The sequence below is a fragment of the Alnus glutinosa genome, chromosome 2, assembly GCF_958979055.1.
Source record: "Alnus glutinosa chromosome 2, dhAlnGlut1.1, whole genome shotgun sequence".
Classification (NCBI taxonomy): Eukaryota; Viridiplantae; Streptophyta; class Magnoliopsida; order Fagales; family Betulaceae; genus Alnus; species Alnus glutinosa.
In genome coordinates, this window is record NC_084887.1 from 35235770 (window position 1) to 35379948 (window position 144179).

The 144179-nt window shown below is 36.1% G+C and overlaps 13 protein-coding genes, 2 non-coding genes and 1 pseudogene across 15 annotated transcripts; 4 read left to right on the plus strand and 12 right to left on the minus strand.

Annotated features, from left to right (window-relative positions):
- Positions 1-17408: 17408 nt before the first annotated feature.
- LOC133859759 (AAA-ATPase At3g28510-like) lies at positions 17409-19218 on the minus strand. Its single transcript, XM_062295288.1, has one exon. It carries the CDS (start codon positions 19165-19167, stop codon positions 17713-17715), a length of 1455 nt encoding a protein of 484 aa, XP_062151272.1. The 5' UTR covers positions 19168-19218; the 3' UTR covers positions 17409-17712.
- A 2505-nt stretch (positions 19219-21723) lies between these two features.
- LOC133860880 (AAA-ATPase At3g28510-like) lies at positions 21724-23218 on the minus strand. Its single transcript, XM_062296514.1, has one exon. The coding sequence runs from the start codon at positions 23201-23203 to the stop codon at positions 21749-21751; it is 1455 nt and encodes a 484-aa protein (XP_062152498.1). The 5' UTR covers positions 23204-23218; the 3' UTR covers positions 21724-21748.
- A 5529-nt stretch (positions 23219-28747) lies between these two features.
- On the minus strand, positions 28748-30572 carry LOC133859760 (AAA-ATPase At3g28510-like). Its single transcript, XM_062295289.1, has one exon. The coding sequence runs from the start codon at positions 30494-30496 to the stop codon at positions 29045-29047; it is 1452 nt and encodes a 483-aa protein (XP_062151273.1). The 5' UTR covers positions 30497-30572; the 3' UTR covers positions 28748-29044.
- Positions 30573-36423: 5851 nt separating this feature from the next.
- LOC133859761 (AAA-ATPase At3g28510-like) lies at positions 36424-38313 on the minus strand. The gene has a single exon (XM_062295290.1). It carries the CDS (start codon positions 38213-38215, stop codon positions 36734-36736), a length of 1482 nt encoding a protein of 493 aa, XP_062151274.1. The 5' UTR covers positions 38216-38313; the 3' UTR covers positions 36424-36733.
- Positions 38314-40311: 1998 nt separating this feature from the next.
- On the minus strand, positions 40312-43169 carry LOC133861727 (small ribosomal subunit protein uS14m-like; annotated as a pseudogene).
- LOC133862124 (small nucleolar RNA R64/Z200 family) lies at positions 42018-42110 on the minus strand. The gene has a single exon (XR_009899147.1). It is a non-coding gene; the product is annotated as a small nucleolar RNA R64/Z200 family (small nucleolar RNA).
- Positions 42567-42646, minus strand: LOC133862120 (small nucleolar RNA Z199). The gene has a single exon (XR_009899143.1). It is a non-coding gene; the product is annotated as a small nucleolar RNA Z199 (small nucleolar RNA).
- A 3060-nt stretch (positions 43170-46229) lies between the features above and the next one.
- Positions 46230-47566, minus strand: LOC133859763 (thaumatin-like protein). Its single transcript, XM_062295292.1, has 2 exons — positions 47493-47566; positions 46230-47065 (listed from the first exon to the last, which is right to left on the minus strand). The coding sequence occupies exons 1-2, from the start codon at positions 47557-47559 to the stop codon at positions 46353-46355; spliced, it is 780 nt and encodes a 259-aa protein (XP_062151276.1). The 5' UTR covers positions 47560-47566; the 3' UTR covers positions 46230-46352.
- A 2269-nt stretch (positions 47567-49835) lies between these two features.
- LOC133859762 (serine/threonine-protein kinase D6PK) lies at positions 49836-52751 on the plus strand. Its single transcript, XM_062295291.1, has 2 exons — positions 49836-51134; positions 51799-52751. Exons 1-2 carry the CDS (start codon positions 50437-50439, stop codon positions 52667-52669), a joined length of 1569 nt encoding a protein of 522 aa, XP_062151275.1. The 5' UTR covers positions 49836-50436; the 3' UTR covers positions 52670-52751.
- A 7260-nt stretch (positions 52752-60011) lies between these two features.
- On the plus strand, positions 60012-66739 carry LOC133859764 (probable prolyl 4-hydroxylase 7). The gene is made up of 8 exons (XM_062295293.1): positions 60012-60310; positions 60420-60506; positions 60645-60702; positions 60838-60942; positions 64171-64228; positions 64323-64498; positions 64699-64759; positions 66283-66739. Exons 1-8 carry the CDS (start codon positions 60243-60245, stop codon positions 66588-66590), a joined length of 921 nt encoding a protein of 306 aa, XP_062151277.1. The 5' UTR covers positions 60012-60242; the 3' UTR covers positions 66591-66739.
- A 2548-nt stretch (positions 66740-69287) lies between these two features.
- On the plus strand, positions 69288-73798 carry LOC133859765 (probable prolyl 4-hydroxylase 7). The gene is made up of 8 exons (XM_062295294.1): positions 69288-69619; positions 69719-69805; positions 69920-69977; positions 70117-70221; positions 71965-72022; positions 72117-72292; positions 72511-72571; positions 73340-73798. Exons 1-8 carry the CDS (start codon positions 69513-69515, stop codon positions 73645-73647), a joined length of 960 nt encoding a protein of 319 aa, XP_062151278.1. The 5' UTR covers positions 69288-69512; the 3' UTR covers positions 73648-73798.
- Positions 73799-79561: 5763 nt separating this feature from the next.
- On the plus strand, positions 79562-82186 carry LOC133860579 (transcription factor MYB35). The gene is made up of 3 exons (XM_062296157.1): positions 79562-79694; positions 79839-79968; positions 81367-82186. Exons 1-3 carry the CDS (start codon positions 79562-79564, stop codon positions 82184-82186), a joined length of 1083 nt encoding a protein of 360 aa, XP_062152141.1.
- Positions 82187-86547: 4361 nt separating this feature from the next.
- On the minus strand, positions 86548-91332 carry LOC133859766 (uncharacterized). Its single transcript, XM_062295295.1, has 9 exons — positions 90858-91332; positions 90621-90692; positions 90184-90519; positions 88901-89036; positions 88574-88736; positions 88179-88307; positions 87808-88002; positions 87008-87130; positions 86548-86903 (listed from the first exon to the last, which is right to left on the minus strand). Exons 1-9 carry the CDS (start codon positions 91024-91026, stop codon positions 86811-86813), a joined length of 1416 nt encoding a protein of 471 aa, XP_062151279.1. The 5' UTR covers positions 91027-91332; the 3' UTR covers positions 86548-86810.
- A 7214-nt stretch (positions 91333-98546) lies between these two features.
- On the minus strand, positions 98547-103262 carry LOC133861077 (uncharacterized). Its single transcript, XM_062296782.1, has 9 exons — positions 103018-103262; positions 102827-102924; positions 102498-102596; positions 101592-101696; positions 101309-101413; positions 100886-101024; positions 99406-99521; positions 99252-99308; positions 98547-98930 (listed from the first exon to the last, which is right to left on the minus strand). The coding sequence occupies exons 1-9, from the start codon at positions 103154-103156 to the stop codon at positions 98820-98822; spliced, it is 969 nt and encodes a 322-aa protein (XP_062152766.1). The 5' UTR covers positions 103157-103262; the 3' UTR covers positions 98547-98819.
- A 7423-nt stretch (positions 103263-110685) lies between these two features.
- Positions 110686-113073, minus strand: LOC133859767 (inactive LRR receptor-like serine/threonine-protein kinase BIR2). The gene has a single exon (XM_062295296.1). The coding sequence runs from the start codon at positions 112874-112876 to the stop codon at positions 111041-111043; it is 1836 nt and encodes a 611-aa protein (XP_062151280.1). The 5' UTR covers positions 112877-113073; the 3' UTR covers positions 110686-111040.
- Positions 113074-140877: 27804 nt separating this feature from the next.
- LOC133861913 (uncharacterized) lies at positions 140878-142228 on the minus strand. The gene is made up of 2 exons (XM_062297737.1): positions 141091-142228; positions 140878-141016 (listed from the first exon to the last, which is right to left on the minus strand). The coding sequence occupies exon 1, from the start codon at positions 141626-141628 to the stop codon at positions 141095-141097; it is 534 nt and encodes a 177-aa protein (XP_062153721.1). The 5' UTR covers positions 141629-142228; the 3' UTR covers positions 140878-141016; positions 141091-141094.
- Positions 142229-144179: the final 1951 nt, after the last annotated feature.

The window sequence follows — 144179 nt, forward strand, 5'->3', positions numbered from 1 at the left end:
CGAATTAAAGTCGTGCGTCACCACTTTCTTCAATCTGCCAAAAGACGAGAGAAAGAAGGGAGAGAGAATGAGGAGAAAGACGAGAGAGAGAGAGAGAGGGGGGGAGAGAGAATAATGGAAAGTGATTGATGCATAACCAATATTGCAAAACTATACCGCAATCAAGACATATTGGGTGGGAACTAAACATGTAAGTCTTATGTGTAGATCTTACTTACTGTATCTTGGAGTTTGTGAAATAATTATGCATGAGTTGTAATTTTATCATTTCTTAATAATAATAATAAAAGAAAAGTTTTCAATGAGCAAAATGGTCCATAAATTTATAATAACTAAATATAACAATTTAGAAAAGTGTACTTTTATCATGTAATTTTTAAAGGCGTGGCCACTGATATTATTAATGGGGTTCAGAACAAATTAAGCGCGCTGTCTAATTAATTAAACATAGGAATTAGGAAAGAAATCAAAACATAAATAAGTTAAAATAAAATTCGGAAGGGTCATATATATTCCATTGTCTCTTATACATTAATGACCTCTTTTTTCTTTTTTCTTTTTGAACTAATAGAATGTGCTATTATAAATTCTAAAAGCTCACGAGCTTACATTATGAGAAATGTGGGACATACCCCCATACTCTTAAACCAGAAGGATCTGACTTAAAAAACAGTTACCTATGCAGAATCTCAAATTCTACTAAAATTACAAATAAGCCCCCCTAACAAAGAAAATTCCAATAAAATTTGAGCCACACATAAGCAAAACTGTACATAGTAACTGGAGAATACACAAACACATCTAACAGAAAATCAGCCCAAGTCATCGGAAGGGGGCACTGTCATCACCGGTGATCGGCACGTGTACAACACGTGCCTCCCCCGGAGCTGCCAAACAACATATCAGCCACCCAGTGCTCGGGCACCGCCTTTGCACGGCGAAAAATGGCAGAGCGAGACCTCCACGCGCTGCTCAAAGAGAAGACTTCCCTGGCGCGTGACGATCACGCACTGGTCACCAATGACCCCTACGGCCGAAGCAAACGACGGCAGAACCAGAAAACACCGGTGGACCCATCTGAGTGGCGTGTGTCTCTCAAAAGCCGATGGATAAGCGTAGATCTAGCATCAAAATAGCGAAACAGATTAAGCCCAAAAACGCTCCACCGGCGACACGACCAGTAACAAAACTCCCCACCGGACGCCTCGAGATGAACCTCCTGTCAGAGAAAACGAGAAGAAGAAGAAGAAAAACCAATCAAAACCAACACAAACTCCAAAGCTCAGAAAAGACTCGGAGAACTAAAGCTCCACAGCCCTAATGGCTGGGAGAAAAAACTATCCCTCCAATGGTACACACCATGGAGCTAGGAACAAAAAACTCCATAGCCTAAAAGACTAGGAGGCACCACCACCGGGGAAGGGAGGCGTAGAAGCCTCCCTTCCCGGCGAACATCAAACTGGTAAATAACTTTCTCTCCCTAGGAAATAAGAGCTTATACATTAATGAACTCTCTTTAATGGGAAATGCTAAAAAGACAACTTTAGCACAACAAATACACAACCTCAAATTACAATGAGATGGGACCCATGTGTGAGTCCCACTTCAATGTGTTTGGAGATTGTGCACTAGTTGTACTCAGGGTTGTGCATGAATCACAACCCCTCATTTATAGCCAAAATAATCAGAGTTATCGAATTTTTCACAAATGGTGTAAGGGTGCGTTTGGGATTGCGATTTCGTAGACAATAAGATTGCGATTTCGTAGACAATAAGTGCGATTTTAAACCAAATCGCAGAACATAGATCGTTTGGGAACTGCGTTTTTAAAAATTGCGATTTGAAAACACAGAAAATTTGCTTTTTTAAAAAAGCATCGCAGATAAGATGGTGCTTTTTTGAAAACGCAGAATTTTAAAAGGTAAATTCGCGATTTTAAAGGCTAAACTGTGATTTTGCCAAACGCTTAACTGCGTTTTTAAAAATCACTTTTTTCAAATCGCACATTTTAAAATCGTTATTTTAAATCGCACTTTTTGAAATCGCAAACCCAAACGAACCCTAAGTCCGTAAGATCTTTCCACGCTCAGTAACATGAGTACATGTTATGTAGTATATTGTTGTACATGATGACATAACTAAAATAAAGTGACAGTGAAAATTAATTTTTAAATTTACAAGGAATTATAAAAAAAAAAAAATAAGAATTGATTTTCACTTTTAATTATAATATGAGTCATGTTAAATAACATATCTTATATATTATTTATCAATCTAAACAGTATAAGTAGGTACGTACCGCAGAAACCAGGAAGGCAGGGCCTCTTTGGCGCCCCTCCATCTGACACAGACTGCGTCATCATCATATGGTAATCCTTTGAAATACATATATACCTATATATATATATGCAGCAACACAATTCCCAGCCAAATAGAGTGGGAAAAAAAGAAGGAAAATAAAATAGAGAAAACACAGAAACATATGCAGGACGATTGCGTACGTAAAGAGGTTGCGGGGTATCTTGTCACAGGAGGACGGCACTTGACGGGGGTTTGCCATACGTTCCACAGCAAGTGCCATCTCTCCTGCGACAAGAAACCCCCAACCTGTTTTATCTTTCTTGCCCCTCTCCATGTCTGCCATATACCTTCTTCGATCCCTTTGTAAAATAAAATTAAGAGAACACAAACATATATACACATGCATGAGAGTTTGAAACGATTACGTAAAGAGGTTGAGGGGTATCTTGTCACAGGAGGACGGCTCTAGCTTGCTGGGAGTTTCCAAACATCGATCCCACAGCTAGCGCCATATCTCCTGCGACAAGATACCCCCAAGCCCTTTTATCTTCCTGGCTTTCTTGCCCCTCTCCATGTCTTCCATACCTTCTTCCCTATGTAATTTATAGACCCCCCAAAGGTGGTTAACTTCTTTCAACATGCAATAACTTAACGAAGTTTCCTATCCACTACCATGAAGTTACTCATACTTTCGCGGAACTTGATTCTCTTGGCTGTCTAAAGAATTTGAATGGAAGCTAGCAGTCAATTCACCACCATTATTTATCTTTAATTTCAACGAGGTTGAACGTCTCCTTTCCTACACGAAACGTAATAATTAATCAAACACTTATATATTATGTTATTTTCTTGGGATAATTTTTATCATTTGTGTTAGTTTATATTTTTATTTTGCGTGATATTTTGCCTTTAGGGATGTATATACGTATCCATAACTGTTCAACCAGGCCGACTTCTCCATTTATACTGCGTTAATTTGAGATCCGGCAAAGGCAAAAGTTGGAGAAAATTAAGCTGTTTTTGGTGACAACATATATATATATATATATATATATATTGTACGTCAATCCCCAACCCCCGGCCGCTTGGGGCACTATATTTGAGACACATGTAAGTAATATATATGGGTGAGAGATCGATAAGTGTAGTGGCGGACCAGCCTTATAAATATGGTAGGGCAAATTGAAAGAAAAGAAATTTGGGGGGAAAGACTAAAAAAAATAAATAAAATTATGGGTAAAATTTTATTTTATTTTAAATTTTTTTTTTTTTTTTTGGGAAAAATTTTGGGGGTTGGGGGCAGGGCCCCCCTGGCCCCATATAGATCCGCCACCGGATAAGTGTATCTTTGGGCTTCTTTGATAAGTTACAGAACAGAACAGCATAATGTTGTTACTGTTTATGTACCTTTTTTTTTCTTTTTTTTTTATCACTTTTTTATATTTTCTACCATCAATCAACATCAAAACATTCATATTTTTTTTATTTTTTATATCACATCAATAATTTTTTATTATTATTTAAATAAAAAAATTCACTACAATACAAAACTTTTTCACTTTTTTATACAAATTCTTTTTATTTTATATCACATCATCACTTTTTACTAATTCCAAAACTGACAACCCACTACTCTGTTATGTTTTGTACATTTCTTTGCTAAACAAGCCCTTTATTCCCTAAATACAACTAATAACTATAATGTCTGCTTACTTATAAAAAAAAAAAAAAACTATAATGTCTGCTTCATTTCAGACAAAAGCAAATTTGCGTGTGAAATGAAACCTTGTCCTGATAGAGGCCTATAATGGTCCAGCTCATGTGAAAGCGGTGATGAGAACCAGAACTGGAATTCCAAGCACATGATCAAAAAAGCATGGTCAAAGGATGTTGAATAGTCCAAAAAGACCCAAGTGCAGTCCATGGCTGGCTTAATTAACCCCTTAATTATCTTTTTTTTTTTTTTTCCTTCTAGTCAGTAAAGGAATAAGCCCTTAAATTAATTGTCACTTCCATGAGGAGGATACCGTCTTACGTACCGATGACTTCTTCAAGTCATGCTGAACCCAAAAAAAAAAAAAAAAAAATACATATTAAAATACTATTAATGTGATGATATAAGTTTCAACTTTTTTGTGAGTGAAAAGTGAAATATTAAATATTGTTCCGTTGTTAAAATTTTTGCTTTTTATTTTTTATTTTCTCTTCTCAACACAAGAAAATTAACAAACAACATAGACTTAAAGCTCACATTAAAACATTTTTTTTAAAAAAAAAATAGAGCCTCTATCTATTTTCTCCACTGATATTTGTTATGATTCCGAAAATTTAAATCTACAGATCGAGTTGAACCCTGAAAGATTTGGTCGTGCTTAATGCTTATTATATTGACCTGAAAGATCTTCCTACTTGGGCTCTAGCCTTGAACTATGGTCTATAATTATACGGAAACCTACGTGAAATTTCAAGGATTAAGTCAGGAAAGAACTTTGAAGCGGGCTAATTACAATGACACCTCATTGATTAGGCAGAACATGGACCACAGATTGTTTCAAATCATAATATATATATATATTAAGGGAATTATTTTTTTAAAAAATAAATAAATAAAAGGCAATTAATAATTTGTTCCTAATTTCCAGTTAATTAGATAGGAAATGACCTCAGAAAGTTATCACAGTTCAGACATGCGTTGTTTCCTCGATGCTCTACATCAGACTACATGTAGTCCCCCGTTGGAGACAAATGAATTAAGGTCACTTCAATCTTTTCACATTGGCAAGCAACCAAAAGAAATTCATACAGACTTTTCAATGCTGCACTTGTGAACAAAGACCATGGACCTGATCAATTGCATGAGAATTGAACCATGCACTTTTTATGTTTTTGTCATTTTCACATATGAAATATATGATCCAAAAAAACAAAATAGCATTTTATATGCATTATGAACACACTAAAATGGCATCCAAAAATGCTTTATGAACGCACAGTGGCATCCAACAATAAATGGAGGCCATGTGTTTTTTTTTAGGCAAAATGGACATATTTGTGAAAATGCTGTACATAAAATAGCTTTCGCTCTTTCTCTTTGGTTTTCATAGAATTTGGAGGTACTTAGACTCTGAATATTGTCGCGCGGCATCACCCTAAGGTTGTACTACACCTTTGGGAAAAAAAAACTAGAGATTCAAGAGTTAAAAAAAGGAGGCTAATTGTATGGTGTTGGCTGAGCGGATTACCTCCAAGCTAGGCTAATTAAGAGCTAGGCAACCAGTGCCCTCTCTTATGCAGAGAGGTTTCAGTTAATTAATTCAATTCCTTTTGCCATCAAAGTGTACTGATCTTCTCTTTTTATACTTCCTAAACATGTCATCATCCCAGTGGAGTTCATATTAGGTCTTTCTTATGAAAGGGAGGTGAGCTTAATTAATAGTTTAGAAGCTAAAGTGGCTTGCAATTCTGTTTATCTTTCCAAGAAAGAAGGCGGGTTAAGTGTTAAAAATATGGAGATGTGGAATAAAGCAGCTATGTTGAACCATGTGTAGCTATGTTCCAATAATGACAAATCCATATATCTGATCAAGTTGGGTCTAATATTCTGAAAACTAGGTGTTTCAGAGATATGAAGATTCATGAGGATTGCTCTTGGTCTTACAAGAAGATTTTGGACCTTACCGGCGTTATTCGGGACAAGATGTCTTGGTTGAAAGTTCCTAATTGTGCTTTGTCAGCTAAGCAGGCTTAGGAGAGCTTGTGAGACCATGACCCTGATGTATTTTGACACAAGATAGAAGATTGTATACCCAAAATAGATTAGTTGCTGTTGGCTTATATTACTTCGGGAGATGAAACGTGTTTTTTCTGGGTTGGGTGACGAGAAAATCGACAATCTCTTTGTTTGCTGCACTAGCTTTCTTAGAAAATATTTGTTTTATCTTTGGTTTAGATGTAATATACCTTAGGTTTGTAGGAGCTGGCTTGGAGGGGATTATTCAATAGATGGCTTCCCAATTTAGAGGCAAATCTTTTCTTTCCATTGTGGTGAAAATTATGGTAGCTGTTACGTAAAGTCTCTTTGGCGTAATAGAAATGTTATATATATTGTACGTTCCAAAAGAAAAACATAGATTCTGGCTACATTCTTTTAGAGATATACATATATATATATTTTGGATTAGATCCAAAGTCAACTTGATCTTTTAAAGGTGTCGTTGATTCTTTTTGTAATCACTTTCTAGCTAGCTGGGTCTTGAAGTTTTTCTAATGTAATCTTTTAGCTTTGCTTGCCCTTCTGCTTATTTGTAGGCACTTGTTAGTGTGAGGCCCCTCAAGCTTTTAGGCAATCTTGTTTTTGAGGGTTGTGTGTGGATATATATATATTTTCTCTTGTTGTGCTTTTTTAGTAAATTCTTACTTATCCAATTTTTTTCCAGCTGACTTCTTTTAAACACATATTAACAGTGAAATTTTTCTTGTCAAAAAAGGAAATTGAGAGAGTGAGAGGGTTTTAACTATATATATTGCGGTCAAGAGTTTTGGTTTGATAAGATTACAGAAAAATATCCATGGCTCTCAATATACTTCGATAATCATAACGTGGATTATTTACCAAATTATATCAAAACGTAGAAAACTCAATGGAAAAGAAATTAAAAGATCGAAAAAATGATCAATTCTTCATGCCTTCAATCTTAAAGAAGTTGGGTTAGAGTTATTGAAACTTTTGATAATAAACTGGATTGAACTAGACATGCATTTGCACTGATCGATCATAGGAACAACGTACAGATCTATAATTTCCTGTTGCAATTCATGTATAAGAGGGTACGTACGTATAGCTAGCCAAAATAGTAGCCAATCGTGCGAAAGCTTTTTTGCCTTTTCCTGTTGAAAGACAACACATTGATGCCTTTAGAGACAGTTAACACATATTGCTTGAGCAAGAATTGATGAGGAATTAGCATAGAGATTAGAGATCCAGTGAGAGATCGACAAGGCCAGCTAGCTCCCCTTTGTAGAGAACAAAAAATGAACTTGATAAAAGCCTTTTGACATATATAGTGTGATGGGACTCGATCTGTACGGCTTCATGGAAAACGTGGTTCTTTGCAATTGCAGGAGGGCCAGGTTCCTTTAATCAATAATAGCTTGCCTGCTTTAAGCCTAGCCTGCACAATAACAAGCTTGGGCAAGAAGGAAATTAATAATGCTTTTGATCCTCTATTGCACAGAAGAGGCAGAAATCAGCTTTATATTTATACATGGACTAATTCTCAACATATATATACACGTATGCCTTCTTTAATTTAGAGCTAATAATTTAAATCCATCACTCGCATTAAAATATCAGCACAAACTTAATGCATAAAAATAAAATCTCTCCTAGCCTTCTAGATCGAATGGGATGTCAGATACGTGGTACGTATAGTATAATTCCCTCTTTGTTTTGGTCAAAGTAACATTCTTAAAAATTAAGAAAAAAAAAAGGTAGGACGTAGAAAAAAAGGCAGGAACCAAATTCTTAGCCAAAATTAGAAGAACAAAAAGAAGGAAAGAGAAAAAAACCAAAACACAAAAACACACGGAAGACATATGCAAAGGCAGTACTATTACGTGCCAAAAGAGGCTATAGGGTATACTGCCGCAGGAAGATGGCACTTGCTGTGAGTAATTGGCAAATATTATATGAACCACAGCAAGCGCCATCTCCCCTGCAACAGTAGTCCCTCCAACCCCTTTTATCTTTCTTGGTTTTTTGCCCCTCTCCTGTCTGCCATAGTACTGCCATGCCTTCCCTTCCCTTCCCTTGAATTTATAGACCAAGCTGGCTCTCTCTCTCTCTCTCTCTCTCTAAAACGTTAGCTTCTTTGAACATACAACGAAGTTACCCATCCAATACAATGAAGTTGCTCATGCGATCCGCGGAAACCTTGCTTTTGATCTTGGCTGTACGTCCAAAGAATTGAGTAGGAGGAGGGGTGACCAAATTAATTTTCAACAAGTTTGAACGTTCCTTTCACACATGAAACTTGACTAAGATACCTATTAATTATTTATGTTTTTATTTTTTGATAATCTATCATTTTTGTTATTTTATTATTACAGGATATTTTGCTTTGGGGGTGCACCACTACTGTTCAACCAGGTGAAATCTACTTACCCTAGACTTAACATTCAGATATACTAGGGGCGCGCAATTCGTGTTCATGTGTTAGATTTGAATTGTATCGAGATATGAGTATAAAACTATATTTCAGTCAAACATAACCCAATACATTTAATTAAACGGGTTAATCTCCTCAACCCCAACTCTCTAATTTCGTATTAAATTTGTAGGTCGTATAAAAAATTGTTAGCTCTAGATTCGGCCAAGGCAACAATTCAAACTCTTTGGGCAACAACGTAGTGTTGGTCTAACCTACCGCTTATGTGTGAATTAAATTAATAACTCAAATAACATGTAGAAGAAAAAACACAAGAAATTAATCAAGCACCATGAGAGCTTAACACACAAACAGCCCAAACTTAAGTCGAAAACGACCCTCCGATGTAGAACAAAAAAATTAGAGGACAAATTCAATCAATCATGCTTAATTTGGGACATATTGACCCCTTTTCATCCAAATTAAGAGCAAGACTAAGACCCTCTTATCTTATTCTGGAGGGAGATTCTCTTGTTATCAGTTTAGCAATCGATCAATCAATCAGCCTTCAGATCCTTTCTTAAAGCATTCTCTACTTAGTAAGTAATTAATCCAGACCCTCTAATATTTTCCACTATTATATTCCTAACAATAGTGGCAAAGATCTCTTCCTCTGTGTAAACTTCCCTTTCCCATGTATTGCTTTAAAAAAATAAAAAAATAAAAATGAACAAACTCCATAATATTGTAAGCTAGGATACATCAATGAACCAAGGTTTGCCAATCGACGCCAACCAATATTTATGACCTAAATTAAGTATAGCATCCGGAAACTTATGAGAAATTTCAAGGATTGATGCAGGAAAGAACTGTGGAGACTGACGCAAGTTCATTAGAGCAAAACCAAGCTGGTAAATGGCCGGGTGGATCAGAATATCAAAAATCACGTGGAACATCCATCTCAGAAAGCTCCAAATGTTCAGGACAAAAGGCAATTATGTTGTTGTTGTTTTCTTCAAACCTTCTACACTCAACTGTAGAAAATATATTATTATGATATGTTTTGGTGTTCGATTTTTTGAAATTAGAATAAAACTTTTATTCGGCCACCTCCGAAACTGGCTTTGGGGGTAGCTAAGCCACCCCTTAGCCAAAATGGGAGTGGCCGGCCACCCGGCCCAAAGGGCCCTTAATTTTATTTTTTATTTTAAAAAAAGCCTTAAAATTTTTTTAAAAAAATTGTGTAGCCACATGTCGCAATTTCAATGGTGCCATGTGTCATTGACGTGAAAATTTGTTAGTTTTGGAAGGAAATATTGATAGAGGTACTATTTCCGTCTTTTCGCATAGCACAGGTACTACGTATGAAAAAAATAAAAAACTGATGGAACAAAAAATAAAGTTTTTAAACCACAAAATGTGTGTAAAGTATTTAACCCTAAAAGAAAAGGAGACGTCTCCATCATGTACACTCACTTTTTCCTTACCAATAGTCTGCCATATATTTTCTATTGCTGTAAAAACATACCTGTTTTCACTTTTAATGGTTGTAGACAAGTTGTCATTAAACATACATTTTTTAACCTTTTCTGTATCTAATGCTACTGTTACGTACTAATATGGAATCCATTTGATGTTAAACCATCATGCTAATTTATTTTTTGGTACTTTATTTTTTTTTTTTGTGATGAGAAATAAATGTGGATGCCACTCGAAAGTGGTAGTTTGGTATTGATTGATTGTTTATTCAAATAAATGCAACTTCAACATGGTTACTTAAATTCACATACATAAGAGGTATTTTGGTATTGATATGATTGATTGTTGTTGTTGAAATGTTCAATTGTGGTTGCCAAGTTATAGCAGTGGTTGTTTGGTATTGAATGCTTCCACTCTAACGACAAACAACCTATTTTCCAAACCTAAGGAGGTAATTAATGTATGATTTGCACGAGCTGTATACAGAATGAAACTCAATTTATCTAATATAACTTACAAACAACAAATCAAACAAACAAACAAGAAGGAAAACAATGAGCTTTATAATCACAATTTGAAATTTGTTGTACATAATTTGCATGACCTTAATATATGTCCTAATCTAACAATATTGGATATCATTTATTGTAAGAAAGGAAATTATACATCATCATCATGCAAATTGCCAAAAATAAAAAAAAAACAACCATGACAGTTTTAACCTTTAAGGCTCTCCTATATCGATCTCTCATTTGACTGTTTTTGCGATTGTCATTCTCCATAAGTGATACAAATCGCAGATTTTCATTCGCCAGACTTGCTTCAAGGTTAGCAATCTAAGCATTTATTTATTTATTTTTATTGTTTTCTTTGACTCTTTTCATCATCCCCCTTTATAATTATCGCAACTATAAAATTTTCTACCAAAGGTATCATCCGTATTTGCATATCTCAGTCGTGTTGGAAGGCCACAATTAATACATAGCACATTCTAGAGCTTCTCCCAATCTTACTAAATGAAGTCGACGTCTGTGAGTGTAAATGGTTCAACCGATGGTAGTCAAGTGGGTATGGATGGAACTTGTGTTGTGTGTCTCAATGCGACAAAATAGTGAGGTATCGATAGGACTTCTGTTGTGGGTCGTGATGTGAGGAAACAGTGACTTAGTGAGTTGGAGTCTTCGTCTGTGCATGCATATGGGTATTAGAGGTCGGTGAGTGGTGCCTTTGTCGATACTAATCAACCAAAACCGGCGTGAAAGAAAATATAAAGCTAAAAAAAAAAAAAAAAAGGGAATAATAAAAAATAGAGATAAGGATTTTACGTAGTTCGGTTTATGACTTATATCCATAGAATAAAGCCCAAAAGACTACATTATGCTTTTATTGAATGATTGAATACAAATAGTACTCTCTTATCTATAGAAAGGAGAGTAGGAATGAGCCTTATATCTTAGCAATGTGGGACTACCAACATATTATCTTTAACAGTGGTGAGCTCAACAGTGGGTAAAATTTCGTTGACCAAAATGAGATTTAGGATTTCAAATGGATTGTTTATTATCAAGGGACTTTTTGCTATTTTTTTTTTAATTTTAAAATAAAACAATGTGTTTTAAGCCTTTTACCCTAGTCTTGAAGACATTTATGTCTTTTCACATAGCTCACTGTCACATGACTTGCACGTGTTGACAGGTTCCATTCAAAGTTGACGGCTCAAACAAACCTAAGGACCCACTCACAACAAAATGGTAGCTTATATGAGGGAGTTGTAGTGAATTAAGGGTAGTGATGGGGGACCGCCGCCTTCTCCCAAACAATTTTATTCAAAAAATGATTTTTTTTTATTGTTATATATTTTTTTTTGAATAAAATTGTTTTGTTTATTGAAAATGAGGGGAAGGGGGCCGGTCAGGGGTCCCCCAATCACTACCTGTGAATTAAAGTTTGAAGGTATTAATAAAAAAACAAAACAAAACAAAAAAGTTTGAAGGTATTTGGAGTATCTCCATTAGTGGTGACTATTTTAAGGACACAAAATATACAATTTTTTATTATTATTTTAATTACTAATATTTCAATACAAATTTTAAAATCATTTATTTCACTATATACTTTTATTTAAATTTTATTTTTTAATTTTATTTTTTCCACTTCTCTTTCTCACTCACTAGCACACCACGCTCAGAGACACTACTTCCTAAATTTTTATCTTTGAAAACCACTTTAAAGAGTGGTTTTGAAATGATGTGTCATTTAATAACCAAATTTTTTTAAAAAAAGTAAAAAATAAAACAATTGAGATGTATAGAGCTTCTCGAACTCGAAAGTCCTCCACTTGGGTTGTCTCAAATGCCCAAAATCCAAGCTTCTTGAAAACCCAAACTGATCAACCGTACCCCAGAGACCCAATATGCCCAAGCCTCTCATAAGCTACGATGAAGATCCCAAACGACAAGAGCAACCAAAGTAGCTTCGAAAACCCACTACGGAACCGTCTGGAGGTCTCGGATTTCGGCTTTCTGAGAAGGACCCGGAAGCAAATAGCTCCACCCAAAGAAGACAAATTGCCACCTGCCAGTGATTTTCTTTGCTTCAACTCCGGCCAAGAAATCACCCCTAATTGGCGAATTAAAGTCGTGGGTCACCACTTCCTTCAATCTGCCAAAAGACTAGAGAAAGAAGGGAGAGAGGAGGAGAAGAGTAAGACGAGAGAGAGAGAGAGAACAATAATAAAAGAAAAGTTTTCAATGACCAAAATGGTCTATAAATTTATAATAACTAAAAATATAACATGGACTCTAGCTTTAATAGTAGCAAAGTGTAATTTACCATGTAATTTTTTAAGGCGTGGCCACTGATAATATTAATGGGGTTCAGAACAAATTAAGCTGTCTAATTAAACATAGGAATTAGGAAAGAAATCAAAACATAAATAAGTTAAAAGAAAATTCGGAAGGGTCATATATATTCCATTGTCTCTTAAACATTGGACTCTCCTTTATAGCCAAAAAAATCAAAGTCATAGAATTTTTCACAAACGGTGTAACATATATGAAGACATGTTCTACAGTATATTGTTATACAAGGCCATACAACTAAGGTCACATGACCGTGAAAATCGAACATTAAACTTATAAGGACTTATAAAGAAAAAAATAAAGAATTAATTTTCACTTTTAATTATAACATGAGTCATGCTAAATAACATGTCTTATATATTATTTATCAATCTAAACAGTATAAGTACTGGATACGTACCCCAGAACCCAGGAAGGCACGGCCTCCTTGGCGCCCCTCCATCCGACACAGACTGCGTCATCATGTATGAATCCATGGAGCAACTGATCGAGCAAGACACGCCTTCATCATGGAGTCGTGGATGGTAATCCATTGAAGTACATACCTATATATATATGCAGCAACACAATTCCCAGCCAAATTAATAGAGTGGGAAAAAAAGAAAGAAAATAAAAGAGAGAAAAAACACAAACATATGCGCGCAGGTCGATTGCGTACGTAAAGAGGTTGCGGGGTATCTTGTCACAGGAGAACGGCACTTGCCGGGAGTTTGCCATACGTCCCATAGCAAGCGCCATCTCTCCTGCGACAAGAAACCCCCAACCTGTTTAATTTGTCTTTCTTGCCCCTCTCCATGTCTGCCATATACCTTCTTCGATCCCTTTGTAAAATAAAATTAAGAGAACACAAACATATATACACATGCATGAGAGTCTGAGACGATTACGTAAAGAGGTTGAGGGCTATCTTGTCACAGGAGGACGGCTCTAGCTTGCTGGGAGTTTCCATACATCGATCCCACAGCTAGCGCCATATCTCCTGCGACAAGAAACCCCCAACCCCTTTTATCTTCCTGGCTTTCTTGCCCCTCTCCATGTCTTCCATACCTTCTTCCCTATGTAATTTATAGACCCCAAAAGGTCGTTAACTTCTTTCAATATGCAATAACGAAGTTTCCCATCCACTACCATGAAGTTACTCATTCTTTGGCGGAACTTGATTCTCTTGGCTGTCTAAAGAATTGAATGTAAGCAGTCAATTGACCACCATTTATCTTTTCAACAAGGTTGAACGTCTCCTTTCCTACACGAAACTTAATACTCAAACACTTATATATTATGTTATTTTCTTGGGATAATTTATCATTTGCGTTAGTTTATATTTTTATTTTTCGTGATATTTTACCTTTAAGGATGTACGTATCCACAACTTTTCAACCAGGCCGGCGACACCTCCATTTATACTGAGATCCGGCAAAGGCAAAAGTTGGAGAAAGGCTGTTTTTTGTGACAATTACATAGGCTATATATTTGAAAAATGGTATAGCTTTTTCTAGTGTTTTTATGGAGTTATGCCAATATGGTACCTTATTTTTAATAATAAAAAAAAAATAAAAAAAAATAAAAAAACTACAGCTTGATTTGCATTTGTTCACAAATTTGTACATTTTATTTGTTAACAGAAAATAATATTTGTATGTTAGAAAGAGAGAGAGAGAGAGAGAGAGAGAGAGAGATTCTTTTACTGCTAGCATAGGTTGGTCAAATGTTAATTAGTTTAGTCTTCCTTATAAAACCAGTTTGTTAGCTTCTTAGAATGTGAAATACATCTTATTATAAGATACCTCTTTCTTTCTTTTTAATTATTATTTTTTTTAAAAAAAATAATAATTTTATTCCATGTAATTACAATTTTTTTCTTGGTCATAAAAAGAAAAAAGAACAAGGCCCCGTCTTTAACCAATAATTTAGCTGAATGAAAATTGCGAGGCTACTTCCGAACAGGTCTATAATATTTGACCAGGAAGCCATAATAATCCACGCACGTTTTGGACTAGAATTTTGACTAGTTCGGACAATATATATTCTGGAATTAATTGATGGTGTGAAAGGAAATTAAGGATGTTACTAAATCGAGTTACGACAAAAAAAAAAAAAAAAAAAACAAATAAATTAAGGGGAAAGGAAGGCAACTGTTGTGGGGATCGAGTTAATTAATTGATAGTTTATTTAATTTCTTTTTTAAAAAAAATTAAAAAAAAAAATTAAAAAAATCTTTAGTCTATGATCAGGACCGCCATTAATACACTTAATTACTTGACACACACACACATATATATATATATATATATATATATATATATATCAACCCCTTTTACTCAGACAGCAGGATTCAAGATACATCAATTTAAAGCCAAGTTTGCCAATTTAAAACCCTGTCACTCTAATTTTAGAAATGAAAAGTTAAGGTAAATAATTTGTCAAGTTGAACCCAATTTAAATTATTACGGACTTGCCATGCATCTATATGCGGAAACCTACTTGAAATTTCAAGGATATATCAAGGCAGGAAAGAACTCTGAATTGAAGGTAGCGTACGTTAGTTAAAAATTAGTAACGTACCCCCTGGTCCCCTAGCCCTAGATAGTAATTACAGGGATCTTTAATTTTTGGTACAAATTAGGTGGAAATATATATATATATATATATATAGTTCTGGGAAGGTTCCAAATATCCAAAACAAAAGACCAATAATGCTGTTAATTGTCTTCAGACCTTCAAGAAACTATGAAGTGGAAATTGACCTTGTTGGTCTTTGTAGAACTGAACTTTGAAACTATCAAATTCACGACCAAGCTAATTAAGCCGCCTTGTGTAGTTGTGTTTGTTTCCTTGGACGCCTTCCTCGCGGCTCGCTTTCACGTACACTAGACCTTGTTCTACTCTTCTGGACCAAAACTGTTAAGGCCCAACTCTAAGAATGATTTATCCCGGCGGCCATGAGAATAGAAGCATGAAGATCTTTTATTAATTGAGATAATTGTACTATTCATCTTTAGGGTTGGCTTAAATTACAAAATTACTTTATGTGGTACAAAAAGTTTATGGAGGATATTTCTTGTGGTAAACTATAATTACGAATGATCACTCACTAAACCTATTTTTCGTCTACCAAGTTAACAGATTCTGTTAATTTACTACGACATACCCAATAAGAAATTGACACGTGCCATTACAATAAAAAAAAAATGGAAATATATTAAAAATATAAATAAATAATTTTTAAGATTTATTAACAGAATCTGTTAATTTGGTGGACGGAAAGCGTATTCAGGGAGTGATTCGTAATTATAATTTATTACAAAAACCTTCCATGAACTTTTTGTATCACATAGAGTAATTTATAATTTAGGCTAACCCAATGACTAATGGTGCAATTATCCCTTATTAATTCTCATATGGTAGAACTACACCCCCCTTTGTAATCCTTTTAAGCAATCAATTATATATGTAAAGAAAGAAAAAAAAAAAAAGAGGTAGAAATAAACCCATCAGAGTAATTAATCTTCAGATTCAGATTGATAATTTATAGGCCCATCGGGCATATTGAGAGATAAGTGCCACATAGCCAATGCTTCAAGCTTCACTGGTTTTTGGTCTACTCTGGTGACCCATTTCTCTCCAACAAGTTATTGGGCTCAGTAAAAGTAGGCTGGCATTGGAGGCCCATCAGGGCTGGGTACACCACCAATAAAATAATTTTGAGTTTGAGAATTACAATACGTCCGATATGAAAACGTATTTTTTTTAAAACACAATTAAGTGTTAATGCAACATTTATTAAATTTACAGTTTGAATTTTAAAATCGTGTTTTTTTAAAAAGCACCTCATTGCTTATAATTTGTATGTTTTTCAAATCTCAATTTTTTAAAAACACACTTCAAAGTCTAAAATTTCACTTTTGATTCGCAAAATTACAATGCTAAACACACTCTAAGGATCCAATTGAATTTGTGATTTCAAAACATACAATTTTAAAACGTGTAATTTGAAAACATATTCAAGCATTTGATAATATCGTAATTTGGTATTTAAAATCGTGAACACCCTTACCTACGTTTTCAAATCACACTTTTTCAAAACGAACTCCTCAGTCATCTATTTTCTGTAATTTAATTTTAAATTTCACTTATTTTTAGACGATTTCTTTTTTTCTCTTTAATTATACCCTTCCAACTCTTCTCTCTTTCTCTTATGGCTACAGAGATCCGATAGCCATTTCCATGGCCCACATCAACCTTCACAGGGCGCGCGCAGAGAGAAAGAGAAAGTGATTTTCCGTTTCTTCAGTTGGAACTGACCTAAAACTTGGATTTTAAAATCATAATTTTAAAATTGAAAACTAGAATTTTAAATCAAAATGAGATAAAATACAAAGAGGTGATTGTTATAATTTCAATTATTTCAATTTAGGGTTTAGGTATACCTATAAAACTTCAATTATTACCATACAATTATTGGTTTTTTTTAAGCGAGCGAGATGAGATTAACCAAGTATATAAAGATAAAGATAAAGATTAAAAATAATAATAATAAAGAGTTGGAACCTACAAAATCATAAGCCCAGAAAGTACAACAAAAAAATTAAAAGCAAAACAATATTTTAAAGATGTTATCGCATTATTTAAAATATGTTTACCATTAATTATTTAAATGCCCTTATGAAAACAAAATAAAATCGGAAGGCTACAAATTTACAATCATTTTCTCCAGTGAAACGGAGAGGGGTCATATTCCATGACTTCCGTCCTTTTATTTTTTGGTTCTCCACTACTTTTGTAAAGCTTCGAATCTTTACCAAATCCCTGTGAGCTCTTTGGGTATAACATATATGGGCTCCTCCATTTCGTCTTTTTTTATCGGCTGATGACTGCTTTTTCTGTCACATGCACGTTGGCCTAGAATTGTTTGGCCCCGAGCCCCATCATTCTTCAGCGGCGACGACTTTATCTTCCTCTTTTGCTTCTTCTTTGGCTGGTTGTTCAATCTTTTTTGCTTCTTCCTCGGCTTTCAACCTTGCTTCTTCTTTCGCCTTTTCAAGAGCTTGGATCAGACTCTCCAACGAGAATGTTGGATCCCCTGAAGCTGTCTTGGGCATCAAATGCTCTGCAACATCAGCTGGAGACATATCTGTTTCTTCCAACAACTCACGGATTCTGCCAAACAAAGGGTGAGATTCAATTTGAAGGTAGTTCTTAGCCAGCACCTTGAACGCTTCAAACCTGCAGTACGACAATTCTATGTGCTTATCCATCCGTCCGCTTCGAATCAGTGCTGGATCGAGTTTCTCCACATAATTAGTGGTGAAGACAATCAGTCTTTCCCCCCCACAAGCTGACCAAAGCCCGTCAATAAAATTCAGCAGCCCAGAAAGAGTAACCTGGCTCGCTTCGGTATTCTTCTCTTCTTTTTCCAATTTTTGTTTCGGATCCTTCTGTTGATCTTCTGCTTCATCTTTCTCGCTTTTCTTCCTCTTCCTTTGACCAGTGAGATCAAGCGAACAGTCAATGTCCTCAATCACAATAATAGACTTGCTTCGTACTTCCATCAACAGCTTCCTCAGATCAGTGTTATTCTTCACCGATGTCAATTCAAGATCATAGAGGTCATAGCCCAAAAGATTGGCCATGGCAGCAATCATGGTGGACTTGCCTGTTCCTGGGGGGCCATAAAGGAGATAACCTCGCTTCCAAGCCCTCCCGACTCTTTCGTAAAACTCTTCCGCCTTGCTGAATGCGATGAGGTCGGCTATAATTTCTTTCTTCTTCTCAGGATCCATTGCGAGTGTCTGGAAAGAAGCCGGGTGTTTCAACACGACATGGCTCCAATTTGACGCGCTGTTGGTGTAGAGCTTTCTTTGGCGGTTTCTAACCTCCATGGCCCTACCCTCTTTGAGGACATGAGTCAGGTATGACTGGAGAATGAAATCCCTATGTCGTTTATGGAAAGTGAGCCTGTAGTATCTCTTCTCCTCCGGATTATAATACGACGGTGATTTGGAAATATCTTTGCCAGAAGCCCACCAGAGTTTGACTCCCTCAAACTCATCATCCACCTCTTCATGGTCGTCCATGCTAAGGGCAAGAGTCTGGCCGTTTTTAGCTATGTCGGCCTTGAGCCTCTTAGCCTGCGTAGAGGACCTGGAGCTGAGGTAGTTTTGGATGGCAGAGTATGCTTCGCTCCGAAATAAGAAACGCTCTCCGGAGAGCTCGTTGAACCTAATTTGGATGTAAGGATAAACGAACCTGAGCACTCTTTGAGAGTATTTCTCGACGCTTCTCCGGAGCTGATAAGGAAAATACTGCTGAAACATTGCCCACACAAACATCAAACTGGCTATTATGGATCCCAGATGAGCAAACATGTCTTTTACTTCCATGTTTGATCTTTTTTTCTCCCTCTTTTTTCTCCTTTAAATGCACAATTGCTTTGAATCCTTTACATCTCTGTCTTTATAATGAAGGGTAGCTGGCGTTTCTTTCAAACTCATTGCTCTGTTCCTTGTGATCTAATATTGACTTTGACTGGTAGTTTTGTTTTGAACTTTTTGATAACCCAAGGTCGGTAAAGGCTGCAGGCTGCAGGCTGCAGCCCACGTTCCCCTACTGTAATTATTCAAGGAAAACTTTGTCGTCCTTACTCATCTCAAAATTGATGTAATTTTTATAATTTTATTATTTAATAATAATTTTATAAGTTATATTAATTTTAAAAGGTTAAAAAAAAAATGAATTCTTTATCATAAATAATAATAATTTTAAAAATCACATAAATTTTAAATTTTTTTTTTTAAAAAAAAAAAATCAAAATAAGGAGAGAGTTGTTTACCAAACGGCCCCTACATATAGAAGTAAACGGAAGCATGCCGACTATAAAGTTGTCAATATTCCAAACTTTCCAAGCTGTATTTATTATTTACATTATTTAAGAGGAATTAAATTAAAAGCCGCTCGTGCTTTGCTTTATTCCGCGGGGAGAGAGAAAGAGGGAGAGTAATTGAAAAGAAAAAAGTTTGTCCCTTTAATTGGAAGTTGGAACTGACCTAAAACTTGCATTTTAAAACCATAAAAATTGAAAACAAGAATTTTAAATCAAAACGATTTAAACATAACAAAATACAAGAGGCCAATGCTTTATGTAACTTCAATTAATTTTAATTTACGGTTTAGGTATACACCTGCTCGACAGCACCTCGTTCAAACGGCCATTGCAGACGACCACATTGAACTAAGTTTTCCTTCTACTTCTAAGGCTTGTTTTGACTATTTTGACTTCACACAAATGTTTTGGGCAATGCTAAGACTTCTAAGTGTATTTGATGTGGACAAGATTTTTATCTTGTTCCCAATAGGCTTTTATTACTGAGAGGGTTTGACTTGACATCGAAATTATTGTCAAACGGGATTATTCAAGAACAATCTTACCGTCAAGCAAAGAGTTACTCCGAAAGATTAGTAGAAAGCCGGGATGAAGTGGTTTTATGGTCGGTACCGAGCCTTAGGTTCCGATGTGTAAACTACTTTAAGTGGGATATGCTATATCGGCAATACCGAGTGGACATGAGGAAAGTTACTATCCGACACTGAAAGTACAAAAGAAAATGGCTACTAGCCGAGTCAATGCAGGATGGGAAGCTGAGGCAGGACAACGACCTGAGGTCGAGACGACTAAAGTATTCCGAGACCGAGGCGACGAAAGTATCCCGAGGTCGAGAAGAATATAGTGTTCCGAGGCCGAGACGACAAGAGCATACCGAGAGTATTCCGAGACTGAGATAACGAGAGTATTCTGAGTCTGAGACGGCAAGAACATCTCGAGGCCCAGACGGCTAGAATATTACGAGATCGAGATGGCCCTATTATCCCGACTAATATAATTAGAAGATTGCCGAATAATAAAGATTGTCGTATTAACGTAAGTAGGAGATCTTCTGAGTTGTTAACTGCCATCAAGGGAAAGACTAGGGAAGGAAAAGATTATTGACAAATTTTTTGATTCCTCCTTTAGAGGAATCCCATATTTATATTTACGATGTCGTTAAGTAATATTATAGTTATTATATTTTTCCTAATATGGCAATCTTTAGACACCAAATATTTTCCATTAATTTGGAAATATTCTTTGGCGCCAAGTATTTCCATAATATGTTTATTTGTGTTTATTTCCAGCCTTAGCAGATTTTATTTCCTTTTGTAACCATTAGGTCAAGGTTTTATTATAAGTATGAGATGTTTATAATAGAGGAGTCAGTTTATTGATTAATATTTAAGAATTCCGTTTTCCCCTAGGCCTTCAACGTGTTTGTTGAATTTTGTGTTTTGAGAACACTGATTCTTAATCACGTCTATCGCTTTCGCTACTTCAGTATTATTTTCTAACAACGTGCATACAAATACCCAAATTATTTATTGAGTATTACATCGGGTTTTAGTTTTGGGACTTGATGCATTTGTTCAAATTGTTCAGTCAACTGAGCCATTATGCCTAGATTTTCATATTTTCATTGAGAACTTGTCTTGACTTAGAAACTTTTCGTGAAGTACAAAATGATTGCATCAATTTAACAATATATGCTGATTTTGAGTTGTGAGAGAAAAAAAGAAAAAAGAAATGAAATGAATTATAAACAACTTCTCATACTAATTTGTTTTTAAAAAATAAAATAAAATAAAAGATTAATGGAATCCAAATTGTTTAATAAAAAGGGGTTAGTTATTATTACCAAACAATCATTAGTTTTTTAAGCAAGATGACATTTCATAAACTAATAAAGATTAAAAACAAAACATAAAAAATCAAAGCAAAATTTTATAGATCTAATAATGTTTATATCATATATATTGTTGTCACTAGTCACTTTATTTAAAACATGTACATTATCGTTAAAAGCACTTATGCAAAAGCTGATGACTGCTTTTTCTGTAACACGTTCGCCTATATAAATAAGTGTTGCCTACCCATCATTCTTCAGCGGTAACGAGTTTATCTTGCTCTTTTGCTTCTTCTTTGGCTGGTTGTTCAATCTTTTTGGCTTCTTCCTCGGCTTTCAACCTTGCTTCTTCTTTCGCCGTTTCAAGAGCTTGGATCAGACTTTCCAAGCAGATTGTTGGATCCCCTGAAGTTGTCTTGGGCATCAAATGCTCCGCAACATCAGCTGGAGACATATTTGTTTCTTCCAACAACTCACGGATTCTGCCAAACAAAGGGTGAGATTCAATTTGAAGATAGTTCTTAGCCAGCACCTTGAACGCTTCAAATCTGCAGTACGACAATTCTATGTGTTTATCCATCCGCCCTCTTCGAATCAGTGCTGGATCGAGTTCCTCGACATAATTAGTGGTGAAGACAATCAATCTTTCCCCGCCACAAGCTGACCAAAGCCCATCAATAAAATTCAGCAGCCCAGAAAGAGTAACCTGGCTTGCTTCGGTATCCTTCTCTTCTTTTTCCGGTTTTTGTCTCGGATCCTTCTTTTCGTCTGCTTCACCTTTCTCCTTTTTCTTCTTCTTCCTTTGACCAGTGAGATCAAGTGAACAGTCAATGTCTTCAATCAAAATAATAGACTTGCTTGATACTTCCATCAATAGCTTCCTAAGCTCAGTGTTATTCTTCACCGCAGTCAATTCAAGATCATAAAGGTCATAGCCCAAAAGATTTGCCATGGCAGCAATCATGGTGGACTTGCCTGTTCCTGGAGGGCCATAAAGAAGATAACCTCTCTTCCAAGCCCTCCCAACTCTTTCATAAAACTCTTCCGCCTTGCTGAACGTGATGAGGTCCTCCATAATTTCTTTCTTCTTCTCAGGATCCATTGCGAGGGTCTGGAACGAAGCCGGGTGCTTCAACACCACATGGCTCCATTGCGATTGCTCGCTGTTGGTGTAGAGCTTTCTTTGCCGGGTTCTCACCTCGATGGCCTTACCCTCTTTGAGGACATGATCCAGGTATGGCCCGAGAATGAGGTCCCTATGTCGCCTATGGAAAGTGAGCCTGTAGTACCTCTTCTCCTCCGGGTTCCAAAATGACGGCGTATTGGAAACATCTTTCCCAGAAGCCCACCACAGTTTGATTCCTTCAAACTCATCAGCCACCTCTTCATGGTCATCCATGCGAAGAGCAAGAGATTGGCTGTTTTTAGCTATGTCTGCCTTGAGCCTCTTTGCCTGCGTAGAGGACTTGGAGCTGAGGTAGTTTTGGATGGCAGAGTATGCTTCGCTCCGATAGCTATGATAGTCTCCAGTGAGCTCGTCGAATCTAATTTGGTTGTAACGGTAAACGAACCTCAGCAATATTTGACAGTATTTCTCCATGTTGTTTTGGAGCTGATAAGGAACGTACTGCTGAAACACAGCCCACACAAACATCAAGCTGGCCATTATGGATCCTAGATTAACGAACATGTCTTTTGGGGTCATGTTTGATCTTTTTGTCTCCCTCTTTTTTCTCCGGCCTCCAATGCAGAACTGCTTGAATCTAGCACATAAAATAATATATATCAGTACATGGAGGCAAAAATTTAGACCAACAGAGAGATTACAGTGACACACTGGCATATTATTAACTTATGATGACCATTCGGGTCGATAATACCTTGTTTTATAATAATTTTTTAAATTTTGGACCAACATAACACATTACACTGGGACTGGGTCACTGTACTGGGCTCGTCCATTCGGGTCAGCCCACTTCCTTAATTGGACCAAAATGGGTCCACTGCACTGGGTTGGCCCGTTTGGGTCAGCCTATATTTTTTACCATTTGTTTTTTTCTCTCTGGATCGGGCCTGGGATTAAAAACCCTACCAGGTGGCCCCAAAACCCCTCACGAATTCTCATCTTCAAGCCGCCGCCCCTGCAAAATTATGCAGCAGCTGCCGCCGCCGTCAGTGATCTTACCGCACGCGGCGAACAAGCAGATTCTGGCCGCCGCTCATCGGCATGCGACGTCCAAGTCGCCGCCAGAACAGGCGGCCTGCATAAGGCCGCGGGTCCTTCAGTATGGCGCCACATAATAGCAACCCATGCGGCCAGCAAAGAAGTTATGGAACTTTTTTCTCAGATGTGCTGAGAGCGGTGGTCCGACTATCGGTTACATACGCAGCGGCGGGGCACCCACACCTTGTACCTTGATGCACTGACTCATACTCCACCGAGAGCACCCACATTGATCACGACTACTCATGCGTTGGCCATTGGCTCGTATAACCCCCAGTGTTTTCGCCAACACTCAATACGGCACAGCCACACACCCACCACAAGATACGAGATACAATATAAACAGCAACAATGCATGTATGTAAATATAATTTTACCATTAAAACATTAAATTTAGACATACCTTAGGACTTATTTGCTTAAGCGAAAGAAGACAAACAACATAGAAAACCTCAGAAAGAAACATAAACTTTTGAAAGAATTCTGAAAAAAGAGACGTATCTTTTAACTTATGCCAAACAATATTACACCTATTCTTTATTTATAAGTTAGGTCAAGAATCCTCGATTCACTTTTTCCTTAATTATTCTTCCCTCAAAGAAAGATTCCGATTCTGCGAATAATTTTTATTAATTTTTTTATTTAGAATGAACTGCCAATACCTTAAATTTGTAATTAATTTATCATACTAAAAATCATGCTCATATGAGCACTTTATTGGAAAATATCATGCGCATATGAGGCGAGCATGAGCAGATCGAGTATCACTGACTACCATTATTAATATTCAACTCAACACAAGTCGTCAAATCTATTTACTTATTCATTCTATTTACATGGTCCAATAGGATATAGCCTACTAATAAATTGACAAAAAAAAAAAACACTTATAACTTTTGATCTTTTATCAATTTTGAAAAAATTGTATTCAAACTTTAAAAAGTATCAATTTAAGATTTTCATCTTTCAATTTTTTTTAATTTCAACCCCTCATTAAAATTTTCTGTTAAATCATGTCAAAATTCTTCAAATACCCATTCTTTTGTTTTAGGAAAAGAAAAAGAAAAAAAATTGTTAAAATGTAGGTGTTAGTCAGAATTTAACTAATTTGCAAAAATATTCATACCTGGATCTTTAAAAAAATTTATAATTTTTTTTAATAAAATAAACATAGGGATATTTTGAGAATTTTAATAGAATTTAACAAAAAATTCTAACGGAGGACTGAAATAAAAAAAAATTAAAAATTAAAAATTAAAAGATAAATATCCTAAATTACATGCTAGACTTGCCATGAAAAATCAGGGAGGCATTATAATCGCGTGATTAATTGTCAAATGATCGGTCAATTAGAAAATAATTAATTGCCAGCTAGATGTTAACTTGTGGAAGAATCAATATGACACTGATGTTTTTTCTTTGTTTTTGTATCTATTTCTGGAGGGGGAGGAGTGCCATTTGTGGGAGCTGCTACACTTACACCCACATTCTTACACCTACTTTTTACACCTTGACGTGGCAACATTTGCATCACAGTTTTTTTTTTTTTAATTTAAGAAAAGGCACTGGACGAAGAAAAAAGTGGAAAAAAAATATAAAAATGGAGAGGATGACCAGAAACCAGGTGCACACCAGCCGTAAACCATGCACACCGGCCGTGGGAGACACCGAAAACCACTGCCAGAACCCGAGTGTCCCGCCCTCTCTCCAGAAACCCGCCCACACGCCGGAAAACTGAGAGTCCCGCATGTTGGAAACCACCCACTCTCTCCAGCAGATCCGACCTTCCCGAGCCCGCCTCTCTCTCCGGAAACCCACCCACACGCCCGAGCCCAATTCCGGCGCTCTCTTCTCCGGCCGTCCTGAGAACCGGCGATCCCCTCTCGTTTTCTCCATTTTTCGCTTTTTTTTTTTTTTTTTGGTTAAAGCTCGTGCATCCCTTGTAAAAAAATAAAATAAAATGTGTGATGCAAATGCTGCCATGTCAGGGTGTAAGTGTAGCATTATCTTTTGTGAAAGGGAACAAAAGCGCAGGTACCTTTGGTGTCATGCAGAACAAGAAGGTTCAGTTTTCTGTTAAACAATTAAAAGTTAATGATCCATTTCTTTCGACGTAAAATGTTTTTTGTTGTAAAATTTTTTTAATGAAATTATTTTTTTAAAGAAATAATTTTCTTGAAAATATTTTCCGACGTTTGGCTCGTACAAAAAAATCACCAACGGCGAAAAACCACAGTGACAATATTCCGTCACTAGCCAATAGGATTCTAGCCACTTTCACCGGATTCCGGCGACAATGGCTAGATGCTGGCCAATTTCACCAGAATCCGACACAAATGGCCAGATTCTGGCCATTTTCAGGCTGAATCCGATCTGTCGAAATTTGGCGACATCTGGCGCAAATTACTAGATTTCGGCACCGATAAGATTCCTGCCCGTTTTGCGGGAATCTAAGTTGCTAGATTCTGACGGCGGTCGCCGAAATCCTACCAGTGCCGCCGGATTCCGGCAATCAGGTATCAAAATTCAGGGACCTTCGACAGTAGATTCAGGCTACCAACAAACTCCAATACTCGGCAATAGCAGATTCCCACAAACATACGTATAATAATAAAGAGTTTAAATCCAGAAAACGATTTACAGTTTTTAAAACCATAAATCATTTTCAAAAAATTAAAGAGACTTTTACGATCAAACAAAAAATGATTTCTGTTGACTATCATTTTTTGTTGCACTAAACACTGAAAAATACAATATATATATATAACTTGATTTCTCTCACATGTTTTTATTAAAATAAATAAATAAAAATAAGGTGTCATGTCAACATAAAAAGACTTTATAAAGACATTAGATGAAGCTCTAGAGTGGTGCACAACAGTTATTGTTATGCACCAATCACTCTAATTTGTAATGAATTTACTATCAATATATATATATATATATTAATGAGAAGAAGGGTGACGCATAAGATGCATTTTGATTAAGATTGGTGTAATGTTATTATCCAAATTCCCATAAATCAATATGATTTAATTACAATTTTAACTATTTTAACTTGGCGAATCCCTTTTAAAAAGGTCAAAGGCTTAACTTTTCTTAAAAACTTGAATTGAAGTAGTTGAAGTGTCCACGGGAGAATGTATATATTTGGCAAAATAATTTCGTATGGTATTAAAAGCCTAAAAGTGCCACAAATTGAAATAAAAAAAAAAATGGCCAAAATAAATTGAAATGAAATGTTTTATTATTATTATTATTCAATTGGAACTAGGGCTGGAAGCGAGCAAAACTACTCGTGAGCATACTCAAACCCGGCTAGACATTGCTCGACTCGGGATCGGTTCATTTATTAAGCAAACAAAGTTTAAACATTTTTTTAAACTCGTTTAATAAACGAGTTGAACATGCCAAAACTTGGCTTGACTCGGAGTATGATCGTAAACAAAGCTTATAGAAATTTAACTAAGCTCGATAGGCTCGTTCGTATATATATACATATAAGTAAAGTTAGATTTAAGTAGTAAATTTAATAGCATTAGTATGGCAAATAATTAATTTTAAGGATTAAGTTGTAGTGATATAAAATAAGATGAGTCAAAATTACAATTTAAAAATGATTGAGACTAATAATAAAATAAGACCAAGGCTTGGTCTTATTCACAGCCACGTGTGTGGCTGTGGATTGTTTTGGAGAGATATTTTATCCCCTTAACCTCACGCCTCTCTCCCTTTCATTTTCTCTCTCTTTTATTTTTCCCTTTTCTTTCTTTCTTCTTCTTATCTCCCTCTCCGTTCTCCTGTCGCGCACACACCAAATTGAGTGAGAGAGAATGGATCCAAGAGTGAGAGAGCTGATCCGTGAGAGAGAGACACATAATTTAGAAGAAGAAGAAGAGAAGAAGATGGGTTTTCGGCCATGGGTTTTCAGTAAAGATCAAGAAAAAAGAGGTCGGAGCTGGCTAAAGCCATTTTGTCTCCAATGACCAATCTATATAAGTGATTCACACCCTATTTCGTTTTTTTCTTTTTTTCTTTTACAAGGGCAATACTTTCTTATTGATATTTTTGTTTTTAATTTAATAGTTTTTTTGGGAAAACACTTCATTTTTTTTTTTGTCATTTTATCGACGATTTTGTTTTTGCTTTTTTTTTTTCCTCTCTATTGCAATATTGTTCTCTGTTTGGGGTTTCAAAAAAAAAGGAAAATGGTAACGAGCTCTCGACCTAAGTTCGAACACACTAAAAAATAGCCTGGCAAGTTCAAAAAAGTTCGAACTCAACTCGGCTTGGTTTATTTAGCCCTAATTGGAAATGTTAAATCAAATGAGACAAAATACAAGAGGTGCTTTATATAATTTCAATTATTTTAATTTAGGGTTTAGGTATGCCTGTAAAACTTAAACTATTACCATACAATTATTATTTTTCGAGAAATGATATAGAGCTTGTTTGGCAAACAACTCTCACTCCCTTTCTATTTTTTTTTCACTTTTCCCAAAAAAAAGTCAAATAAAAAACATTTTTTTCTTCACTTTTTATATCACATCAATAATTTTTTATTATTATCTAAATAAAAAAAATCTACTACAAAACAAAACTTTTTCACTTTTCTTTATAACAATTCCAAACTTTTTTATACTTTATATCATATTAATCACTTTTTACTATTATTCAAACAAATATTTTACAATTACAACCATTTGCCAAACAAGCTCATACATATTCTCCAATGCACTCTTTGATGTGACAATAAAAATGATCATCATTAAATATTACAAGTACTTTTTTTTTTTTTTTTTACCTAATTATGATTTTTACTGATATATAAAAGGGTGAACACTTAGGAATGAACACTAAAATGTATATGTAACAATCCCCTTGTTACTTTTAAGGCAAGGTGAGAGTAACTTAACTAAGTAAAGATTTAAAAAGAAAAACATAAAATAGAAGAGTAGGAACCTACAAAATCACAAGAGTAACCAGTACAGCTGTACAACATAAAAATAAAAAAGTAAAATAAAATTTTACAAATCTGATTATATTATTTAAAAATTTTATAACGAAAGATAAACATTATTAAAAGCAACAAAATAAAACCTAAACAGTAGACATAGAATTATTTTCTCCGGTGAAATGGAGATCGAGAGCATCGGTCCTTTTTGGTCCACTACTGGTAAAGCCTATGAACATGGGCTCCTCCATTTTCTTTGGGTCAAAATGGGCTCCTCCATTTTTTTTCTTTTCTAGCCTTTTCATTATAGCAGCCGACGTCTGGTTTTCTATCGCACATTTTGGCTAGAATTGTTGGCTAGCTTCCCATTATTCTTCAGTGGTAACGACTTTATCTTGGTCTTTTGATTCTTCTTTGGCTGGTTGTTCAATCTTTTTGGCTTCGTCCTCGGCTTTCAACCTTGCTTCTTCTTTCGCCGTTTCAAGAGCTTCGATCAGACTCTCCAAGGACAATGTTGGATCCCCTGAAGTTGTCTTGGGCATCAAATGCTCCGCAACATCAGCTGGAGACATATTTGTTTCTTCCAACAACTCACTGATTCTGCCAAACAAAGGGTGAGATTCAGTTTTAAGATAGCTCTTGGCTAGTCCCTTGAACGCTTCAAACCTGCAATACGACAATTCTATGTGCTTATCCATCCGCCCTCTTCGAATCAGTGCTGGATCGAGTTTCTCCACATAATTAGTGGTGAAGACAATCAGTCTTTCCCCGCCACAAGCTGACCAAAGCCCATCAATAAAATTCAGCAGCCCAGAAAGAGTAACCTTGCTTTCTTCGCTATCCTTCTCTTCCTTTTCCGGTTTTTGGGTCGGATCCTTCTTTTTTTCTGCATCATCTTTCTCCTTTTTCTTCTTCTTCCTTTGACCAGTGAGATCAAGTGAACAGTCAATGTCCTCAATCAAAATAATAGACTTGCTTGATACTTCCATCAATAACTTCCTCAGCTCAGTGTTATTCTTCACCGAAGTCAATTCAAGATCGTAAAGGTCATAGCCCAAAAGATTGGCCATGGCGGCAATCATGGTAGACTTGCCTGTTCCTGGAGGGCCATAAAGGAGATAACCTCTCTTCCAAGCCCTCCCAACACTTTCATAAAACTCTTCCGCCTTGCTGAACGTGATGAGGTCCTCCATAATTTCTTTCTTCTTCTCAGGATCCATTGCGAGTGTCTGGAACGAAGCCGGGTGCTTCAACACCACATGGCTCCATTTGGAGTCGCTGTTGGTGTAGAGCTTTCTTTGCCGGGTTCTCACCTCGATGGCCTTACCCTCTTTGAGGACATGATCCAGGTATGGCCCGAGAATGAGGTCCCTGTGTCGCTTATGGAAAGTGAGCCTGTAGTACCTCCTCTCCTCCGGGTTCCAAAATGATGGTGTATTAGAAACATCTTTCCCAGAAGCCCACCACAGTTTGACTCCTTGAAACTCATCAGCCACCTCTTCATGGTCATCCATGCGAAGAGCAAGAGACTTGCTGTTTTTAGCTATGTCTGCCTTGAGCCTCTTTGCCTGCGTAGAGGAGCTGGAGCTGAGGTAGGTTTGGATGGCAGTGTAAGCTTCGCTCCGAAAGATATCATACTCTCCCGTGAGCTCGTCGAACCTAATTTGGATGTAAGGGTAAATGAACCTCACCAATATTTGACAGTATTTCTCGATGTTGTTTTGGAGCTGATAAGGAACGTACTGCTGAAACATAGCCCACACAAACATCAAGCTGGCCATTATGGATCCTAGATTAGCAAACATGTGTTTTGCTTCCATGTTTGATGTTATTTGTGTGCCTCTTTTCTTTTCTTTTCTCTGATACAGAATTGCCTGAATCCTTTACATCTCTTATAATGCAGGGTAGCTTGCAGCTGCTTAAGCATCAGTTTGCATTTTCTTGGAAACTCATTGGTTTTGTCCCACGTGATCTAATATTGACTTTGACTGGTGGTTTTTGTTTTGATGGCCCAAAAGGTCGGTAAAGGCTAAGGCCGTAGCTGCAGCGCAATTTCTCGCTGAGTGGGTAGAGCATTAATTACTGAATATTGTATATTATTAACACAAGTTGTAAAATCTATTTATTTATTTTTGTTTTTATCTTGGTAAAATTTCCATTATAATCCTTATCTTTCGTCAATTTTATAATTAAATATTCAAATTTTAAAAAGCATTAATTTATGATATCTATTTTAAAATTATTTTTAATTTCAATGCTATGTTAAAAATTTCTGTTAACTTTTTTTTGGTCAAAATTCTCAAAATGCCCCTAGTTTTTTTTTTTTTTTTTTAAAAAAAAAAAAAAATTACAAAGATTTAGGTGTTGGTCAGAACATGTGCACTCGAAATCTTTGTAACTTCAAAAAGTGGCGATGCTCACTAATTGGTCAGTAAGAAATGCTAGAATTCTTTTTAGTATCTTTATTGATCATTGTATGCTAACATGACACCTTCTTTTTTAATTATATATATATATATATATATATATATATATAAAACTTGATTTCTCTCTCATGTTTTTATTAAAAAAAATAAAAAAATAAAGTGTCATATCAGTATAAAAATACTTCATAAAAACATTAGATGAAGTTCTAGCATCTCTCATAGCCAGTATGATGTACGTAGTGTGCTTTGTAGACGTGGCAGTGGATCTGAAGTTTTTTATTTTTTTTGTTTTACGACATAAAGTCTATCTTCTTCGTTATTACTAACTAATTAACAAATATTATACAGGTATAAGATAAGTATTTCTTCTTGATTTTTAATTGAAAATCCACTGATTGGCCGGTTATATATGTTAGTTAACTAACATCGTAAGCAATCAGTGGATCAAGTTTGGAATAATTAATATCATGGATTTATTTGAGACATTGAACTAGCAAGTTGTTTCATCATAATTTATTAATGAAAATCATAAAGTCCCACTTAAAAAAAATCAATATATTGCTTAGAAGAAAAAAAATACTAACATTAATATGTTAATAGACACCAACACATTAATTGTTAGCATATAGTTATATAATTAAATATGTTATGACTAATTAATAGTATTAGCTATCTCTACTAAAAGAAAAAAATTAGTATTAGGCATTTAGTTAACACTTAACTGTAGTTAGTATTTACTATTTAGTATATCAAATACTTACTTGTATACTAACTATTCGATATAGCTATATATATATATATAGTTATCTAATATACTAACTACTAAATATTTTAGTTAACCATATGTCATTATATTTCCTATTAACTAACTAGCTAATATATATTTGTATATATATATACAAAGATATATGTACAAGTTAACGAGTTAAGCTAAACTTTATATGAGCTAGGCTCACAAGCCATAAACGAATCGGGTGAGGAACCGGGCTAAGCTTTAAATTAGCTATTCTCGCGAGTCTCTATCGATTCCGTCGAGCGAATTAAGTATGTATTACTTATTTAATCGAGTGGATTTATTCAGTAATAGAAAGGTTTATACAAAAATAGCTTTCTGAATCAAAAAGTATCTCTAACCTCTCTATTTTCAAACTCTACGTTCTCTCTCCTCCTATATAACCCTTTCCTTATACTGTCATGAGAGCTTCCCTCCCCTCATTTTCTCTCCCTATTCTTTTTCCTTTAGTTTTCAACTCATTTGAGGTCTCTATCCCGCTAGATTTTATTCCAGCTTCCTCTTTGGAGGTTTATCCACTCTTAGGTTTCAACCCATGGAGATATACTTATAGCTTTCCCTATGCAATCATCGACCATTTCCTCTCCTCACAGTGTTGTTAGTCGGTTTTGTCAAGGTTTGTAGATCTACTTTTTTGAAGTTAGATCTACTCTCCTACGCCAGTATTTGCTCAACATGCGCGCTCTTGTCGTGCTCCCGATTGTCTTCTGCCTCCGCCATCGTCATTGGTGTCTCTATCAGCTGCCTGCTCACTGGCGCATGTGGCTCTCACCCCGCTGCTACTTGTGTTCCTCATCCACCTCGGCAGCCTCCGTTAATTTGCAATTTTTATTACTGTTACTTTGTGTCTATTTTGTTGTTTTTATTTTCTGGTTTGGGCTTTAGATTCCTAGATAAATCTAGTTGTGAAGTCTTTTATTTTGAGGTTTCATTCTTATGTAACTGTACTACTTCGGCTTTTGACAGTGTTTGTTCAGCAACAACTATCTTCCGGTAGTTGTTGTTTTTACTGGTTGGGGTTCTTTGAGCTATAGCCCTTTTGCCATTTTATATCGCTTCATGTGGTCCTTCCTGGAGAGATCCGGCTCATTTGTGATTCTTCTGGAATCATAGGTGACAACCATTGCCTACTGTTACTTTTTTGTACTTGTGTTTTGCTGTTATTTCTGTTGTGGTTTAATTGGTGTGGGGAGCTCACCCCCTTTTTCTTTTTTAGGATTAGCCATTTCTTTTTCGATTCAGACCAAAAGTGGTAAAGATCATCCTTTATAACCTTTCCCTTTAATCAATTAAAAAGACAAAAAAAAAAAAAAAAAAGAAAAAAAGAAAAAAGAAAAAAAAAGGGTGGGGTGGGGGTTTATACAATACCAAGTTCGAGTTTGTTTGAGCTTCACTAAATAAATGAGTTGTCAAACAACCCGATTTATTTAAAACCCTAGTTGGGTTAATCAAATTATATCTTTTCGTACCTTCCCCCAAATCCTTTTACAATAACTAGATTAGAAAACAAAGATGTTCAAGATGAGCTTCCATCGAGCAACTACGGCCTGGCCTGTTTTGATCTGATTTCCTCCCATGTTTCCGCACGTGTGTATTTTCCCTTCTTCGAGATCATCCAAACTAGCTAGTCTGTCTCATGCACCTATCTCCGTCTCCGATAGTCTTCTTTGAATATCCACCAAATTAAGCCTCTAATCTGACTGATTTCGAAAACCAGTTTCCATCTTCCAATAAACTTGATAATCTTACCTTTATCTTACTTTGTTCATAATATGTCACTATATATAGAGTAATGATTGAATACCACTTAAAAATACAACTTTTTACCACCTTGTCTATGTGACAAGGTGGTCCCCTACCTTAATTTATTTTTAAAAAATAAAAAAACTCAAAAAGTAGTGGAGGACCACTTTACTACATAGGCAAGGTGGTGAAAAGTTGTATCTTTGGGTGGTATTCAATCATTACTCCTATATATATATATATAGAACATATTTCTTTTAAAGTACTCCATCAGGATGCCCGCATATCAAATTTGTTTAATATGTGGAATGATTATTTCATTTAAAAAATAAATAATTTTACTAAAAACAAAAGAATAGAATGTTAAATGAAATAGCCTTCGAATATGCATTATCATTGCCTGTGGGAGAATAGTTACTTGTCCTATAAAAAGACGGGAAAACTCGGCAGCCTATTTATTGGCTCAATTACATCTATTGCAAACTAGTCGATGTCTTTGTATCATTGTATACCTCATATTTGTATTTATGAGGTAGTGTTATCAGAGTTTCATCTCTGATTTTGTAGAGCTTTGCTCAGATTGATTTTCTTGTTTTTCAATGAGATAAGTAATATTTCATAAACAAAAAAAAAAAAAAAAAAAAGAAGAAGAAGAAGACTATTCTTCTAGAAACAAAAAAATAAATAACTTTTATTAGGAGTGAAAAAAAAAAAAAAAAAAGGTGGAATATAATAGCCTTAATGTTAGAATATTTGATAAGTATTTAACACTTGAAACAACCGCTCTCATTGCCCATTCAAAAATAATTATTCCTTAAATTGAGGAATAATTTTTTTTAAAAAAAAAAGAGGGAATAGGCACCCTTCCGCATATCAAACGTACGTTGTATATTCCTCCCATCCCCCGCTTCAAATTTTATAAACTTCCTTTTAGAATCTCTCATCTTTAAAATCCTTCTCCAACTCCACGTGGTATTCTAAGGAATAATCCCTACCTTCCAAAAACTCCTCCATTTAAAAGAAACCCAAAGAGAACCAACTTTTGCAAAAAAGACTATTTATGTCTCATAATGGCTGCACAATTACACTGATCTTCGCCCTTTTTATTCCCCAAACCTCCCTTTTTTTGGGAACACACAAAAACTCTAAAGCCACTTTTTTTTTTTTTTTTTGAACGGAAGCATTTCATTCATAGCATAAACGCCAGAAGGCAAATACAACGTCCAAAGGCAAGAACACTGTCCCAAATCTACAATGGAAGCCCAAAGGCTGGAGATAGTGAGTAGAGATGAAGAATCCCTAAACACTAAGCCAAGAACAAACCTAACTTAAAGCAGCAAACTAAAGCAACAGGCTAAAATTACAAGAGCAAACAATTGACCCTTTCTAAACAATGAAGAACAACCCATCTCAAGTGAAAAGGTTTGGTCTAGCAAACATGCCACCTAAATGCCCAAGTAAAAATTAGCCCACTACAATAGCAAACTGTGAAAGAAAGCTGGAATATACAGAAAAACACAGAAACAAAATCGCCAAGCCAGAAGGAGGAACCACCCGGACCAGCGTGTGAAAGACCACCCACCGCACTCGAGCCTCCCTTGCCGCCACCAACCAGCCGACCATCCCGAAAAACACCACCCAGACGGCCGAAAAAGAGGCACGTTGCCCACACGCACAAGCGCGTGCAAGCCACGCTCCGAGCGTGGAGGACCGACACCGCCGGAAGATGAGTCGACGGGAACAGAGGCTGACAGTGAACAACACAGGGGGGGTCGTGTCGCAAGAACTCCCACGTAGCCATGTAGATCTAAACTTAAAAGAAGGCCGGAGAACTCGAACGAAGTCACTCCCACGGACGACTTGCAACGAAATGAATCTGTCAAAACAAAGAAAAGATAACAACCAAAGAACAAATAAACAATGCTCCATAGCCCTAACAGCTAGGAGAACCACAACCACCACCGGAAACAAGCCGGGAGGAACAAAAAATCCCACTAGGACAAGCCAGGGGACACAAAAAGCCACTCTAGCTCCCAAAGAAGCTAGAGGGAGACGCACCACCGGGAGGAGGGAGGCGTGAGGCCTCCCTCCCCCGGAGAAATCTACTCTCAGAAGCGCTCTCTCTCTAAACTAAGAAAAACGAGACTTTCTCTCTCTAGAAGCGGGCAACTCTAAAGCCACTTTTGCTTTTGCTGCGCCTTCCTCATTTCCATTAATTCCATAAGAACCATTGAATTTTTTGCTCAATGATTTTAATAATCTTCTTAGGCAATTCAAAAATTCTAGTCAATTAAATCCATCATTTTTTTTTTTTCTAATTGAATAAAGAAAATGGTTACAAAGAGGATCAATCTCACTTCTAATTCGAAATGAAGGAATAACGTGCGATCTTATAAACGAAAAAATGGTGAACTCCTTAACAACAAATCCAAAATAAAATACAACAGTGTGCCAAAATATAGATAAAAATTAATCAAATAAGAGTGACCCGATCCTTTTAGTAGAGTGTTGGTTGTATGCTTTTATCTCACTTCAATTCTACTTTTGTCTACGTAGATCACTAATGTTGTTAAAAAAATCAAGGTCTTATTACACTCTCTCTATTATCTCTCACATTCTTGGTATAAGTAAACAAGGGTGGAATAAGAGTGTATAACCAAGCATTTCTCATTTACTTATTCTACTTTCATATGTTACATGGTCCAATAGCATAGAGCCTACTAATAATATATATATATATATTTTTTTTTCTAATTGAATAAGAAAATGATTACAAAAGAGATGATGATCGTGTAAACAAGAAAGGGGCGGACTCTTAATAATAGATTTAAAATAAACTAAAACAGTACTAAAATAATTATAGAAGATTGAAAAACAAGTCAAACTACTAATAAATTGACCATGAATATATTTTGATTGTTTTTCTAACACTTCCCTATATTTATTAGAAGATGTCGGTGGTCGAACAAGTGGTCTACTGAAATCTGTCACTAATTAATAGGCCCCATCATCTGGTCTTTTTCTTCTCTTTTCTTTTTATCAGCTAGTGACTGCTTTTTCTGTCGCACGTGCGTCTTGAAGTGTTCGGCTTCCTATTATTCTTCAGCGGTAACAACATTATCGTCCTCTTTTGCTTCTTCTTTGACTGGTTGTTCTGACTTTTTTGCTTCTTCCTCTGCTTTCAACCTTGCTTCTTCCTCTGCTTTCAACCTTGCTTCTTCTTTCGCCTTTTCAAGAGCTTGGATCAGACCCTCCAAGCACAAGGTTGGATCCCCTGAAGTTGACTTGGGCATCAAATGCTCCGCAACATCAGCTGGAGACATATCGGTTTCTTCCAACAACTCACTGATTTTGCCAAACAAAGAGTGAGATTCAATTTGAAGATAGTTCTTAGCCAGCACCTTGAACGCTTCAAACCTGCAGTACGACAATTCTATGTGCTTATCCATCCGCCCTCTTCGAATCAATGCTGGATCGAGTTTCTCCACATAATTAGTGGTGAAGACAATGAGTCTTTCCCCGCCACTAGCTGACCAAAGCCCATCAATAAAATTCAGCAGCCCAGAAAGAGTAACCTGGCTTGATTCCGTATCCTTCTCCTCTTTTTCCGGTTTTTGTTTCGGATCTTTCTTTTCTTCTTCTTCGTCTTTCTCCTTTTTCTTCTTCTTCTTCCTTTGACCAGTGAGATCGAGTGAACAGTCAATGTCCTCAATCACAATAATAGACTTGTTTGGTACTTCCATCAATAACTTCCTCAGATCAGTGTTATTCTTCACCGAAGTCAATTCAAGATCATAAAGGTCGTAGCCTAAAAAATTGGCCATGGCAGCAATCATACTGGACTTGCCTGTTCCTGGAGGGCCATAAAGGAGATAACCCCTCTTCCAAGCCCTCCCGACTCTTTCATAAAATTCTTCCCCCTTGCTGAATGTGGTGAGATCCTCCATAATTTCTTTCTTCTTCTCAGGATCCATTGCGAGTGTCTGGAACGAAGCCGGGTGCTTCAACACCACGTGGCTCCAATTCGAGGCGCTGTTGGTGTAGAGCTTTCTTTGCCTGTTTCTCACCTCGATGGCCTTAGCCTCTTTGAGAATATGATCCAGGTATGACCCGAGAATGAGATCCCTGTGTTTTTTATGGAAAGTGAGCCTGTAGTACCTCTTCTCCTCCGGGTTCCAAAATGATGGTGATTTGGAAATGTTTTTCCCAGAAGCCCACCAGAGTTTGACTCCTTGAAACTCATCAGCCACCTCTTCATGGTCGTCCATGCTAAGAGCAAGAGACTGGCCGTTTTTAGCTATGTCTGCCTTGAGCCTCTTTGCCTGCGTAGAGGAGCTGGAGCTGAGATAGGTTTGGATGCTTTTGTAAGCTTCGCTCCGAGAGAAGAAACGCTCCCCACTGAGCTCGTTGAACCTAATTTGGATGTAAGGGTAAACGAACCTGAGCACTCTTTGAGAGTATTTCTCGATGTTGTTTCGAAGCTGATAAGGAACGTACTGCTGAAAAATAGCCCATACAAACATCAAACTGGCCATTATGGATCCTAGATTAGCAAGCATGTCTTTTGACACCACCATGTTTGATATTTTTTGCGTGCCTCTTTTTTCTCCTCTAATGCAGAATTGTCCGAATCCTTTACATCCGATCTTATAATGCAGGGTGGCTTGCTGCTCACGTCGATCAGTTTGCATTTCTTGGAAACTCATTGATTTGTCTTCATGTCACCGAATATTGAGTTTGACCGGTAGTTTTGTACTTTTGATCGGCAAAGGCTCTGTAGCAGCGAACTTTCCCACTGCGCGCGTGAAGTGTGAATACGGCCCCTTTTGAAAATTCTTCACCTCCTCCCCTTTTAAAAAAAGAAGGAAAAAAAAAGAGTAAATTTCAAACGAGCCTACAAAGCATCAAACATTTCCATTACGTGGTCATTAAGTTACGAGTTTTCCACGATCGATATGTGATGTCATGGTACTTCACGCGCAAGAAAAAACATATCTGATGTCATATAATAGTCTCCGGTAGTAGTTGGTGGTGTGTACAGTTCTTTGTTCCTTTCTTTTATTTTATTTTCCCTGATTTTTAGGGAATTCAGCATGTAATGTCAAAAGTCACGTTACATGGTGGGCCTCGGGTTGGCTTTCGGCCTTCGTTAGCCGACTAAACGTTCTTCTCCCATTAGAATAACCCTACCCGCTCGGAACAAAAGCAGCCGCCACTCTTGTCCGACATCGAGAAATAAAAAATACTTTTTATTTTTATTTTTATTTTATCTACTCAATTTGTTTCTCTACCAACTCTATATTTTATTATCTATTTCCTTTAAATATATATATTTTTTTTCACTTATGTCTCTCACACACTCTATCCAAAGCCCCTCTTCTCCAAATCCACGTAGGTTCACCGAATTAAGCACTCCAAAGGGTCACGTCTCATATATATTACTATTTCTCTTTTCTCTCTGTAAAACTTCGAAAACTTTAATAAATTTGGTGACGACCACCGTTGAAGATGAAAGACCAAAGGGATAGAGAGAAGGAGAGAGAAAATGAGCGACAAAGGGACAGAGAGAAAAGAGAAGATGAGAGAGAAATAATAAAAAAAAAAAAATCAACATTGTGCAACAGCAACTAGCCTGCGATTCATTCATCTTAGCAAAAATTGTATTTTAAGTCTGCTGCCTGCTGGAGACCAAAAAAAAAAAAAAAATGTGGCATCAGAGAATTAGGGAAAGATTTTTTTTTTTTAATATTAGAGTATTTTTTAATATATTGGGACTTTTAGTTTTGGCCCTTTTGGGTGTTTTCTCTTCGTTACTATCTATACTCTATTTCTAAGATAGGTAAATTTTGTCATGATATTCTTCGAATATGAATGTAAGATTATTAAGCCGAATCATGTAAATCTTAAAGTTCTACATAATTGGTTTATTTTATTATGATTATTTTCTACTTCTTTGTCATTGAGAAAAAAAAAAAAATTGGTGTTAAATCACCACTTGTCATAAAAGTTGAAGCAGATAGGAAGATATAATAAATGATAGAGTCAAAGTTTGAACTCAAGATCTTTGGCTTTGATACCATGTTAAATCACAACTTGTCCCAAAAGCTTAGGCCGATAGGAATAAGTAAATTTAATCACTTAATTAATACTTTAACAATTGGTATTAGAGCTTAATTGAGTCTTTTTTCTTTTTTTCTTTTTTCTTTTTTGTAATGTCGAGATGGCCAGTTCTTTGTCATCTGATAAAACAAATTGGTATTAGAGCTTAATTGGGCGGCTTCAACTGATTCTTCCGATAGCATTTTGCAATTGTAAATCTTATTTGCCAGACCTTCCCCTTTATAGTGGAAATTATCCCATTTGTAATTAGATTTTTCCTTGCTCGTTGTTTCTCTTGCTCTCATGTACGTAACAGACAAAGAATAAAAAAAAAAACCCATTGCCATGCAACTATGATATCAAAACTATTATCCCAATTGCAACTTCTATGGCTCTTCTTTGGGCTGTTATCACTCTCTTTTATCTCTTTGTTCAACAGACGTTGGAGGACGATTCAGTGTCGTCTTTTTCTCCTTTCTTAATGTTGTTTTCTTCTGTCTATGCCTTCTGTTTCACCTCTTCTTCCTTAACAGCTTCCAAGCTTGAATCAGGCTTTCCAAGCAAGCCTCAGCATCTCCTCCCTCAGTCTTGGGCATCAAATAGCAATAAACACTTAAATCCACACATATCGTATCTGTATTTTGGTTTAGAGAAATCATTAAAACATCATTAAGAAGAAATGTTCAAAGCAAGCCTCAGCATCTCCTCCTTCAGTCTTGGGCATCAAATAGCAATAAACACTTAAATCCACACATATCATATCTGTATTTTGGTTTAGAGAAATCATTAAAGCATCATTAAGAAATGAATTCTACCACATTTCTTTTAATTTGGTTCCAAAAACCATATTTTATTCTATGTACTGAAAATTCCAGACCAACCCATCATATCCATTTGAGTTTCATAAACCCAGTCCCCCACCATTCATACCAAAAAATCCAAAATCAGACAAACACATAAGCAAATCAATTCAAAGACACAGATTCATTCATTCAATCTAACAAAACAAACCCAATTCTCCTTAGTTCTCTACCAAGACGCTTTCTTAATGCCGTTGAGAGCACCTCGCGACGCCAGTTTGCGGAAAACGATAACGACATCTGAAGAGCTAGTACACACCACGAGGGCGGCCCGTGAAAATGCACCGGTTTCTGATGCGCGTGAAGGAGCTATTTCTGGGCAACTTGGCCAGCTTGTACTGCATTTGTTCCCGAACCTCGGTGGGGAGATCGGGATCTCTCAGGAACACCTTGAAAAGCTTGTGCTTCAGCTCGCACTGGGCTGCCAATTGTCGGTGTTGGTCATCATGGATGTTGCGGTTCTCTCGTTGGATCTCCATAAGCTTGCTTGATTACAACAAAGAAAAGAGAGGGTTACATAGGCCTACTTGGACTTGGACTGAGCCAACTCAACCAAGAATGATCAATTGATTGCTAATTAAAAGTTCATATTTTTCCGTTCTATTATTACACCTCTAAAGGATTCTTATTCTATAAGTCACTAGTTTGTATGCTAGCAATGGTAAATTTTGAACCATTTAACTAAAAATTATTATTAGAATTTTAAAAACTGCATTGAAGTTAATCTAGAAAATCTAGAAGATCCTATGGATGACTAAGTTAACAAAGAAAATAAAAAAGAAACTAAAAAATCTAATCTGCATCGATATACTTAGCAAGCAGAAAAAAGAAAAAAAAAAGAGTTTGATTTGGTGTCACTTGTCCCTTCTAAAGCAATAACTTGCAGTTTGATGTAGTGTGCAGAAAGTAAATATCTTGCAATTACAAATGCAATGACTTGCAGCTCATTTCAGGTTTTAGCTTTTGTGCAATACTAGATAATTTTATTATTATTATTTTTTTTTCATAATATGGGGTAAATCAATTCAAAGATTAACCTTCTTAGCTAATGGAAGTTGAAAAATTAAGTATTGTCCCTTCTCTCAGAAAGAAATAATCTAAAGTTTCCATCAAAAGGATCAATGTAACCTAACAGCCCCTCTCAAACTCGAAGGCACCATCATTTTTTTCTGTTGATTTCCTATTTCCAATCATACCATTTAACAATTGAAAACTCAAACCATAAATCTCAGAGAAGAAGTATTCTCAAACCTTAGGAAAGACACATCATTGATGTTCCATGACATGATAAATAGTTTAATGTCTATTCATGGAAAGTGAATTCCAAGACGTGATCCAAGTAAGTGCCACGAGAAGTTCAGTCTTAGCAAGGAAAATAAGCCAAAGAAAAACTGAGAAACAACTAAGAACATATACGAATTTCTTGCTCAGAATGTATGAATTTTCTTTCTCATTAATGTCAGAATCTCTGAAGTCTGACATGTGAATTATTCATAATTCATCACAGCAGAACAAGAAGAAATAAGAAACACACAACAAAAAGGAAAACCCCGCAAATAAAACAAAAAATTAAAAGCTCTAATACTTTCTCTACAGAAATTTCTGCTCATGCCCTGAGTTGGAACAGCATATATTTCCCCCCATTTCGGGCATGTAATAGTCACAGAGCAAATATAAAAATAATAAAAACAAAAACTATTTATCTCAAAATTTTGAGAAAATATGATAAAAGAATAGACAAAATCAGAGTGAGATCAGAGAGTGCTTAAGATTTACCGGACACGGTTAAATTAAAAAATTTAAAATTAAAAAAGAAAGAAGTACCAAAAAGGATTACTCACCATATCTCAGACACATTAGTATACCGATCGATTTTCAAAGAATAAATACAAAACAACTAAATAACCAAGGAATTGAAACAGATAAAAGTAATAAATAAATAGAAAAACCCAAAAGCATACATACAGTATATCATCCGAGACTTAAATCCCAAGAGAATCATGGAATGTATCCGTTCATATTGTTGCAGTTTCTCTCATCACTTGATTGTAATCCGCTTCTTCAAAAACAATAGAAATCGAACCTAAACTCAAAACACAAACACAAACACATACACAAACACACACACACACACAGAGAGAGAGAGAGATCACATTTACAGATCCGCTGAAATAAAATGCAGAACCTAGAATGGAAAACGTTTCTGGATAAGAAAAGCCCAACGTAAATTCTTTTTCTTTTTTTTTTTTGGATGAATTAACGTAAATTCTTTTCCTCAGGAGTATAACAGAATATCCCAAAATCAGATGAAAATTGAAACACTAAATTCCAATAAGTACCCACAAATGCCATCGACAACTTCCATCATATACCAACAAAAACCAGATATAGCATGACGATTTGACTCTCAATTGAGACCAATACAGAACGCCAGAGACAAAGAACGCCGGTGAAGGATGGCCCGGTGGGGGTGGCCGACCACCGAGAGAGAACCAACGCCTCCGGTTCAACGACGAGAGGAACGGGAACGACCGGCGAGCAAGCGAAAGGGAGAGAGAGAGAGAGAGAGAGATATTTGGGGGAGAGGAATATTTGGGGAAACATTTTCCCGCGCTTGGTTTTAGGGTTTTTACTTTTTTTTAAAAAACAAATTATATAACTTGCTATGTGTCCAAAGATCATCATATCTCGGCTTCCTGATGATGATGTGGACATATATTTTTTTAATGTTTTAATGAAAACAATGAGAACAAAGCTTTTTTCTTTTTCTTTTTTATTTATTTTATTGATTCAAAGTTCCTTCCTATATATATAAATGAGACCAAACGGTCAAATTTTAGGATTACAAAAATTTCTTAATAAACCAAATTAGAGGCACGGGAATAAAGTCGAGCGTAATCAAACTCAAACTCAAACCATTATAAACCACATCTACTACAAATTCTAACTAGACAACAAAATGATGTCTCTATGTGATATAAATATCTACTTGATCTAGGATATGACACAAATTCTGATCTAAAAATTGGCATTTACAAACCTGCAGGTTGCATCTTAAAACACCGAGCAGGCTGCTTGAGATAATTACAGAAAAAAAAAAAACAAAACAAAAAAGAAAAAAACTCCTTGTTGATATCCCGAAAAATCACCACGTAAGCTATATCTCATAGCAGTTATATCTTTAAAACTCTGTGAAACTGTTGAGTAATGATTTACTACCACTTAAATATACAACTTTTCACCACCTTACCAATGTGGCAAGGTGGTCCCTCACCTTAATTTATTTATTTTTTAAAAAAAAAAAAAAACTCAAAAAATAGTAGCAATGTGGTAAAATTATATCTTTGGGTGACATTGAATCATTACTCGAAACTGTTCCACGAAGGACACGTTATCATGATGGAAAAATGATAGATTTACAATAACACCATAACAAGTGCACAATACTCCCTCACATGGGGGTGGAGCCCAGTGTGTGGGGCCCACCCTCATGTGAGGAAGTGTTGTGCACTTGTTGTGGTAGTATTGTGTAGGAATCAAATCTCATCGTGATAAAACGACCGGTTATGCATCCTATAGGTGATTAACCGCATCACTTGCCCAAGAAACTGCCACGCGTCCAAGATTGGATTCCCACTCCATGGAACTGCAAGGAACGGTCATCGCCAAAATTGACGCACAGATCAGGTCGAAAATCATGGAACCCCGTCGCAAAATCCTACCCCAACGGTTGCTCAAAGTGGGTGGTTCAGATTTGTCGGCACCGGTACCTGTGACACTGCTTCCCAACAGCAAGGTGGATTTGGAGCAGATCCACCATGTGGTGTTCGTCGTTGACGCCTGACGGGTGCAAGCCGGGATCGATTTTTCGCCACTTTGCTTGTCTTCGTCGCCACTTAACAAAGCTTCTAAACACACGTTTTGTGACTCACAGTAAAAAAAAGACACGCAAGTCCCCCTCCTGATGAAATCCCAATGAAATCTAAAACTCTGAGCCTGTTTGGCAACTTGCTTTGGATAGAGGTTTTTTGTTTCAAAAACAGTAAAATATGTTTAGGTATTGTAGATGAGCGTTTGGTGATTGTTTTAAAAACAAAAATTGAGAAAACAAAAACAGGAACCTGTTTCCGAAAATAGTTTTCACGAAACAACAAAAATGTGTCTTTGATTTTAAGTGCACAGTAACAAGGGTGATGTTGATATGGGGTTTGATTCATGGGAATGACAATGAACAATAATCAACAGCATTTCTTGAATCCCTTCAAAAAAAAAAAAAAAAAACAGCATTTCTTGAAGTTATTGTCACTCTCGCATCATCTATTCTTCACACCACATTTATGGTACCCAAACATGGCAGTAGAAGCTCCTTCAATTGCATGATGCACTTCGTTGGATCCCTGGGTGCTGTATTTTTTTTATTTTTTATTTTTGGGACTAATTGCCTCTTACTTATCAAATCCTTGGAGTTAACTTTATCTTGTATTTGTATGAATCTTTGTGATGTAGAACTAATGCCAAATAAAGACAATCTTTACAGGGGTTAGCCTTAAATGATTGATTCATTGTTTTGTTTTGTGTTGATTTCTTAGAAGTGTGCGGATATTGTTCTGTGTCATTTCTTGCAAGTTTGTGGGATTTCTTGCAAGTCTGTTTTCGTTTTGTTCCATGTCGATTTATTGGAAGTCTTTAGGTAATTGTTTAGTGAGCTAGCTCCATGTCGCGGGCTAGCACCGGTGATGTCCTGCTCTCCATCTCTTAGGTGTTTGATTAAATTTGTGAAAGGGTAGGCTAGGATTCTAATCTCTCGTTTATGAATATCTTTGAAGATAATGTAAACATGTGAAAGATTCTTAATGTTCAATCTATTTAAATGAGATATAAGGGGAAAAAAAAAAAAAAAAAAACTTATTTGTTATTTTATTCTTAAGTGAAAATCGTTTTAAAAACAGATGTCCCAACGTCTTACCTACTATTTTTTGTTTTCGAAAATAGTTTGTCAAACACATTTTTAATGAAAAAACAAATGAAAACAGTTTTCTATTTCTATTCTCAAAAACAGTTTTAAGAACAAAAAAAAAAAAAAAACCAATTTGCCAAACGAGCCTTCTTTCTGTTTGTTATCTCTCTTGTTGGCTGCACGTACATTTCCAGCTGTCTCTCTCTCATACTAAAATTCAAAGCAAATTTGTTACCAAAATAAAATTTGTTTATCTGGATGTCTCTCCTCCCGAATCTCTCGCACTAGGCTCCGGATCTCTTTCCTATCTTGCCTTCTACGCTATTGGTTCAGATTTTGTCTTTAATTAGCATTTTTGGTTATTTGTTTTTTTAAAACAAATAAAATAATAAATGACGTACAAAGATTCACGTAAATACGGGTTAGACAACAGAAATCGAAAGACATGGGTGTACATTTGGGAATAACCAAACTGAGGAGGATTGAGATCACTAATCCAAACAACCAATTGGGATGCCAAAAAAAAAAAAGAAAAAAAAAAGAGGGTCCATTTAGCAAGATTATGATTTATGATGAAGCCATTTTGGGCTGCCATGAATTATTTTGAGTATTGTTATTAAACCCATCATAGTTTTGTGTTTTATCGTATATTTCTCACCTGCATAACTGCATTAATGCACATTATCAAAAGGCTACTTTATTTATAAATAGGGTTATAAACGCCCCTCATGGACCACACAATTATTATAGCCACCATGACATAAATTTCGGACAATCATGGAGATATAACACTATAGTCTATATGGATGAGTGTGCCATATCACCCGACGGACAGAAGGTTATCACATACTCTCTGGAGGCACAGTTTACCAATGGTGGGGGTGTGTCAAAAGCAAAACTGTAGTATGAAGGACAAGCATCCTTAAATATCTTTGAGTAGACGCTAGGCTTGCACTTTCCTGGGCTTCCATACTCATTTCTGCAGCAAAATTTGTCAAGATCAAAAGCCAAGCAAGCACTTTTGCACGCCACCACTTGCCCATTTTTGTTCAAAACCTGAGTCTCTTGTGGGCACAAGCTGTTCACATTTTTCGAGCACCCTCTAATGGTACAACTCGGTGATAATTGCTTTGATGAGACGAAAACAGGGATGTTGTACCCATCAACCAAGCTCACATCATAATAACTTGGCTTCCCTTTATCTTCCTGTACTGAAATTTCCACAAGTGTGGCTGGGGGAGTGCCTATAAGTCCCTTGCACGCTAGTTGTCCCCCGCAGTCACCTGTCTCACAGGCGGGATTCACACTGGCATTGAAATTGCAGCCTGTTCTGGCCCAAATCCGGCCACTCCATGTTAGTGGGGTGTAAATGCGCTGTGTCTGGCCGGGTGGTAGGTAGAAGCCACCGTCAGCTATCACCTGATAGCCGGTATTTGATGCTGTTGCAGGCCATATAGGAAAGGAGCATTTGTTGTGTACGTAATATGTAATTTTAGTTGCTGCTGCACTCCCTACAATATGATTTTCAATCAGATAGGCAATGGCAACGTAAGTCATTGAAAATTACAAAGCAAATAGAAACAAAAGCACTCCCTTTTAGGGTCAATCATAATCAGGTACATTTTATTAAATTAGTCAAACCCATCAACTGCATGTAATCGGATAATTTTGTATTAATTAAGTTCGCGAGTCATATAAAAAATTGACAGCTTCAATGTCGCATGTCAGGTCAAGATATAGGTATATGACTATATAAATAAATCCTAACTCGACCTATATGATTAAACAGGTCAAACCCTTCAACCATATCCTGCAAATTTCATGTTAGAATATTCTTGTTGGATTTGCGGCAGTGCTTCTAACTATTCAACGACACAAATATTGGCATATTACTTCAATGTGGTGAATTCAATGGACAAACTCATGTTATGAAATTACCTGCAGATAGCAGAAAATGCGATGCTAGGAAGAGAAAGAAAGCAGCAACCAGCTGTGGCAACTTCATTTTGAATGCAATGATCAGGTAAAAGACATGGTTTGGCTATCACATTTATAGTTGAAGATTAAGCGATGCGTCATCTTTGATTGTGCTTCAAGATTAATTTGATGTGGAATCTTTGGAGACAAGAAAGAGACACGATTACTTTGGCCTCTAATTAAGCATTATATGGCTAATTGCTTTAAAGAAAATCAAGAGCACGTGGTACCGGCCATTTAAAATTGGGCACCGGCCTGGATACAATTGATAGTAATCATATCTAGTATGATACAATGACTAATTTGCTTTATTAGAGGAAAATCACCGACAGAAAGCTATATGTAAATCACACCATCAATGGAATTAAAACAAAAAAACAAAACAAAGAAGTTTGATATTACGCTTCTAATTAAGCCTTTTAGTGCTATTTTTTTTAACCTTTTTTTTATTTAATTTCAAGTTTTTCATAAGAAATAAAGAGAGTAAAATTAAATATAGATCGTTAAAAAAAAAAAAAATTACAGAATATATGTTGTAGTTCTACCAGAATATGCAAAAGCTTATTTAATTCCTTCAAATCATTGTTTGTCCTTTTTATATTTTGAATATGGTATGTTTGTCGATGTGTTTTGAGAGAAGTTTTTTGTTTTTTTATGAAAAAGTGTAATAATGTGGCGTAAAGATAAAAACTGTTTTTATATTTTGATGAGTATTCTGCGTTGAGTTGTTTGCTAGAGTAATCCTATACACTATACTTTTATCCAACTTTGTTAATGTAAAATTATTAATCAGCCCTTTAATTTTTTTTTTATTTATTTATTTTTAATAATTGATAGAATGACTATTGTTTTTTTTTTTTTTTGAACGAAAGATTTGAATATTTTATTGATCAAAGATTACGAGCATAAAGTTCTTATATTATAAAACACAAAGCTCTGCAAAATCATAACTACATGTTATGAGGTTAAAAAGTCATAGATACAAACAAAAATCTTATAATAAAGTGTTATTTATGACTTTCATCTTCTGCTAACTCCTTTACAAAAATAGTTAAAGAGTAAATCTGCTTCGAGCATACTAGATAGATAAGAGTAGCCAAATATTCTAGAAAGAATTATTTAAACCGGCCGTGAGAGATAACCTTTCACACCGAACTATTCATGTTGTAAGAAATAACTCCTCACACTTGACTAACCTTCATCTTATAGATCGTCCATGACTATGAGGGCAGATCTAAAGAAAAAAAAAAAAAAACTCTTATTCAAAGCAAAAATTACAACCAGCAAACAACAGCAGAGGGCAGGGAGGAGATGAGTGGCACAGCACAGAGGTAAATTGACGGATGCATAGCGGAGATGTCGAAATTACTGATCTGGTCGGAGAACACTTACAAACAAAAAAAAACAGAATGGGAATAAGAGGGTAGCAGCGGAAAGTAAAAAGGGAAAGAGAGAAGATGAGGGGTGAAGCCTAAGACTGGCTTGAGAAAGAGTCTCTTGAGACCACCCTATAGAAAGACTATTGGTAAGTGCTATGAAGCAAAGTAAAATAAAGTGTAATGTTGAGCATTTCTCTATTTATTAATGTATTTATTTTGACAGCAACAAAACAAAGAAATAAACAAACATGGCTCAAGTCTAGCATAGTATCTACAAAATTGGTGCCACTTCTTTTCTTCTTTCTTCCTTTGTCTTGTTAATCTGCTTTTTCTAATATTTTTTTTCTAGACTTCAAAAGGGTTAGGTAGAAATCGTATAAATTATGTTGAACAACCACCACCAATGTTCAACCCATTTTGGTGTGTCAGACATTTGCATTATATTATATAGCACGTGGAATTTTCAAAACTTCTTTTGGCGATAATAGACTGCAGGTCATAAATAAGTTGCCTACTCTGGTCTAGTCAGTGAGTGCACAAATTCAAAATTTTCTCTATTTAGCAAATTGACAAAAAAAATCGAGTTTGGCTTACTTAATATTTCTGTGCGAAAATTAAAAGAGAAGGTAAAAAAAAATAATAAAAAAATAACTAGAGTTCTCCCTTATCTTGTAATCTTTATGATTAATTTTTGAGCAAGAGATTTACTTCATATTCTTTATTTCAAGACTCGACCATAAAGTCGTAACCCTCAAAAAAAAAAAAAAAAAAAAAAGGAAAAAAAAGAAAAGAAAAGAAATTGACCATAGGTGGGCCTCTTTACCCTCCCGTGCTCTAACATTATGGTTCTTGGGAATATCCAATGGAATCCACACTCCATGACTTCCGCCTGGCAAAACCATCAACCTCCCAGAAACTATTTCCTTTGATCCAAAAGCTGAGGTTTCATCTTATTAAGCTGTCAAAAAAGAAGAACGGCCAATAGCGTAGTTGGTTCCTAAATAAGTCACACCAGAATATACCTCATTGCAGTTACAGATCCAAAAACTGAGAGTAACGGCGTTTCGCTGGGTGGAGACTGGAGAGGGGGGAGTTTTAACTTTAAATTAGACTTGTTTGTTTAGAAAATCTGAAAGGCTTTTGTCGTCCTCGTAAACAGGGGATTCCCTCTCTCTCGCTCTCTCTCTCTCTCTCTTGCTCTGATCCTCTGTGTTTTGTCTGAAAGCTGTAACATTTTCTGGGACAGTGCAAGAGAGAGAGAGCAATGGACTCAAAACCCAATTCACACTCATTGGGTCTCTCACTCTCACTCTCAGACTCTCCTCTCATTTCAAATTTGAATACCCTTTTTCACCACTCCTTTTGGGTCCCTACGCCCAGCTCTCTTCGCGCCCGCGTCTCTCTCGCCCTCCCTTTGACCGCCTCGGTCTAATCCCCACCCACCTTGACCTCGCCATCCCATATTTATAAGTTTATAACCCAAAATCCCCTTCTTTCGCAACTTTCATCAAACACTTCCAAAGCCTATGGACTCAGGCATGGAAAAACCAGCACAGAGCAGTGAAAACAATGATACCGAATCCGTCACTAGCAATCTCCGAGACCTTAGTTTCAATACCAGTGTTAGCGTCAGTCTTTGTAGCTGCACGGTTTCTGCGTCTGATAACAGTGTGAGTAGCAGCAATATGAGCAATGCCAGCACCGCTGGGGCTCACAAGAATGACGAACCCGTGGTGGACTATGAGGAAAGCGACACAAGAAGTTTGAGTTACGCGAGCAAATCTAACAGCTTCGATGCAAATGAGTCCAGCTTTCGGAGCTTTTGCCCGTCGAAGCCGCACAAAGGCAACGATATACGATGGGATGCCATACAATGCGTGAAAGCTAAAGATGGGGACTTGGGGCTAGGCCATTTCAGGCTTTTGAAGAAGCTCGGGTGTGGGGATATAGGGAGCGTGTATTTGGCGGAGTTAAGAGGAATCGGTTGTTTGTTTGCGATGAAGGTGATGGATAAGGGCATGTTGGCTGGGAGGAAGAAGCTGGTGAGAGCTCAGACTGAGAGGGACATATTGGGTTTGTTGGACCACCCCTTCCTTCCGACCCTTTATTCCCATTTCGAGACCGAAAAGTTCTCTTGCTTGTTAATGGAGTTTTGCTGCGGTGGGGATCTTCATACGCTCCGGCAGCGCCAGCCTGGCAAGCATTTTACGGAACAGGCAGCCAAGTAAGTAGTAGTACTAAACTTATTTCAGGTATAATTTAGTTCATTTATGCTGGAAAATGATGTAACAGTACCCATTAGGATAGATGTTAGTGAAAAATACTAGTTTGTGGAACTTGGCAAAAAGTGCTTGTTTATGTATACTATGCATTAGTTTTTTATACTTTAGGAACAAAAATTAGAGAGAAGTTGCATTATGACGGTGAATGTTGAATAATTGAAGCTGTGGGGTAGCAGAAATTTATGTGTGTTCTGATGATAGTGACAGGCATTATTTTCTGTCCGCTTTAAATATAACTCCTTCTGACCTTATTTATGAATTTTATATTCAATGCTAAATGAATGTGCATTAGCATAAGTAACACAAAATCAACTTCAATTTGAATGAAAAGGGTACCTTTAAGCTGGAATACCCCTTGATGATCATGTTTGTACTTGTAGTTAGCATCTCCCTATGGTACCCTGCAGAAGATTAAGAAGGTTGGTGATTGGTTTGGTATAAATTTGGTTCTCAATTGTCAACTCAGCTCAGATTGATGAACTATGCTTGGTTAATTTCATTTTACGCCCTCATGGAGTTTAGGCTGTTTATATAGAAATTTCTGATTCTTACTTTGTGGCTTATGAAGAAAAAAAAAAAGTCTGATTATTTCTTTTGCACTTGCAGATTTTATGCTTCTGAAGTGTTACTTGCGCTTGAGTACCTACACATGATGGGAGTGGTGTACAGAGACTTAAAGCCTGAAAATGTATTGGTGAGGGAGGATGGCCATATCATGCTCTCTGATTTTGATTTGTCGTTAAGATGCTATGTGAGTCCCACCCTTGTTCACTCCAGTATAGAGCCATCCTGCCGGATATCTTCTTATTGTATTCAGCCGTCGTGCATTGATCCAGCCTGCAAACTTCCTGTTTGTGTGGAGCCTTCCTGCTTGCAACCTTCTTGTTTTAAGCCTCATTTTTTCAATTCCAAAAGAACAAAGGTGAGGAGTGAAAAAATGGCAAATGCAGATTCACTTCCTGTACTAATTGCAGAACCAACCAGTGCCCGCTCTATGTCATTTGTTGGAACCCATGAATACTTAGCTCCTGAGATAATAAGAGGGGATGGTCACGGGAGTGCTGTTGATTGGTGGACATTTGGTATTTTCTTGTATGAGTTGCTACATGGGAGGACACCATTTAAAGGCAGTGGAAACCGAGAGACATTATTCAATGTTGTTGGTCAGCCCCTAAAATTTCTAGACGGATCCACCAGTATCAGCTTTGCTGCTAAAGATTTGATCCGGGGCCTCCTTGTAAAGGACCCACAAAAGAGATTAGGATTCAAAAGAGGTGCTACTGAGATCAAACAGCATCCCTTCTTTGAAACTGTTAATTGGGCTCTCATCCGCAGTACTCACCCTCCAGAAATTCCAAAACCAGTTGATCTTTCATTTTTGAACCACACATTTAAGTCGTCGGTGCCTCCGAACGACAAAGGTGCAACTGACTCAGATAGGTCGTCAGGTCCTTACTTAGATTTTGAATTTTTTTAACGACTTTTATTTTGAGAAGATGATTGAAACTGTTAGCATGTATTCATGTTGTCAATGGAAGTTTATTCCTTTTACATGGTTATATTTATTTTCCTCATAAAAATGCATTCATTCTGTTGTGGGATATTTGCCTTTCTTTTATTTCTTTTGCTTTTCTAATTTTTGTTGTATTCGCATATGGATGATGAAACAAAGGGACCGGGAAAATGCAGGTGACGTTTGTTGCGTATGATGTTTCATCCACCACCTTTTGCAAGTCTTTTAACAGGAGAGTTTCTTTAAGGGTAGTCCTTTAAAGGGAGTGTGTCGAGCCCTTTTTTGATTCTCTCTTTTTGCATAATTACTGTTTGTCTGGAATGCGACCCTGCGTAACTCTCTAAAACTTTGTCCACAAATGAACTTTTGGAAAAGGAAAATTTGATTTAGACAACACACAGAAAAAAGTTTACACTCTGGGTGTGGGGCTCCGGATGCATCTGGAAATGAGAAATCGTGGTATCCTTGTCGCATTGGCCTTCAACAGTGTGAGATTCTGCTTCCTCGAGTTGTTCCAAGAAGTGCTTTATTCCTCTGCAATTACAGGCTTTTTACCAAAATGATAACTTTAATCATATGTTCTTTCCTGGGTAGGGTATCCAAAATCAGTACGATGCTGATTACTGAAGAATGACTGAGAGGCCTGATGACAAAGGTTTGGTACCGCAGAAGCCCACGTATGAAACGAACATGGATTAATTTTACTTTTGCAATATACAGGCTTTTTTTTTTCTTTTTTCTTTTTTCTTTTTTCTTATTTAATTCAAAGCGGGGAAGGGGAACTAGGGAAGGGGAAAGGGGAGGCAATATACAGGCATTTACAGTAGAATGAAGTTGATGGATTTGCCAATATTCTTTAGCTGCTTAGTTATTTCTCTTCATCCATAATTTTCACTATCAATTAGTTGTAATTCTTGACATAACTAAGGCCAAACAGACCAAACTGATGTTGACGAGCATTCACATTCGGCTAGCTAAATGTCATTCTGGCTAGTTGGAATGTTAAAATAAGATAAAAATAAGCTACATTTGGCTAAGTAATTTGGAAAAATATTTGGTGAGCTGTTATGGTGCTGCCAAATGTAAAAACAAGTCATTTTTTTAATTTCAAACATTTTATCTCATCACAATAAAGAATAAATAATTTTTTAAAAATAATAATATTTAAATGAAATAGTAAAAGTGGATAGTAGGTGCTTTCGGAAAGTGAGTAGTTAAATAAAATAAAAATAATTTTTTAATTGAAATGAAAAGCAAATTTGCTGAACAGAAAGGTAAATACTAACAATGCTTTTCCAATTAATTTATGCAGCTTTAGAATCTAAACCAATGAATATTCATAATTTCTCTGATTCTTAAACTGGAAAAAAGAACAAGAAAAAGGAAATCTGTAAAAGGTATAAATTACTGCAATTTCCGTACGTTGAATATATATAGTGGCCTCAAATTGAACTTGAAATATTTTGAGATTTCTCACGACGTTTGAAACTGTGGTATGCATTAAACCCTTGAAGGCTCGAAGTTACCTTAAACAAGCTGTAAATTTATTTAATGTGTACCAATTAAGGGTGAAAATGCATATGCGATTATATTAGCAATATTTGCACCCATAAAATGCGATTATTACTTTTAAATATCTGCATTCGCATTTGTACGATTATTGCGGTTATTAAATATGATTATTATCCGCTATCCACATATGACTTAATGAGCATTTTGGATTACTATCTCAATATATATGTAATATTAAATAATGCAGTTGTTACTATATGCAAGTTTAAATAATTTAAGATTTAACTTGTTACACAATTTGCGATTATTAGTCATAGATAGTCATTGTCTCATAAAGTAATTGAGATTTGGGTTACCAAAGAAAATAAATAAATAAATAAATAAATGCAATGATGTATGACTTTAAGATGATAGTAAAAAAAAACCCAACATAACTTAAATGTTCTAAACTTATCAAATCTAAAGCAACATCGTTTTAGGGGATTTAATTAAATATATATATTAATATATAAAGGGAATGCGGATGCGGTTGTTAATAGCATCCGCGTTCTCTAAACCGCTATTCACATCCGCATATGCGGGTATTGATTTTTGCTAACCACATCCGTATGTACGAATAACAGATACAGACGGATATTTTCATCCCTAGTACCAGGGTCCAAGAGGACCATACCCTAAGACCATACTCTCTAATAAACTTTAGCCAAAGTTTAATTAGAAAACTTTTTTTATTATTATTTAAATTTAACCACTCACTTTTCAAAATTCACGTCCCACTCTTTAAATCTTTTTTATACTTTATTTAAATATTCTTCTTTATTATCTGAATATTGTATCACTCAACAAAGCCTCTCGCTAATTTGGAGAGCCAAATACAACATTATTTATTTATTTATTATTAATATTAATTTTTATGTATGTGTGTGATGAAATTGTTATATGGCTAGTCAAATTAGCTAAAAAGTCTATTGGGCTAGCCCATTGTAAATGGGCTGACAACCACCTGTTAATCCCATGAGGCATAAGTTGTTGCTGCTATTTAACACACAAGAAAGGACATGAGCTACATATGGGTATTGTTTGGCAAATATTTCTTTTACGGGAGAAAAGAAAAAGAAATGAGTTGAGGTGATATAAAGCTAAAAAGAGTTTTAAATTTTTTATAAGTGAAAAAAAATTGTTTATTGACGTGAAGAAATGAGTTTGATTATGCAAATGCACATGGCCTCATATATATATAATACACCCGTTGAACCAGAAAAAAAAATAAAAAAATAAAAAAATTTGACATTCGGATGTACATAGAAATATATTCTCTCTATGTTTCAAACCATAATACATGCCTAATCCCTTCACTGTTATGGTTTTAATTCCTATGATTTTAGTTGCCTCCTTGGATGGAAGGTTAACCTTAGGAGCAGAGACGGAATTAAGACTTTTTGGGCTTATTTTGTTAAAGGAAATAAAATCCTCCCTCCTTCTCTCTCTTCACTTTTTTCAAAAACAAATAATTTCAAAACATTAACTTTATATTACATCAATAATTTTTTACTACTATTTAAATAAATAAAAAAATCACTATAATACAAAACTTTTTCATTTTTCCATACAATTTTTTTTTTTACTTTATATCACATCTATCACTTCCAAGTCCCACCCCCTTGCCAAACAAGGCCTTTGTACGTGGGGTCCGAACTTACATAAATAAATAAATACATAGATGCATATAATTCCTCTATGTGCGTGTGCGGACGTTTATGTAAACAAAAACAAAAAGTGGTAAATTTAATTTAATATTAAGTCATAAGTCATAAACATATAAAAACATTACAGGCCATAAGTAATAAAGTGATTTAACGTAGAGTGTTAAGAGTAGAAATATTCCATGTGGGAGTCAAAAACTATGTATTTCACTGTGTCGAAAAAATAATGTGATAAAGAATAAGAAGAATAAAAAACAAACAATAAAATTGTTACGAAAATATTAGGTAAAAACAAGAAGAATGAGAAACAAAAAGATAGCCAACTTTTCATTACGAAAAACCTGTAACCAAAACCTAACTTATTAATATTTGCATCTGTTAGACTAATAATATAGCTAGGTTTTGCAGTTGGCCAGTTGGTAAAAGGTCATCTTTTCACTCTCGAGATAGCTAGCTTATTTGAAGGTAGGAGAAGGTTTCAAACCCCTTTCGATCCTATTGTTCAATAAAAATTGGTTTAACCATGAAACTACGTACTAATTAAGCCTTCCTGTTTGTATTATGATCTATAAATATTTATAGTAGAAAGGGTCAAAGTATCAAAAACAATATTTTTCGTAAGTGTTTTAAAAAGGTTTGGAATCACCGAAAACCCTAAGGTGGTCGTAGCTCCCAGTACTGATCTGTAAGATCCAAGCGTAGGTGCACATTCTCTCGTGGGTATATAAGTGCCACAGTACTTCCTCTTCTAATCGTAATTGCCTGGGAGGGATAGGTTTGAATGTGTTGTTGGAAATATAAACACAGCCCAATAAAATAAATTCAATACTTCCCATGCACCGACCCTGGATCTAAATTGAGTTGTTCCACGTGCTTTCATATGTAAAATTAATATATGCTCTTTTTTTCTTTTTTTTTTTTCTTTATATATATATATATATATATATATATTAGAAGTAAAATATATGCTTTTATATCTTAATAAATAACCACATAGTCCGGGACTCGATCCGACTTATTAGTTTTAGGATATGTTTGGATTTGAATTTGTAATTTTAAAAAGTAATTTTTAAAAACGCAGTTAAGCATTTAGCAAAATTGCAGTTTAACATTTAAAATCGTAGGTTAGCTTTTAAAATTATGTGTTTTTAAAAAAGCATCACATTACTTGCGATTTGAAAAAACAATTTTCTGTGTTTTCAAATCGTAATTTTTTAAAAATGCAATTTTCAAGCGATTTATTTTTTACGATTTGATTTAAAATCGTACTTTTTATTTACGAAATCGCAATTTTAAACGTATCCTTAGTCAAACTCTTAAGGTGACTTTATATTTTAATTAGCAAATTGTATTATGACTTGAAGTCATTAAAGAAATCTCTTGTATCAAGTAGTAGCATGTGAGATAACAAAGTTTTGAATTCCTTTAGGGTAAAGCAACCATGAATATGTCCCTAAAGACAATCATAATAGACTAACCATTACCTCCAATGATTTGTCCATATCACACTGCAAATTTCAATATGCTAAAGTGAAAAATATATACCCTCTAATGAAATTCAAACCGCTAACTTCCATTAGCAAAAACACAATAAAAACAATAAAAAATGTTAGAGTTCTTTCTAGCATCTTTTTGTGTCTTTTTGGATGACATAGATTTAATAAAAAAAAAAATCTCAAAAAGTGACCTACAAAATGCAATTTTTTAAGCAAAAAAATTAATTGTACGTCATCCAAAAAGACACAAAAAAAAAACTCTAGAAATTGCACTAACATTTATCAAAAACAAATAACACAAAATTGTATGACTCATACTAGCCACAAAATGCTGAATGTAGATTTTTTGATATTTTCCATGTCATTAATTATTTATGAATTTTGAATATATGCTTGAACCGTTTTTATTCAATACAAAGAAACATTCACTCTTTTATCTTTTTGTCAAGGGGTGGTGTACGTGCTGGTGCTATACATAAGCATAAGCTGACTGTTTGTGAAAGAGAAAACTAGGCCGGCTATGATTGTGCTAAATTGTACCGTTTGATTTGAACCATGAGGAAAAAAATAACAAAATGACAAAAGCTAGCCCGAAAAGAAAAGGCCGAACCAGATCTTCTGAGTTTTTCCAGTCTATAGACCGGACTATACAACCATCACAACTATACAGTGAAAAGCAACATTTGAATCGACACTTAAAAAAAAATCGCAATCATTCAAATTATGTAACAATAATATAATTGTTTACTAGAAAATATTGGACCAGATCCTCTTAAATTTTTTGTTTGAAATTGATAAGTTTCAGGTATATGATTGTGAGAGACAACTTATAGAACTCATTTGATAAGAGTGAAAATGCGGATACGATTATTAACAATATTTGTATCTGCGCCTGCATCTGCAAAATGCAGTTATCACTTTTAAGTATCCGCATCTGCATATATAAGATTACTATCCGCATCCGCGCGGTTATTATCTGCTATCCGCATATGAGGTAATAGTCGTTTTGGATTACTATCTCAATCTATATACAAAATAAAATAATGTGGTTATTACTATATGCAAGCTTAAATAAATTAATATTTCACTTGTTACACATTTACGATTATCAGTCATAGAGAATTATTGTCTTATAAAGTAATCGTGATTTGAATTACCAAATAATAAATAAATAAATGCAATGAGGTATACTATGAGATGATAATAAAAAGAACTCAACATAACCTAAATGTCATAAACTTACCAAATTTAAAATGATGTCATTTTAGTGAATTTATATATTTATATATATGTTAACAGCTATCCGAATATGTGAATAATGATTTTTGTTATCCGCACCTGCATTTGTTTATTTGGATTGCAAATAGCGGATAGTGGTTAGGTTAGGATACCAGATGCAAGTGGTTATTACCTGTCCTTATTTTCACTCTTACCACTTAACTAAATAAAAATTGAGTTGTCTTATCCAGTTAAATGAGTCTTATAAATAATATCTTACAATTATTTACCTGAATGCTTTTAAATTTTGACAAATTATTTGAGAGGAAACAAAACCAATAACAATTTTTTTTTTTGAACTAATAGCTTGTGCTATCATTGATTCTAAAAGCCAAAAGGCTTACATCTTAAGAAATGAGGGATATACCCCCCATACTCTTAAGCTAGAAGGATCTAACTTAAAAAAATAGTTGCCTAAGCAGAATCTCAAATTTTACTAGAATTACAATTAAGTCCCCTTACAATGAAAATTCTAATAAAATTTGAGCCATACACAAGCAAACTGTACATAGAAACTAAGGAATACACAAACACGTCTAACAAAAAAAGAACCCAAGTCGACAGTAAGGACACTGTCATCGCCGGAGTCCGGCGCGTGTATAGCACGCGCCGCCCCTGAAGTTACCAAACAACAGATCGGCCACCCTGTGTCCGAGCGCCACCTTTGCTCGGCAAACAGAGGTGGAGCGAAACCGTCACGCGTTGCTCAAAGATAAGACCTCCCAGGGGCGTGACATCCACTCGCTGGTCACTGGTAACCTACACGGTCGATGCAATCTACGGCAGGACCAAAAAACACCGGTGGACCCATCTGAGTGGCGCGTGTCTCTCAGAAGCCGATGGACAAGCTTAAATCTAGCGTAAAAAATAGCTAAAACAAATTAAGTCCGGCCAAAACGCTCGACCGGCAACACGAACGATAACAACATCTCCCCATTGGATGTCTTAAGATGAACTTCCTGTCAGAGAAACGAGAAGAAGAAAAACCAACACAAACTCCATAGCCCTAGAAAGTTAGGAGGCACCATCACCGGGCAAAGGAAGCGTAGAACCTCCCTTCCGGGCAAACATCGAACCAGAAAAAAGAACTCTCTCTCTCTCTCTCAGAAATGAGAGCTTCTCTCTCTATGAGAGTAATATTCAGTAGTTAACATTTCTCTTTTATATTACAAGAAAATGAGACTGAACGCGGTTAAAAAGCGTACAAAATGGGACACAAAATCCCAAATTTCGAACTTTAGAGCATGTGACGAGGTGAGATGCGTTTGACTCGGTGCTCTCATTGTTACCATAAGAATTAAGAACCTTCCAGAGTTGACCGCACTTTAGAACACCACAAAAACCATAATACAAATCCAGTTTGCGCCCATTAAGATTATCTTAAATCAGAAAGCTCACCAACCCCTTCGTTGACTCTTGTCCTGCTCTTAATTACGTTGAACTTTCTATGAGAAAACCTCACCAATTTTCTTTCGTTCCAAAACAATAAATCCAAGCCAAAGGGCATCATTTCTCTCTAAAGATTGTATGTGAAGAAACAGGGTTGTGATGGATTTTGGGAATTCGCTCGCGCTTTCTCTCTCTTTTCTTTTCCTTCTCGCTCATCTGTCCCATTCGTTACGTATAAACTTTTCTCTTTCTCTATCTCTATCTCTGTGTGCGTGTGTGTGTTACGTTTGTGAAAATGCCAATGAAAAATTGCTCAAAATTCGATGTGGTTTTCAGGCAGGAATCGGTGCTGAGATTGAATAAAGGTGCTTTCACCGCTCCCTTTGATCCCACTCGCGTCACTCTACTCTCGTGGCATCCCAGGTCAATCGCTCTCTCTCTCTCTCTCTCTCTCTCTCTCTCTCTCTCTTTGTGTTATTTTAATAAATTGCAATGTTTTTAGTTGTTATTTTGTCTTTGTGGCATTGATTTGTTTTTCTTGGGTAAATGTTAATTCCCAAGGGCTTTCGTTTATAAGAGATTTCTGACCGATGCGGAGTGCGATCACCTAATCAATTTGGTAAGATACGTTCTTAGAATTCTTCATTGAATTCTGTGTTTTTATTTCCCAATGCGTAGAAATATGGTTAGTGGTGAGAAATGTACCACTTGTCCTAAATCGATTTGGATTTGTGTTACTTTTTGGGGAAAGTAGGCAAGGGATAAGCTAGAGCTGTCAATGGTGGCCGATAATGATTCTGGTAAGATTATTAAGAGTGAAGCCCGAACGAGCTCTGGGATGTTTCTTCAGAAAGCTCAGGTATTGTACGTTAATCCCTTCTCTTTCCTATATTTAAGGACTTCTTTTGAGCTTTTGAGCTTATGCCTTTTAAAGTCTCTCCTCTCGGCAAGATACAGACTTATTGCAATAGCCTTTTTAAGTGTAGAGTTAATGATTCATATAAATTGGCAACATGTTGCGGTGAATATCTTACAGTGTTTACGTAGCCTGTTTGGTAACCTATTTTAGAAACAGTTTTCTGTTTTCAAAACAGGGAAACGTGTTTTGCTACTGTTCACATGCGTTTGGCAAACCGGTTGAAGAACGAAAACAAGCAAAAACAAAAACACATAAAACACGAAATTTGAAAACAATTTAAACCTGTTTTCGAAAGCAAGTTTCCTGTTTTTATCTACAGTAACGAAAACACGCGCGAAATATTTAAGTTCACAGTGCTTCTACTATGGGACAGGTCTGGCGTTCGATTCTTGAGAGGAGCGATTTTTTTTTTTGCCCCCTTCCCCCTCCTCCCTCCTCTCCCTCCCCGATATCATCCTTCCCTTCTCAAGTCTCTTCGCTCTCCCTTTACCAATTCCTCTGCCTCCACTTCCCACTCCTATTCGGAGCTCTGTAAGTTCTAAAGCATTTGAACAAATAAAACCATATATGGAAGCTTAGGAGAAGAAGCTGTTGATGGGTCTCTCTCTCTCTCTCTCTCTATATACATATATATAACTACGATCTTATACTCTTTGGTCTGATTTTAGTGCTGGGTTTTGTTTTTGGGTCGTGATTTTTCAAGGGTTGGTGATTATGATGTGGGTTTTGATAAAAGTTGATTCTTTTGGGAAATTGGTATTTGCTGATAAAAATATTTCCTTGTACATTAAATTGGTATTTGCTGCGAAATTGGTATTTTCTGACCCTTAAAATTAGGTTAAATTGATCTAGATTGTACGTTGAATTTAAAAGAGTTGTGGCCAAAGGAAAATTTCGGTTGTCTAATGAGAATCTGCATTTATGCAGAAAATTGGAACCTCCCATTTGGAATCCTGAGTGCTACGGAAAAGTAAGATGAGATGAGGACTTGTAATTGTGTGTTTGGATGAAGTATAGCTAAGCTTGCTATGGTATTGAATCACCCAATAGGTTGAGAAACCATAAAATTGAAATTAAAATATTTAGAAACGTCAAATGATTTTTTATTTTCTTTCCAAGTGGAAATTGTTTTGAAAACAGTTGCTCAAACGCTTGAACTATTGTTTTTTGTTTTCAAAATTTGTTTTTAAAAACAGTTTGCCAAACGCTTTTTTAACGAAAAAACAATAGAAAATAGTTTTTTGTTTTTGTTCTCGAAAACAATTTTTAAAAACAAAAACAAAAACCGATTTGTCAAACGAGTATTTTTAGGTGATTATAGCTGTTGTTTTGTCTATATTTTGGAGATGGGAAGATATGGTCTATTGTTATCTTTAGGAAGTAGGCGTGATTCAAATTGGACTTGGATGGCATTAGGTTATATTTCTTAGTTAACTAGTGTGTTTAACTATGAGCAAATGACACGAAAGTTTAGGGTCCATAGGTAATTGGGAAGATACGTATATGTTAATGAAATCAGAAAGAAAATTGTGGGTTGAACTGCCATCACGCTTCCTTGTGACTGCTTAAAACCAACATTTTGTAGCTTCAATTCAAGCAAAACAGTGCTCTATTTTCTCTTCAGCCTTTGTTGGTATCATTTTGAAGGCTGTAATAACCTTTGTCAAGTGGTTGACTGATGACTAGTCTTGTTTCTTTTTAAGATAAAAATTCTAGTCACATTATAGAATGCCACAAGGTTTTGTTATTTGAAACCCTTAGATGCAGTGGTGTTCTTTTTCATTATACATGTAACTTCCCCAAGGGACATGACAAAAAATCCTTCTGTTTATTAAATAAGATTACTTTCTTATTTGTTATAATTAATGTAACAGGTCTATGGTCTACAGATTGGGCTAAGTAAGAATAAATTCAATCACATGGGCTTTGTTAGATGGTTATAACTAAATGAGTTTTGTTAGTTTGTTATAACACTTGGGCTTAGCTGGCACAATGGGTTATTCTATAAAACCCCAAACCCATCTTGTATTGGGCATTCAGTGAATTGGAATCTCAAGTTTAGTTCTATAGGTAGATTAGCTTTAGTCTTGTAAGAGGAGTTCGATTAAACTCGAATTGATCTAAATAGTGTAATCAGTATATCCTTTCTATTCAATTCCATATCTTCTCAATCTCATTTCATCTCTATTTCTTACAAATCAACCCTAAATCCCTAAATCAGTAACAGACTTGTTACAATAAAACAGACACCTCATGATCTTTTGCAAGACTTAGCTCAAGTTTCATCCAGAATACATTTTTTAACTTGTTGATCTATTAGTTAATCTTGTTTGTGAGAATGGAGAAAACTTGAGTTTCTGGAAGTAATTTGGCACCAAGATGGTGTTTGACATCATTTAAATAGGACAATTAATGCATTTTTGGTTCAACGGTATAAGCTAGTGCTGGATGGATAACCAATTCTATCATGACTTGAACCTCTTCACAGAGCAGAACTCTCCTGATTTTTGAGTGACTTCAACTCGTAAACAGTATAAACTAGTGTTGGATGGATAACCAATTCTATCATGTCTTGAACCTCTTCGTAGAGCAGAACTATCCTTCTTTTTGGAGTGACTTCAAGTTGTGGAAAGAAAATAACCTTGGCGTAGTAAGCGAGGTTCTTCCATGATTTTCGTGGACAGCTCTTTGAACTAATTTAGTGGGTGGCAACTAAACCAATGTATAATATAATGGGGTATGCAGATATCTCTTTTGTATCTAACTCAAATCTGAGCTCCTTGTTTGTTATTTTTAGTTAAAAATTGTTTTCTATTCTGGATCTATCGGCATGGAGATGTATTAGTTATTTTGGGTGTCAATTCATGTAAAAAAGTTTTGTTTTTTGGTCTCAGTTGATTGGACATCCATCAAGCTAAAAGTTTGTCAAAACTTGTATGTATATGTTTGTGTGTACACCTCTTTTTCACTCTGAATAATTGAGGCTTTCTCATGCAAGAGGGAACCTTTGTGAAGCTTGTGTTAGATCCAACATGTTTTATGGCGTAGCCAATAGCCCATTGATTGCTGGAAGCACACAATCTATTTTCATTATTATTCTGTGAAGTATGTGTTTTCCAGTTCTTTTAACTTGGATTGTTTACTTTGTGTCTTTGTTTCACCTTGAAGGATGAAATTGTCGCTGATATTGAGGCCAGGATTGCTGCATGGACCTTCCTTCCAGTAGGTAAGCTAATTACATTTTTCATGTTGATTTATGAGTTCTTCAATTGTAATGAAAATTTCTTATTTGATCTTTCTCAATCTGATTGTGTAAACAGAAAATGGGGAGTCCATGCAAATACTGCACTATGAGCATGGTCAGAAATATGAACCACATTTTGACTTTTTTCATCTCAAGGTTAATCAAGAACTGGGTGGCCACCGGGTTGCCACTGTATTGATGTATTTATCTGATGTTGGGAAGGGTGGGGAGACAGTTTTTCCCAATTCAGAGGTAAACAACTGCTTATCCAGTGGTCCTCTGTTTTTTATTTATTTTTTATCTGTCTTGGAAAGTTCATGGAGGGCTTTTATCTGGTTAAACACACAGCTCTTGTCTACGTGTTGTTTGTTTGTGTGAATATGATTTTCCTCCCCTCCCACCCCCATTTCTTTCTGCTTCATAATCCGGCTTTTTTTTGTCATATTCTACAGCGAAAGATGTCTCGATCAAATGAAGATGGCTGGTCTGATTGTGCTGAACAAGGCTATGCAGGTATTATTTTCCTGACGTATAACAAATGTAAATATCTCTTTTGTTGTTTCACTAAAGTTTATGCTTGATTCTTTGGTTAATCGATTCAGATGGGTATCTCTTTAAATTCTCTATTGTATAATCTCAGTGAAGAATTGTAGACAGAAATACCTTAAATATGTAGTGCTTGAAAATTTGTAGGCGTAACTCTTCTTTTCTTCTTGAGTTAGAGCATGGGAAATAAGGAGTTGGTTGTGTGCCAATTACGTTTGCAGACGGACAATGGGTCCTTTTTGAATTGGTTTTTTGGCCATCAATATAGAATCAACTAATGTTTGAGCATATGTAATGACTGAATTGGTTTTTTGGCCATCAATATAGAATCAACTAATGTTTGAGCATTTGTAACGACCCACCCCCAATGACACAATATTGTCCACTTTTGGCTCCCCATACCAGACTTCCCAGGAGGTCACCCATCCTGGAATTGCTTTCGCAGCGGCTCGCTTAACTGCGGAGTTCTGATAGGTTCATTGCCATCACGGCTTTAAAACGCGTTGTGTCATAAATTGTGCATTTATACATATAAGCACATCCTCATTCCCAGGCGATGTGGGACGTCACAATCACCCCCTCTTTGGACCCAGCGTCCCGCTGGCGTCCCTCATTGGGCTTGTGCACGCTCCCAACATCTCAGGCTGGGCAATGGCTCTGAAATTTTTATTTTTTTTATTTTTTTATTTTTGGCGTAGTAACCGAGCAAAGAAATTGAGGTGGATAAAATTGTATTGGATGCAATAAATTCCGCGCATACATCGGATAAAGTAGACGTCTTAGGCGGACCCGAGTACGGCTCTGATACCATTTGTAACGACCCACCCCCAATGACACAATATTGTCCACTTTTGGCTCCCCATACCAAACTTCTCAGGAGGTCACCCATCCTTGAATTGCTCTCGCAGCGGCTCGCTTAACTGCGGAGTTCTGATAGGTTCATTGTCATCACGGCTTTAAAACGCGTTGTGTCATAAATGGTGCATTTATATATATAAGCACATCCTCATTCCCAGGCGATGTGGGACGTCACAGCATCAGATCACATTGCGGCTTTTGTTTGGCTGGCACAAACCCCCCACCCCCCCCCTCCCTCGCTTTTTTTCCCCTGGTTTTGCAAGATGCACCACATGATGGGGCCTATTTTTGGAGATCCTTTCTGTTGGTGATCCATTTCTCATTGTTGTATCCTTATTCCTAATGTATTGCTTGCAAGCCATGCTTAATGTTAAGTGGGATGCGTCTTAACAACTTTTCTTTCAGCATTGTAGGTAATTTATAGGCAGTATTATTAAACCTATTAAATCCTTACTTTTGGATGGACCAGATGGGCAGTCAGTCTATTGAGTAGTTATGCTGATCCATTTTTTTACAACATTTCTCAGTTGCATTATATTTGTTCTTTATTTTTGTAATCCAGTTGTATAGCCTCTGGTTTCCCACCTTACTTTCATCAGGGAATCTGAAAATTCCACTTTCTGGACATGCAGTGAAACCTAGAAAGGGCGATGCCTTGCTGTTCTTCAGTCTTCATCCTGATGCAACTACAGATAACAAAAGCTTGCATGGGAGCTGCCCTGTTATTGAGGGTGAGAAGTGGTCGGCAACCAAGTGGATTCACGTGAGATCCTTTGATAAACCATCGACGCATGCAAACAATGGGAATTGTGTGGATGAGAATGATAACTGCCCCATATGGGCTAAGAATGGTGAGTGTGAAAAGAATCGTGTTTACATGGTGGGCTCTGAGGACTCTTATGGATACTGTAGGAAGAGTTGCAAGGTTTGCTCATCCTAGGAAGACCATTTTCCAGTTTTTCCTTTGTTCTATACAGGGAGAGGGTTAATCCTCTAACTGTTGTATATAATATTTTGAGCTGTGACTTAGTGGAACATCTATCAGAGTTGCTCGGACCTAATTTATTTAGCATTAATTTGTGTTTTTCATAGTTATTTGTCGCATACGTCCCCAACGTCTATTCCTTATGATGGTGCAAAGTTTCTCCTGCAAAAGATGATTGTGGAATGCTTCAGGGCAGGGTTCATATTAACAGAGGAAGGGTCATGCAAATGTGGCCCTTGGGTCGCACTTAATAGCCTAAATCATACACTCACAGTAGTCTAAAGCCTCAAGCCTCAAGCCCTAACCACATAGTCCGGGACTCTATCGGACTTATTAGTTTTAGGATATGTTTGGATTTGGATTTGTAATTTCAAAAAGTGTGATTTAAAATAACAATTTTAAAAAATAATTTTTAAAAACGTAGTTAAGCATTTAGTAAAATTGCAGTTTAATCTTTAAAATTGCAGGTTAGTCTTTAAAATTATGCGTTTTTAAAAAAGCATTACATTACTTGCTATTTGAAAAAACAATTTTCTATGTTTTTAAATCTCAACTTTTTAAAAATACAATTTTCAAACGATTTATTTTTTGCGATTTGGTTTCAAATTATATTTTTTGTTTATAAAATTGCAATCCTAAACGTACCCTTAGTCCAACTCTTAAGGTGACCTTATATTTTAATTAGCAAATTGTATTATGACTTTAAGTCATTAAAGAAATCTCTTGTATCAAGTAGTAGCATGTGAGATAACAAAGTTTTGAATTCCTTTAGGGTAAAGCGACTATGAATATGTCCCTAAAGACAATTATAATAGACTAGCCATTACCTCTAATGATTTGTCCATATCACACTGCAAATTTCAATCAGCTAAAGTGAAAAATATATCCCCTCTAATGAAATTCAAACCACTAACTTTCATGAGCAAAAATATAAAAAAAAACAAAAAAAAAAAAATGTTAGAATTCTTTCTAGCGTCATTCTGTTGTCTTTCTAGATGACATGAATTTAATAAAAAAAAAATAAAAAATCTCAAGAGGTGACTTACGAAATGCAATTTTTTAAGCAAAAAAATTAAATTCATGCTATTCAGAATGACTCTAGAAGGAGTTCTATCATTTATCAAAAACAAATAACACAAAATTGTATGACTCATACCAGCCACAAAATGCTGAACGTAGATTTTTTGATATTTTTCATGTCATAAATTATATATGAATTTTGAATATATGATAGAACCGTTTTTATTCAATACAAAGAAACATTCGCTCTTTTATCTTTTTGTCAAGGGGTAATGTACGTGCTGGTGCTATACATAAGCATAAGCTGACTGTATGTTAAAACAAAAACTAGGCCGGCTATGGTTGTGCTAAATTGTACCATACGTTTCTTTCAACCGACACAATTTCATATATTGCCCTCTAAGTCATGTAGTGAGAATGAAGACCTTTAATTCCACCAATAATGCTAATCTCCAAGACCCTAAGGAAAAAAATAACAAAATGACAAAAGCTAGCCTGAAAGAATGAAGAAAAGGCCAAACAAGATCTTCTGAGTTTTTCCAGTCTATAGACCGGACTATACAACCATCACAACTATACAGTAAAAAGCATCATTTGAATCGACACTTACCAAAAAATTAAATATATATATATATATATTTTTTTCTTTTTACAACCACTTCATTCTAATTATATAATAATAATATAATTGTTTACTAAATAATATTGGATTAAGATAATCTTCTCAAATTTTTTGTCTGAATTTTATAAGTTTTGGACATATGATTGTTAGAGACAACTTATAAGACTTATTTGATAGGAGTGAAAATGCGGATACGATTATTAGCAACATTTGTATCTGAGTCTGCATTTGCGAAATGCGATTATTACTTTTAAGTATCTGCATCTGCATCTGCATATATGAGATTACTATCCGTATCCGTACGGTTATTATCCGCTATCCGCATATGAGGTAATGGTCATTTTGGATTACTATCTAAATCTATATATAAAATTAAATAATGTGGTTATTACTATATGCAAGCTTAAATAAATTAATATTTTACTTGTTACACATTTACGATTATCACTTATAGAGAATTATTGTCTTATAAAGTAATCGTGATTTGGATTGCCAAAGAATAAATAAATAAATAAATAAATGTAGTAAGGTACACTATGAGATGATAGTAAAAAGAACTTAAATAAAAATTGCGCTGTTTAACTACTTATTTAGTCAAATGAGTCTTATAAATAATCTCTTACAATTATTTACCGGAATGCTTTTAAATTCTGACAAATTATTTGAGGGGAAACTAAACCAATAACATTTCTCTTTTATATGGAAAATGTTAAATTTACAACACCAACATAACAACCACACAACGACCCCTCACATGAGGGTGAACCCCACATACTGGGGCCCACCCTCATGTGAGGGGTTGTTGTGTGGTTGTTGTGATGATGTTGTGTATGAATCAAATCCCCTTTTATATTGCAAGAAAATGAGACTGAACGCGAGTAAAGTGTAGAAAATGGGACACAAAATCCCAAATTTCGAACTTTAGAGCATGTGACGAGGTGAGATGCGTTTGACTTGGTGATCTCATTATTACCATAAGAATTAAGAACCTTCCAGAATTGACCGCACTTTAGAACACCACAAAAGCCATAATACAGATCCAGTGGGCGCCCATTAAGATTATCTTATACCAGAAGGCTCACCAACGCATTCTTTGACTCTTCTCCTGCTCTTAATTACGTTGAACTTTCTATGAGAAAACCTCACCAATTTTCTTTCGTTCCAAAACAATAAATCCAAGCCGAAGGGCATCATTTCTCTCTAGAGATTGTTGTATGTGAAGAAACAGAGTTGTGATGGATTTTGGGAATTCGCTCGCGCTTTCTCTCTCTTTTCTTTTCCTTCTCGCTCATCTGTCCCATTCGGCTATTCAATTGCCCGGATGGCTCGGAGACAAGAATACGTATAAACTTTTCTCTTTCTCTATCTCTATCTCTGTGTGTGTGTGTGTGTTTGTGAAAATGCCAATGAGAAATTGTTCAAAATTCGATGTGGTTTTCAGGCAGGAATCGGTGCTGAGATTGAATAAAGGTGCTTTCACCGCTCCCTTTGATCCCACTCGCGTCACTCCACTCTCGTGGCATCCCAGGTCAATCGCTCTCTCTCTCTCTCTGTGTTATTTTAATAAATTGCAATGTTTTTAGTTGTTAATTTGTCTTTGTGGTATTGATTTGTTTTTCTTGGGTAAATGTTAATTCCCAAGGGCTTTCGTTTATAAGAAATTTCTGACCGATGCGGAGTGCGATCACCTAATCAATTTGGTAAGATACGTTCTTAGAATTCTTCATTGAATTCTGTGTTTTTATTTCCCAATGCGTACGTAGAAATATGGTTAGTGGTGAGAAATGTACCACTTGTCCTAAATCGATTTGGATTTGTGTTACTTTTTGGGGAAAGTAGGCAAGGGATAAGCTAGAGCTGTCAATGGTGGCCGATAATGATTCTGGTAAGAGTATTAAGAGTGAAGTCCGAACGAGCTCTGGGATGTTTCTTCAGAAAGCTCAGGTATTGTACGTTAATCCCTTCTCTTTCCTATATTTACGGACTTCTTTTGAGCTTTTGAGCTTATGCCTTTTAAATTCTCTCCTCTCGGCAAGATACAGACTTATTGCAATAGCCTTTTTAAGTGTAGAGTTAATGATTCATATAAATTGGCAACATGTTGCGGTGAATATCTTACAGTGTTTAAAGTAATCTTGAATGCATGATTATGAGCTGTTGTTTTTAGGAATTTTGAAATTTTGGAGATGGGAAGATACTATTTTTAGGTGATTATAGCTGTTGCTTTGTCTATATTTTGGAGATGGGAAGATATGGTCTATTGTTATCTTTAGGAAGTAGGCGTGATTCAAATTGGACTTGGATGGCATTAGGTTATATTTCTTAGTTAACTAGTGTGTTTAACTATGAGCAAATGACACGAAAGTTTTGAGTGCATAGGTAATTGGGAAAGATACGTATATGTTAATGAAATCAGAACGAAAATTGTGGGTTGAACTGCCATCTCGCTTCCTTATGACTGCTTAAAATCAACATTTTGTAGCTTCAATTCAAGCAAAACAGTGCTCTATTTTCTCTTCAGCCTTTGTTGGTATCATTTTGAAGGCTGTAAGAACCTTTGTCAAGTGGTTGACTGATGACTAGTCTTGTTTCTTTTTAAGATAAAAATTCTAGTCACATTATAGAATGCCACAAGGTTTTGTTATTTGAAACCCTTAGATGCAGTGATGTTCTTTTTCATTATACATGTAACTTCCCCAAGGTACATGACAACAAATCCTTCTGTTTATTAAATAAGATTACTTTCTTATTTGTTTTAATAAAACGGACACCTCATGATCTTTTGCAAGACTTAGCTCAAGTTTCATCCAGAATACATTTTTTAACTTGTTGATCTATTAGTTAATCTTGTTTGTGAGAATGGAGAAAACTTGAGTTTCTGGAAGTAATTTGGCACCTAGATGGTGTTTGACATCATTTAAATAGGACAATTAATGCATTTTTGGTTCAACGGTATAAGCTAGTGCTGGATGGATAACCAATTCTATCATGACTTGAACCTCTTCACAGAGCAGAACTCTCCTGATTTTTGAGTGACTTCAACTCGTAAACAGTATAAACTAGTGTTGGATGGATAACCAATTCTATCATGTCTTGAACCTCTTCGTAGAGCAGAACTATCCTTCTTTTTTGAGTGACTTCAAGTTGTTGAAAGAAAATAACCTTGGCGTAGGAAGCGAGGTTCTTCCATGATTTTCGTGGACAGCTCTTTGAACTAATTTGGTGGGTGGCAACTAAACCAATGTATAATATAATGGGGTATGCAGATATCTCTTTTGTATCTAACTCAAATCTAAGCTCCTTGTTTGTTATTTTTAGTTAAAAATTGTTTTCTATTCTGGATCTATCGGCATGGAGATGTATTAGTTATTTTGGGTGTCAATTCGTGTAAAAAAGTTTTGTTTTTTGGTTTCAGTTGATTGGACATCCATCAAGCTAAAAGTTTGTCAAAACTTGTATGTATATGTTTTTGTGTACACCTCTTTTTCACTCTGAATAATTGAGGCTTTCTCATGCAAGAGGTTCCTTTGTGAAGCTTGTGTTAGATCCAACATGTTTTATGGCGTAGCCAATAGCCATTGATTGCTGGAAGCACACAATCTATTTTCATTATTATTCTGTGAGGTATGTGTTGTCCAGTTCTTTTAACTTGGATTGTTTACTTTGTGTCTTTGTTTCGCCTTGAAGGATGAAATAGTCGCTGGTATTGAGGCCAGGATTGCTGCATGGACCTTCCTTCCAGTAGGTAAGCTAATTACATTTTTCATGTTGATTTATGAGTTCTTCAATTGTAATGAAAATTTCTTATTTGATCTTTCTCAATCTGATTGTGTAAACAGAAAATGGGGAGTCCATGCAAATACTGCACTATGAGCATGGTCAGAAATATGAACCACATTTTGACTTTTTTCATGACAAGGTTAATCAAGAAATGGGTGGCCACCGGGTTGCTACCGTATTGATGTATTTATCTGATGTTGGGAAGGGTGGGGAGACAGTTTTTCCCAATTCAGAGGTAAATAACTGCTTATCCAGTGGTCCTCTGTTTTTTATTTTTTTTATTTATTTATTTTTTTTTAATCTGTCGTGGAAAGTTCATGGAGGGCTTTTATCTGGTTAAACACACAGCTCTTGTCTACGTGTTGTTTGTTTGCGTGAATATGATTTTCCTCCCCTCCCACCCCCATTTCTTTCTGCTTCCATAATCCGGCTTTTTTTTGTCATATTCTATAGCGAAAGATGTCTCGATCAAATGAAGATGGCTGGTCTGATTGTGCTGAACAAGGCTATGCAGGTATTATTTTCCTGACGTATAACAAATATAAATATCTCTTTTGTTGTTTCACTAAAGTTTATGCTTGATTCTTTGGTTAATCGATTCAGATGGGTATCTCTTTTGTATAATCTCAGTGAAGAATTGTAGACAGAAATACCTTAAATATGTAGTGCTTGAAAATATGTAGTCTTAACTCTTTTTTTCTTCTTGAGTTAGAGCATGGGAAATAAGGAGTTGGTTGTGTGCCAATTATGTTTGCAGACGGACAATGGGTCCTTTCTGAATTTGTTTTTTGGCCATCAATATAGAATCAACTAATGTTTGAGCATCAGATCACATTGCGGCTTTTGTTTGGCTGGCACAACCAACACCCCCCCCCCCCCGCTTTTTTTCCCCTTGGTTTTGCAAGATGCACCACATGATGGGGCCTATTTTTGGAGATCCTTTCTGTTGGTGATCCATTCCATTTATCATTGTCGTATCCTTATTCCTAATGTATTGCTTGCAAGCCATGCTTAATGTTAAGTGGGATGCGTCTTAACAACTTTTCTTTCAGCATTGTAGGTAATTTATAGGTAGTATTATTAAACCTATTAAATCCTTACTTTAGGTGGACCAGATGGGCAGTCAGTCTATTGACTAGTTATGCTGATCCATTTTTTACAACATTTCTCAGTTGCATTATATTTGTTCTTTATTTTTGTAATCCAGTTGAGTTGTATAGCCTCTGGTTTCCCACCCTACTTTCATCAGGGAATCTGAAAATTCCACTTTCTGGACATGCAGTGAAACCTAGAAAGGGCGATGCCTTGCTGTTCTTCAGTCTTCATCCTGATGCAACTACAGATAACAAAAGCTTGCATGGGAGCTGCCCTGTTATTGAGGGTGAGAAGTGGTCGGCAACCAAGTGGATTCACGTGAGATCCTTTGATAAACCATCGAAGCATGAAAACAATGGGAATTGTGTGGATGAGAATGATAACTGCCCTATATGGGCTAAGAATGGTGAGTGTGAAAAGAATCGTGTTTACATGGTGGGCTCTGAGGACTCTTATGGATACTGTAGGAAGAGTTGCAAGGTTTGCTCATCCTAGGAAGACCATTTTCCAGTTTTTCCTTTGTTCTATACAGGGAGAGGGTTAATCCTCTAACTGTTGTATATAATATTTTGAGCTGTGACTTAGTGGAACATCTATCAGAGTTGCTCGGACCTAATTTATTTAGCATTAATTTGTGTTTTTCATAGTTATTTGTCGCATACGTCCCCAACGTCTATTCCTTATGATGGTGCAAAGTTTCTCCTGCAAAAAATGATTGTGGAATGCTTCAGGGCAGGGTTCATATTAACAGAGGAAGGGTCATGCAAATGTGGCCCTTGGGTCGCACTTAATAGCCTAAATCATACACTCACGGTAGTCTAAAGCCTCAAGCCCTACCAATTTTTCTTGCCGTCGGAATGAGAGATTCTTTAAGCAGCTCATCTTAGGATTGCCTTAAAAATAGGGTTGGCAATTCGGGTTCACAGGTCGGGTTCGGGTCAACCCGACTGACCTGATTATATAAACGTGACCTGACTATTAATCGGGTCGTGACATGCGACCCGAACACGACCCGATTAATAATCGGGTAACCCGAACACGACCTGACAAACACGACTAAAAAACGTGTCACCTGTTTACCCGACACAACCCGACTAAAAAACTGTCTGATTTGAGTTTATTAGTTTGTTTACCACAAACACAAAGGTTTATATATTGTGAATATACAACACTACTGCAGTACTGCTTTTCTAGTGTATGTGCACTGCAATAATTATGAAGATATTTTGCTTTGGAATGCAAATACAATCTCTCTAGCTACAAATTGCGATTTCATATTTGTTTCCAAATTATTATATCAACACTGAATATATATATGCCATCAGAGGGCGGTTACCCAACTAACCAAGGTGGCATTTTGAGGTTAGCGCAGGGCACAGACATTAATTCACACACACACCACACCAAAAGATGCATGAAAAATTGAAAATTCACTGAGAACTGGTATTTCCCCTGAAGTACACGCAGACTGTATAATATACTGTTAATTAGATATCAATTACTTACAATGTTCCAGCATCTACTTCAACTACAGAACCAATCAAGAAACTAAAATCTCAAAAAACAAAACATCAATCGATCAAGCCATAACCGACCCTTACCACCGAAATCAACACCCAAAAATCCCCAAATCAAAAACCTTAATTCAATTCGGTCCTCTCCAACCGAAACAGGGGAAGAAAAATCAAATTAATAGACAACTCATTACCTACAATATTTTCCTTTAAACACCATTCGGTTAGAGCTTCTTCAACCAACCAATCAAACCTAAATCTCAAAAGGAAACCAAACCAACACGGCAACACCCAATCACCCATACCTTGAGGAGGAATTGAAATGTTTGGCGTAGAAAGAGCCAAAGAGGGGGAAAAGGCCGGATGGTTGGCGTCAGGTGTGTGGAGTGCGGCGGGCGGGTGGGCGACGGGTGGGCGGGCGGAGTGCGGGCCGGCGGGCTACTAGGCTAGGATTCCACCGTTTCGGCCCTTTCTCACTTCTCAGTAGACTCAGTTTCTCAGTTTCTCCTTTTGGTTTCAGGTTAGTCGGGTTAGAGTGTTAGAGTTAGACACTTAGTGTTTTTTTTTTTTTTTTTTTTTTTTTTTTTTTTTTTTAAATTTTTTAAAACCTTACCAGGTCACAATCGTGTCAACCCGATTATGACTCGAACCCGATTACAGTAAACCTTAACCCTATTTTCCCGTGTCGTGTTCGTGTCGGATTCGCGGGTCGTATCAAAAATTGCCAACCCTACTTAAAAAACCATTTATGTTGGCCCCTTTCTTGGCAGGCGAAGAAAGCTATTGGGCCACGCAAATTATTTGGCTCATTTCCAAATTATTTTTTATTTTTTATTCTAACTTTACTGACGTGATTATTGGAATTCTTTACCCCTTGTATACTTTGTTTTATGTTTAAAGCAATCTTGCTTAGAGAAAAAAAAAATAGTGATATGATTGATTTGATGCAATAGCTAGAGTCCAAACTAGGGGTGTACACGGGGCGGATTTTTGCCCTTTTTGCCCCCTCCCCACACCCCTGCGGGTCCCTAAAATCGCACCTGCGAACCATACAAAAATGAAAAAATCCGTGCGGTGTAGGGTGATGCGGGGCGGGGGATGCGGGTTGTGTGGGGCGGGGTGGATTTAATACCTAGATCTAAAAACATGCCATATTTTCTCAAGAACCAAACAAAGCATAGAAAAATCACAAACAAATTAATGATTTTCACAACAACCAAACACTAAACTAAGCCAAACCAAATAAAAACGAACAATTTTTTTTAAAAACACTCACCTTAATCACCATCGTGCCCACCCCTAAGCTTCGTAGCTCACCGGAATTCCCAAGTCAGTGGGAGAATCTGATCTGAAGACTGAAAAGTCATGGGATGTGGGTATAGGAGTCATAGATCTGAAGAGTGAGAGTTTAGACGAGGGATAGATGGATTCAACAGTTTCATTCTAAAATATGGACCAGGGGAAAACGAAGAAGATGAAGTGGCGCTAGGTTAGAAACAAAGATAAGAGAAAACGAAGGGGAAAATGAAGAAGATGAAGCGGCACTAGGTTAGAAAAAAGAGAGAAGAGAAAACGAAGGGAAACGGCGCTAGGTTAGATTCGTTAGAAACAAATAGGAGAAATGATTCAAAGTAACCTAGGTTTTCTTGTTTTTACTTCGTTTTAACTCATGGGGTGGGGCAGGGCCCCAGGGTTTTTTAAAACCCCAACCTGCAACCTGCCCCGCCTCGCAAAATTTTCATAAAAAATTACCTGTACCCGCAAATTATAAGGCAAAATCCTTGATTTTCGAGGCAGTTCGTGCGGGTGGGTGGGTTTTTGCCCACCCCTAGTCCAAACATAGGGACAACAAGTTCCCTGATTACAATATCATAGATTCGAGGAAGAATTTCTTCTATCTAGATTTTGTCTACAATATGGGTGACAGTCTCTTATGCTAAACCGTGAGCAGCCGCATTATCTTCCCGCATTATGTAGAACTTGCAGTCTGAAAATACCTCAAGCTAGATTTTATATCCTCCAGTACTAGATGTCCATATCCGCTCTTATTGGGCACATTTGTCTTGCAATCTCTAACAATTTGTAGGGCGTCGCCCTCAAAGCAAATGTCAAGGAAGCCCAAATCCTGGCAAAATATCACTGCTTGTAAAGTCGCCCTTGTCTTAGTCATAGTAGGATTAGCCATTAAAGTATGTGTGGTATTAAGAGCAGCCAAAACATAACATTCTTCATCTCGAACAATGATGCCCGCTTCAATTTGCCCCTTCTTGGCATTGACAGCCGCATCCCAATTTGCTTTGAAAAGCTCAGGATCAGGTGCCCGCCAACCAACAATCAGCTGAGGCTCTTGTAAGACTGCAAGTCGTGAAAATCCTCCTTTGCTTCCTTGAAGACTTGATTAAGATGGGTGAAAGGGCCTCCATACGCAATAGTTAGAATCTAATGGACATTCAAAATATTTTTCTTTCCTACGTGGGACTTTTGTTTTAAGGTTTATATATCCATTATCTATTTATCTCCATGCATGATAAATATAACTTTCAAAAATTATGTATGTCATATTTATATCTTTATTTTTATTTTGAAAATCTTTGCAAGTACACCGTACCTTATTGTGGGGATCTTTTCTTGTTATATGTTTCTTTTTAAAAATAATAATGACTAAAAAAAGAAAAGAAATATGAAATTACATAAAGTAGCCAAGGAAAAAGAACTTTCCGATGTTTTGTCAAGGGATACCAATGAAAAGCTTCACATTATTTTGATACTTATTTTTTTTGCAAAAGATTTGATATCCCTAACATTTTTCTTTGCTTAATGCTTTTTGCATTAAATAACTAATTAAACGCTGCGGCATGCCTTATGAGTTAATTGTCATTGGCTCTATCATGAAACAATCATGTTTTTCTTTTTACACAAATATCCAATCATGCAATTCTAATCACTCATATGAATTGAATGAATCGTGAAATGGAATCTTAAGGGAAGCCCCCATTCGTTCGATAGCTAGCTCAGCTGCATGCGGCGTCTGCATGCAGGAACTGACTTCCTTTTGTAATGGCCTTGTCCAACCTGGTGCATAATTAAGCCCATTTCTTGAGTTCGAAACTGGGAATTAAATGTTGTTTGTATTTTTAGCAGTTTCCTTTTTAATAAACAGTTGAATGTAAATAACTATCCTTCTTTTCCTTCAGCATTCTGTGGAAAGTCTTTTGCAGTTTTTATGGGATCATAAAATATATCAACAATTGCTAAATATGAAAATATGAAGATATGTTTTGATCCTGGTTGGAGCCAACAGTCTCCCGGCCGGTGATAAGATTAGGATTTGCTAGTATTAATGTTATCTTATTTCACATTGTTAAGTCTATTTAATATTTATGGACTCAGTTGAGATCAATAAAGTATGCTGAAAATTTATAAACTACAACTTCCTTATCGTAAGCTTCAAGTTTCCTCTTAAGAACCTACCCCAAATAAATCCATTACGCGCTTGAAATTCGAGCACTTAACAAGATATTTTTCATGGAAAATCCATCTCACGAGCTCCTTGAAATTTCATTGAGAAAATTTTATCCACAAAATTTCAGACTTGAACTCTTTTTGTTTTTTTGTTAGTTCTCATTCTTCCCTCCTCGATCTTCTCAAAATATTCTTGGCTTAAATTGATTTGTATACAAACTGCACGCTTCATCATAAATAATTACATTCTCTCTCTTCACAATTAAGTTAATCAAGCTTATGTCTAAGATTTTACTTAGAGTAATGCCACATATTACACCTTTATGCCACTTTCATCTCACTGAATTCATATGACGGTATCCATTAGTCTTTTTTTTTTAACAATAGCTAATGAACACTATTACATTAGCCCAATAAAATGGGGGTGTTGTGTGTAGCATTACTCTTTTAATCCTAACATTAGCTGACATTATATGTATATGAATGTATAATTAAATATCAAAAGAGGTGGACTGATTACAGCAACCTAAATGAGCTTGCACTCACAAGAGACTCATTGTTTTCAAATTATTAGACATTCTTGTAGAGTTTTTTTTTTTTGCCCTCTCTTTGAAAGAAAATGTGATGAATTCTGAGACCAAGGGCTGATTTCAGTGGCATGTGAAGTTGGACCCAATTGATGATAGAGAAATGTTATATACTCTACCCAATTACATCTTCATTTCATTGACATGACGTGACAATATCATCAATTATTGAATGTTTTTTTTAGTAAGGACAGATCTGAAGACTAATGAGCAATATTAAATCAGTCGAGTGAGATGAGAAGTGTAGTATATATCATATCGTAGTACGCTAATTACATGATGGATATCATATCGTAGGTAGGAAGCTTCATTGTATTGACTGGACTACGCACACAAGAGATATTGCTCAGAGCATGGAAATTGCATCATTCACTTGCTTTTAATTTTAAAGAAGCAATCTTTTTTTTTTGCTTGTCAGACTGGGGTAATCGGTATCAAACTATCAATTAATGTTTACTTGATTGAAACTTAACTAAATAATTCACCCAATTTGAACCTGAAATAGAGTGCTATTGGAGCCAATTGCATGTGTGTGTGTGTGTGTGTGTGTGTGAGAGAGAGAGAGAGAGAGAGAGAGAGAGAGGAGCTTGCATTATTTTGTGATGTCATGTCAAACTGTTTTTTGAAGAAGATGAGAATAATCATGCAATTGTGGTTAATTGAGAGCCAAATTGCATGCTTTTCTTGCCTCCTCATTTGTTAAACGCTTCCATTCATCTTTTAAAATGAAGCTGCCAAGGTTTGCAATTGCATCACCATTACATAATTAATACCTTCACATCTCTCTCTCTCTCTCTCTCTCTCTCTCTCTCTCTCTCTCTCTCTCTCCACCATTACCTGCTTTCAATGGGAAGACCACCTTGTTGTGACAAATCCAACGTCAAGAGGGGCCTCTGGACTGCCGAGGAGGACGCAAAAATACTTGCACATGTATCCAACCATGGGATTGGAAATTGGACCTTGGTTCCCAGGAAAGCAGGTCTTGATGATTCTTTCTTTTCAACATGCCACTTATTTTGTTTTATTTTATATATATATATTATTGTTTGTAAGGTGTACTTAATTGCTAGATCGATGAATATGGGTTGAGTAAAACTCAATGTTTGCATGAGGTTATGTACAGGACTCAATCGATGTGGGAAGAGCTGCAGGCTTAGGTGGACTAATTACCTCAAGCCTGACCTCAAGCATGATAGCTTCACACCTCAAGAAGAAGAGCTCATTATAAACCTTCACAAAGCTATAGGGAGCAGGTGGGTTTCCCAATGTGACTTTTTTTTCCTCTTTTTAAAAACAATTGCAGTTGTAGTTAAGTTTCTGAGCTAATTTCCAAACTTATGCTCCGTTTATTTGGGCGTAAAGTATTTTTAGTATTTTTTAGTGTTTGGTGCAACCGAAAAATGATGGTAAAAAAATATTATTTTCAATTTGATTGAAAAACTTCTTTAATTTTTGGAAAACGATTTACAGTTTTAAAAACTGTAAATCTTTTTCTGAATTTAAACTCTTCATTCTTGCATGCACGTATGTGGAAATTCTCCACCGCTAGACATTGGAATTTGTTGATGGCTCGAATTTGCACCAAAGGTTTCTAAATTTTGGGACCCGGACACCGGAATCCAATGACACTGGCTGTCGGAATCTAGCCACTGTTGCCGGAATCCGGCCAGCCACTGTTGGAATCTAACAATTTGTGCCGGAATCTAGCAATCGTTGCCAGATTCTAGTGATTCTGGCCTAAATTTGGCCATTTGGGCCAGATTCCGGTGAATCTGGCCAACACAGCCTGATTCTAGCCACAATCGCTAGAATTTTGTAAATGTGATTTTTTGCCGTTGGTAATTTTTTTGTATGAGACAAACACCGAAAAATATTTTCAAGAAAATCATTTTAAAAAAAAATAATAATAATTTCGTTGAAAACATTTTACGACCGAAAATATTTTACGGCGAAACAAAAGAGCATTAAAAATGAACTGAAAAGTCTGGAATTGTTGATTATAACATGCCTTCGCAAATTCCCATCTCCAACAGATTTGTTTTGTCAAATCTTGAATTTCTTTCAACTGATTTTGCTTTAGAGCAGATTTTGAAGGTACGTAAGGCTTAAGCTTCTCATGAAAGTTTAATATCTGGGGCGCTGCACAGAAATGAAAGTGGGGAAAAGGACTAGTTTTGATGTTTTTTATTACTGAGGCAGCAGGGATAGAGCCAGCATTTGAGATTTGGGAGGCAAAATTTAAATAAAAAAAATTGGAGGGTAAAATTACAAAAAAAAAAATAATTAGGAATAAAATTTAAATTTATGTTTTTTAGGGAATTTTTTTTTTTTTTTTCCCAAGTTCTAACCTAGCTCCGCTCCCGGACGTAGCCACAAACCTAATGTACATCCGAAGTCACTTATTCGGAGTTTACCTGACAGGGATGGTAGTGATATGCAAAGTAATGTTCCCTTTACCAGTTTACACACGTGCCTCATTTTGCTTATGAGGCGATCTCGTGTCACCTAAGTCTTAGAAGATCTTAACATACATAACTTCTTTCTGTACAACTGTCTTAACAGTCTGTATTCAGTTACCAGTGCAATTACAATGACTCTCTCTCTCTCTCTCTCTCTCTCTCTAATACAAACAGAATTGCCATGTGGTGCAGGTGGTCTCTAATTGCAAAACAAATACCTGGAAGAACAGATAATGATGTCAAAAACTACTGGAACACCAAGCTGAGGAAGAAGCTTTCCAAAATGGGAATAGATCCAGTTACCCATAAGCCATTTTCACAGATCCTTTCTGATTATGGAAACATTAGTGGCCTCCAAAACAGTACTGGAAGCCATGGATCTCTCAATAAAAACATAAACTACGTAGAACCCTCTTCAGTCCTCCTCACAGGATCATTTCCGAATCCTGACACGATGATCAGAAGGCCTAAGGCAGAGCAGGTTTATGATAACATCTCGAATGAAAACATTGCCTCATGGGACTGCCCATCTCAGTTTCATGTCATTAACCAATTTGAGACCATCCAGCCACAGTTCTTTAGTGAAGCTACCTCTTCATCCTGTTCATCATCTTCTTCTAACGTTACACAATCATCTCAAGCGCAAATTCTGCCATCTTCTTCCTTCAATTGTAATGAGTTTCTCCTCAGTGACCCTCTCCCGTTCCCGGGCTTTCAGCAACACCAAGATCGCCATTTCCAGGGAGTGATTATGTCATCAACCAACTCTTCAACTTTAGCACAAACAGTACTCCAGCTAGACTTTGCCAGTGAAAATGACTGTGCCTTCAATCAAATTAGTCAAGAGGGCGGTCTTGGTCTTGAGAGTGCATTTGATTTTGGAGGTCAAACAAACCAGAGGTCAGAAACTTCATCTTCCATGACTTCATTTGTGGATGCTATTCTGGACAAGGACAGCGAGATGCGGGCAGAATTTCCAGATATTTTAGATGGGTCTTTTGATTTATTCTAAGTACGTACCCTGTACCATTTTCTGCTATATATACTGGTTCAAAATAATGGCAATTTAAGGTAACAATGGGTACCTAGTTTCACGGATGTAGTACGCTAGCTGAACAATATAGAGATCGCCTGTGATTATCTACACAGCAGTACCGTACGTGTGTGTTCCGTCAATGAGTATTATTATTGGTTTTATGTTTCTGGTGATCCTAAATTATAGCCACAAGTCAAGTTTTCCTACAAATTTGAGTTGAAATGAAAATTTGTTATTAAAATAGTTTGCGTTTTTCACGTGTTTCTCAAACTCCGTTTGAGAGAAAACTTTTCCTTAAAAAAGGAAAAAGAAAAATTTCACTTTAACATCCCTAAATTGTCACAACTTTTACAATGTCTTTCCTAAAGTTCAATTTTTCTCAATTTAATGTATCAATCTTTCAATTATATGCAATGTCACCCATCCGTGAAGATTTTTCGTTAAATCCCATAAAAATTTTCAAGATACCCCAATTTTTTTTTAAAAAAAGAATATATTTAATTTTTTGCAAAGATTGAGGTATGAGTATTTTTGCAAATACTGTTAAATCCTGACCAACGCCTTAATTGGTAATCCTTGCATTTTATTTTTTCCTAAAACAAATGGAGGCCGGTATTTTAAAAATTTTGACACCACTCAATTAAGATTTAACAGAAAATCCTAATAAAGAGGTGACATTACCACCAATTAAAAGATGAATTTACTAAATTGAAAGAAATTGAACTTTAGAGGAGACATTGCAAAAATAGTGATAACTTAAAAAAAAAAAAAAGAAAAAAAAAGAAAAGAGGATAATATTTTATTGACACCACAAGTTCAACCGGATAATCAGCTAAATTCTAAAATCCCATCGTCAACCGCTTCGTCCAGTTGTATCAATCTTGTACCTCTCTCTCCAACAAACTCTAGAAATTTCGATAGAGGACTAACCTCAAACAAACAAACAAAAAAAAGTCAAAAAGTCCAAGACAAGAAACCGTTATGTTAGTTAAGAAAGAAAGAAACAAATCAAGAGATTGAGAGAGAGAGAGAGAGAGAGATGACAACATTGCAGAGATCAAATGTGTCATTCCGGCGGCAGGGCTCTTCGGGGCGCATTTGGCACGACCCACTTCGGGTGATGGAGGCAAAGACGAGCACCGTGAACTTGACATCCCGGACCCAGCAAAGAGAAGTGGATCAACACCTCCAATTCCAAGACTATAAAAGAGAGGAAGATAAGGGGATTGCTTATTCGCATCCACCAAACTGGAGAACGAGGGATCAAGGATGTTCAAAGCCCAGAAGGAAGGATCAAGGATGTTCTTTCTGTGTCCTCTTTGGGCGATGCATCGGATCTCCTAAAGCCTAGCTAGCTAGCTAGGACCTTCCGCCCAGTTTTATTATTTCCTTTCTACAAGCATCTGTGCAGATTCTGTGTATCATTTTTCTCTTTTTAATTTGTTTATTTGTTTATTTTTGTTTTCTTTTCCCTAGCTAGCTCGTAATCGATTTTTTAGGGAAAAGTAAATTTACCTTCTTTCACTATCAAGTAATTTACAATATCTCTTGAACTTATGCAATGTCCCTCAAACTATCATTGAAATTGCAATGTTTTTTTTTTTTTTTTTCACAAAAAAAAAAAAAAAAAAAATTATGCTCCTCCACCCTAACAACTTTTTCGCTTTGTTCTTTTTTTTTCTTTTTTTATCACGACTAATTTTTGTTTTTTTTTTTCACAAAATGAGACATTGCAACTTCAAAGATAGCTTGAGGGGATATTGCATAAATTAAAAGTTCAAAAACATTATAAATTACTTAATAATTTAGAGGGGTAAATGTACTTTTCTCTTCTCGATCTCCACTTTGATTTCCCTTTCCAGGGAAAAAACACAATAAAAAATCATGTTATTACCTGTGGATGAATAATGAAATTCTTTGGTGAGAGGTGTTCATTTCATGCCTACGATTCATGTAGTGTATAGCATTTTTTTTTTTTCATATATTCTTTCTCGTTTTCTTTTGTTTTCCATATAAACAAGTTGCCAGGAATTTTTTTTTATTATTATTCGTGTCATCTAATATTTTTTTTTTTTTTTTTGAAACTGTATCATCTAATGATTGATCACATAATTAAGCAAAGTAAACTTTTTTGGTATGTGGTTAAACTTTAAAAAAACAAAAATTTTCCAAAAGAATTAAAGAAGAATCCAATGTTTTTACAAAAACTTTTTTTTTTTTTTTTTTTCCCTGTGTCGCCTATTTAATGAATAGTTAGTTAATGTAACACTGTTTTGTGTTGTGGTTAAACTTAAAAAGAAAAAAAAAACTTAATCAGCCCCCCAAAAAAAAGGGAACAAATATTGCTCCAAAAGGTCCCTACAGTTTCATCTTTCATCAAATCATTATTTAAAGTTTAAAATTTATCAAATTACTCCCAAAGGTTTTCATGACTCCCCCATACTCGGTTTGTTAACTTTTGAATGGTAAAGAGTAACACATGGCCATCAAACCATAACTAACTAAAAAAAAACCTCTAATTTTTTTTTTTTTAAATGGAATAAAAAATAAAAAATCCTCTATTGTAAGAGGAGGTTGTTGCATGGCGATAGCCGCGATACCCTCTGTTGTAAGAGACTAGTGGCTACTTAGCCACCCCATCTATTGTGGGAAGGCTGGTCACGCGGCCACCTCCTTTTAATACACACAACGTTAAATGAGCCACGTTGCTGGCACATTAGTGAGAACTTAAAAAAAAAAAAAAAAAACCTTGATATATTTGTACCCAAAAGAAGAATAATAATAAAAATAAACTTCATCTATTGTGGGAGTGGTGGTTGCGCGGCCACTTCTATGTTGTGGGAAGGGTTTGATGTGCGATCATTCCTATGCTATGAGATGGGTGATTATGCTGCCACTCGTCCCATAGCATAGGTTTTTTTGAAGTTCTAGTTGACTACTTATCAATAACATTGTATGGCCAGCATGATATGTGTTTGTTGTAAGTTAGCTGACTGAATCATCTAGATAAGTATACATGTGTTTATTTTTTATTGGACATGAAGTGGTCTGATGGCCAAATATCACTCATCACAGTTAAAAAGTTAACAAAAAGGCTATAAACATAATTATTTTATAATGTTGTGAACCTTAAGGAGTGATTTGATAAATTTTAATCTTGATGAATGATTTGATAAAAAATGAAACTTTAAGAACCACTAGAGCAAATTGATCTTCTTATTCATCCTCAATTTCTCTCTAACTCACCTTTGATTGACGATCCATTGCTTTTCTTCTTCTTCTTCCTTTTTTTTTTTTTTTTTTTCTTTTTTAATGCTAACTAGGTTATATATTAAAAAAAATAAGGCGTGAGCTAATTCTATTACTTTAATTTATGATAAATTTTGTCAAGCAAAATATACTAATAGCGCAAGACATGTCAAACGCGAGTCGCCAACCACATGTTATATACTTAATTGTCTGATTTGACACGCTGTCAGTTAATTGGGCAGTGTATCAAGGGAGGGAGGGGCTTATTTAAAACTGAGGAAATGATAAAAATACAACCTCATCTTAATTATTGTATAATTTCAAGGCACAATGAGATGAGACTCATTATTTGGATTCCACCCCATGTGACTTGAAGTTGTGTAATAATTGGGGTGAAGTTGTTTGTGAATTAATGCCCATTTGAAACTGAAGTAAAATTTACTAACCTAATTGTCAAAACTTGAAAACTCAAAAACTAAATTAAAATTGCTAGAAAATCCGAGGACTAATTTTGACTTTTCTTAAGAGAAAATGACTAAAATGATTTTTTTAACATACATAAATTAATTTACATGGAAATTTCTCATAACAAACTTGAAATAGGGATAATTTTTCAGGGATGAAATATTTACTTTAACCCATTTATTTTTTGCATAGTATATAATTTATTCTTTCATTATTTTTTGAAAACACAAGCTTATTTCGACCATGATCGCATTTATTAAATATTTTATACAACTTCTAAAAGATGTAAAAAGTTTTGGAAACTTTCAACGTGGACAGAAATGAATAAAAAGTCAACAGAGGGGTAGAGGCAGTCATTTACCATGCCAACACTTTACAATGGAGGCAGAAGAATTTCAACACGTGAAAGACGAGCATCAGTTTCAGGAAAATCCAAACAGCTAATGGAGTTCATTTAATTATTTCATATCTTATATACCCAAGGAACCAACCCAACCTGTGACCAATCACCATATTCAAACAAACATTGTTGACTACCTCACAAAAAAAATAAAAAATAAAAGAAGAAGAAGAAGCTAACATTGTTGACAACAAAGCTACCTTTAAATAGATGATAGGTAGAGTTCAAGCGATAAATCATAAGCATCATTTATATATATTTAAAAAAAAATAAAAAAATTGAGAGCCTTTTATTACACTCTCTTGGTCAGAACTGTACGCTCTAGTTAAACTCTCTGTACAAATGAATGAGGAGAAGTGTCGAAGTTGGAGACTGAAAGATAATTTCCAACCTGTGAAGAAGGATGTATAAATATATACTGAGGTTGACAGTCTCGGTTGATTCGTCACTGACTGAAAAACCTTGCTGCATTAAAGCACTTGTTGATCAAAATCCCAATTGCTTGTAATTAGTGTAGTCAAGCTCATTCAACCTCATGCAACATAAGATATGCTCTGGCAAGTCTTCTGCCTTGTTACCCTGTTTCAAAGTAACAAGATGATGTGCAGCATACATCAGATTTGGATCTTCACTAAAACTAAAATAATATTAGCCTTGCTGAGAATCTCCATGAAGATGGTTACCTGAATTGTCAGGCCAAAATGCATGATACATAACTTCAATCTGTCGTGGAATTCTTCGAAACCTTTTCTGGCAAAGTAGCTGAATCTGTGCATATCTATATCGATCTCAAAGTAGTTTTCTCCCTGTTAACAATTTTTATGTACATATAAATTCAAAAGCATTAAAAAGGATTTCTTATATAAATTTCACTAATTATACAAATGGACGAAAAGATTTGTTACTTTAGCTAATTTGCTTTAGTGAGGAAATGGCTCCTTAATACTGAATGAAAGAATTCCTCTCAGTCTAATATCTAATGTAAACTTTTATTGCAGTATTCCTACAAGATTAACTTAATGAATGAAAAACAAAATGTAGAAAGAGAAGGATTTTGTAATCTCAGTAGGCATGCTAGAATCTAGATCCACATGAAACAATATCGACATTCTCACTCTCCTTTTGGATTTATATATTTGATCAACTGGACATAAATGCACGAGCAACCTTAGAAGGCTACCACATTGTGCACATCATAGTTTCTTCTTCACACACTTAGTATGTGGCAGCCTTGCACTTGAGCATCCACCAGTTAGTAAAATGTCCTTTTCATGTAATGGTAACAACAAAATATGACATTTTCATTTTTACTAAGCGAACAGAACCCATGGAGAGGCACATTACGGTAATTGTATGCTTCTAGCCAAAATTTTATTAAAAATGGGAGCACATGGATTGGTACCATAATATGAATTAACAAAAAAGTATAGTAAAGAAAGTACAGATCATTCTGAAGTAAATTGGAAATTTAGCAGAAACTTACCAAGTAAAACTCATGTTGAGGACGTGATAGCATGGGTTTTTCATTGTAAGCATTGATAAGCTTCTTCCCGGCTGTGCTTAGATGAAGATCCTCTACATTTGCCACTCTTCCCAAGATTTTGAGTCTTTCCCTATAAGACGCAATTGTGTCCATAGGGAAACCTCTAACTCTCTCCACTTCATCATTGATCACCCTCTGTCAAGGAAACAAACATAAACACTCTAGTTAATAAAGTTTTATGTACTGAATGAACACAAATACAAAATCAGAAAGGTAACATGAGGGGCTATTCCAAGACAAAGAACTTCAGGTATATCTAGAAATATTTAGCAAAATTGAGAAGCAGAAAGATTAAGATGCATCCATCTTACACTGATATTTTCTTGGAAATGAAGGGGAAGCTCTTCAGAAAAACTCTCAGATAGCTTAAAGTACAAAACCAAACTCATTCCTTCTCCATCATTTTCGCTTTGAAAGATTGTGGCAGGATACAATGGTATCTGCAAGTGAAAATGATATAAAATATTTATTGGTCTAATTTTGGTATATATATATATATATATATATACCATTACCCAGTGGACAAAGAGATTTAATAAATTTATCACCCCCTCCAGAGCGTACAATATCATCAAGTGTATGGCACATACAATATAGTTGGACACCAACAACCAAAATTGTTTGCAGCATCTTTCCACTAGCAATGAAGACATTGAGACAAGGTGCGACAATTGAGGGAAAAGGAGAAATAAAATTTTGGACGTACCTGAACATTTACCACAAGTATTGAAGGGATTTCTCCAGCTGGATATATATGGGGAAATTCCACAAATCGAGCAATATGGTCAATTTTCCTCTGAGATAAGAAGATGTCAGCACCAAAAGGATGATATGCAGCGCAGTTTGCAGCAAAATCTTTCTTTTTATCCCTGCCAAGTGAAACACGAGTCAGTGCACGATGCAGATGGAGTTAAAGTACAAACAACTCAAGAATGGTAAAAACATCCACATGACTGCATGCTAACAACAAGATTAACACTCCAATACATAAATGAGAGAGAACAAAACCTGACTAAAAGTAATACATTCTCACCTAATATAGTTTTTCCCCCTGACTTTGAAAGCACTTGGTTCAATAGGTGACCAACAATCAGCCATCCTCTTCTCCACTGGGCAGTAAGGAATTGAGGAACCTGCTATTGGTCTTTGCCGAAGCGCCTTGGGTGAAACTGAAACAAAAAAGAGACATGTACATGAATTGCTGGTCCACTGATTAACAATCTTATCTAAGAACTAGTTGCCATTATACTAAAAAGGAAAGAACACATTAACATTCATCAAGAAAGCCAAACAAATATAACAAGCATCACCACTTTGTAACATTGGTTGACCCGACATATTTTTTTAAGCATATCTATTTAAAGAACACAAATACTACATTTTAGTCTTTCACCTATTCGGCCCATTGCACTCGCGAAAGAAAGACCTACCAATGTTATCACACGTGGTATTAAATAGCTATTTGTTCATGCTTTGTCACTTTTCTGTCACCATGGCCTCATCGATTAAAATGTGGTGTGGCTACACATGGCCAGAATTACATTAGATATCACCTCATTTTTTAGACTAGCTTAACATCAATAGCTGATCAAATTTTTACAGTATCAGAGATTCAACATAATGAGTAGGGATAAAATGCGGACGGATAATAATCGCCCGCATCCGCTATCTGCATATGCAAATGCAGTATTAGGGTATGCAAATGCGGTTAATAACCGCATCCGTATTCCCTTTACATATATATAAATTAAATTAAATTAAATTCACTAAAATAATGTCGTTTTGGATCCGGTAAGTTTATGATCTTTAGGTTATGTTATGTTTCTTTCACTATCATCTCAAAGTCATACTTCAATACATTTATTTTTTTTCTTCTCTTCGAGTAATCCAAATCTCGATTACTCTATGAAACAATAGGCTGATAATCATAAATTGTATAACAAGTGAAATCTTAATTTATTTAAATTTGCATATAGTAATAACCACATTATTTAAGCTTACATATAGATTTGGACAATTACCGCATATGCAAATAGCAGATAATAATCACATTTAATAACAGCGCGGGTAAGAATACCTAAAAATGATAACCGTATTATGCGGATGCAGATATTGCTTATAACCGCATCCGCATTTTCACCCCTAATAATAAGTACTACTCAACATAGTCTTAATCAAAACATAGATCAAATCGTCATGGGCCTCACCCTTTTTGGCAAGGCTCAAACTCAGGATCATAATTAAGTAGCAATCACTACATAACAAAAATGCTAGAGAAATGGACAGCTAAGAACACAAATGTAGCAAAACACTCACAAATTGTCAGATCAGCATGTCCTTCCCTCCTCTTAAACGAAAGCTTCGGAGGCACTTTCCTCCTCGAACTCGATGTGCCAAGACTGAATGCCTTTCTTTTGTCAACCGTTGTGGTGCCAGCAGCGGCGAGACAAGGCAAGCACGCATTTTGAAGCCCGCAGCAATGGTCCAGTGCTACCGTTCCATCCCCTTCATCACTGTCCGGAGGATCATCGGACCTCAACGCAGACTTAGAATCTCTCCGTTGAACCCTAGAGGCATTCACATTCCTAGAACCCTCAATGACAGAGTCTTTGTAATCAAACGCGGATTCAGAGCGATTCGGAGAAAAATCCGCTGCAGGTAATTAAGATCATTCGGAATTTAAAGTCTGTTTGGATAGTTTTTGTGCTGAACTAATTTTGTATTAATCAAAAAATAAATAAAAAATCTCATACCATCATAAATACTATAAAACTCATCGTCCCATTCGGACTCGAGCACTGAAGTGGAATCAAACCATGCCACGTCTGCAATTAACAATAAATTAAATCATATCACAAACATTAACCAAACAAATCATAGCGCATAAAAATTCAAAACTTCTCTATTAACAGTAATCTGAGAATTTAAAAACAAAAAGAAAATTACAAGATTAATACATATATGTAAAAAAATTGATGTAGGATCAGAACCTTGGACAGAACGATCCGCGGCGGCGCGGGAATCGACATTGCCTTCAAGCTTATTAGACGAAACGCGGCGTTTAGAGACTCTTCTTTCCTTCCGATGAGTCCTCTTCTTCTTCCGCAAAACCAGCCTACCTCCCGCACAGCAGTTCGGCCTTGAACCACAAGCTCCCATTCCCTCTCTCAGAGTTTCTTCTTCTTCTTCTTGATTTTCCTATTCCATCTCCAAAAACATCTATATTAAGCTAAACTAATTTGGACAACAGTTGCAACTGTTTCCGCCGACCTTCCGTTATCCGCGGGACCACACGCGCTGCTCTCAACTGTTTGATCTACGGCTCTCGCGGTGCCGCGTATGGATTTCACGGGCTTGGACTGGACGCTTGGTCTTTGAAAGGCGCGTGAATTTGTTGGTTAGTTGAGGGCTTTTAAGCCATGAGAAAGAAAGAGGGAATAGAAGATGGTTTATAAAACGGGATTCACTGGGAGTTGTCAGTTCAGAGTACGCGTCCGAGATCTTAGCCAGTGCTCCCCATCACTATCTATGGGAGCACGTGTCGGGTCTCGGTCATTACACGAAATTTCGAGGAAATGAACAGATAATTGCCTCGCTGGAGTCAGCAGACTAAGTCCGTGGGCTCCATTTGGTAACCTTAACCTTAGCCCAATTTGTATAAAGCTAAAGAGGTAACAGCCCAATGTGTTTGGGCTCAGCCTGTTTTAAATTCCGATAGACCAAGTTTTGGGCTGAACCTATTAACAATCAAATATTATTTGCTTTGTACTCCCCAATGGCCTATTCCTTTAGTTTTTCTCCTCTTCGATAAGAATCCTAAATTTCTCTTAAACGGTGCGTTTGAGAATTGAATTTTTTGAAATTAGAATTGAATTCTAATTCATTGTGTGAATTTCGAAGTTTGACTTTGTGAGATAAAATTTGAAAAAGTTAAATAAAATATAATTTATTTTTGAAAAAGGTAGACAAGAATCCTTATTCAACTCTGTTGCAAACAGACCATGGCCACTCACCCCTCCTTTTCTTTCTTTTTTAAAATATTCTAAAACATTTTATATCTTATTATTTTATTACTTTATCCTGAGTATGGTGTATGCACTATACTCCAGTGGGTATTTCTTCTTTTCAACTTTTTCTTTTTTATATTTTCATACTTTTTAACATGTTTTTTTTTTAATTTTTTGTCCTCGGCACATACTTTTTGTATATGTGCTGCTGTGCACTATATCTAGCATGCTTCTCGCATCTCTCGTTCTTCTACCAGTTTTTGAACCCATTTTGGCATGTCAATGAAAAGCCTAGAGTCCTCCTACAACTCCCAGATGGTTAACTAGCCGATTTCAGTTCGATCCCCACAAATACCAAATTTAATATTAATTAGTCTCTTCAACCACAACCTTGAATATAAGAGGGGACAAAATTTCCCTCCTGAGTGTAAAGGAAAATTAGAATATTAAATTGATATGTGTCCTACTCGATAGTGATATTGTTTGTACAGAATCGTGATGAAACCGTAGTTACGAATATTCTCAGTTGGATGAGCTCAGACCGGCCTTCCAACTGAACATCTCGAACTTCCTACTCGTTCAGATGAGCAGCGATCGAATGCTTAAGTTTTCTCACTTGGTTGCAGTTACTTTTAGATATGTTCAAATACAAACTGAACGCTATTTCGACCGAGACTCCTTGAAATCACATTTGAAACTGACCCAAAAGACTCATTTAGACGAGCCTTTTCACCTCGTTTGAACGCCTTTGTCGATCTTCTCCTATTTTCTTCATAAAATTAAGCACAACTTGATTTACATCCGTATGGAAATTCTATGTTCTAAGAAACACATATCATTGCGATATTATGGAGGCGTTCAAAAATCAAAGGGTAAATCCAACGCGTCCAAGCGATCACAGTTGGAGTGGATGATGACAAAACCTACCTGTGGGACCGGCACTGGACAAAGGGCCACATTTTGATCGGTCGTACTGTTACGTAGAAGGCATTCGAGTGTATATTATAATGGTAAAAATGGCATTTTCTTTCGATCAAAAGAACTGCCCGAGATCGGAATCTGTCTCCCATGCAACAAAAAGGCCCTTAAATTTGAATCTGAGTTACTTTTGGACCGAGTCCTTCGTTCTCGAACCAATCAAAATCAAACCCGAAAAAGAAGCAAAGAAAAAGTAAAAGGAAAAGCAATTACCAGAGATTGCTTCTTCCTTTTTCACTTTTATAAGACATATCTTGTGCTTATCACTACTCGGATGAATCTGATCATGCAGTTTCTTTCTTCTAAATGCATATATATATAATCATGCAGGCGTTCACAAAGATACAAAAAAATTTCATGCTTTGTCTTTTTTGGGTCAAATACGGCCTGCAGTATGTTGTCCTTTCAATTCTGAGATAAATTGTTCTTTGATCAGTTTCTTGATATGATACGACGAATAATCTCTTTGAATTGTAGTCCCCATGTTCTCCTTGGGGGACCCTTGTAATGATCCCCATATTACTTAGGGGACCATTGATCAAGTTTTAAACAAAAAGAATTACACAAAACAAAAACAAAAAAGCAGTGATAAAGAACAACAAGCCATTGCTGTACAAGAAAGAACGCCAAACCAATAGCAAGGAGAATAGCTGAGTAAAATATAATACAAGCTAAGAATCCCAGGAAAAAAAAAAAGAAAAGGAAAAGAGAGAGAGAGAGAGAGACCAGAACCTTTCTGGGGTAATGTTCCTTTTTCTTATGGTATCTATTTGGTCTGTTTTTCTCCATGCAAAGAATCCCTATCCATGAATCTCTCTCTTAACACATATATTCAAGTAGGGACAAGCAAACACTAGTTGGGATACCTCCAAAAGCTCAATCTTTCCCAAGGTTCCGGTGTATTTTGTCTGAGAGAAGCTCGGTTCTTTCAATACTGATGAAAACTTTTACAGTTCATGCAGTCGCCAATCAAAGTAAACCATGCTGCAACTCTTAGAGAGTGCTCGAAAATTGAATTAAACAAAGAGATCTTAAATGACTAACCTCCTCCCCATCTCTCAACAAACAAATAAAAAGGCTGGCACAAAATGATTAGTAACTGCATGAACTGCAGATAATCTAACTACAAAATATTTAGGCACTCGGACCACAACAATCATAGAAGTTGGCTCAACTTGGATTGGCTAATAATTGAAGTATTGTTGCCCTCCACACAATTTCCGATGCTTCTTGGTTCTCACTCCCCTTTCAGACTCGACCAGGTGGTTGTCTAGTCTTCACTGCTCTCCTGAATAAATAAACATAAGATATTAACATGAGAGAGAGCTATATTATTTCTATAAAGGCTTAATTTTGAATCGTGAAATGGGTGTCATTAGGAGCCTACTTAAATGGGGCAGCACATCTCTTCATATTGAGCAATTAACAAACTTTTATGGGATGATGGTTTGGACAATAAACTTTCAATAAATTAATTTAAATTTCAACTGAAAGGAAAGGAGTTATCTATATGTTCCCCCCCTAATTAAAGTGGCCCACTACTTCCCCCAATGTCTTTATTTGTTTCTCATCAAAATAAGAGAAAGATTGGTTCAAAGAAGCTTTTAGTAAAGACTTTGAATTATCATCAACTTCCACGCAATTCACATATGAGTTTTTTCTTTTCTACTCTACCACCTTAGCTACAGCTCAGGTCACCAAGGGGCTGAGGAAGAGCTGGGTTAGTTTCTTTCTTATTCTTGATGTCCTTGTGTGGTACTAAAACAGAAGAGAGAAATGTTAAATAAAATAAGAAAAAATAACAAAATTTTCTATTTAGCCCCCAACTCTCTCTCTCCCCCCCCCCCAAAAAAAAAAAAAAAAGAAAAAGAAAAAGAAAAAGAAAAAAAGAACCTGCCATTTTCATCACATATACAAGAACAGAGCAGAGGCTCAGTATTTTTGGAGTCTTTCACACTTGAAAACCACGTTCTGATTTAGAGCAATTATAGAAAATGAACAAAGTATTGAATTCCAGACGTCTTCTTTGAGTTCATAATTTAGAAGCTGTAAAGCAATCCCCATTCATCCTCATATGTTTTGAGATAGTAAATGATACATATTTGATTAAGAAAAGAATATGTACCTGTTGTGAATGGGATCAGGTCCATTGGGTACTCTTCTCCTGCTCACGTAATTAAGATTAGAATTCCAATGAACAGCATGCTTCTCTCTTCCGTTCAGCTTCCAGCACTTGAAGATTTCAGTCGAACTAACCGTTATAGTTGACGTTTGGCTCCCACAGTTTGCTAGGATTCCAACCGTCAAAAACCAAATGAGACCCACAAATACAAGAGCTCCAAACAGTGCCCTGAAAATCTTACCACCACCCTTCATATCTGTTTCTCTCTTTCTCCTATAACTTTCTACTCAAAGGAATTGACAGGCCGTTCAAAGCAGGGAGTGAAGAACAGTTCAAAGCAGCCATGTTGTTATTAAGAACACGAAGATCAATATGGCTATGTATGGACCTCCCAAGGCGAGCAGAACAAAAGAGTAGAAGAGAGAATTCAGGAAGGACAAGTTGAATAGGTTTTAACTTGGCGCGTAAGAAGAGGTTTCTTCTATTTAAAGGCAGAACACAGGAAGAAAGAGACTATACACAGGCAATAAAACAAACAAAGAAAAATAGAAAAAAGAAAAAAAGATTGTTATTCTAGTTGCTTTATGTATTGAAATGGGTCCATGCAAGCTCCCTTACTTTATTCTGCTTTGTGCATTTTCATGAGCTACAAGGGGGACCTCACTATTGCCCTAACACTTCCGCACCCTAAGTTTGTAGGACACAGCCTGAGTGCCTATGTAAAACGATGAGGATTGAGAAACATCCCATTCTTGGTAACTTGGTTTCAAAATACTAGAATATTTTAACCACTTTATGAAAGCCCATTTATCCCTCCGATTTCATAACGGCTTATGTGACGTGTTTTAAGTGGTTTTAAGTGATTGACATGAAAAGCCACTTAAAACATGTCCCGTGTTTTAAGTGGTTTTAAGTGATTGACATGAAAAGCCACTTAAAACATGTCACGTCACGCATACTCAGCTCTGCCATTGGTTTTCTTCCTTGATAAATCTGAATGCTTGAGAATTTTCAAGTATGTGAAACTTGAAAAATCCTTGTGCTCTGACAGTAACAATTTGCTCTAGAAATGACATTTCCTATCTGAAATTTCAAACACAGATCCCACCAAAGAGATAGAGAACAACTAAACAGAAACCCCTCCAATAGCCCCCCAGAAAAAAGAAAGAACGAAAGGGAAAGCATTGAAAAGAAAGGCTGCAAGACAAAACTAGCAATTAAATCAAATGTAACTTTTTTTAATTATGCAATCCTCTCAATTTTATAATTGGAGCACAAAGGTTTTCGCATCCCCTTGTCACTATTAGACACCAGAAAATAAAATAGACCATTCAGAAAAGCATTTGCTATCCATACTCTTAGAAAATGATAATCGCATCACACTTTCTTTGTTTGGTTAAAGATCTAATCGTACTTCAGAAGAAGATTATGAATAAATCCCACATAAAATTAAAGTAAATCTACAAAAATGCATTAGAACAGAACAAGAGACAATATGAATTAGCAGGAGAAAGTGATACAGCAATTGCCTTTATCAGTCTCAAAATTCAAGAGAAGATCTCTGAAATAGACTGATATTTGTCATAACAAAAGAAGAATGACTAAAAGGAGATTTAAGTAGTCTAATAATAACCATATATTATAGTAGCTAAAACTCATAATAACTATAGAAAGGGTCACCATCCAGTACATGAATCTCAGCAAAGCACCAGCATCACAAGAAAACACCCTGAGAGTGATGGTTGAAGAAAATGCCACCTGCAATCTCCAAGTGGCAGACCACACAAGTTGCAACAAAATTATCTCAGTAATCAGATGGTAATTGACCTTAAAACACCAAATATGTGAGTAGCTTACAAGCAACGATTACATTGTTGGGTGTCTGAACCATTAAGCCAATTATCGGCCGTAGTCATTTATTAGGAAAACAAATCCACATCAACTCTCTCCATATTGAATCAATCACTTTGGTGAAACAAATATCCAAAATAACAGAATCCCCCCCCCCCCCCCCCCCCCCCAAAAAAAAAAAAATCCTAATATTGTGTATGCAATCTTCGAGGATTTGAATTTTCACAAAGCTCCCACATCACTGTATCCAGAAAAAAGTATTTGAGTTTCTACCATTTTCAATGCTAGATATTTTAATGAACAACGTGATGATCTTTAATGCCCAATTCCCTCAAAAGATTGTAGTTTAGTGATTCCTGTGGGGTTGCAGCTAAATAGAACTTTTGGGGCAACCATTTCAATTATGGGGGAAACGTAAGGTCCACTAAGATCACAAATCTCTATTCACCAGTTGATACATGAGGAGATTAGAGTCCAGGAAACTTTTTCTTCCAACCAAAGGGATCTTCTCTACAGCAATTTACTTTTGTGGTCCCTAAGTCCCACCATTAATAATCAAAAGAGGGGGGAGTGGGACTATGGGAGGGACAGTGGGAGGAAAAACAGAGTAAACATTACCCATTAAAGCTCATAATAAAATGAGGCAGATAGCAAACCCAAAATGAAGAAGCAATTGCAATAAAAAAAATTCAGCATAAGTAATTAAGTTCTGGAATAAGTTACAAGACTTTAAAATGGATCACCACACATCCATAGGTTGCCCTTCCAAGAATTGGAGAGAATAAATTGTAATACTTAGATGATATTCCTATCCAAATGAGCATGCTTCATACAAGCTTCATGGAAGGGTATATCTTGATGTAAAAGGTATGCCTTATTCCTTCTAGGTTTTTTTTCATTTCATAACTTTCTCTTGTCCTCTAGAGAAGAGAAAAGACACACTTCCCCCCTACAAAACTCAAAGTATCAAAGTGGCCCACCTTCCCCTGTTCAATCAAAATCCCCTTCTCTTTATGATATTAGTACTTTTGGTCATTGTACCCTCTAAAACGGCTTGGTTTCTAATAAAGCACAAGTAAGACATGTTAGGCGACAATATAGCATCTTCTCAAGGCCACAAGTACTACAGAAGCCAACATATTTCCGTGCCAAAAAAAAGGTGCTTCAACTACAGTCCTAAGCACAGTAAAGATCAGTTCATGGAGCCAATCAGCCAGGATGCTGGGACCTAGTTTTATGACATCCAATGGCTGGCACCCACGACAAATTGTATCAAACCCGCATTATAATCACTGATCAAACCATTTTAGAGAATAATGCTAGAAATATCAACAACTTTATCCTTTTTAAAGAGGTTTGAGAACAAAAAGGAAAAAGAAGTGGGGATGACTCATTTGTTTTATTTCAATGTCTTTGAATTCCCCTCATTCTGGATATGTTATGGGGTTAATTATTTTTCTTTTGAACATGTTGCATTTAATAATTTAAATTGAAATTTTGCAAACTAGACAGGGCCAATTGGAATTTACATTTATATGAACAAGGTATTTGTCAAAATTTAACAGTCAAATTAACTTCAATATATTCATCTGAGTGATTAACAAAAGTAAGAACCATGTAAACATTGTGCCTATAGCGGCGGCCTGTATTGGCTTCAAAAATTACATATACTTGCCCATAATACTCGAAGTGCTAGAATTAATAGGTGTCAGTAGTAGATAGGAAACAAAATTCAGCACCTTGTATATTGAGGGAAGATAAGTAAATGTACAGTGACTCGTAAAGTACTGAAATACAGATTTACAGATTCTTTACAACTTTCACAAATCAGCCTGAATTAGTATTGATGGTTTGACTCAATCTTCTCATACTTTTTAAGCAGCCCGGAAATGCTGATTAACCAACTAATTACAGCATTCGAGGATGCAATGTCATTCACTGCAAACTCTTTCTAATTCCAGGTTACTGTGTCCTTCTCCACTTGCAGACTTGAGTTAAATTTCTACTGCTAATTTCCGAAGCGTCTTTTCAGACTTCCTTTTCTTCTGGGCCCATGTAGGTCCATATATTACCAAGTGTGTCCGTCCAAACCGTCGATCAGTTATCTGCACTTCTCTTTTAACAGTTAAAATCGCATAAAACACAACAGTATCACTTAAACATACACAACCAAACTAGTTGGCATTCTAAGAACCACATCTCGTTATTTGAATAACAGTATGTAGTTCAATCCCTCTGGAGAAAAATGAAATAGGTATATTGCTTTGGAGCTAGCCGAGCATAATTGAAGAATGTGATCATGCATAGGCATGGAGCCACTTTGACATAGAAAATACTACAAATCCTTACCTTACTGCCAAACTGGTTCAGTATTTCTTATTGCATAAAAAATAAATAAAAAATAAAGAAACAGGTTCATGAATTACCTTCACTAGGCATCCACATGTATCGAGCATGTCAGTTCTTGATGGATACTCAACGACCTAGATAACAAAAGTTCATAAGAATAAGAGGAACTTAGCAAACAAAACATACACATACAACAAAAAGTTAAGCAGAACACATGAAATCCAAACTTACGATGAAGGTATCTTCCCCAAGTAAGGGTGACTTTGAAATTTGGCCCATCAGCACCCCATAGTCAACTTCAGTATATGGAGGGGTAACACTAATGTAATCAAATGATCCATCTTTACCTACAGAAAACAAAATCTAAAACTGTAATGAATAGAAAAAAGAAGTCAATTGCAATTGCAAATTTAGATGCTATTTATTGGATGATGTTGACCAATCTGTAATTTGAGTAATTAATTTCCCATGACAGATATGATACTAATATTCTTCTTCTTCTTCCATATTCCTTTATACTCATTTCTTGCAACAGAACACGTGCCCGGATCATTCGAAATGTACGAATTTGGAAAGACTATTGAGGACACTTGTATTCCTAGTTTTTCGGAATTTTTGGACTTGTGTTCTTCTTTATCTCCCTAGTTAAGGGTCTCTCTTGTATACTTTTGTGTACTTGGGTTGTGCCCCTTTGAGCCTTTAATGGGATTGAATTACTTATAAAAAAAAATATTTTTTTATCCACTCATCACCAGTAATACAAATTATAGTTAACAGTGTCGGGAATGATATCTTTAGGCAAGACTATGTGCACTCACTATGTGCAATCGCCATGATATATTCATTGGCAGAATAACTTTATCCAAATCTCTTGGTGACATTGAGGACAAACATTCATGGCTCTCAGCATGTACTCACTAAAATCCTTGTTAGGGGAAGTTTCCATACTTCACAGTCTCCATCTCGAAGTTTGACCATAACAGTAATGTATACATCCAGAGCTGGAACATCTTTACTGAAGCTAGAGGTGGTAATTCCAAAGAAGAGGTCAATGACACTAGTAAAAGACTTGATCGATCTCATTGCTCAAGGAGGTCATTTAGGTACACTTCTTCAATATCAGTCATAAGCTATCAACACCATTTTCAGTAAGTCTGTACTACTTAAATGGCAAGCAAGAAGAGTCACTTAAAGTAATAATCTTGAAGAATGTTGCTGTTGTTCACAAGGCCTTCAGTATTTGAGCTCTGCATCTAAAACAGGCTAAACTTCAATGAAAGTGGCAAATGCCATGGAAACCGGTGAGATGCACAATTTATTTCTGATTTGAAAAATACTAAACTCAATTATTAAAATTAAAATCCTGGAAGATTTTTTAAATTTTTATAATCATTGATTTATAGTCTAAGAGCTGAGGGAGTTCTATCTATCCAGACAGGTTATTCTATTCTTCTCAAGCAGGATTTTTTTTTTTTATATGAATATTCTTATCACGCAGGATTGATACTTCTTGTTCAGTATATTGGAAGATCTTCCTCAACAAGATAAATGAATGTGCATGTGCACACTCACCCATGCAAACAAACACGCACACACATGCACACGCTCACCCACGACACATGCACGCACATACACAAAATCATATACACACACACACACAAGATCACAAACACAAAAGATCACACATGGAGTAGAAAGGAAAATCAAATACCTACAAATTGCTCCGCACGTTCCAAGAACTTTTCAACACGAACAGTATGTATAACTGAAACATCAAGAAACCCAGTCCATTCCAAATTTGGACGTAAAACATCTGATACAACCCAAGGATCCATCTCAACGAAATGCACCTGAAATTTTCCAATTCCAGAGAGTAGGAATTTCAGGAAGATTATGAAATGCAATGAATTTTTTTAAAGCAAACATTATACAACATATGATATAATGGTGCAATATTTCAGGTATTCAGGTACAAGTCCAAACTCTAATTTCACCTTAAATCAGAAGGCCATTTAAACTTTCTATATGTTCAGCAATATTTATGGGTTGCTAGACTCTCCTAAGCAGATGCTCTAAGTAGCAAAACATCATCATTTGTAATATCAAGGGACATTGAATGAGTTATTAATTGTACCTCAGAACATCCTCGGCTAATCGCTTCAATACCAACAGATCCAGTACCGCTGTACAAGTCTAACCAGCGGCCAGACCTTAAAGATGCAGGACAGCCACTAGCTACCTAGAAAACATAGAATAAGTTATTCCCATGAACACAAAAGTGTTGACAAGTATTTTCCTCATCTAATTAACAACTAATTGGATGTCAAAGAACTCTAAATGATCAGAAATCTTAAATATCTAAAGAAAAAATAATAATAAATAAATAACAGTATTCAAGATTAATATAAAACCATTACCTGCAATATATCAAAGGCTGCGCCTTTCACAACTTCCATCATCGGGCGTACATTCATACCCTTTGGCGACAGCAACTTCATTCTTCTAGCCTTTCCCCCAAGCACCTACAATGGCCAATATACTTACAATTTCTTACACAAAGAAAACCTCAGACTGCCAAGATGAAGATAAAAAGCATGTTACTGTTCCAAGAAAGTGAATCAGCTTATATATGTTTCTTATCTACAATTACAGACCCACAGGATATAGCATCAATGGTCTTGTGGAGCCATAAACAACTGTAACAGTGTCACCATATGAAATCTAAGATTTGGCCGATGCCATGACCAGTACCTTCGCCATCGAATTCAATTAAAGAGCCCTTCGAGGATCTTGTAACTTCACATACAAGGAAAAATGAAGCCATGTAAAATCCGTTGACATCCAAACATTGCCTAAGAGACTTTTTCTCCATAAGTAAGGTTCTAGCGATGAAAAGGCTCGGCTAAGGAAGTAAACTGCATCTTCACACTCTACTGGCGATCTCAGGGACTAGGTTTTCTGAACTGAACCTACAGTTTCTACTGACATGAATCGGTCTCCTTGTCCAACATCATTACCATAAACCGTTACCTTTTTAAGATGTACAATACTCTGAATCCCTACGAATGTCACATTGGTTAATAATACCCAGTTTGCAAGCACTAGTACATCCACCCTTAAATTTCCCAAAGTGCAAACCGATATCTATCTAAATCCACATACTTTGTCAAGTGTCTCTTCACAGCATTTCTCACATTAGAAATTCTAAACCAACATTGTTTAGTACACACTAATTTGGGAACCAATGTCTAGTGATTATCAAATTTTTGTCCTTGCAAAGATAACTGATCAAAAGAAAGAACAAAATTGGAGAAAAGGCATACCTGAAGCAACTTATGGGTAGTCCGTGGCGGCTTGGGGCCCTCTGGTAGTTGGACTGACTTCCCTCTTCCTCTCTTTTGCACATCCTTTCTCCCCCTAGTCTAAAACCCATTTCCAAAATCACCAAAAATTTATAAACTTTTACTATTTGTTCATTCAAATAAAAAATAAATAAAATAAAGGTTTTTTCACAACTAGAACCACTACAATCACACGGCTCAGTTATGACAAGTGTCTCATTCTCAGAAACCAAAACGATATTAATATTCAAATTTCCCTTATTTCGGTTTCTCAGCAACCAAACGAGTCTTGGATGGGAGAGAGAGAGAACCTTAGGTGGAGGAGGTTCAGATAAGAACTCGTCGGGGTCGAGACCGTAACGCTCAAGCAACAGCTTCTTATCCTCACTGGCCAAACCATTTTCCGCTTCTGACACCATTCCGCAAAACGCAAAAGGTTCAGTTAGACACGACAACACCGAAATTTGAATAATTTTGACACACACAGGAACGACGAGCTTACTGTAAGAGCAGACGATGATAGGTGGCCGTGGCCGATTGCTCGGTCTAGAGCAGGTACTGAGGAAAGGAAGATCTGGATAAGATGAGCCACGGTTCGTGCGGAGTGGCGAGAGAATTAGAGACGACGAAACCACCTCCATTGGCAGAGCTTGAACACAGTTAGACCCACTAGACTCTTGTTATCAGGTTGGGAAGAAGAAGTGCTTGCAGTTTCAAAACGGTGCGAATTGGAGTATTGTCATACGGAGCGGTGGTAGGCGGGTCCACGCATGTTTGGTAAATTGCAATTTTTCAAATATCAAATTCTATTATAATTTTATACAACTTTAACTAATTTTGTCTCAAATTTTCTAAACTATCAAAACATAATTTCAAAAAAATAAGTTTTTCAGTATTTGCAATTTTAAAAATCGCATACTCAAACGAGCCATTAAAAGAGAGTCAAAGACAACAACAAAGTTTCGCTATTACAAATTGAATCTGACTTTGAAAAGTACCGGGCATTTGCTGCTGTAGAAAAAATAGACGGTCCAGATCATCTCCAATATAATTAAACTCGAATGACGTCGTAAAGAAACGTTTAATAAAATACTCCTTATGAAAATGAGAAATGCTACACTTTTTTTTTTTTTTCAAAAGTTGATTTCTAAATTATATGCCAATCATGGATGCAATATATTATTTTGAAAAATGTGCTACCATATTATAGAATTGTGACACATTATTTTAGAATCACTTTTAGGGAAAAAAAGATAAGAAGTAGAGCATTTTCTTATGAAAATAGGAATACTAATCCGTTTGAGAAAAGAGTTTGCTGTTTCAGGGTCAATCTCCAACTCCTTTCCTCCTATTATTTTTTGACAAATGATATTTGTACACACAATTATATTTGGTATGAGATCATGCAATAGAGGCTCATCCCATAGAGTAATGTTTCTTGCACGCTTTGTGTCACACTTTGTGTACAAAGTGTGTTAGTTTTCATATATTTTTTTAAAAAAAATAAATAAATAAATTATGCTGGACACACTTTGTGCACAAAATGTGTCCACAAAGTGCAAGAAACATTACTCCATCCCATATACACAAGTCTCATACCAAATGTGAGTATGTGTAAAAAAGTGTGTATAAATAGATAAATGATTTTTGCACATCTCTTATACATCTTTTATACATAATTTTTCTAAATCAATCATTGAATTTGTAGGACCCATAATGATCTACATGTGGGGCTTACAGATTTATTGGTTGATTTAGAAAAGTGATGTACAAAAAATATACAAAAGATGTGCATATAACATATATCATACAAATAAATTAAATAACCCATCGCTTGCTTTATATTCTTATCGCTATTAAGGTTTCATTAGTGATTATCATGATTCATTCAAAAATTAAGAAGAGCATTTTCTTATGAAAATAGAAATACTTACTCGTTTGAGAAAAGTGTTTGCTGTTTCAAGGTCAGCAAATGATATTTGTACACATATTTATATTTGGTGTGGGATTACGCATGTGAAGCTCAGTGTTGTTTTCGTTTGCTTTAGGTCTACTGTTGGGGAGTTCACCCATTTTTCATTATTAAGATCGTTCCACTTATTCTTCCTTTTGGATCAGAAATGGGAATGATCCGTCCTTGTAACTATTTCCTTAATCAATTAAAAAAAAAAAGATGGGTAAGTTCCACACTAAATGTGAGTGTGTACAAATAACCCATATCGCTTTCTTTATATTCTTATGGAATAATTACACCATTGATATCTGGGGTTGACGTAAATTACAAATCACTCCATGTGGTTTAAAAAGTTCATGAAGGATCATTGTGGTAAACTATAATTACAAATCAATCTCTGAACACGTTTTTCATCCACCAAGTTAACAGATTCTATTAGTCAACCACATTACACATAATAGGAAGATGACACGTGTCCATTACAATAAAAAAAATATAAAATATAATAAAAATATAAATAAATAAAACAAAAATATTTGTTTTTTTTTTTTAGGAAAAAAATACTGAAGTGGTGCGGCCACCCCCATAGGTGGCCAAGGGTGGCGCGCGACCACCTCTAAATGCCTTTGCGGGCCACTGGTTCTTATCGCTATTATTAAGGTTTCTTTTTCGAAACAAATAGCATATGCTATTATAAATTCTGCAAAGTCCTAAGGCATACATCTTGAGAAATAGAGGGATAGGACCCCCTACATTCTAAGCCGAAGAATATAACTTAAAAGCAGTTGTCTGAGCAGAAACATCAGACCTAACCAGAATTACATTTGAGTCTCTCTTACATTAACGCTCGCTCTCAAATAAAAGAGGGCCGATCTAGCATCTAGCCAACAAAAATTCCAATAAAATTTGAGCAATACACAGATAGACTGTACAAGAGAAACAAAGGAGAATACACAACACAAAGCAGAAAAAACCAAAAAACAAGATGCCGGCAGAAGAGTTAGAAGGAGAATTCGCCAGAGACGGCAGCGCGTGTGGGGCACGTGCCGTCACCAGTACCACCCGACCGTAGATCAACCACCGTAGACCCCATCCCCACCGTGAACGGCCAGAAAATGGCGAAGCGTGGCTGTCACACGCGCTAAAAAGCAAAGGGCTCTCTGGCGCGTGCAGGCCACACACCGAACTCCGACGACCGACGTGATCTATTCTTCCGGTAGCGGGAGTGGACAACGACGGGGAACATGACTGAGGGGCACGTGTCTTAAAAAAACAACGAAGTTGTGTAGATCTGGCTCCAAAAGTTGAAGAAAATCGTTGAAAAAACTGGCCAAAAACCACCGTTAAACGACAAGAACGGCTGCTACTCCCCAAGCTGGATACCTTGAGTTGAGCTTTCCTTGATACAAAAGAAAGAAAAGAAAAAACAACACAAATCAAACCACCGTAGCCCAACAAGGCTAAGGGAAAGTTAGCTACCACCGGATCAACCGGGAGGAAAGTCAGCCACCATCGAAACAATCGGGGTGAACAAAACCTCCACAACCCAAATGGCTGGGAGAAAACTAGCCTTCACCGAGAAAACTCAGGGAGGAAACAAAAACACCTTAGTCCGAACAAGACGAGCCGCCCGGGGGGGGGGGGGGGAGGGCCCGGCCAACGAAAGTGAGGAGAGGCTTTTCTTTTTAGAGAGAGAATCGGAAGCTAAACACATGCTATTATTAAGGTTTCTTATCGCTATTATTAAGGTTTCATTAGTGATCTATCATGATTCATTCATTACCATCTCCCTCAAAAATCAAAAGACCCTCCTAGAACATCCGTAATGCGTTCTCTCTCTTTGCCGGCAGCAAAGAAGTTGAAGACCAAAAGCCATGGTGCCCTATTCCGGAGGAAATCATATCAGAAATTCTCTTGAGACTACCGGTCAAATCCCTAATCCGATTCAGGGGCGTTTGCAAATCCTAGAAGTCTCTCATCACAAGCCTTGCCTTCATCGATTCCCATCTCAGTCAATCCGTTCGAAACAGCAACAGCAACACTCTCCCAGACCCACTCTTAATATTCAGGCACAACACCTTTTATCCCCCAACGGAGATCACTATAAATTGTTCCACGATAATGAAGGATTCGAGGAGTGTACGGAATTGGATTTTCCAATGAAAAGTTTTCGTAGTCACGGTTTTATTGGTTCGGAGAACGGTTTGATATGCCTAAGAGGAGATCGCTTTATTCTTTGGAACCCGTCCATCAGAAAAGTCGCGAATCTTCCAAAACCTTGCATAACGGTCTTGACGCACAACATGGATTTCTTTCCGATTTGATCCGTAGGCCAACGATTACATGGTGGTGAGAATTGCATTACCTACTCCAAGGTTTGAAGATGAAGACGAAGTTATCACTGCAAGCTTTCAAGAAGAGGAATATAGGAAGAAAATTTTGGTTGTGGTTTACTCTCTCAACACAGGCTCCTGGAAGTTGGTTCAAACCCAAAGCTTGCTTAAATGGCTGTGCGCATTATGCAACAACAGATGTCACGCCCCCGTTTTGGGATATAAGGGAAAACGTGAATTTAAGTGCTAAAAACAAACATTATAAATGAAAGCGTGCATTTACAACTAAAAATTTAAAATTTCTATTCTCTTAAAACTTTTTATTTATAAATCTATACAAAATCATGAACTCCAAAAGGAACAAATCATACTATACAATATTAGGGTTTGGCTGGTTCATCACGAACTATCGCTCTCAGCGAGGTCTACGCCCTTACAAGAAAAAGACTTCGTCTTACGGTTGTCATCTAGAGAGGGGTGGAGGAAGAAGGGGTGAGTTCGACAACTCAGTAAGGAAAATACAACACCAGGGGAAATAAAATATGCTATAAACCTTTATGCCATAATCTTTAGTCATTTTCATAATGACAGATTTATTCTACTCATTGTTAAGAATTAATTTCACATATGATGAATTGCATAATGTAAATTGATTTATAACCTAAACCAATTGTATGTTGATTTTAATTTATTTTAGATGATTTAAGTGTTTTTAAAATATATTAAGATTTATGATGATGTTTAGAAATATGAATATGATATGTGATTTTCGACCGAGTATAAGTTGGAGATTCAAGTTATGAAAAATTATTTGACAAGTGACATGCTAGACTGTTTATGTTTTATAAGAAAACACATATTAAAGCATGATTTATAAAATGAAATGTATTGTTTTAGGACAGGTGGCATAGCATATGAACAATTAAATAGAATTTGTAGAATATGAATAATGATATAAGAATGACAGTTTATAAATGAGAATGACAATTTATTATGATCCAGTATATTCTTTTTATCAGTTTTCTCTTTAATCCTTTCTCTGTGGTTTAACCCTTTATAGACTCTAAACCGCTGTTACCCGTGAGCGGAGCACGTTGGCTTTTGTCACACAGACCTATGGATTCAGCCTGTCGTCACAGGGGAGAGCCGGTTCCGAGTTAGGGATCTTCCCTAGGTGAAGGCCAACATCGGCTGGTAGCACACACCAACACATGGTATGCTTGCCATGCTACCCTATGGATACCAATCCTAGCTGTAATAGTGCCTCAGGGTTAAACAGTTACTGCACATGAACGATTTTCTGTAATACTGTAGGCTCTGCTTTATCTGTATACTTTATTTCAAAACTGTAAGAGCCGTTTTCATAACTGTAGTCATGTGCAGAATTTAACTTTAGAATCTCTTTTCTTTCAAAACTGTATTCATAAATAGAGTCATATACTTTGGAATTCTCTGTAATCATATTCTTGAAATGCTCTTTATCATCTCTCTGAGTATGCATAATTCATAATTTTTGAAATGTTCATATTCATGACTGTAAACATGCTTAATCCACACTTTGAAATGCTCTTGATCATAACTTTAATTATGCATAAATCATAACTTTAAAATGCTCTTAATCATATCTATAATTATGCATAAATCATATCTTTAAAAATACTCTTACTCATAACTGTAATTTATGCACAAAATTCTTGAATAATAACATATGAGCAATAAAAGCTTCGCATTAAAAATCACATGATCAACGCTTTGTAAAATCCCTCAACACTTTTTCAAAAGATTTATAATAAAATCTTGTTGGGGGTTTTTCGGTGTTGTATCCCCTTACCTGGACTTTCCATTAGCGTCAGGATCGACCTTTTACCATTAAGAATTTTCACAGAAAATCCACCGACAAAACAGTGAAATCGGCAACGGAAAGGATCGCCGGAAGTCCACCATCGAAGAATCGGGTTGCGGTTGCACTCCCAGGTCTGGCGGGTTAAGGTCGGGTTCTGGGTCACGGGGCTTCGAGTCTTCGTGGATCAGCCGGAAAAACACCTGAGCCCGCCGGAAATCGGCTTCTGGTTCGCCGGAAGTCCACCAGTACCGTCGGAAATCACACCGGACTCCACCACCGAAGGATCGGGTCTTCTTCAGTTTTGCTGGGTCGGTCGGGTTTTGCACTAACGGGTCACGAGTTCTGGGTTACGGGTCACGACCTTGATGGGTTCGGGGTTACGGGTTCGTCGGAAACTGGCACTAGGTCCGCCGGATTCCCGGCCAGAACCGTCGGAATTCACTCCCAGCTCAACCGGCCAACGATCCACCGGAAATCGCGCCACTACTCGTCGGAAATCGGGTCCGGGTCCGTCGAAAATCGCGCTCCAGAGCACCCACCGGCGTCATCCGTTCTGCCTGCGTTGTCCGTCGACGGACCGAGACCCACGGCTTGGGTCACCGGTCGGTGCTTCTCCCGACTCTCACTCTCGATCTCTCTCTCTCTAATCTCTCAGTCTCACTCTCTCGTCTCTGTTTCTCTCCTCTCGCGCTCCCTCTCTGTTCTCGGGTAGAAAGAAAAAAGAGAAGGAACGAAGAACAAAGAAGAAAGAAAGAAGACGCTTCTTTTTTTCTTTTTCTTTTTTCTTTTTTTTTTTTCAACTTATCGATTAAGTTACTTACTTAAAAAGTTTTATTTTATTAAAAAAATATATATAGATATTAGGCCAATTAATAAGTTTTAAAAAAAATATCTAGGGTATTACAACAGATGTACGTGTTATATGGAATTGTATTGGCTTTTGATCTGCTCGATCGATGAAGTGTTTCGGGGGATCTTGCCAAATAATATGATCCGCTTTGGACTTCAGTTGGGTGACAATGAAATGGTTGCTTGTATATTCAGAGGTTCGCTTGGTTTGTTACGTTATTATGATAGGAGTGGAAGCTGGGATAGGTGTTGTTCCATAATGGCTGATGAAACAGTACGGTGTGGTTGATTCTTGGGTGAAACAGAAGACTAATGTAAGGATTATGGAGGATTTGAAATCAAAATAACGAGAGAAAACAGAGAATCAAAGGTTCTGCCCTCGGGATGTAAACAGATTATCAGAGTAAGCCCCTCCTCTTCAAGTGCAATAAGATATCATTATATTGTATCATTCAATAGCTCAAGCCTGGAGAACCGTTAATGCGAGGTAACCGCTTTCTTCGTTCAACGAACAAATGAGTACCAAAAATTAGCGTCCAAAAAAAAAACATAGAACCATCCACTAAGCCACCAGAAAAACAAGAGGATTGAAGAAACTGTGAAATGTTTCTGCGTCTTAGGAAATGAAAATCAGCACACAAAAAAATCTCCATTAAATATAGGGATAAATAAGCGAACATGTTGTTTTAGTTACATCTCTAAATAATTTCACTATTCCAATGTTAAAAGTTAGTTGCTATCCAGTCATAAAATGACAATAAGGAACAAAAATAGCTCAAAAACTTTTCTAGACACAAGTCACCAACAATCGAGCAAAATCAGTGGTTATAATCATTGATCTAGTTTATGCCACAGAGGCACCAAAGGGCAAATAGAGTAGTCTAGATCCATGCAGTAGAGAGTATGTCTGGTTTTCTAAGTTCCTCTTATTTAAGAGGATTTTTTCAATTTATAACCTCAGGGCACGATTCTACATAAATGATTGGTTGAAAGATTAAATGAAAATTGCCTGTCTCTCATGCCACTGTGTTGCTCTGTTAATACTCAAATAATCCAAAATGTGATAGATTATTAAACTTTGGAATTATATCAGTCAAACAGTACTGAAACAATTAAATGGGATTTCTGCAATTTGTGTAGTCAGGTAGCAAAAACAACACTAGCATTATCATGTAAGGCAAAACACACAGATTTCTGGACACATAATGCTTTTTTGTCTGTACCATAAATGGTAAGGTGGTGAATAAGGTGAATGATCCCTTCAATGACATGGTGATGTTTAATTGCAGTAAGGCTACAAACAGGGGAGCATGTCCCAAATGTCTTTTAGGCTTTTAGCCCCATGAGAGGGCCGTATTTCATACAACAAAGGGCAAACAAATAGATTTTTCAAAGTTCAAGAAGTTACATTTTTTAAGTAGCTTATTGTATGATATATAGCTATATCGACAAATGGGGGAAACTACCCAAAATGGGGGTTACACCATTTACATTAAGAGCCTCCAAGAACTTACCACAAGATGCTCCTCCCTTCACTGCTCCAAAGTTATACGGAATCATTATCTGGCCTGCCAAATAGCAGTGGAAATTCATCTTCTTGTTCGGAGAAACTATGCTCTCTGGACATACTCTTCAATGATTGATAAACCTGGTACATAGAGGACCTGTCCTTAGGCCGAGAAACCACACAATTCAATGCAATTCTCAGGAACTGCAAAATTTCCTCATCATGCCCTTTTCCACAAAGAGTCTTATCGATGGCGTCTTTGGTTCGACCAGAACTAGAGACACGATTCACCCAATCCACCAAGTTACCCTTAAATCCCTCCTCAACATTGCCAACCTCAAGAGGTTTTTGCCCTGTCACCAATTCAAGAAGCACCACCCCAAATCCATAAGCGTCCCCTTTCAGCGAAGCGATCATCGTGCTCGGGTATTCTGGAGCAACATAACCAAGCTCTCCCAAGTCTCCACTCACGAAACTACCCTCATTAGAATCAGAAGTAGTCATCAGCCTCGCCAACCCAAAATCCATTATCCGAGCATCGAAGTCCTCGTCGATGAGGATGACATTGGAGCATATGTTCTGCTGCAGAATTGGCGGGTGGCACCCATGGTGCAACCAAGCAAGACCTCTTGCCGCACCCAAACCAATCCTAAATCTAGTCGGCCAATCCAATGCAGCAGCACTTCCACGCAACAAAGAATACAAAGTCCCATTAGCCATATGCTTATATACCAAAAGCTTCTCCTCCGCTACCACACAAAACCCCAAAAGGGGTGCCAAATTTGGGTGCCTAAGCTGCCCTAATCTGTTCATCTCCAAACGAAACTGCTTCTCCCCAAGCTTACAAGTATTCAACCGCTTGATCGCAAGCGCCGATCCGTCAGGCAGCATCGCCTTATAAGTAGTCCCCGTTCTAGTCGAAACGATTATATTTTCCGGGCTGAAATTGTTGGTGGCCGCCATCAAATCCGCCAATTTAACCTTGACAAGAGGTTTCTGAAACAACGAAACTTGAACAAGCTTGTGAGCCCTCAACCTCTCAGCCCAATCATCATCTCTACCAATCCCATACCCTCTTTTCCTCCTCTTACTCAACCTCAAATGGTACCACCACCACACCCCCAAACCCAACAACAACGACCCCGCCGCACCAAACACGCCGGCGGCAATTATAATCGCCAAATTCTTCTTGCTCAGCCCACCACACTTCCCCAAAGGCCCCCCACAAAGGCCATCATTCCCAGCAAAATTCTCCTTATCAAACCTAACGTCGAAAGTTGGAGGTATCCTACCCGTAAGATCATTGTTCTTCACGGAAAACTTACTCAACCTACCCAAACTAGAGAGCTCGTAAGGTATAGTACCAGAAAGCTTATTATCCGACAGCATCAGACTGTTCAGATACTGACACTTGGAAAGCTCGGGTGGGATCGGACCGTGAAAGCCGTTACTCGATAGATCCAGGGTCACTAAAAAAGGCACCCAGTCACATGTTTTTGGAGGTATCGTACCGTTCAGGTCGTTGAGCGAGAGATCCAGGTTCTGCAGGCTCCCACAGTACTTCAACGACTCGGGAACCGAGCCGGACAGCTTCATATCGCGGAGTTCCAGGCTGATTATGCGGTTCTCGCGGTCGTTCCAGCACGACACCCCGACAAACTTGCATATGAACCCCACGGACGAGTTGTCGAATGTCCACGAGCTGAGCCTCCCCAGTGGATCGATGAGTGAATTCTTCAAACCTTTGAGGCACATCAAATCGTCCTCCGGCACCGCCGCCGAAGAAGCATCACACGCGAGAAACAGCACGATCGGTAAGATAACGAAGTTAAATATCACCAGAAAGTTTTTCCCAGTATCGATTAAACCTTTCATTCTGAAAGGAAAACCGGGTAATAATCAACTTTTGCAAAAAAATATGCAGAACTAAAAAGGATCCAAAGAGAGCAAATAAAATTAAAGCGTGAAATTATTGGGGGAGGTACGGGGGAGAGACGGCCATTGACTTTGTGTGGTGAGAGAGGAAGTAGCACAGAAATGGTATAGAATTGTATGGACAATTCCGTGTGAGTGTGGGTGTGGGTGGAATTTTAGCTTTTTATTTTTCTGAATTGTTTTTCAATGGGGTGGGTTCGATGATTACGGCTTCTTTGACTAAGGTTTTGTTTTGTTTAATTAAGGGGTTTTTTGACCGGAGGGCTTTGTCCAGGTCCACTAAGAATGGCTAGTTGGATGCTCCACTAGAAATGATATTGATACCCTCTGGATTGGAATTTGGATTGGTTTATAGATACTCTGATTTTATCATTGGGGGAATTTCCTTTCTGTGTACTGCCATTCCTTCTAGATTCGGAGTGGGGAACGTTTGGACTAGTGACCACCACTACCGGTACTGCTGTTCTGCTTATAGAATTTAATTATCTCTCTTAATTACCACTTATTCAGATAATCATTTAGTACTTCGGATGAAATGAATGATAGAGGCAATGTTTAAATTCACGACTTCTGTTCGGATACCTTATAATTCTAAAAAAAAAATTATAGATTCACATATTATGAAATTTTTAGACTGTTTGTAGGCATCAAAATGCTTGAAAAACGTCGCTTATTAAAACGGAGAAGGAACATCTCCATTTCATTTGAAATGGAAAAGAGCTAATTTCAAGAGGGATAAAATGGTCTAAAAAAATAAAATGACCATTTTATCCCTCTAAAATGAACTAACCGGCTCGGATCAATTTCCATTAAATACGTGGCATGTTACAGTCGAAAATTGAATATATTTTTATCAGATTCTTGTTCTCTATGTTGTAAAAAAAAAAAATACAAAAACTGTTTAAAAGTGAAGAAAAAAATCTTTTGAGAGAAAAAAAATTTCTTACTGTTTTGATAACATGTTATCATTTTAATATGTGACATTTTCTAAGTATTTTGATGCCTAAATTTCGTAATTTGAGAATTTACAATTTCTTTGAAATTATAACACTTTCATAATCCAACATATCTAATGTCACTCATTTAATAGATCCCATTCAATGTGATTAGTATAGGAAGATAGATTGCAATCTCATTATAGAATTTAATTAGCTGAACCTCGTTAAGGTTTCATGATTTGTTTTAGGTTTTAACGATATTTATTATCAAAATAATTTATTTAAATCCATAACCTCAAATTCAAGTGTAACGGTGATTATAAAAGTTACTGTTAAGTTAAAGAATTAATATTTTTTTAATAAAAAAAAAAAGTAATACACTGCTCTAGGATTTTAAAAAATAAAGGAAGCTTCATCATTACTGCAATTTATGGTCAATGTTATTTAGAAAAAAGTGAAAGTGATGTTACGAATGGTACAACTTTTATTATAAAATTCTATATAAACTAATAAAATGATTAAAAAAAATATTATCAACCATATACTTTTAATTATAAACCGCCATATATATATATATATATATATATATATATATAAGAGAAATTTTTAACATTACTCTGGTTAAACATATTTATTAAAATAAGTCTAAATTACTAATAATGGATTAATGGTCGTGTTAAGATATCACATAGATAGCTTAACATGTTAATATAATAATGGTCAATCGATTCGAGGATACAATTGGATGTAATCGGAGGCTAAAAAGTTGTCGGACTTATTCAAAAAAAAGAAAAGGAAAAAAAAGAAAGAAAGTTGGGACTAAAAGTGATGAGATCCGTGGAAATTTCTTAAATTGGGATGGTGGTCAAATATGAAGTAGTAAATACTACGTTTGCGATGTCTCTTTCGGTCCAACTACTTTTTGATGGCCAAAAGTTGATGTGGATTTAGGTAGGACACAGGCTTGGTGCGGTCAAAGTGTCACACCCTCCTTAACCACACGAATATTAACCCGTTTTAACTACCCACCAACTTCATTCATTCATTTATTTATTTATTTTTGTTTTTATAAGTAAGAGTGCAAGAACAAGGAGAAAACAACAGGGGCTTCCCACTATCTAGTGAAACTGTGAAATAGATAAAAAAAAAAAACGAAGCATAGCAGAGATGGAAAAGCTTGCTGAAAAGGATGGAGAGGAGGCCCATTTTGTCATAAAATAGGCATAGAACTTTTGTGAATTTTCAATTGAGCAGAGGATATCAAAAATTATTAGAGAAAGAGAAATCTACCGATCAATCAAAAGCATCATCAACGAGTTCTCTAAAACACAAATTTAGTCAGAATTTAAAGAAATTTTTTTTTTTAAAAAAAAAAAAACCACATACATCAAGCACCGTACTCTTTCACCGGTTGAGTACCTGTCAAAGTCTCTCACCAAATACGGAGAGAAATAACCTTTCGCTACTCCATTTTTTAATCTTATTTATCCTCTCCTCGTTTTCACTTTTCTTGTTTTCGCGCCAGCTCCCTCTTCCGCTCTTACCCGTTCTTCAGTGCCGTGGAAGACTTTTGGAAGTAAATCTCTTCTGATTTTTCTATTATTTTGGAACTTTCTTTCTAGGTTGTCTTTGTTTGGGTGCCGAGAGATTGAAAGATTTGGTTTTGGTGAGAAAAATAGAAAATTTGAGCGAAAATAATATTCTTCAAAGTTTTTTCGCGATTTAGGTGTGTTTATCAGCCAAAATCTAAGCAACCCATTTCTCATTTCACCCTCATTTGAGAGAACTTGTGGGCTGTGTTTGAAAGTATGAATCTCTCTTCGCATTGCTGCTGAACTCTTAGTTGTAGGAGAGAGTTTGTTTTGCTGTTGGGCTTTTTCATAGTTGGATTTGTTTTGTTGGTTTCTTGTGGTGCTGGTTTATTGCACTTGTTGTTGATTAATTTCCTGTTTTCCTGCTGTTGGTGTTTCTGTTCTAAAATGTTTTGCAAGATATCACCCCTCGTATAGTAGCAGTTAGTTTCAACCAACTAAAACCAATTAAAAAAAATAATATTTAGTTACGGTAGAGAAATATTTGAAGAGCTTGATATTTGATACTCGTAAAAAGTAGGCAGATAAAATAACAAAAATAGATTTTTTAATTAAAATTTAGCTAAACCTTAGATAGCTCGTTGGGGGTGCTCTGACCTACCAACTTCATTTAGTTCTCTAAAAATGATATCTCCTTGTATTTCTTGTGTTTCGTCAAAAAAATGTGTGGTTTTTAAAATCATTATTTGATTTGTAATAGATCGCTATTGAATTTTAGTGATTTTAAAAGTTACATCATTTTTTGGAGGAACACAAGAATAATTTATAGAATTATTCCAAACGATAACAACTATGTTTATAAAAAGTGTGCATTTGCTGCATTACACAATATTCCAATTTATGATTTTAAGCCTGGTCTATACTATAATGAGTAACGATAGAAACCATCTTTTTATTTTATTTTTATTTTTCTTAAAATTATCATTAAATCAAAATTTAATAATAAATTACTTCAAATTTAATGATAATTTTAAAAGTCTCTCGCCAATCGGCCATACATAACTGCCATTTATTCCTCAGTTTGCTTAAAGGTCGCATAAGGGGAAGACATAACAACTTCCTGGTATAGATCAGTAGATGGTTTGCAATTACACTTGAAGCGCAAATTGTCGCTATGATGTCATGCATGTCAATTCCCATTAACGGTTTTTTTTTTTAAATTTTTTTTTTATGTCGCCATTAATGTTTTTTTTTTTTTTTTTATAAGAAACTTCATTTCATATATTATCAGATAACAACAAATCATCAGAAACAATATTTGAAAGACATAAAGGAACAGATGAAAACCAAACATTGTTTACAACATTAGAGACAGCATGCTGTGCAAGAGAATGGGCAGCTTGATTTCCCATACGACCTACGTGATGAACAGTAGCTGACATAAAATCTTGAAGAATAGCTTTGGTCTCCAGAACCAGATTGTTGTAATACCCGTCAACCATGTTTTCATGCTGAAGAGCAAGAATCACTTGCAGAGAATCCCCTTCCAACATCACTAAATGAAGACACAGGAACCTTCTGAACTCAGCTCCCTGTTTAGCACCCATGGCCTCTGCCACAGAGGAATAAGATACATACAAGTGAAAAGAACACATTGAAGCCACCACAATTCTGCTAGAATCACGGGCAATAATTCCCAACCCTACCATCTTCCTCGAACGATCAACTTCTCATTTCTCATTTCTATGTTTTTTCGCGATTTAGGCGTGTTTATCAGCCAAAATCCAAGCAACCCATTTCTCATTTCTCCCTCATTTGAGAGAACTTGTGGGCTGTGTTTGAAGGTATGAATCTCTCTTCGCATTGCAACATTCAACCTAAGAAACTCACTTCTCATCACCTATTTAAGAATCTAATATATAGTTTCCATTCCGCATTATATAGTAACTCAGTTCCGGAAACAAAGTTGTTTGATTGATAATTGATTGAATGCGACGTTATCATAATGCACATCCAGGGAATCAACTTCCCAGGAAAGGAAAACTAAGTATTCAAGATTTATGTGTTTGATTGTATTCAACAATATCCTATTGAGGCTCAGTAACTTGCTTAAAGCTTTGTCTTTAACTTCTATTTTGTTGATTATGTACTCTCTTTTCTTTTTAGGTATGTGCTGAAGAAGATTTGCTTAGCTAAGCAAACAGAGAAGTTCATACGTACAGTACACCAAGAGGTCAATATACAAAAGAATTTCGCTTACATTTTAATTGTAGAAATTCATTGTCTGTTGTACTAAGGGGTTGGGTTTTAATTTATTTCTTTTGCAGTCAATCATATAAATAGTGTACCTCATTTTTATTTCTCTTTTTTCTATCATAATATTTATCCTCAATTCTACTCCATTGATTTGATGAAAATGTCTTGATTCCTTCTAAAGATGTAAGTCCTAACTGGTTGAATATCTACATATTTTTGCATTTATTGCTTTTGGTTTATTGAATTACGCATTTTAGCTCTTTTTTCTTTTGTCCCTCGATTTTTTCTACTAACTTTGCACAAAAAGAGAACAATCGTATGATGTGGATGAACAATGCACCAAATACATCTGCTTTAAGTGGACATGTTGCTTATTTTCATAAATTCCTAACGGATCGTTTGCTTGCTGTTTCAAGGAAAGAGTTTTTTTATTTTTTTTTTTATTTTTATTCTTTCTATATTTAGTTTAGCAATTAGTTGATTGGAAATAATGTATGTCTAATTGATAATAGTTTATTGTTGAATGATGATAGTTTCAATATTTTGTAGCATAGTTATTGCACGTGCTGGTTGGTGGTGGTTTCGAGGGAAGAACATGGTCTATGAAGTCGCCATTCGTGCCCCAAAAGCATTAAGAAGCAATGCTTACTCCTTCAGCAGTCACAAATATATCCCAACATATTAAGCCCAAGAGATACATCAAGTATGCAACTGTGGAATTGGTGTCTATAATATTGCTTTGGTAGTGCTTATGTACAGGTTATTTGGACCCTTGAAAGGGAAATATAATGAATAAACATTTGATGAAATTACAATTTTATGTACTATAGGTTACAATTCGATTTGAAGGAACAACATATGTGTGCTTTTTAAATTAACTCATTCGTAGTCTTTTGACATTTCATATTTACTCAATTTTATAATTTTACTTTATTTGTTTTGAAAATTCAATATATACTTTTTCAATAATCTAGATATTAAATCTATTTTAAAATATAATATATGTATGATGTTAAAATTATAATGTTAACAAATAGTGATGCATAACACCGGGAACCAAGCACGTGCCATCCAACTAGTAAATATACATGCAGCTAATTATTACTAGTGAAAAATAAAAACCAACCTAAAAAAGTTTTTTCAAACACACCCTAAATATGTATACGTGAGCAATGTCTTAGATATGTTGTTCCATGTGCAAATTATATAGTAAGAAAAATTATAAGGATCGAGAATATACTTAGAAAGGGGAACACGGACGCCACGCTGTTTTTAGAAACAAAATAATTGGATCCGTGATGAAAAACTAAAACCATGTAAAGCCATGGCATCTAAAAGATTGTCCAAAGTAAAGCAAGTACGGGAAAAATATCTAAAACTTATTGAATATTAACATGTTATGCTTTCAACTATTTCTCGAGAATCAAACAAAAAACAATGAGAGAGGATATATTTACATCTTTTATACAATTTTTGTACAATTTTAATGATTTTTTTTTTTTCAAATCTCTACAAAAAAAACGCTGTTTTGAACCGTTTTTTTAGAGACCTTTTACAGCCTTAAAAACGGCTCAAACTGTTTGGAGCCGTTTTTTTTAAGCCGTTTTTGAAACGGAGACGCACCTACAGTATTAAAAACCCAGATTAATCCGTTTGTACATAAAACGGTTCAAATTTGAGCCGCTTTTATAAAAGCGTCTCAAACATGTTAGAGCCGCTTTTAAAAAGCGGCTCAAACATTTTGAGCCGGTTTTCAAAAGCGGCTCAAAATTTTTTGAGACGGTTTTGCAAAAGCGTCTCAAACATGTTTGAGTCGCTTTTGAAAAGCGGCTCAAAATGTTTTGAGCCCCTTTTGAAAACCGGCTCAAAATGTTTTGAGCCCCTTTTGAAAACCGGCTCAAAATTTTTTGAGCCCTTTTGTAAAGCGACTCTAAATATTAAAACGGCTCTAAATTAAAAAAAATAAAATTTAATTTTAAGCCGTTTTAAAACTTAAAACGGCTCTAAAATTAAAAATAAATTAAAATAAAATATTTTAATTTTTTTTTTTTTTAAAATACCTAATAGCAAAAATATTGTCCATATATATAAACTAATAAACATTTATACAAACTCATATATAACCCAAACTTTATATCAAGGCATTAAAATAAAAATAATGTCTTAATGTACACACTAAAACATTAAAACAATAACAAATACAACATATCACCATAAATAATTTCACTCATTCCAAACCAATCAAGTTTCCTACAATCTCATAAACAACATATCACCATAAAGTAATTTTTCAAAACATAATATATAAGTTACTTATGGTCACAAATCGATCAAGTCCAACCAATAACATAAAAGTTACCTACATCATTTACAAAATTCAATACTACATTCACAACTCAAGATTTCATTTTCACGATAGTTCCTTTCACATATAACCTAAACTTTATATCAAAGCATTAAAACAAAAACAATGTCTTAATGTACACACTAAAACAATAACAAATACAACAACATATCACCATATATAATTTAAATCAATCCTAAACCGATCAAGTTACCTACAATCATAAACGACATATCACCATAAGTAATTCCAAAACATAATACATAAGTTTCCAATGATCACAAATCGATCAAGCTCAACTGATAACACAAGTTACCTAATTTATTTACAAAATTCAATACTACATTCACAACAACTTAAGATATCTTTTTCACAATTGTTCTTTTCACATAAACTCGATCATATATAACTCATACTTCATATCAAGGCATTAAAACAAAAAACTTTACCTTAATGTACACACCAAGACATTAAAACAAAAACAATAACAAATACAGCATATCACCATATATAATTTCATTCAACCCTAAACCAATCAAATTACATACAATCATAAATGACATATGACCATAAGTAATTTCAAAACATAATACATAAGTTACTTATGATCACAAACCGATCAAGTCTAATCAATAACACAAATTACCTTCATTGTTTACAAAATTCAATACTACATTCACAACAACTCAAGATGTATTTTTCACGATAATTCTTTTTACATAAACTCGATTACAAAAACTTCACCTTAATGTACACACCAAGACATTAAAACAAAAACAATAACAAATACAACATATTACCATATATAATTTCATTCAACCATAAACCAATCAAGTTACTTACAATCATAAACGACATATCACCATAAGTAATTTCAAAACATAACACATAAATTATCTATGATCACAAGCCGATCAAGTCCAATTAACAACACAAAAGTTACCTACATCCATTACAAAATTCAATACTACACAACTCAAGATGTCTTTTTCACGATAGCTCCTTATATGTATCAACATCATCAAACGTCAAGAGCACGTCACCTATATTATTGATTCAAATGAAATGTGTTATGCATATGTGTGTGTGTATATATATATATAATAATAATACATGTAATATTTTCAACTTTATATACTCAAAAAAAAAAATTATAATTAATCATGTTTGGAGCTAACCTGGTGGACTAGTTACTGTGGATGTCACACTCACGATGAGCGTGACGCAGACGAAGAGTTGCCTAGAAGTAATGCATTGGTTCTAGCAAGATCATCAATCATCTTCTGCATTTTTTCCATCATTTGATCTTGTTTTGCAATTCTTTCATTAGTTTGTTTCCTCTCTTCATCCGCTCTTATCCTTTCTTCGTCCGCTCTTCTCCTCTCTTCCTCTGTCCTTCTCCTCTCTTCCTCCCATCATTCATCTGATATTCTTTTTTCTTCCTCCCACTTTTTCATCATCTCATCCATTTGAGATTTAAACGCAGCTTCTTGAGTCAACCGTGATGCAGATAATCGAGAGGTGGGTCTAACTGGTAATGGGCCAATCCCCATTCCACGAACACGACCCGAATATTCTGTCCTTCCCATTGCCCTTGCAAGAGCATCATCTTCTGCCCATAGTATTGAACCCTGTGGAGAAACAGGGTTCGCTCTTGCAGTGTCATCTGTCATCAACTCTTTCAACTTTTCCTGACATATATATATATATATATATAAATGTGCTAATTATTAGACACTTATTTGCGTTGGAATAAATACTTAAACTACTTTATTATATGATATATTCAATAACACAAATAAAAACAAAGTTAAGCACTTACAATTGTCTCTCCAGCTGCTTGCGTGCTGGGCGTCCCATCTCTCTTTGTGTGAGTTGCCACAAAAACTTCAGCTCGGGTGGGTGGCTTCTGCTTTAATATCTCCTATGAAAACAAATATACAGTTATCAAACAAGAGTCGAGTGTGCGAACGTGAATTGAACAAGAACTTATATATTTAGCACCAAAAATATATCTCTATCAAACAAATGCGCCATCAACTAGTAACATAAATCTTGTTATATTGTTAATGAAATCAATGTACCAGCTCTTTCGCGACTCTGGCGTAACTCTTCGAGCCAGATGTGTGAAACATCTTATTGACACTTTTTGATATTTGTCTATTCCTCTCAGCCCTTGCCTACGCAATTGTTACAAACAAATAAAGTTTCATGCATTGTTAAAAGTTTAAAGATACATACTTTAAAAATAATAACATTTGTTAATATAATTACCTTATCTTCCGGAGTCAACCATGTGTCGATGGCTATCTCCATGTCCTCAGCATCGAACTCCGTAATGTTGGGTGTCGACTCAATAATACTCTCGCGAGTATTATTGGCTTGTATATTTATACCTTTTTTCACCCTATACTTGTAATTTTTTCGTTTATGCCCAAAGTCAATCATTGCTATCCGTTTGATCTCATTCATTGGTGCATCAGGCATGATGTAAAATTTTTGCTGCAAATTAGTAAAAAAAAAAAAACATTTATATACTATGTACATATTATAATATATGTTAAACACAATAAAATTGTAAATAATTTGCTTTACATACCATTAGGGCGTCCCATAAGTCCTCTTTAGCTTGAGGCGGTATCTTCCTCCAGTTTTGGGGACCTATCCCTACAAACTTCCCACTTCGAACATATTTCGCTCCTAGCCGGCTAAATTTCATGCCACTCGTACCAATTGGCTGCCATGTTGCATTAAAATCAACGACCACCTTCTCGCCCGCAGGTATTGTCCAAAGGGCGGTTGGAGAGCCAACATCTCTGATGTGGAAATTGTTATCCGTATCTGTATTTAAATGAAACAGATGAAAAATAAAAAATAAAATAAAATAAAGAATTACTTGTGTATATAAGTTAAATAATCAAGTAAAATATTTGGAACCTAGACTATATATATATATCAATTGTAACATACATACTTATCGTACGGACTTGTCGACTATCCAATTGTACGCCAATATTGGGATCTTGTTCCCTCTCAGACTCTTGTGTGGGAGCTCGCTCCCTCTCAGACTCTTGAGACTGAACTTGTTCCCCCTCAGACTCTTGAGACTGAGCTCGTTCCCGCTCAGTCTCTTGTGCCAATATTGTAGAATCAATATCATCAAAAGACTCTACAAACCCACCAACCGTATCAGACGGCGTACGTATGATGTCCTGTAAGGGCTCCTCAACCATGATTGCACTCGGAGTAGGTGGGCGATCATCATGTTCTATCTCATCTACATGCTGAGATGTCTCTACCTCAGGTGTAGACTCTGAAAATAGTCGTATTGGGATCCGCGAAAAAACTTTCTTCTTTGGAGGTGGCTTGTCTGTCATATCAATCTACAAAATACACAAATATACATAAAGTGTCAGATCAAATGTAAATATAGAAACCACTCAACATTTTTAATGTAATTTGATATCAGTTTAAGGTTATTGAAAAAACAAAGTCATACATTGACAAATACTTTTATTGTGGTTATACTACTTCGAACGCAGGTATGTCGCTACGGGAATAATGAAGGTCTTCACCGTAATCAACATCATTAGGATCTTGATTAATGTTCAAATTTAATGGCTCACTCTCATGGTAGTTGAGATCTTCATCATTGTTCCCTTCCCCCTCACCAACATCATATACGTTTCTCGGTTTAGTCCTTACTACGCAACACCAGTCTGGGTTTCTGTCGTCATGGACGTAGTATACTTGGGATACTTGTGAAGATAATACGTACAGATCATCCAAAATGTTATCTCCCGTATGTATTAGGTTTTTGAAATTCACAAGTGTCATACCATACTCATCTTCCGACCATCCCTCATCCTTTCTAATGTCCGCCCAATCACACTTAAATAGCACATACCTAGTCGTGTCATAATACTCTACCTCGATTATTCGAGTTAGCTTCCCATAATAGGTATCGCCATCAACTGTAGGCACACACACGCCACTGTTTTGAGTTGTTTTTCCTTCATCTTGGGCCACAGTGCGAAACAGATTGCCGTTAACCACATATCGGTTATATTCGAATGCCGTTTCAATTGGCCCTTTAGAATGCCATACAAGCTTATCCCCTAACTCAATTCTACGTGTTTGGTCCATTTGATTGACCTGCGATTTGAGATAGCATTGTTTATAGTTGGCAGATGTAGAAAATTACATATACAATAAAACGTCACTCATAAAACGATCACCATTATTTTATAAATTAAACCATAGGAAATTCTTACGTAGTTACGGTACCAAACACAAAACGTGTCCCTATGTTGTCGGTGCAATTCTCTTTCCAATAGTCGGCCTCTATTGGAGTCGTGCCTCAACTCAGCCAGGTGCGTCCTATATGTTTGCAGTCCACATTTAGAATAAAAAAGTGTATGTTTGAGCCAAAGCAAGATGAATTAAAAAATCAACTCACGCGCGTAATTGAAGGAACTCGTCCGAGTTAAAAATAATATATCGATGGATCTGCGTCAATGTGCACCGATCAAGGGTTACTCGTGTTATCGCTCCCCTAGCCTCATCAGGGTTTCTCTGAGGCCTATTGTGGACTGTGAGTGCATTCTCTAAGTACCATGAATAAAATGTGAGCATTTCATCCGCTAAGTAACCTTCCGCTATAGAACCCTCAGGTGCAGCTCTATTGCGTACTAGGGATTTGTACCGTCCAAGGGACCTACATCGAGAAAACATAATTATCTCTTGTATTACTTCGTTGAGACAATAAATGGACAAAAAAAAAAAAAAAACCCTTATATATACATAGAATACATAATTACCTCTCAACCGGATACATCCATCGATAATGTACCGGTCCACCAAGTCGACATTCACGAACCAAATGTATGACAACATGAACCATAATTGTAAAGAAGCCCGGAGGAAATATTTGTTCAAGCTTGCACAATATGATAGGGATTTCAGCTTCATGTCGGGCTAGATCTTCTTCCGTCAATGTTTTCGAACATATACCCCTAAAAAATGCAGACAACTCTATCAAAGGTTTCACAACCTTCTTTTCCAAGGATCCACGCAAAGCTATTGGCAACAATTGTTGCATGAGTATATGGTTGTCATGACTCTTCATACCAACAACGGTACGGGCTTTAAGGTTCACACAACGGGACACATTGGAGGCATATCCATCGGGTACTCTGACATTTTTTATCACTTTTAAAAAATTAATTTTATCCTCATTAGACATCGTGTGGCATGTCGCAGGTAGATATGTTTTGCCTCTCTCATTAGTGAATGGATGAAGTGTTTTTCTCAAACCCATCTTACATAAGTCCAAACGTGCTGCGTGGTTGTCTTTTGTTTTTTCACTCATGTCCAATAGGGTCCCAATGATATTATCCATCACATTTTTTTTCGATGTGCATCACATCAAGGTTATGTCGTAACAAATTATCCTTCCAATAGGGCAATGTGAAAAAAATACTTTTCTTCTTCCATACCGCTTGCGCATTTGCCCCATGACTTTGTTGCACAGTTTTTTGTCGTTTGTCCCTTCTTATATCTTCATGAACAACATCAAGTCTCTGTAATTGCTGTAGGATTTCACCGCCATTTGGAATAACAGGAGCAGCACCCAACTCTTGTTTACCATCAAAGGTTCTTGTCATCCGTCGCCACTTATGATCGGCAGGCAACCATCGTCTATGCCCCATATAACAATATTTACGCCCGTATGTCAACCATGTTGACCCCGTTGAATGCATACAACAAGGACATGTCATTGAACCCTTAGTACTCCATCCAGATAAATCTGCATACGCTGGAAAGTCATTTGTTGTCCACATCAATGCTGTCCGCATAACAAATGACTTCTTCATGGATATGTCATATGTTCGTACCCCTACATTCCACAACTCCTGTAATTCTGATATTAAAGGTTGTAGGTAGACATCTATATTCTGACCTGGTGCAGTTGGGCCTGGAATAATCATAGATAATATGAAATATTGTTGTTTCATACACATCCAAGGAGGTAGGTTGTATGGAACCAACATGACAGGCCAAGTACTGTGGCTTGTGCTCATGTTCCCAAAAGGGTTAAAACCATCCGACGCTAGACCAAGCCTAACATTCCGTGGGTCTGATGCAAAGTTTGGGTGTAGTGTATCAAATGCTCTCCAAGCTTCACCGTCTGCCGGATGCCTGAGCACACCATCTTTTGTGCGCCCATCAGCGTGCCACCTCATGTGGGAAGCGGTATGTTGTGACATGTACAACCTTTGCAATCTTGAAGCCAATGGAAACCACCGCAACACCTTTACCGGCCGTCTCTTCAATGTTCGGGATGACCCATCTTCTTCAGTAATTTCGTCCTTCCACTTTGATGCTCCACACACTGTACATGTATCTAACTTCTCATTTTCCTTCCAGAATAACATACAATGATTTCGACAAGCCGGAATCTTTTCGTATCCAAGCCCAAAGTCTCTTAAATATTTTTTCGTTTCATACATACTTTTAGGCAAAGCTGGCTCATCTGTTGGTACTATCTCATTGATGAACTCAAGCAAAGATGTGAAAATCGTATTACTGAATCCACCAACACACTTCAAGTTGTATAGATGAACAATAGCTGACAATTTGCTATATTGTGTTTTATCATGAAGTGGCTTGTCTGCATCCTGAACCAAGTTGTAGAATTTCTTGGCACTCTCATCGATCTCTTCATCAACTGCTTCAGGTACATAATCGGCTTGCACTTCCACTTGACACTCACCATCGCCTGCCAGAATATTATGCATGCCAAAAACATCTTGCAACATGGACTGCATCGTTCTTGACTCGTCGGGAATTGGTATACTATTTGCAGCCGGAGTCGGCTTGGGAGATTCAACAGCAGGTACTTTATTAGGTATAGGAGCCCTAATCTTCTCCCCATGCCAAATCCATTCAGTGTAATTAGGCATAATTCCCCTTCCACCGGTTAAATGACCATATACTTCTTCTGGCCGTAGGCTCCTGTTCAAGCCACACTTCTTGCATGGACACACAATTGAATTTTTATTTCTGGAGTTCGTAACTGCATACTTCACGAATGCTTCGGCCCCTTCCATATACTCCCTCGAACCTCTCCACTTCGTCATCCAACTTTTGTCCATATTTATCTTACTACATTACAATACACAAAATGGTTACAAATATATAACACAAGCTAAGGACTGTGTTATATACACAAACGGTCCTCAATTGATTACTAGAATATTTTTTTTTTTAATGGCAAAGAATTAAAAAAAAGGAATTGATAACCTGTTGCATTATCTCAGACAACGCGGCATCTTAATTCTTAAATTTATTTAGTCCTAGGTCATGAATTTATTTTCACATTTAATGGGTCAAATTTAAGTTGGGCATGATTCAATAACCTGGGTAACAATGCAATCCGACCTCCAGTTTCAGCTTTTAGGTTTGATTTAGGTTCAGATTAGAGGATAAGGGAGAAAACGATGACAAATGACACATAATACCCTTTATTAAACGCAGCGTTTAATTAAGTTTGTTGCTTCACTTTTTTATACCCCAGACACATGCTATCTTAAAAGTCTACAAAGTACAGATTTGTTATTTTTAGTCTGTGGACTATTTTTACTTACACAGGCTACCACCATTTTTACTTTTTAATATGTGGGCCACCAAACCAACTCAAGGCAAAAAAAAAAAAGACAGACAAAAAAACTTAAAACAACTTTAAAATCAAAAGCCTAAACTATATAAGGTTTCAAAGGGCATGGAAGGGCTAAACTATGTGTTACAAGGGCTAAACTAGGTTAGTTGTCAATATTTAAACAAAGTAAAATACAAGAATGGAGAAAAAATTCTACTACAAATAAATGTCAAACGTGAGCACTGCAACTGTCTTTGTAATTGTTGGCATAAAACCTTGAACAATATCGGATGGTGGGCTTAGCAGTACAATAGCACTAATTCCTGTCTTTTACTGGAATCATGAATGGCATTTTATGATGAGATAATGGCACATGGAATGGTGGTTGGTTTAATGCTTATGCAATCAAAAGAAGCTTAATTCATTTCGGTCTACTATACGTAGATAAAATAAAAAAAATTACGTGATCAACTGGATTAAAAGTTTATTTACATATGTTTTATATATTCTTGAAACATCCGGATAATATTATTCTTCACTTTCAGCCATATATATCTAATAGTAATAGGAATTCACAGAGGTTCTGGACGGCTCTCTTTGTTTTTGTTTGGTTATTAAAGTTTTTGAATTGAAAAGTACTTTTCATACCCTTTGGCAAACACAAACGTCAAATGCCATGTGTTTGTTGCGGATCATTCCCTGGCCTCTTGTAATTGTATTTTATTTTAATATAATAGTAGTAATCTTGCTAGGATATAAAAAATAAAAAAAATAAAAAAAAAGTTTGGATCTCCCATCAATACAAACCAGAAACACTTGAAAATATTTTTTGAATCGCAAACCTACACGACCCTCAATCTCACCCTTGAGCTTGATATCCGACTCCGTTACTCATCCTCCCTTGTCTCCTTCATTTTCAGGTCAAAAGTCATCCAAACATTTTTATAATTTTATATTTAGATTGCTATTTTAAATAGTCTATGAATATATGGTTTTTGATAGTTTTTTATATGTATTTTAATTTTTTGAAATATCTAAATTTGAAGATAATAAAGCAGCAAATTTGAAGATAATAAAGCAGCAAATTTGAAATATCTAAATGTAAAAAATAAATAAATGACAAATAATAATAGTAAAAAAAATGTGAGGGAGCTGTGAGACACCTCTTGCTCTTCGCCGGTCGGAGCTGTGAGAGAGGGTGGCCCAGCTTGTGCTTCGCCGGTCGGATCTGTGAGAGAGCGTGTTCTTCGCCGGGGGGAGCAGTGAGGGACACACCTGAGTAGTGGGGGAGAGAGAGAAAGCGTGAGGGAGAGAGAGAAAGCCGGAGGGAGAGAGAGAAAGCGTGAGGGAGAGAGAAAAAGCGGGAGGAGAGAGAGAACTAAACAGAGAGATAGAGGGAGCTAGAGACCCGGACTTACCCGGCCTTCCGGCGGTACCTCGGCCGGTGGTGGGGGTTCCACTAAGAGAGTGACCGCCGAGGGAGACAGATGAGAGGGAGCACCGACGCAGGGCCGGAGAAGAGACCGATCTAACAGCTGGTGGCCGGCGTCACTGAGAGAGAGAGAGAGAGAGAGAGAGAGAGAGAGAGAGAGAGAGAGAGAGAGAGAGAGAGATAGTTCAGGCCGGCTAGCTGCTTCACATACAGGGGAGAGAGAGACCGGATAATACAGGGAGAGACGTTATTTTTTCAAAAAACCAACTTTCGCAATAAATGCGAAAAGACAAGGGACACTGGTGCGGGTCACAAATCTGTCCCGCGCCAGACTCCTATTGGAGTCTTTTTCCAGAAAAACGACTCCATATGGAGACGTTTGAAGATAGAATGACTCCATATGGAGTCGTTTTTCTGGAAAACGACTCCAGTTGGAGTCGTTTTACTATAAAACGACTCCATATGGAGTCGTTCTATCTTCAAACGTCTCCAATAATTTTGCAATTTTTTTTATATATATAAGGAGACGTTTCAAAATTAAAAGACTCTACTTAAAGTCGTTTTACCAAAAACGACTCCAAATGAAATATTTTTTAATAGAGCCATTTTAATAAAAAACGACTCTATCTAGAGTCGTTTTTAACTAGAAAGGGCTTCAACTAGAGCCGTTTTAATAAAAACGACTCCACATAGAGTCGTTTTTGATAAAAACGACTCAAATTATTATAAATTTTTAATATATATAACATATTAATTATATATATAGTTAGTATATATATAATCTGTTAGTTATTAATATATATGTTTAATTAGTATATGTATATAGATAACATATCATGTACATATATATATATATATATATATATATATATATATATATATATATATATATATATATATATATATATATATATATATATATATATATATATATATATATATTGTCATACTAACTAAATACTATACTTTTTCTCTAGAGAGAAAAACCTAAAAGCTTCGTTCGCGATAGGGAGAGGCTTCCTTTCTTGGTCAAGATGGTCACTTAATGAGCCTGTACAATTCATCTTTAGTTGGTGTATGACCCATGCACAAGCATCAGCGGTTTAGATCTTCTGTTTTATGCACATGTGGACTATAACTCTTTTCTCTAGTCTCGGAAGGAGTTGACCTAAGCTCGTGAAGATTGTCTATCACTAAAGGGGTTTCCGAAGAAGGCGCATGCTTTACATATACGTTGACTCCGACAGTTGTTTCTTTCTCGGAGCCGGCATTTTAGGATGATAGGCTATTTGTTTGTATATTCTTGCTTGTGTTCGAAGTTTACCATTTTTTTTACCTGTTTTAAGCCAGTTTTTTTTTTTTTTTTTTTTTTTTTTTTTTTTTTTTTTTTTTTTTTTTTTTCGGTTTTGTGGGTGTAGATTCAATATAATCTCTAGTTCACTCGGCCAATGGCGTTTGGTCAGTTGGGCTTTGTTTCTTGCCTTTGGGTGTTGTGAATATATATATATATATATATATATATATATATATATATATATATATATATATATATATATATATAAATTACTTATTTATTTTTAGTATATATGGTTAGGATCATTATAAATTGTGTTATTTTAGATTTTAAAAATTGGAGACCTTTTTTGAAAAAAGGGCTGGAAATTAAAGCCGTTTTTTTAAAAACGGCTCTAAGTGGAGCCAATTTATATAAAGCGGCTGAACATTGAGCCGTTTCTAAAGTGCAAAAACGGCTCAAAATAGAGTCGTTTTTAAGAAAGGGCTGAAAATGGAGCCCTTTTTCATAAAAACGACTCTAATTAATATTGGGGGGAAATAGTCTTGGCTCAAATTAGAGCCGTTTTGGATAAAGCGGCTCTAATTTGAGCCGTTTTTCATAAAGCGGCTCCATTTTGAGACGTTGTAGTTGAAGTGGCTCGAAATTTATTTGAAGCCGTTTTTTAAAACGGCTCTAGTTTGAGTCGTTTTAATTATAAACGGCTCAAGTTGGAGCCGTTTTAAAAAAAGGGCTCAAATTGCATACCTTTTATAAAAATGGCTCCAATTGGAGCCGTTTTAATTGAAAACGTTTACAATTTGAGCCATTTTTTTAAAAGGTCTCCAAAAGAAACGGCTCAAAAGTGCGTTTTTTTTGTAGTGAATTAATCATTTGATTTTTTTTCCTACACGTGGGTTCTACATGCATATCCGATTGTTTATTTTTTTTATTTGTTTTTTTAAAAAAATAGTTGTTGAAGTTGTACAAAAATTATATAGAAGCTGTAAACATATCATATCTCCAAAACAACAGAATAAAAAGGAAAACATACCATCATTTGCGGGCAAAGGAGTGGGAGATTTTGACAAGATGATCGAGCCACCTTACTGCAATTAGTTTCTTTCTTTCGTGAAAATGTTGACGTACGTAATCAAATCTTTAATTTGATTTATTTTTCCGTTTGCTATATATTAAGTAATAAATTATCTATCTAGGCCTTTATATCTAGATTGCTTATTTAGATTAATGTATTTATAAATATGTCGAATTTTTATAAATTTTAAGGTCCGTTTGGCCAAGTTTGCGATTTTAAAAAGTTCGATTTAAAATAACAATTTTAAAATATGCAATTTGAAAAAGTGATTTTTAAAAACGTAGTTAAGCGTTTGACAAAATCGTAGATTAGCCTCTAAAATTCTGCGTTTTCAAAAAAACACCCTCTTACCTACGATTTGAAAACGCAGAAAAATCTGCTTTTTTAAATCCAAACGATTTATGTTCTGCAATTTGATTTAGAATCGCACTTATTGTCTACGAAATCGCAATCTCAAACGCACCCTTAATTGCATGAAAGCAGAGATATATATACTTGTAGTTACATATGATTATAGAGAATAATGTTTTGGGTCCATGTGCCAAGTTGGCTAAGTGTAGTGCACTGGTTTAAACTCATTTAGTGAATTATGTGTCTTAATTGGTTAACCTAGTTAGATAGGAAAGGGTCCAAATATAAAATTAATTTTGAGAATTTTGGATGAAAAATAATTTTTTTTTAAAGTGAATCTGTATTTGGTTTCTTATGTCAAGAAAAATATAGTATTTTGAATCCGAAGGTGGTACTACGTAATTTCAATCAAACTTCAAGTAGGGTTTATTATTGTAAGGCGACCGGTAATGAGCAATTTCTAGAACAAAAGGAAAACTAAACTGACCCATCTAAAGCACTACCTTTTGACCACGTTGAATCAAGTAGATCTCAAAAGAGCCTGCTGTAACTCAAGAAGTGCTGCAAGAAAGATGAGAAATGCTAGAAATGCACCCCTCATCCCCACTTTGTCTCCCCATTTTTCTTAAAAAAATTGATTTTAAGGAAAAAGTTGTCTCTGATGTCACATCATAGACAACTTTTTCCTTAAAACCAATTTTTTTATTATAAAAGGAGGATGAAGGGTGCATGTGTAGCATCCCTCAAGAAAGATTGAAATAAAATACATTAGAAGGGAAAGTAAACCTTATTTTCGGACCAAGGCCTAAAAAAAATGTTGAATTTTAGATATTGGCTCATTTCACTGATCAAAACAGAGGTTGTAAATTTTTAAACACCTCGGTGTACGTTTGGCGTAAAAATTTAGGCTTTGAAAATTTGAAGTTTTTACGTTAGAGAGATCGAAGACAATGAGATAGGACCGTTAGATAGAAGTCCTGACCCTGCGTGTAAAAAGTGAATTCTAGAACCTATTGTAGACTAAGCCTATTGTAGACTGTCAGAAAGCATTGTTAGCAAGGTTTTTTTTTTTTTTTTTTTTTTAACAAATAGCATGTACTACTATATATTTTTGAAAAAAGCCTCAGGACAAAAACAAATACAGAGAAAAGAGGGACAAAGACAAATACAGAGAAAAGAGGTACAAGACCCCTACATCATAAGCCAGAAAAATCTAACTTAAACAACAACCTAATCAATACAAAAATGTTACAGAGACAACAATGAGCCACTCTTTACATTTCAGCACAATCAACAAATAATAGAGGCAGATTTAGCACCTAAGCCATCAAATAGTCCAGTAACATTTAAGCATCACACAAGTAGACTGTGGAAAGAAAAAAACAATAAAAAACACCATAAACAGAAAACCAAAACGGGATAGGTGTCGGGAAGCGCCGTTGCCGAGGACCTCCACTGCATCAGAAAACCGCCGGAAGACCCCGGGACCACCAGAAAAGCCACCCACCGCACCCTAGGAGACAAGTCGTGGCCCACACACGCAGGGTCAGGGAGTGACCTCCCTGGCATGTGCAGGCCACGCACCGAGCGTGGAGAGTTGACGCGGCCGTGGTTGGAAGCTGCTGGACCGAAAGAAGCTGGTGACCCCCGTGGAGAGGCGCGTGCCTTGTAAAAACCCGCTGGAGTGAATAGATCTGATTCCAAAGAAAAAACCCAAAACAAGTAAAACCATGTCAGAAAACTCCTCCGGAGACACCAGAAAAGTCGCTTCCTAACCCAAAGCCGTGAAGTCTTCTGCCATGGAACAACAACCACAACCGGATCTAACCCGGGGGAACAAAACTCCACAGCCCTAATGGCTGAAAAACACCTAAACTCCACTGGATCTAACCAGGGAGGAACAAAAAAACCTCCCCTACCCTAGAAGGGCAAGTAGGAAAACACCACCGGGGGAGGGAGGCGTAGAACCTCCCTCCCCCCCGGAAAACACAACAAAGCTTAGACTCTCTCTCTCTCTAGAAGCTCTCGGGACCCTCTCTCTCTAAAGCAGTCATCTTCAACAGCAAGGTGTTCTAACGCCATTCGTTATCCTGCATAATGTAGAGTCGATTTTTGCATGAAAATTGTAGGGTTTTCCATCCTTTGTCTTTATAAGGATGTTGATTATCTATTGTAGATTAAGCCTAAGCCTCCATAAAGTTTCAATACACATGTTGCTTAGCTTCACCTAGCTTTGTTGTGTTCCAAGAAAGCCTCTTGTTAAAGAGCTTCCTTTGTGAGATCTCTCTTAGAGTGTTTCTACAAACCACAAACCTTAACCATATATAGTTTCAACCCCTTCCAGTCTATCAGTGGGTCAAAAAAGAAATTATATAAAGAAAATTGGCTAGTGAAGAGCTAGAACTGTTGTGGGCAAGGAGGTAAGATCGAGAGGAGTTTGTCTGCGTACAGATGGTCTTAGTATTTTACAAGGAGGTTTGTATGCATGTTTACAATGCATGTACTCTAAATCTTTTTTGGGATAAATATATTTTATCCCCCCAAACTACCACCCTTTCTTCGAATGGCCCCCCAAACTACCAATGCTTAGATTCTGGCCCCTCAAACTACCACTTTATATTTTTTGGCCCCATCCGTTCATTTATGCCGTCAATTTTAAACAGAAATCCGAAAATATCCCTATTACACTTTGAAATTCTCACAGTTAAGAAGGGGTATTTTTGGGTTTTTGGCCAATTTCTGTTAGAATTGACGGCATAAATAGACGGATTAAGCCAAAAAATCAAAAAGTGGTAGTTTGGGGGGCTAGAATCTAAGTATTGGTAGTTTGGAGGGCTAAAATATATTTAACCCATCTTTTTTAGTTATTGATTTTGTGGATTTGACGACCCCAAAGTGGTTTTAGCTTTAAAGCTTTCGAAGGATATCCACTTTGTCACAAAAAATCATTGTGTTGATTGCGTGTGATGAATTTTCTTTGTGGTTGAATTGTTTATTAACTGCTGCAGAATTTTATATTATTTTGTTGCATAATTGTGCATTAGTGCATTGGGGTAGGATTTTGATCCTTTAATAAAAAATTTAAAAAAAATTAAAATTAAAAAATTAAAAGAAAAAAGAAAAAAGAAAAAAGAAAAAAGAAAAAAGAAAAAAGAAAAAAGAAAAAAGAAAAAAGAAAAAAGAAAAAAGAAAAAAGAAAAAAAGAAGAAGAGAAAAACCCTAAGGTTAAGATCGACTTCTAATTAGGGTTTATGTGCCTAACAAATGGCTAATCTAGCTGAACCTTATTGTTCATGAATCAAAGACCCTTAACCTCTTTGTAGGGCGTCTTCAAGGTAAGTGATACTCCGTACCTCCTCTAAACGCATTTAATTCTTAATGATTGTGACACCATGTTTTATCTTAAAATGTTTTAATGTTACATTCTTGTCATTGCACTTATTACATGTTGTCAATACTCCATGTTTAACATGCTATCACATATTTGAAATACTCAACATATCAAAATCATGTTTTACAACTAAGTTGTCCCTTAAGCATGGGTACAAATGTACAATTATGTAAAGAGGCTTCCAAATTAGGAAATTATATAATTTAAGAAACTTTCCAAACCGAGACAGCTTTCATTTTCCAAACTTTTCAAAACAAGAAAGTTTTAGGTAGGGGTGGGCGCGGGCCGGATTGGGCCGGATTTGCATGTTTTCCACAACCAGCCCCACAGTGAACGGGTTTGAAACTCAAGATCCGCAACCTGCATAGTGAATGGTCAACCCGCTGGGCCTTGGGTAGTGCGGATCAGGACGGGTTCATGCGGATTCAGGTATTTTTTTATTATTTTTTTCTGGGCCCAAAACTAGAAAAATAATTCACAATCTTGTTAACCCAATTTAAAATTTGAAAATCCCAATTGAATCAACCTCACCAGCAAACAATAACAAGAAGAAAGAACCAGAATTACCAACAAACCTAACTGTAAAGAATTTTTTTATTCTTTTATGTGATTGTAGATTGAATGGGTATGTGTATGTGAGAATGTAGAGATGAAAGTGTATATAAGAATGGAATAAGAATAGAGATGAAATGGATAGTGCAGAATTGAATGAAATCAAAGGTACACAATTTGGGCAATTCGTGACTCTTATAATTTTTTTGGAGAAAATTTGATGAAATCAAAGGCACACCCCTATTCATGATTCTTATAATTTTTTTGGAGAAAATTTGATGATACGAGTATAAAGGGATTGCGGGGCGGGGCGGGGCGGGTGTGCGGGTGAGAAAAAATTTAATACCGCAACCCGCCCCATAAATCACGGGTTGGCATATTTAGGGCTCGCACTTTTTTAGAAAAGTCTTATATCCGTTATTGACGGGGCGGGGCGGGTTCGCGGGTGTGGGTGGGTTTTGCACACCCCTATTTTTAAGGTATCTTCTGCATATGCAAAGTATTATATGATTGAGGAGAGTATCAAGAAGTAAAATATAAGCATGTGTTTAGGCGAGACCTTAATTATTTTAAGTGCTAATTCGACCTAATAAAAAGTTGGTAGCATGTTACGTATACCGATGCTAGGATGGAGTGTACTGCATTGAATTTTCGGTTATGTGAACATGTCACTATGTTTTTCCCTTAAGCTAACTGTTTTAACTCGATTTGGAATATTACTTGTCGAGCTTTTTGCTATCTTCTTTTTCCCATTTTTCCGAATTTGAAATGGGCATTCACATGATTTATTTTACTTTTGCTTTATTTATGTTTGTTCTTTTTTCTTTTTTGCTGGATTACTTTATTTATGTTATGTGTCAGTAAGTGCCTCGACGCACAAACAGAAGGAAAAAATAAAAAATAAAAAATTATAGGATATTTGGTTATCATTGTCTATTTTGCCTACTTGGAACAGATATGCTCTTTAACTATTTTTATATATTGTTTAACGGAAGATGAAAGTCATAGATAACATTTATTGTAAGAATTTTGTTTGTGTCTATGACTTTATAACCTCATATCATATGGCTATGATTTTGTAGAATTTTATGTTTTGTGATGTAAGAGATTTATACTCATGATCTTTGATCAATGAAATATCCATATCTTTTGTTAAAAACAAATATATATATTCTGTGCATCATAATAAGTAACCTTGCGTCGACTATGAGGCTTTGAAGTACAATACAACCTCTCTCGTGGTCTGGGGCGGGATATAAAGTCCTTTTCATCAAGTGCAGTGTAACGCCCGGGAAATTCAAGCTCCTAAGAAATCATTGATATTGTTGAGGAAACAATATCCACATGTTTTTATAAGCAAACCTAAAAACCCTTGAAAACTTAAGAATTACATTTAAACTTTAAACTTTGATTGAACCGAAAATAGGTCAAACGAACTCAGATTTAGTTGATTCGAAAACCGTTGTGCTTACAAAAGAAAGATCTATCACATGGTAAAAGTTAGTAAAAAGTCCACCGGTTGACTTTTTGGTTTATAGTTGACTATTTAGGTGCCAAGTGGCACTTTTGGTTAAACTTTGACCTTTAAATTTAGACTTGATAAATATGTTTTTATGGTTTTTAATTACTCAATATTGTATATATATAGTTTATACTTGAAACCGGTGAAGTCAGAATTCAATTTGGTAACAGTTGACTTTTTGGCCAAAACCGGTGCCTTATTAATCCGACTGTCGAAATATTAGCAGAATTGATTTGTTATACACTTAGCAGCCATCCCTAGCCACCTTATATTAAAAATATTATCATTCAGCAAGTGCTGGGATTTCAATTAGCAAGAAGACAAAACCAAGTGATAAGGTGGAATGCAAGGTGGAAGATAAGCATGGAAAGGAAGGTGGTAGAAGTTCTCTTTGTCTATCCAATTTCCAGCAGCCCTCTAGCACTCCAAGCACGAATTTCCTTTCATTTCCTTGATGTTCTAAGACTCCTATAAATATGGGACAAGCCTTACCTCCCATTCTACCTTAAGACAAGTGAGAAGTTCATACTTACACAATTTAGTCTTCCTTTGTTCATCACTTGGCTTAGGTGAAGAAACCCTTCTATTTCTCTTTTGATTTTCTGTCCAGCAACCTTAGGGGAGCTAGATATACCTCTTATCTTGCTATTTCTTGGCCTAGATTTATAGAACCAAGATCCAAAACCAAGACAGCACTAGCAACTCCAAAATCGGTCACTAAAGGCTTAAAAGGGGGCTTTTGTTTCAGAATTTGTTTGGTAAGTTTTCTATGTGTTCAAGTGTTTCATAGTAATTTCTAAGATGTATTTTTATGTTAAGATTCATGTTTGAGCATTATGTCAACCGTTTCAGTGCTTGACCATGAATCAAAGAAATGTTTTATTTTAACTTTGTGATGGTCTTGGATCATCATAGGTAATTTTTATTATTTAATTGTAAAATAACTTTGTGATGGTCTTGGATCATCATAGGTTATTGTTATTATTTAATTGTAATATAACTTTGTGATGGTCTTGGATCATCATAGGTTATTGTTATTATTTTAATTGTAATTTAACTTTGTGATGGTCTTGGATCATCACAGGTAATTTTATTACTTGTGTATTTATTATATAGCCTTCTATATTAATTGTTAAGATTCATGTTTGAGCATTATGTCAACCGTTTCAGTGCTCGACCATGAATCAAAGAAATGAATTCAGTTGACTTAATAGCTTTTGTAAAATAGTGAATATATTCTTGTTAGTACATATATTTACCTATTTATCTTAGCATTTGCATTAAGTAAGGAGGCTCAGCCAACTGCTTACCTAACCCTTGCATCATAATGAATCTTTATAGTATTTACTTTTATGTTCTTATAATATATGTTAAATCCTTCATAATCGTATTTGGTGGTATTGGTCATATAGCCTCGGCACCAAATCATGAAAAAAGGATTTAAGATTGTTATAAGTAATCATCTCAAATAATAAAGTAATGGATAAAAAGATGAGTGTTTATAAACAATATTTTGTTTGATTGATAATTGATATATATACTTATTATATTGATTGATTTATATGCAGAAAAAGGAGCTAAGAAACTATACAAGGAGAGTAAGTATGGATGTACTTACTGAGGAATGATTCTATGTTTCATTAGGACTGTGTGTTGTGTGTTTATTGCATGTGGTTATTCATGCATTGCATATTGTGTCCAAATAATATAACGGCTGATGAGATAGCCATCAACAAGCTGATGAAGTAGCAATGGGAAGAAATGCTAGTCAGTGGATCCAGGGGGTTCAGAGTGACCCAGGGGTGTCCGAAGGCCTAATATATAACTAATGCTGGGACCAGTAGGATTCCAGTAAAAACAGGTAAGACTTTAAGTGTGAGGCAAAGGACATGAACGGGTTCAGATAACCTACCACGAGAGTCTGAAGAAAGATGAGCATAAAATACCAAACTAAATGGTTACTACGATGCATATTCATACAACCCATACATTTGCATTCTTTATGAACTGTTATGGATCTGATGGTAACTTAGATATGAAAATAGATGACTCACTTGTTTGTCTATGTAAATATGATGACGTCATATTTACATAGTTGTTGATGCAGATCTAGACGAAGAAGGCATGGACTCATATGCCAGTTTTAATGGTTTTTGAAACCATTGCTGTAGTAATATGTGCTAGCTTAGAAATTACTAGGCATATTTATGTGTGTTTTAATTCAAGGCTTGTAATAATTATGACGATGTTTTATTTGGTGTATTCTTATGTTGTATGTTTATGTGCCGTTTGTGGCACTTATCTTTTAATGCACCTAGTGTGCAAATGACGTGTAAAGATAAACCTAAGTAAATTTTTATAAACGTATCGAGGTATTTCAGTCAGCTCTAAATGTGTTATCAATTCCTAAGGCTTTAGAAGAAAAAAATATATTCCGCTGCAAGAGTTTATCTCTGATGTAGTAATGTCACGTGGAAACCGGAGGTTTCTACTTACGAATTTGCTGGTTCAAATTTGGGGCGTTACAGAATGGTATCAGAGCAGTTTGCTCTGAGGACCTTAAGACTTGACCATAGAAGTCTAAGTATTAACACAAGAGCTATAGGAAAAAAATAAATTTTTTTAAACTCCTTAAAAGCTTTTGTATGAAATTAAGTAGCATAAGAGAATAGTAATCGTCACTTACAGTTAAGTTTTATAAAAACGATATATCTATAGCATATACATGTTTATGTTTTATTGTCTAATAGCAACAGAGACACTTCTATATGATATTCTTTCATCAAGGTTAACAAGTTTAGATGTTTTTAGTGCAGAAAGACTTCCACCTAAATGTCAATCTCAGTGTTAGATGAATGGAAACCCGAGGTATGGAAATAGAAGTACTTTCATAATTAGAATGATTGATATCCAGTATTATTTTGAGGTATAGTCATAAATGCTTTATGGAGGTATAGATTACAGAATCCAGATGCTTAATACCTTGAAAAATTTATGGATATTAAGTTGTTAAATTTATAGAGCACTCTATAGATTTTTCTTGTGCTTGAGAGATACAACTTTCCTATCACCATAATAAGGATAACCTGAGGATCAAAAGATAAATATTGAGGCTTTCAGGTTTATTCGATTAACCCTAGAATGTAAGAAAAGATATGTTATGATTAATGCATCTATTATTCCAAATCTGGTATCTTTTGAAGATAGGTGTATAAAGCGTAAATTACTGATTTATATATATTTGAGGAAATTAGTTGATCAAATGATTTGATGATTTTTGGAGAGATTATTTTCCCTATGCATCTGATGAACTTTGGGGAAATGTATATATTATTAAGGCTTTCTAGAGCTTAAGTTAAATAAAAATTTGATTATGTGATTCATTAATTCTCTTAGATATCCCTGCTTGACGGATAAGTTTATGATTAGCAAATTTAAGTATTGATTGACTGCATAACTAAAATTAGAGTAATACTAAGATTTTTAATCTAATGAATTTTGAGAATGATAGTAATTATGCAGAAATAGAAAGAGGGACGTAGTACCATATAAGGATTATACCCTAGTTTAGGATCATAGTTCAAAAAGATTACAGACATATTAGATAATAAGAACAGTACGTAGAGAATAATTATTGTCTTACAAGATTGACTGCTTTTGATACAAGGAAAAACATAGACTTGCCAATAGGACCTTTTCTGCTTCATCCCCTGAGAGTTCGGTATGCTTATACCTGCGGGTATTTTATTATACTACAGTTAGTTATTTATTTTTGTTAGTAAAGAACTGCTAGATCAAATAGAATACCTGGCTAAACCTCAGGGCGGAAAACCCTAAGATTTTGGACTGCACGCAAGAGATCCTGGTGTTGTCCTTGGAGACGATTAGTGTTCTGCTCTAACTCGGCATACCTCTTTGCCAAATCATTCGCATAGGAATCTACCACCTTCTTCAGCTTTCTATTTTCTTGCTGTAGAACCCGATTCCTTCGCCTAAAGTCCATATACATTCGCTGTAAAGTCAAAATTTGAGCTTTCAACGCTTGAATCTCATTCCCTCGAACTTGCAGACGGCGAGCCATATTTGAAACCGAAGAAGCACCCTGAATACTGAATGCCAAGGAGTCATTGATGGCTTGGGCATCAGTCCTATCTGCCAACAACTTTTCATCTCGAGGAGTCATGATGCCTTGAGCCACAGATGCAGCTACTGCATCATCCAGCATCACAGAGTCCTTAGTCATAAGAGGACCTTTTTGAGATAGGAATAATGGACGCCAGATTTCTGGTAGTACTCCAGGCACATCATTCAGATCAAAATTATTTTGAGAAGATGAAGAAGCCATTTTTGGAAAAAACTAAGGAAATGAGAATATCCCTCAAAGGACCTGAAGGAGAGAAGATAGAAATGAAGTTGTTATTCGAAAGATCTGAAGAGAAGGAAAGAGAACTTAATCAGTGGACAAGATGCGGTCTAATAGACGTCATTCTAAGCCTGGCCACCACTACCACTAGCAGACAGCTCTCGAATTACGAGTCTCCTCTTTTTTTCAACTTTCATTTTTTTACCTCCTCGAATTCCGAATTCACCCAATGACTTTTCCTGATTTCTCGCCGCACTTTTCGCACCTTGCAAAGCTGGAGGAGCGTTTCGAGAAAGGTAGGGAGATTTTACGATCCACTGTCGGCACCACTTGCACCGTCCCCTCTCAAATCTCCTCTATAAATTCACTCATCTTCTCCCTTGCAAAGCACACCTTTCAGCTCTCAACCCTTCACACTTTGAAAGCCAAAATTTTTCTTCTGGTTTGAGCCTATCATCACTTCTTGAGAAGAAAGATGTAGTATCACCACCTCAAACCTAAATCAAGAAAAATGCAGCATCACAACCAGATTCACAAACAACGAAGCAAGACTATCCTTGATCTTAACATCTAGAAGCAAGATTATCCTTGATCATGCTTCTAAGATGAAGTATCTTTCTCTTCCTTCGCATCACCATAAACTTTTCTGGCATCTACTCTCAATCCGGTGATGGCGATCTGTGACTGAAGAGAGATAGCACCACGATATGAGTACCGCACTCATATCCTTTCCTGATTGCTTGCCTCGCCTTCTTTGCTTTCTTCACCTTCCTCACCTTCGAGGCTTCCATGTTCTCATTTGGCAAGCTTTCCACCACGATTATCAGAAAACATCATCACAAAAGGGAATTGTTGTGCAAGAAATCTTCCTATAATGAAATAAATAAATGCAACAGCTTTAATAATTTCCATACTAGTACGATTAGTTATATGGATGTTATCTTTTCTGCAGTCTACATACTAGTTTAATCTGTAATGAGCTTAAATTTCTTTATATATGATAACTTGTCGTAAGTCCAGTTGCTTGTAGAATCAAATTAACATCAAACCTAGCCGGTGTACATAACGTATTTCACGTTTCCACGCTACGAAAATACATACACGAACCGCTGCACGTAATTGACTTTGAACCTCTACAAGTTCAAGCAGATTTGAACTATGAAGAGAAGCCGGTGCAGATCTTGGATCGGAAAGTGCAACAATTGAGGACAAAGTCAATACCATTAGTAAAAGTACTATGGCAGAATCATGAAGTAGAAGAAGCTTCTTGGGAGTTAGAACAAGAAATGAGAAGCAAATACCCGTATCTGTTCCCATGAGCCACTTCGAAGTAGGTTTGTATAATACTTTTGTGATTTATGACTTAGTATTTATAACTTTTGTTGACTATACGGAAGTATTTGTGTTTAATATAGTTTGCAAGTGGTAATTGTGAATACATACTGTAGTCGGTATGTCGAGCCCTTAAATAGATAATGGTACTATATAAATACCTAGATAAAGATAGTATGATTTAAAAGATATTATTTTCTTACACCCTTTTTGATAAATTGTTAAAAATCATGGAGTTAAAACGAGATGAAAACTCCATAGATCAAACCATGCTTCAAGATCGACTAGAGAGAGAGTTACCTCCGTCTTCCACTAAGCCGTATCTCCGTGACTTTGAAGATAATAGGTAAGTAATATCTTTGCTTAAAATCTTTTCTTACTTAGTGTAAACTTTTATGCATAGCATAGTTTACAAATTTCGGGGACGAAATTCCAATAAGGTGGGTGGGATGTAACGCCCGGGAAATTCAAGCTCCTAAGAAATCATTGATATTGTTGAGGAAACAATATCCACATATTTTTATAAGCAAACCTAAAAACCCTTGAGAACTTAAGAATTACATTTAAACTTTAAACTTTGATTGAACCGAAAATAGGTCAAACGAACTTAGATTTAGTTGATTCGAAAACCGTTGTGCTTACAAAAGAAAGATCTATCACATGGTAAAAGTTAGTAAAAAGTCCACCGGTTGACTTTTTGGTTTATAGTTGACTATTTAGGTGCCAAGTGGCACTTTTGGTTAAACTTTGACCTTTAAATTTAGACTTGATAAATATGTTTTTATGGCTTTTAATTACTCAATATTGTATATATATAGTTTATACTTGAAACCGGTGAAGTCAGAATTCAATTTGGTAACAGTTGACTTTTTGGCCAAAACCGGTGCCTTATTAATCCGACTGTCGAAATATTAGCAAAATTGATTTGTTATACACTTAGCAGCCATCCCTAGCCACCTTATATTAAAAATATTATCATTCAGCAAGTGCTGGGATTTCATTTAGCAAGAAGACAAAACCAAGTGATAAGGTGGAATGCAAGGTGGAAGATAAGCATGGAAAGGAAGGTGGTAGAAGTTCTCTTTGTCTATCCAATTTCCAGCAGCCCTCTAGCACTCCAAGCACGAATTTCCTTTCATTTCCTTGATGTTCTAAGACTCCTATAAATATGGGACAAGCCTTACCTCCCATTCTACATTAA

Bases quoted from the DNA above. Each gene is read 5' to 3' on its own strand.
- LOC133859759 (XM_062295288.1), bottom strand. From the start codon at position 19,167: ATGGAAGTAAAAGACATGTTTGCTCATCTGGGATCCATAATAGCCAGT.
- LOC133860880 (XM_062296514.1), bottom strand. From the start codon at position 23,203: ATGACCCCAAAAGACATGTTCGTTAATCTAGGATCCATAATGGCCAGC.
- LOC133859760 (XM_062295289.1), bottom strand. From the start codon at position 30,496: ATGGAAGCAAAACACATGTTTGCTAATCTAGGATCCATAATGGCCAGC.
- LOC133859761 (XM_062295290.1), bottom strand. From the start codon at position 38,215: ATGGTGGTGTCAAAAGACATGCTTGCTAATCTAGGATCCATAATGGCC.
- LOC133859763 (XM_062295292.1), bottom strand. From the start codon at position 47,559: ATGAAGTTGCCACAGCTGGTTGCTGCTTTCTTTCTCTTCCTAGCATCG. The intron at 47,066-47,492 runs GTAATTTCATAA...ATCATATTGTAG, and splicing joins GCATTTTCTGCTATCTGCAG to GGAGTGCAGCAGCAACTAAA.
- LOC133859762 (XM_062295291.1), top strand. From the start codon at position 50,437: ATGGACTCAGGCATGGAAAAACCAGCACAGAGCAGTGAAAACAATGAT. The intron at 51,135-51,798 runs GTAAGTAGTAGT...TTGCACTTGCAG, and splicing joins TTTACGGAACAGGCAGCCAA to ATTTTATGCTTCTGAAGTGT.
- LOC133859764 (XM_062295293.1), top strand. From the start codon at position 60,243: ATGGATTTTGGGAATTCGCTCGCGCTTTCTCTCTCTTTTCTTTTCCTT. The intron at 60,703-60,837 runs GTAAGATACGTT...TGGGGAAAGTAG, and splicing joins GCGATCACCTAATCAATTTG to GCAAGGGATAAGCTAGAGCT. The intron at 60,943-64,170 runs GTATTGTACGTT...TTCACCTTGAAG, and splicing joins TGTTTCTTCAGAAAGCTCAG to GATGAAATTGTCGCTGATAT.
- LOC133859765 (XM_062295294.1), top strand. From the start codon at position 69,513: ATGGATTTTGGGAATTCGCTCGCGCTTTCTCTCTCTTTTCTTTTCCTT. The intron at 69,620-69,718 runs GTATAAACTTTT...TGTGGTTTTCAG, and splicing joins TGGCTCGGAGACAAGAATAC to GCAGGAATCGGTGCTGAGAT. The intron at 69,978-70,116 runs GTAAGATACGTT...TGGGGAAAGTAG, and splicing joins GCGATCACCTAATCAATTTG to GCAAGGGATAAGCTAGAGCT.
- LOC133860579 (XM_062296157.1), top strand. From the start codon at position 79,562: ATGGGAAGACCACCTTGTTGTGACAAATCCAACGTCAAGAGGGGCCTC. The intron at 79,695-79,838 runs GTCTTGATGATT...GGTTATGTACAG, and splicing joins CTTGGTTCCCAGGAAAGCAG to GACTCAATCGATGTGGGAAG. The intron at 79,969-81,366 runs GTGGGTTTCCCA...CATGTGGTGCAG, and splicing joins CACAAAGCTATAGGGAGCAG to GTGGTCTCTAATTGCAAAAC.
- LOC133859766 (XM_062295295.1), bottom strand. From the start codon at position 91,026: ATGGGAGCTTGTGGTTCAAGGCCGAACTGCTGTGCGGGAGGTAGGCTG. The intron at 89,037-90,183 runs GTGAGTGTTTTG...TTTTTGTTTCAG, and splicing joins ACATGCTGATCTGACAATTT to TTTCACCCAAGGCGCTTCGG. The intron at 88,737-88,900 runs GTGAGAATGTAT...TTCACTTGGCAG, and splicing joins AGGGGGAAAAACTATATTAG to GGATAAAAAGAAAGATTTTG.
- LOC133861077 (XM_062296782.1), bottom strand. From the start codon at position 103,156: ATGGAGGTGGTTTCGTCGTCTCTAATTCTCTCGCCACTCCGCACGAAC. The intron at 101,697-102,497 runs GTATGCCTTTTC...TGGCCATTGTAG, and splicing joins CTACCCATAAGTTGCTTCAG to GTGCTTGGGGGAAAGGCTAG. The intron at 98,931-99,251 runs GTAATTCATGAA...AGAGAAGTGCAG, and splicing joins CATGTGGATGCCTAGTGAAG to ATAACTGATCGACGGTTTGG.
- LOC133859767 (XM_062295296.1), bottom strand. From the start codon at position 112,876: ATGAAAGGTTTAATCGATACTGGGAAAAACTTTCTGGTGATATTTAAC.
- LOC133861913 (XM_062297737.1), bottom strand. From the start codon at position 141,628: ATGGCTTCTTCATCTTCTCAAAATAATTTTGATCTGAATGATGTGCCT.